The 121,896-nt window shown below is 42.8% G+C and overlaps 3 protein-coding genes across 6 annotated transcripts; 2 read left to right on the forward strand and 1 right to left on the reverse strand.

Moving 5' to 3' along the window:
- Positions 1-14,112: 14,112 nt before the first annotated feature.
- On the reverse strand, positions 14,113-46,738 carry MOGAT1 (monoacylglycerol O-acyltransferase 1). 2 transcript variants are annotated; one of them, XM_084640076.1, is made up of 7 exons: positions 46,449-46,738; positions 46,042-46,340; positions 26,045-26,223; positions 25,430-25,634; positions 20,225-20,399; positions 16,756-16,955; positions 14,113-14,396 (listed from the first exon to the last, which is right to left on the reverse strand). In XM_084640076.1, the coding sequence occupies exons 2-7, from the start codon at positions 46,133-46,135 to the stop codon at positions 14,242-14,244; spliced, it is 1,008 nt and encodes a 335-aa protein (XP_084496202.1). In that variant the 5' UTR covers positions 46,136-46,340; positions 46,449-46,738; the 3' UTR covers positions 14,113-14,241. The 2 variants fall into 2 exon arrangements, with proteins under 2 accessions (XP_084496202.1, XP_084496201.1); XM_084640075.1 differs by lacking the exon at positions 46,449-46,738 and having other exon boundaries at positions 46,042-46,438.
- Positions 35,947-42,893, forward strand: LOC311525753 (uncharacterized protein; the record flags this gene model as incomplete). Its single annotated transcript, XM_084638093.1, has 3 exons — positions 35,947-36,529; positions 37,118-37,262; positions 42,806-42,893. The coding sequence occupies 3 exons, from the start codon at positions 35,947-35,949 to the stop codon at positions 42,891-42,893; spliced, it is 816 nt and encodes a 271-aa protein (XP_084494219.1).
- Positions 46,739-65,460: 18,722 nt separating the features above from the next.
- FARSB (phenylalanyl-tRNA synthetase subunit beta) lies at positions 65,461-119,605 on the forward strand. Of its 3 annotated transcripts, none has more exons than XM_084640069.1 (17): positions 65,461-65,616; positions 67,447-67,502; positions 68,438-68,592; positions 69,428-69,500; positions 70,010-70,125; positions 70,656-70,806; positions 72,924-73,032; positions 76,085-76,155; positions 78,120-78,181; positions 78,271-78,322; positions 79,997-80,058; positions 80,478-80,685; positions 81,102-81,182; positions 84,374-84,466; positions 86,201-86,318; positions 95,526-95,678; positions 118,214-119,605. In XM_084640069.1, exons 1-17 carry the CDS (start codon positions 65,535-65,537, stop codon positions 118,363-118,365), a joined length of 1,794 nt encoding a protein of 597 aa, XP_084496195.1. In that variant the 5' UTR covers positions 65,461-65,534; the 3' UTR covers positions 118,366-119,605. The 3 variants fall into 3 exon arrangements, with proteins under 3 accessions (XP_084496195.1, XP_084496197.1, XP_084496196.1); XM_084640071.1 differs by lacking the exon at positions 65,461-65,616 and adding an exon at positions 65,632-65,746; XM_084640070.1 differs by lacking the exons at positions 65,461-65,616; positions 67,447-67,502 and adding an exon at positions 68,101-68,242.
- The last annotated feature ends 2,291 nt before the right edge of the window (positions 119,606-121,896 follow it).

Genomic DNA, 121,896 nt, shown 5'->3' on the forward strand with positions numbered 1-121,896 from the left:
TTGGCTTTCCTGCAGCTCCAACAAATGCTTCATCATGTCCATTTGCTCCCCCATTAGTCTCAGTATCACCTCCTGCCTCTGCTCTTCATGCTCACTTAATGCTTTCCTGGCCTCTGCCACTGAATGCCTCCATGCATTAAGCTGTGCCCTATCAGTATGGGAGGACTGTATGAGCTCGGAAAACATGTCATCACGAGTGTGTTTTTTTCACTTTCTAATCTGTGATAACCTCAGGGATGGAGATGATAGGGGGAGCAAAGACTGGGGGGAGATAAAAAGGGAGAGTAAAATTTAAGAGGATACATTTCTGAGACCAAACGGGACACTCTTTCACAGTGAATCAAGCAATTCACAGCAGACAGCACATGTGCTTTAGGTACAAGGTCGCATTTTGCCTTTTATATTGAGCACCTGCCAGTATGGTGACACATCACACACGGCTGGGCAACAGAATTCGGTTTCCAGGCAGCCATGGTAAGCCTTTTGATATGCAGGGTTGGCTTCTTCCACCTTCATAACATGTGGGAATGGTTTCAAACTGCAGCGCCATCCTTTTCCATTGCAAGCAATGCTGGTTGGGTTTTACTTTTAAAAGGAGGGGCTGCGGTTTCCGGGTGGATGTGCAGCACACACCTCCCCCCACCCCACCACATGGCTATTCTCTGGGATGATCCCTTCACCCCTCCCCTCACCGCGTGGCTATTCTCTGGGATGATCCCTTTTAGCCAAGTGCAAACAACCCAGCATGAACAGGGTCCTTTTGGATTTGTCCCTGGAGGATTCTCGCTCCATCCCCAGACACGTTAACAGACTTTTCCAGGAGCTGTACTAGCCGCGAATGCATCCCGATTCTTTGGGGCAAATCAAACATTAAACACAATTGCTTTTAAACCCTGTACTATAGTTATAAATGTGCACTCACCAGAGCTGCCTTCTCCAGCTTCAGGGTCGGGGATCCTGCCTTGGGAGGGTATTGGCTCCAGGGTGATGAAAAGGTCCTGGCTGCCAGAGAGAATGGATTCACTGCTTGCCTGCTGCGCATTCTCCTCCTCATCATCCACAAAATCCTCCTCCCTTTTGCGTGAGACTCCCCCCTTGCAGGTGTCCACGGACAGTGGTACGGTAGTGGTAGGGTCTCCCCCTAGAATGCCATGCAGCTGTTCATAGAAGTGGCATGTATGGAGCTCTGACCTGGAGCGACCATTTGCGTCCTTTGTCTTTTGGTAGGCTTGCCTGAGCTCATAGATTCATAGATATTAAAGTCAGAAGGGACCATTATGATCATCTAGTCTGAGCTCCTGCACAATGCAGGCCACAGAATCTCACCCACCCACTCCTGCAATAAACCTCTCGCCTATGTCTGAGCTATTGAAGTCCTCAAATCATGATTTAAAGACTTCAAGGTGCAGAGAATCCTCCAGCAAGCGACCCGTGCCCCATGCTGCAGAGGAAGGCGAAAAACCCCCAGGGCCTCTTCCAATCTGCCTTAGAGGAAAATTCCTTCCTGACCCCAAATATGGTGATCAGCTGAACCCTGAGCATGTGGGCAAGATTCACCAGCCAGATACCCAGGAAAGAATTCTCTGTAGTAACTCAGAGCCCACCCCATCTAACATTCCATCACAGGCCATTGGGCCTATTTACCATGAATAGTTGAAGATCAATTAATTGCCAAAATCATGTTATCCCATCATACCTTCTCCTCCATAAATTTATCAAGTTTAATCTTGAACCCAGAGAGGTCTTTTGCTCCCACTGCTTCCCTTGGAAGGCTGTTCCAGAACTTCACTCCTCCGATGGTTAGAAACCTTTGTCTAATTTCAAGTCTAAACTTCCTGATGGCCAGTTTATATCCATTTGTTCTTGTGTCCACATTGGTACTGAGCTTAAATAATTTCCTCTCCCTCTCTGGTATTTATCCCTCCGATATATTTATAGAGAGCAATCATATCTCCCCTCAGCTTTCTTTTGGTTAGGCTATACAAGCCAAGCTCCTTGAGTCTCCTTTCATAAGACAGGTTTTCCATTCCTTGGATCATCCTACTAGCCCTTCTCTGTACCTGTTCCAGTTTGAATTCATCCTTCTTAAACATGGGAGACCAGAACTGCACACAGTATTCCAAATGAGGTCTGACCAGTGCCTTGTATAACGGTACTAACACCTCCTTATCTCTACGGGAAATACCTCGCCTGATGCATTAGCTTTTTTCATGACCATATCACATTGATGGCTCAGTCATCCTGTGGTCAACCAATACTCCAAGGGACTTCTCCTCCTCCGTTACTTCTAATTGATGCGTCCCCAGCTTATAACTAAAATTCTTGTTATTAATCCCTAAATGCATGACCTTACACTTCTCACTATTAAATTTCATCCTATTACTCCAGTTTACAAGGTCATCCAGATCTTCCTGTATGATATCCTGGTCCTTCTCTAAATTGGCAATACCTCCCAGCTTTGTATCATCCGCAAACTTTATTAGCACACTCCCACTTTTTGTGCCGAGGTCAGTAATAAAAAAATTAAATAAGATTGGTCCCAAAACCGATCCCTGAGAAACTCCACTGGTAATCTCCCTCCAGCCTGACAGTTCACCTTTCAGTATAACCCGCTGTAGTCTCCCCTTTAACAATTCCTTATCCACCTTTCAATTTTCATATTGATCCCCATCTTTTCCAATTTAACTAATAATTCCCCATGCGGCACCGTATCAAACACCTTACTGAAATCTAGGTCAATTAGATCTGCGTTTCCTTTGTCTAAAAAATCTGTTACTTTCTCAAAGAAGGAGATCAGGTTGGTTTGGCACGATCTATCTTTCGTAAAACCATGTTGTATTTTGTCCCATTTACCATTGACCTCAATGTCCTTAACTACTTTCTCCTTCAAAATTTTTTCCAAGACCTTGCATGCTACAGATGTCAAACTAACAGGCCTGTAGTTACCCGGATCACTTTTTTTTCCCCTTTCTTAAAAATAGGAACTATGTTATCAATTCTCTAGTCATACGGTATAACCCCTGAGTTTACAGATTCATTAAAAATTCTTGCTAATGGGCTTGCAATTTCATGTGCCAATTCCTTAATATTTTTGGATGAAGATTATCTGGGTCCCCCGATTTAGTTCCATTTAAGCTGTTCGAGTTTCGCTTCTACCTCAGACATGGTAATATCTACCTCCATATCCTCATTCCCATTTGTCACACTATCATTATCCCTAAGATCCTCATTAGCCTCATTAAAGACTGAGACAAAGTATTTGTTTAGATATTGGGCCTTGCCTAGATTATCCTTAACTCCACTCCATCCTCAGTGTTTAGTGGTCCCACGCCTTCTTTGTTTTCTTCTTATTTATATGGCTTTAAAACCTTTTACAATTGGTTTTAATTCCCTTTGCAGGGTTCAACTCTACTTGACTTTTAGCCTTTCGCACTTTATCCCTACATGTTCTGACCTCAATAAGGTAGCTTTCCTTGCTGATCCCTCCCATCTTCCACTCCCTGTATGGTTTCTGCTTTTTCTTAATCACCTCTCTGAGATGCTTGCTCATCCAGCTTGGTCTACAACTCCTGCCTATGAATTTTTTCCCCTTTTTTGGGATGCAGGCTTCCGATAGCTTCTGCAGCTTTGACTTAAAGTAATCCCAGGCCTCCTCCGCCTTTAGATCCATAAATTCTTCAGTCCAATCCACTTCCCTAACTAATTTCCTTAATTTTTGAAAGTCAGTCCTTTTGAAATCAAAAACCCAAGTTGCAGATTTTTTTTTAATCCTTCCGTTCAGTTTGAACTGAATTAGCTCATGATCACTTGAACCAAGGTTGTCCCCTACAACCAGCTCCTTAACTTTCACGTGGCACTGCTGTGTGTCTCTATTGTAGCCTCTCTCCACCATGCCCTGTGCGATTTTGGCATATATATTGCATTTCTTCTTTTTGATCGGAGTTTGACCTGCACAGATTCTTCTTCCCATACAGCAATCAGATCCAGTGTCTCCCTTTCGGTCCATGCTGGAGCTCATTTGCGATTCTGGGGGGACTGCATGGTCACCTGTGCCGCTGAGCTAACCACGCTGACCAAAGAGGGGATGAAATTCAAAATTGGCTTTTCCTGTGTACCTGGCTAGTGCATCTGAGTTGAAAGTGCTGTCCAGAGCGGTCACAATGGAGCACTCTGGGATAGCTCCTGGAGGCCAATACCATCAAATTGCATCTGCACTACCCCAAATTCAACCCAGCAAGGTCGATTTTAGCGCTACTCCCCTCACCGGGGAGGAGTATAGAAGTTGATTTTAAGAGCCCTTTAGGTCAATGGAACGGGGTTGGTTGTGTAAATGCATTCATTTTTAAATAGACCTAACGTGGCTAAATTCGACCTAACCCTGTAGTGTAGACCAGGGCTAAGGCAAACCTCCAGCAAACTGACAAGGAAATAGCAAAACTCCCATTGACTTCAACAATGGTAGAATCGATGCCTGGATTTGTGTTACAACCCTGCACTTACAGTGACGGGTCTGACAGCTAGCTTGGCTGGCTGAGGCGCAGCAGAGTTGCCCATGGCAGGATTGCAGGGCTGTTGTACTGACTCAGAATGGCAAGAGGCATTGCTTATATGCTAGAAGGTAACATACAGATTATTTTTAAGACACCAACATTCTGTTTACAATTAGCTTGGGGAAATTTAGCACAAATTAAGTGGAACGCGTGTTAATCAATTGTAGATTGAACAGAATCTACATAGTCCATGTGGCTGTCAGTAAACAGCACTTGATAGGACTGATTTTATTTACTTTTTTCCCCCACTTCTTGTTTTGTAATTAATGGAAATACCCCGCTGCCCAACCACAGTAACTCTGTCTCCTTAGTCTGACTGTGCTGCTCCCACCAGCTCTGTTATGCAAAGTCCAAGATTAACCTTCAGATTTAACTGGGAGGTGAATCTATGTCTTTTACACCACGCTGATCAGATATACCCATTGGAATCAGTACTCACATGTTACAGAATCATAGAAAATTAGACTTGGAAGAGACCTCAGGAGGTCAACTAGTCCAGCCTCCTGCTCAAAGCAGGACCAACCCCAACTAAATCATCCCAGCCAGGGCTTTGTCAAGCCTGACCTTAAAAACCTCTAAGGATGGAGATTTCACCTCCTCCCTAGGTAACCCATTCCAGCGCTTCACCACCCTCCTAGTGAAATAGTTTTTCCTAATGTCCGAACCTAGACCTCCCCACTGCAATTTGAGACATTGCTCCTTGTTCTGTCATCTGCTGCCACTGAGAACAGACTAGCTCCATCCTCTTTGGAACCCCCCTTCAGGTACTTGAAGGCTGCTATCAAATCCCCCCTCACTCTTCTCTTCTGCAGACTAAACAAGCCCAGTTCCCTCAGCCTCTCCTCATAAGTCATGTGCCCCAGTCCCCTAGTCATTTTTGTTGCCCTCCACTGGACTCTCTCCAATTTGTCCATATCCTTTCTGTAGTGGGGGGCCCAAAACTGGACACAATACTCCAGATGTGGCCTCACCAGTGCCGAATAGAGGGGAATAATCACTTCTCTCGATCTGCTGTCAATACTCCTACTAATGCAGTCCAATATGTCATTAGCCTTCTTGGCAACAAGGGCACACTGTTGACTTGAATCCAGTTTCTCATCCACTGTAATCCCCATGTCCTTTTCTGCAGAACTGCCATTTAGCCAGTCGGTCTCCAGTCTGTAGCAGTGCATGGGATGCTTCCATCCTAAGTGCAGGACTCTGCACTTGTCCTTGTTGAACCTCATCAGATTTCTTTTGGCCCAATCCTCCAATTTGTCTAGGTCACTCTGGACCCTATCCCTACCATCGAACATATCTACCTCTCCCCCTAGCTTAGTGTCATCCACAAACTTGCTGAGGGTGCAATCCATCCCATCATCCAGATCATTAATGAAGATGTGAAACAAAACTGGCCCCAGGACAGACTCCTGGGGCACTCCGCTTGATATCGGCTGCCAGCTAGACATCGAGCTGTTGATCACTACCTGTTGAGCCAGATGATCTAGCCAATCTTCTATCCACCTTCTAGTCCATTCATCCAATCCATACTTTTTTAACTTGCTGGCAAGAATACTGTGGGAGACCATATCAAAAGCTTTGCTAAAGTCAAGATACATCATATCCACTGCTTTCCGCATAGCCACAAAGCCAGTTATCTCATCACAGAAGGCAATCAGGTTGGTCAGGTATGACTTGCCCTTGGTAAATCCATTTTGACTGTTCCTGTTCACTTTTCTCTCTTCCAAGTGCTTCAAAATGGATTCCTTGAGGACGTGCTCCATGATTTTTCCAGAGACTGAGGTGAGGCTGAGCGGCCTGTAGTTCCCCAGATTCTCCTTCTTCCCCTTTTTAAAGATGGGCACTATATTTACCTTTTTCCAATCGTCCGGGACTTCCCCTGATTGCCATGAGTTTTCAAAGATAATGGCCAATGGCTCTGCAATCACATCAGCCAACTCCCTCATCACCCTTGGATGCATTAGATCTGGACCTAGGGACTTGTGCATGTCCAGCTTTTCTAAATAGCCCTTAATTTGTTCTTTCACCACTGAGGACTGCTCACCTCCTCCCCAAACTGTGTTGCCCAGTGCAGCAGTCTGGGAGCTGACCTTCTCTGTGAAGACTGAGGCAAAAAAAGCATTGAGTACTTCAGCTTTTTCCACATCATATGTTGTGTCCCCCATTCAGTATGGGTCCCACACTTTCCCTGAACAACTTCTACAGGTATATTAGAAACAAGAATCCCTTCTTGTTACCCTTTCTCAAAATCCCTGGAATCAGTGGTTAATTTGAGCAACAGGAGTCCAAATATCATTCTGCATCCTCTCTTTACACCCACATAGTGTTTTAGTCCACACCCATGCTTGAATGTCATCAAGTCCAGTGGCAGAGAAGTAATTGGTGAACAGCCAGAGATTCCCAGACCATGGCAAGAAGAAAGGTACCAGCAACTAATGTAGATGGTCCAGGACCCAATGTGTGGGTAAAACAAGCATTTGCTCTTCCTTCTCCCCATCTTTGCAACTGTCAACCCCTCCCGAGTTTCCTTCCCTGGACAAATTCTTGATCATGCCCACTGCTAAGTGCAGAAACCCTCCAGACTTTCTGCTAATGATAAGCAGCCAGATGTGACCCCCAAACCCTGATTCCAAAACTCTTTTCCTTGCTCAGTGATGAACAGCCATGCAGATCTCCCCCCACCCAACACCTTCAGAGATCCCAACCCAGAAAGAGGAGCCTGGTGCATCAGGAGGTCATGGGCTTTGTAACACTGCAGCAGTTACAGAACTGCGTATGGCCTGGCAATGAGAAGAAGTATATGTGGCTTCAAGGAGGAACAGAAAAGAGGAAGTGACTGCTGACAATTTGCCAGCAATCTATCTAGAGAGAAAACAGCTGCTTCTCCAGAGAGCAGCAATGCTAGCTCTCTCCAAGGCATCTACAGCCCTGAGAACAGGAAAAAGGCAAGGGAACTGACGGGGTTTTGTTTGGGGCGCGACTTGCCTTGCAACCCTGGCTGCCTCACAATGCTTTACTGCTGTAGCTCCCAATCTGGGATTCCCCCAACCGGCCTACAAGCATGCAGGTCACACCTTGAAGTGTCTGTGTACTAGTCAGCCCTGGTTCAGCAGCTCTGACCCCCGCAGCCTGTCTATACTCCCACTCTGGCTTCCATCAGCCTCAGTTACTACTTACAGGGTGACCCCAACACACCTCCCGTGCTGAACTTTCTCAAAACTGTGTGCTTCCTGGACAGCTCAGAGTAATAATAAGGTCTGTTTGTCCCTCTAAAGACACAAAAGCACATCACCATTTATTAACTTAACTGGGGTAAATACACCCTCAATTTAAACACTGCACTGATTTGGTTTATAGTAAAAATAAAACAAGTTTATTAACAACAAGACAAAGGTTAAGTGATGCCAAGTAAAAGGAATGATGTTAGAAAGGGTTACAAGCAAATAAAAGTGAAAATGCATCTAAAAGTCTAAAACTTAATCTAGCAAAATACAGGCTTTGTTCAAGATGGTTTCTCACCTATATTCAGGTCCCAGACTTCAAACCTCCCTTGGTTGAAGGACCCACCTTTCTCAGCTTGCAAGAGCTCTTTTCCCTTGTGTCTGTCTAGTTATGGATGCCAAAGACATCTGTCTGTGCTTACATCTTCCAAAGTTCAGTGACTTTGTTTCAAGAGGCAGGATGACCGCCTGCTATTCTTTCCTTCCTGTGGGCTACCCATCCCTCGGGATGTAAATGGAACTTCCCTTGTTCTGAGTCCACCATGCTTATTTTGCATAGGTGACAGATATATAGCTGCCTTTGCTGCTCCTGTCTGGGAGAGAACCCGTTTCTCCCTGTTCGGCCACAGATAGTAAAACATAATATCATTAAATATCCATATTTCCTCATATAGTAAGAATACATACACTTCAGAATTATATTAATCACGAGCGTGTCATTAGCTTTCAGAAAAGGCCTCACTCTACACACTTTTATAATACAGTAATATAGCATACAATCATTTGATTCAATTGCTTAGCACATGAGGTTCAGCCCTCATATTTATAGTCCAGTAAACCTTTGCAATATAGTCTTCTGAAGGTTACCCCTCAAAGTAAAGATTATTCAAGCTGTGAGGAAGATTACATGGAGTCTGGTAGTGAAGGAAGCTCTATGCTCTTCCTTCCCCTACTTGTGGTTGCTGAAGTGCAAACGATTCTGTTTCTTGCCATCTCCTCCCTCTGCTGTCTTGATGTCCTATTTACTGCTTATATGTAAATTGAGGTAAACATCTATTCCTTTGTTTATGATAAACATGTCTAACAGCTCCCCCAACACACTTGGTTTACACATACTTCAGTCATAATTCCAGCATATATTCGTAACTCTGACTACCCACCACGTACATACATCACAGAAGGATATTAATGATCAGTGAATTATGAGTTTTCAAATGATACCTCACAAGGCATATTCTGTAAACAAATTATTACAATAGTGTATAGGTGTGAATACAGGGGCGCTTAGTGTCACAAAAATATACTGGATTCTGTTGTTAACTAATTGTAGTTGGTTTGATGCTGGCTGCTTTGTATTTGTAGTCCCCCATGACAACATGTGTCTTGAAAAGTTTTTCTCTCTCTTCCTCCTACTGTTTTAACCCCTACATGAATCACACACACATTCCTTTTGCTGAGACTCCCTTCTGAGCCTGTCAAGCAGCTCCTTAATTGTCCAGTGATATGATGCATTCCCTACTTTTGCCCACCCGAACAGCATTGCCTCCAGAGTATACTGGGTGGCACACAGTCCTGGAAGCAGAACCCTGAGACTGGAAATGAAACTCAGGACTCATGCACAGCCAGTCAGAGCTCATGAATGAACTGCAAACAAAGGCTTTCCTCCATGTGGAAAGCATTTACAAATATATACATTACTTTCTTAAATATAAAAAATATTAATATAATTCTCTCCACTAAATGTCATTATTTTTGGGACCCAAGCATTAGGGTACCTGAGAGTTAGGCAAAGATTTTCAGTAATGGGTGCCCAAAGTAAGGCTCCAATATCCATATTTTGGTAACAAATATGTGGCCTGATTTATGGGGAAAAAAATTTCTTCAATCTGCTTAAACTCCAACATTGTGCTCACGATGATTAGACACTTACAAAACCACAAGACATCGAGATATTACAGCATTCAGATCATGCCCAACTCCAACTTTTTTGCTGTCTCATTAGGACATTTTTGCTATAACAATACCACAGAGACCTAAATCAGACTAATTCTGCAGTATATAGGAGCATGCGGGCTTACATTTTATTAGGGAGAAATTCATGTATCCATGAAGTGTTAACCTTTCTTCTGAAGGATGAATACAATATACAGGATGGAAGTGAATGTCACTGCTCTGACATTGTGGGAATGGAGCAGCCTACACTTTCCCAGCATCTGGACATGATAAAAAGATTCCCATAAAATGTTGATGATTCAAATTGGGAAAGGCCCACTAGATTATCCCATTTTCCTTCTAGTGCAGGCTTTTGGTGCGGTGAGGATTTTTCTTTCAAAATTTAATTAGTACAAGTCGTCCCTATTTTGCTCAGCACACTGTTCCAAAAGGTCATTTCTGATGAGTTATGTCCCTACAGTTAAGTCATTATGCTTTGATAGGAAGACACATGATTAATGTAGGAGTTTTACTGCTCATAACTCCATTTCAGAGGTACCCACCCAGCATTTCTTAAACTCCCAGAGCCCAGTTGTCAGTTCTGGTTGAGAACTGGTTTGGTGCAGGGAATGCGTGCACGTATGGCGGGGAGGAAGGATCTCTTTCTCTCCAGCCCTCACCACCATGAGTTGATTCCTTGATCCACAGCCAACCCCATCCAACTGATCCTCTGCTCCCCTCATCTGCTCACCATATTGACCCTCCCTCTCAGGTTCCCCCAGCAAATTCATCTTCTACTTTCCTCCCTAACAGCAAACAGATCCCCTTCTCCACTCTCTAAAAATTCATCCTTGTTCCATTCCCAAAATTAATGCTGTGCCACCAACACTAGCAAATTGATCCTGTATCCCTGGCTCTCCCCAAGACAGAGAAGGAGAGGCAGTTTTCATCAGTTTTCATCTGCCTCCCCTAACTTGGCCGCCACTGCTCTATAAATTGGAGAAACATCCTGTGCTAAGCATTCTCCTCCCTCATTGGGTCCAAACAGAGTCAGCGGAGCTCCTTTCCTTGAGCACTGTCCAGCAAGGAAGCAGGTAGATAGCAACTAGAGCAGAGCAGCCAGACCTTCCCTTCCCGCCTTGCTCCTAATCCAGGTAATGGCAGGCAACCAGTGGAGTCACATATTGAGCAACTGCAGCAATGGAGAGAAAGAGCAGCTTTTCAACATGATCAACACTCATTCAGAACCAACTGCAGGGGAGGAGAAAGTGGCAACCCTTATTGCCTCCCTGATCAATGGGCCTGACACTTTAGATGGGGAAACTGAGGCACGGGGCAGTTAAGTGGCTTGCTCAGTCAAACAGCAAGTCAGCAGCAGGGATAACGTTTCAGAATCTGACTCCTGGTCCCTGGCTCTAGCTGCTGGACTCCAATCTTTTTCATCACTGGAAAGAAGTATAAACTAATGTATGTTCTCTCAGTGATGTTTCAGGACTGTACTGAGCAAAATGGGGGCTGTTTTCCTTCTCTTAAAGATGCCTGACCTAAGAGTTTGGTATTCATTTGTAATAGTCACAGCCTAGTCATGCCAAAATTGTATGATTCCTACAGGTCTCCTTGGTAAAGTAGCTCCCAAACAAACAGCTATTTACAGAATGGTGATTGCCTTTTCCTATAAAGTTATTGTATTTTAGAAACCCATGACCCAAAATTCAACCTTTACTAAAAATTACAGTTATTTCTCTCTCATCATGCAACATATGTATGTACATGTACACACACACACCCAATACTAAAACCTCACAAAGCCCTATTAGCCCTTCAAAATGAGGGGTGAATCTGTTAAATATCATCTTATAGTCTGGGTGAACCACTTTAAGTAGGGCCCATTTACAGGGTGACCATATTTTCCCAAAGAGAAAAAGGGAAACCCCTGGGCCGGCCCATGCCACACCACCCCCCTCACGCAGGGCTCCCCGAGTCTACCCTGCTACCCACCCGCAAACCCCCATTCCCAGTCCGAGCCCCTCTGCTGCCCGGCCGCAATCCTCCTGCTGCCCGCCTGCCCACAGGCAGGTCCAAGCCCGCCACACGCATGCCCACAGGACTGGTGGTCTAAGCCCCCCCCCCCCCCCGCATATGGGGCAGGCCAGCCAGCTCGAGCCGCTCTCCCTAGCCCTCCCTCCAGCCCAGGGCTAGCATTGCCACTCTGCCCTCCCCCACTACGTTCCTCTGTACCCTACTAGGGGTCCCATGTGCATGGGGGGTTGGCAGTGAGGTGAAATACTGCTCACAGCCTGCTCCCCACACCAGCAGAGCCCCTCCGCTCAGGGGATTAGGGATCCCACCACAGCTGAGCAGGGACCTGTTAGGATATAGATATTCAGGCCTGTCTGCAAAGGCCTGTACTCTAAGAATTTAGGTGTATTCTTATCACTTGGCTAGTGATAGAGGTATAAAAGAAAGAATCAAAACCACTGTCTGCCAGTGTAAGGGCCTTCTCTTACTGTGACAGTTTGTGGCCCTGTGCTTAGGCTCAGGCCTTTGGCTAAGCAGCAGAGGCAGCCATAAGCTGGGAAGCGAACGGTCACATCCTCACATTCCAAACTAGTCACATTGAAATAAGGTGCTATTGGGCTGTTAGGCACTATCAGGACAGGATTGTATTCCTATCACCTCCAGAGAAAGGGAAGTGCCTAGAAAATGTAAAAGGAAACTTAGTTTGATAGCATCCTGTCTGGCAAGAACTCACTTATCAATAGCTGGGATGTGAAATCCTCACTTCTGTATTGTTTTGTCATTATAGTTCCCACTTTGCTGTTGTTTGTCTGTATAATCTCTGTCTGGTTCTGTGATTGTTCCTGTCTGCTGTATAATTAATTTTGCTGGGTGTAAACTAATTGAGGTGGTGGGATATAATTGGTTACATAATCATGTTACAATATGTTAGGATTGGTTAGTTAAATTTCAGGAGAATGATTGGTTAAGGTATAGCTAAGCAGAACTCAAGTTTTACTATATAATCTGTAGTCAATGAGGAAGTGACGGGGTGTGGGTGTGGGTGGGGGTGGGCATGGGCATGTGGGTGTGTGAGATGGGAACAGGGAATGGGGGTAAGAAAATTGGAATCATGTTTTGCTAAAGGGGGAGATGGAAACAGGGAATGGGGGTAAGAAAATTGGAATCATGTTTTGCTAAAGGGGGAAATGGGAATAGGGAATGGGAGTAAGGAAGTTGGAATCATGTTTGGCTAAGGGCAGGAATGGGAACAGGGACACAGGTGTAAGGCTCTGTGGTGTCAGAGCTGGGAAGGAGGATACTAAGGAAGGAAACTGGAATCATGCTTGCTGGAAGTTCACCCCAATAAACATCGAATTGTTTGCACCTTTGGACTTCGGGTATTGTTGCTCTCTGTTCATGCGAGAAGGACCAGGGAAGTAAGTGGGTGAAGGAATAAGCCCCCTAACAGGACCCCCATCCCCATAGGCTGTCCCAAGCATCTGGCAGAGAGCACAGTAGGTGTACGGAGGATGGGGAGCACACCCTGCCCTGGCTGTTCACCCATGCAAGGTGGGAGCTGCCGGCGGCGTTGCTTCCTGGGGTGGGAAGCGGGGGTGGTAGGGCAGTAGCGGGAACGGTGGAGACCGGGCTGCTCCCCTCCGGCCATGCTCTCGCTGCCCATCCCCAGCCCTGCTGCTGCCACTGGAGGAGGAGGGCAGGGAGACTCTGGTGTGGGCACGCGTTGGGGAGAGCAAAGGTGGGGGCACAGCCACTTGCTGCCCCCCACTGCAGCTCTGTGCTGGGATCCCAGAAAATACGGGACAATTGGCCCGTATTTAACAAAAAGTTGGCACACCTGGAAGAAGGCTTAAATACCGGATTGTCCCGTTAAAAATGGGGTGTCTGGTCACCCTACCCATTTTGGACAGCAACCTCAAACTATCCATTGTTTTGCATATTCAGGTTCTGTTCTTCATGGCCATAAGCTCTATATACATAGCTTCATTTCTACTGAAGATTAGCATGTGTTTTTCTTGGTATTCAGAGAACAACTCAATGTCACACCGAATAGAAGTTTAGTAAATCCCCTAACCTTAACTTACACACTCGTTGAGTAAAAGATAGGAACAAAGTTGCTGCAGTCAAGGGCCTTGTCTACACTAACACTTTTCCCACTGGTGATCTAGCACCAGTGCAGCTCCACCTTCTGAAACTAGGGCTGGACCACATGATGGTGAAGACACCTGTGTTCTGTCTACACTAGCATTCGCACCAGCAGAGCTGCTCAGCCACTAGTGGGAAAAGTACTTACAATTTTCAGTGCTGATTAAGCCACAGGGACCACTCACACAGAGAAGGTCTGCAGGACCAGACGCTAAATGAAGAAGGATTCTCCATGACTAAGAAGATGGGAAGGAATTCTATCAATTTAATCAAACACACACAGAGTTTTCTTATAGAAGAGTGGTTGCAAATTGAGAACTGTTTTGTTTCATCACAAGGCCACTGTCTTACATCTGGACATCCTGAATTTGCAGTTATTTAAAGATGAGCGATTCATGGTCTGGTATCCCATATTTATCTTTGTGTTCTTCAAATAATTTACTTAGTTCTCGCAGGTATGTTTGATGCAGCTGCTCGATCTCTTCAAGAGTAGGATTCAAATTCTGTTTTACAGTGATAGGTTTCCCCACTGCAAACAACAAACAAAATAGCAATGACGTTAGCTACACTGACATCTATTTGCTGCAGATAAAAGTACTCTTTCATATTGGCCAGATGCTTAGTTTTGTTGTTTTACAGATGGTTGATGAAATCCTGGGTCCACTGAAGTCACCAGCAGAACTCCCTTTGACTTCAATGGGGCTAGAATTTCACTGAGCATTAAATCAGCAAGCAGGAAGTCTTGATTTAAATTGATCTTAATCTTGTTTTGCACTTGTACTTTTTAGTTATTTTCCCAAGAAAAGTTGATTTTCAATGGTTGGAAACCATTGAAACATGCTGACCTGCAAATAAATAGAGCCTTTGCACTAAATTTGATGCTTCTTTTTGCTAACCAGGAAGTTACACATTTATTTATATAGCTTAACTTACAATTGTTCAGATCCTTAACTTTTAATTTTTTATTGTCAGAAAATGATGAATGATTCATTTCTCATTTACTAAATGGATAACTTTTTACTTGTGATTTGAGCTCTATTTGGATGGAAATTCAAATTCAATTAAAAATGCACAAAACCATCATTTTAAAGTTAGTTTTATTCCATAAATAAAAATCATCAAATGAGCTGGATACATAAGAAAAAAGTTAATCTAAACATATTTTGCATTTAAAACTAATTAAACAGAGGAATTATTATCTGTAGTTAGTGAATTGAACTGATTGTTTTGGGTCACTATATCCTTCAGGATTTTAGAACTAGTAGATTTCATCATCTCACACCTTGTTTTTATTCATACACTGGAAGAGAAAAACAAGTTTACTGTTTTTTCAATTCCCAATTGATTTTTTAACTTTGAATGAACTAGTCATTGCACTCAACAAGTAGGGTATAGTCTTCATTTCAGTTTATTTTCTCTATATCTGCAGAAAAGGATACTGCTGTCCTAAGCTAGTTTAGCACTTCAACAAATTCTGGTTCCAGGTGATTAGCCAGTGATTTCCACCAGCGCAACGGTCTGATTTTCTTTCAAACCTGGCAGCAAACATACTGCTTTTTTTCTTTCTTTCTTTTTTTTTTCTTTTTCTTTTCCTTTTTTTAAAATTTAAATGAATAGATAACAGTAAGTTTTGGCCTCAACATAGGTTGTCATAACTACAAGTTTAATTTTAAATAGGTTTATTTTTAAAGAACATAAACCTCAGTTTCATTGAAATAAAAAGTCCAGGTTTTTGAATGAATCGATTTCCCCACCACCCCACCCCAGACTATATGGGCAGACAGAACAGGACACAGGGAAATACAGACTGACTAGCGTGTTGGAATGAAGACGGAATTCCATTGTACTAGAAAATGGCTTTACCTGATAAATATCTAGGTTTTCAACCTTTGGCTTTGGGTAGCTTGCAGCATGACCTTGATTAAAGGGTGGGATTTTTCAAAAGCATTCAGCATTGGCCTAACTCCATTGAAGTTCATAGCAGTTCAACACTGTCTTTGATGAGAGAAGAATTGGGCCAATTTTGAAAAAAATGCCCCCAAATTTGATCTGTCAGCACCTTATATATATATATGTTTCAATTAAACATTTAATGATCTGTCCATTAAAAACTCTTTTTAAAAGAAAAAGACCCATTCTATGGAGCTACAAATCCTGCATGCCACGTGCATCCTGCAGATGTGGAAGAACCTGAAGGGTGCAGAACAGAGATTACAGGAGCTGGAGGAGGCACATTCCCTGACCTGGAGCTGTGCTGTGCGCTGACTTCTGTGTTTTACTGTGGGTGGTGTGGGGACCTGTGGATCTAGCTGCCAAACTTGCCCAGAGAGAGGGATGAGGGGCTAAATATCTTCTGATGAAACTGCAAGGCTATGGAGATGCTCCACTGCTCTTCAATGGATTGGAACATCTCCCTGACTTCCTTAGGAATTCTTGAGCACTCAGCCGTCTCAGGTGGGCTGCATGCTGAGGAAAGGATTTGGGCAGGGATTAAAGTGCAGGGGAGTGCAAACAGCAGAGGGATGCTCCCCTTCCCCTCTTTGGCTTGTGTAAACAGTGCTCCCCTACACCCCACCCCATGGTTGATGCAGTCAAAGCTCTCCTCCTGTTTCAATCTACTGTAATCACTTATTACAGTGTGGCCCAGTTGGCATAAATTATTTATAAAGCCTTTTGCCTTTATCTCCTCCCCACTGCCAACAGAACAGGATAAAGACATTAGGAAAGACAAACATTTATTTCAAACCTCATGTGCTTGAGTTAGATGCACAGCAGCCAATTCTTTCTGGCAGACCAGATTTGTAAAGGAACACCGTTACTGGATTTAACCACAAATCACACATTTTAAACATTCCCATAAGAATGACAGAAACCACTAAGGAACTTACCAACAGTGTGAATAGATTTCCTGTAAGGCATCAAGCCAAAACTGTATTGAAATATTCCTCTAGCATGAAATAGTGGTAAAGTAAACCCCACTGCCTTCCTCAGTCTCTCCTGTAAAGTTCTGAGCCACGATCCTTCGGGGTTTGCAACTTGCTTAAACAGTTCATTTTCACCAAAAGAAAATATTGGAACCAAGTGAGCCCTGTAAAGTAAACAGAATTAATAATCACAGGGCGCTCAATGAAGCATGACTTGCAACTCACATCTACAGCATGATGAGTCAGATTAATAAATGCAGGTAATTTCCTCAATGCTTATAAAATTCATCAGTATTTGCATTATGCATTCAACTCTTCACTGAAATGCAGCTGAAATGCTTCTTTGTGCAGCTGGAAGGGGGCGCAATATTTAGTAAAAACAAAAAACATAGCCACCTACCGCCTCCTGCACAGCGTTCAAACCGCAGCAAACCTAAGTGAAGGTTTCCATTAAAGACAGAGGAATCCCTTTTTTCTGATTTTATGGCAACTGCTAAAATCTTATTCGTGACAAACAGCTGTTGGATTTGGGCCATCACAGTTTCACCGAGTTTGCTGTAGTTTCATAGCACCTTCTCTATCCTTATAGGTGACATTCAATGGGGGTTGGGTGTCTAACTCTATGTAGTGCCTGTGAAAATCCCAGTGTTGATCTTTTAACATTAGAGGCTGAATCCTGTTTGCAGGAGTTGCTCTAGTAGTCTGTTTCAGTTTTGAACTCAGCCTCTCCACATCATAAGGAATTCTTGGTCTTCTCCTCAGCGGGAATCTGTGGCTTGAAAGGGGTTATATAGCACCTGCAAAAACTCTCCAAATTCCACCCCATCCTAAGCATCGGAACTGCAATGGTTCTGCTGTTGTCAGGGTGAAAGGGGAAACCTTTATTGAAAGCCCTGGCTACTACAGCTGAGCTGTCAGTCTGGTAAACGTATGTGGCTGTTAGAAAGCGTGTGGAACCAATACAATACTATTGTATAAAATTAAAATAAAGAGTAATCTTAAGTGATCTCTCCAGAAGCTTAACAGCTCTCAGTTTTTTTGCACTAAAATCCGAGGCAATCAATATGTTTCGTAAGCATTTTCATCTTACACCACGTTTGACAATCTCTCTATGGTGAATGGCACATGTCCACATCTTTCAGCACTTAATATCAGTGAATGCAAAATTCACAGAAATTAGGCTTGTTTATACACGAGCTAAATTCTGCTGTTACATAGTAGCTATGTATCTAGCAAGGTATTTCCTCAGTAACTAAACACTACACCTTAACAAGAAAGAGTTGAAATCATGTCAGTTCTTTGGTCATTATTGTCTTGGAGGGAGACTTGCTATAAACCAACCTCAGATTCTTCTTGAAGTAATAGACTTATAGCCCTGGCTGGGCTGTTAAAATGGCAGTCTTGCAGCAAGATTACTCAAGGTGAAGATTTTAGAACTTGGAATGCATCAGTTGGGTATGCTAATAAGAGTAATGAAAATGAATCCTCCTGAATCAAGGATGCAGCTGTCTGGTATGTACAATGGATAGTCATGAGTTGTTTGCGTGGAACTAAGATAACTATTTATGTGGCTTCTTAGACTCTGGGATTCATAAGAAATACCCTTCCCTACCCCACACCCCTTGCCCCTCGAATGGTGTCTGCCTGGCCTAAAATTTTGAGGCGGCTTTCTCAGCAATGACAGTACTGCATCATACAGCTGCCACTGAAAGAAACATCTGAAGACTCTGTAAGCAGAGTGGATTTATAGGCTGCCAAGTTTTTGTTAGACCACTAAAGATGATGAACAGGAAAACCTTGTGGTGCAAAGGCATTTCTCTACGTGCCTGTGAATGTACTAGCTTTTGTTTTCATCTGAAAGACTTCCTACAGAGGGTTGATACACTGAAATAAGTAACATGGAGTTTTGGTTGTGAAACTCAGGAGAAACTAGTTTATTCTCTACTTGTGCTGTGTAATTATGATTTTTCTGTTTTGTATTCATCGTTTGTATGACCTTGAATCAACTGTCCTTGCCAGTAGTCCCATTGGAGAGAATGGAACTACTGAAATGCTTAAGGGACTTGATCCATCTCCCACTGAAATAAATGGAAAGACTCCCTTTGATCTCCACAGCAGTTGAACAAGGGGAGCAGGATTTGGCTCCTTACCTGAAGTTCTGCGTGTCAGTTAAATAGTAGCAACTCGCCATTGTGAATGACCTTGGACAACTCACCATTGTGAATAAGAACACAAAGCCACACTGTATCACACAGAGCTGCGCTTGGTTTAAATGGGAGCTTCATATAGGAGTAGGACAGGCGTTCTCAAACTTTATTGCACCGTGACCCCCTTCTGACAACAAAAATTACTACATGACCCTGGCAGAGGGGACTGAAGACTGAGCCCGCCCGAACTCTGCCACCCTCGGGAGGAGGGGGGGGTGTCAAAGCCTGAGCCCCACTACCCCAGGCAGGGGAGACCAAAGACAAAGCCCATGTGCTTCAGCCCCAGGCAGGGTCCCATAACCTGAGTCCCGACACCCAGGGCCGAAGCCCTGGGGCTTCAGCTTTGGCTGCAGGTGAGGAGGCTTGGGCTTCAGTTTCAGCCCTGGGCCCCAGCAAGTCTAAGCCAGCCCTGGCAACCCCATTAAAATGGGGTCGAGACCCACTTTGGGTTCCTGACCCACAGTTTGAGAACCACTGGAGTAGGAGGATAGACCTTGGTCTCTATTTTTGATGATTTCTTCTGCTTAAACAAGTTATTAATATTACTACTATACAGACTTATGAAGGAGGCCTGAAATGCATCTGTATGCTTGGTTTTTACCTCCCCCACTTTGTGGGTCATCTTTAAAGGAAAAAGATGCCCTTTTTTCCCCAGGATTATGGCTCTGTTTCTCCAAAGCACTTAAGTGTGTGCTTAAATCCATCCCGATTCATCAACACACTTAAGCACACAATTCTGCGCTTTGCTGAATCCGGGCCTAAGGGTTATCACAATCAAGTCAAAGAGAAAAAATACTCTTTAAAATCAGTAGTGTTCAGAAGTACAGGAACAGTAGAGTCAGCAGAACTGCTATGGGACAGCCAGTAAATAGTGTGGCTGAGTGACTCAGCAACACAACCTGAGGAACTACAAAATGTTACTACATAGAGCGTCACAGTTTGTTTGCTGCTGTGGTTTAAAACAAGTCAGTCAAATCATTAGGATGTCCCAAAACCGCCACTGACCGTTGGATTATTTCTGGAAATGATAAGAAAAGGGATTTCACAACTGCCCCTGTATTATTTCTCTATTCTGTTTTAATCAAAGTACATCAGTTCTGGCTCTTATTTTAGACATCTGCATCCCAGGTCAATGCACAAATAACATGGTCAGATTCACAGTTTCTATGCTGTATTAACACTGCAAGAAGTGCAGTCACAGCCAACAGTGCTAATGGGACACCCACCCATTTTTCAAAGCCATTTTAATAAAACCTCTCCTCTTGAGGATATTCAGGGTTAAACTTCCGGGATAGGCATCCAAAGACTCTTCTGCTCCTCCAATCACAATCACTGCAATGTTTCCACCTCTGTCATTGTTCAGCACATGGGACAAACTCTTCTTGGAGGCTGACACCAGTCCTTAAGGATCAAACGTTTGTAACAGGGGATCAGTAAACCATTTGTATAACACCAAGAGAAGCTAGACATAGTTTTAAAATATTTTGAATGGCTAAGGCCCAGGATGGAGTCAAGAGACATGGGATTTGATCCTGGTTCTGTAACAAATTTGTATTTGACAAAGTTTTCTGAGCCTCTTTCCCCTTCATGCTAAATTCTGTTTTCCTGCCACGCTGGAACATTGTGAGATCTTCAGAGAGGAGGGGTCCACACAATGTAAATACAAATTCTTAATAATCAGGCATTTCTCATCTCAATGATTCTAATAATGCATTTCCTTCTCAGAAATGCGAGACTACAGAATCATGTGGAGAGAGTCAACAAGCTGAAGCTAACGCCATGGCAGATGGAGGGGTTAATTGAAAAGCAGGCGCATATAAACAATAAAAGAGAATTTGGGAGTTTGAGCAGGGTGGATATAGGATGTTGCAATCTAAACTAGGACCCATAGTGCCAGAACTGAAGTCAATGGAATGACAGTGTAATAAGGAGCAGAATCAGCTCACTTAAACTACTTCATTAGCTTTTCCTTGAGGCACCCTGGCCATGCCACCTCTCAAGCCTGTGCTGCCCATCCCATTACTTGGGCTGCACTTCCCATTATGTGGGCTTCACTAATTCTCTATATAACCCATCTCGGGCAAAAGGAGGCCTTCCCTTCTTCTCTGCTGACACAACCAACCCCTCTTCCATGGCTGACTTTCTGCTGCATGGGACCTTCACATCAGCTGAAGCCATGACAGACTTGGACTGAATCTGGCCCTTTGAAGACTGAGCATTACAGAAATTAGAAAGGAAAACATACCTTTGCCTAACCTAACCTAATCTCCCGCAGGATTCTTTCCCACAGCATATTTACTAGCGCTTTGTGCAACCACACTATCTTAGAGTAATATTTTTTAAAGAACAGTCTAGGGATCAAATCCAGCCTGTGCTTCTTTAAACTGGCACTGAATGCCTTTTCTTTTGGATTCAAATAAACAAATGGCCCCAACTTGAGCTGCTGTTTCCCATCTTTTCTGCTATTAGGGAAGTTATAATGTGAGAAAAGTAATGCAATTGTGTTGCTACATACTAAGAGAAATATCTTGCTAACAGACACTGAATTAAGTTTAACTAATGTTCCAGGGAGACTTGTAAATATGACCAGGAATAAGTTAACTGACTAAATGTGCTTCAAATGCTGATAGGAGAGCTCAATGTACAGATTTTTCCATATTCCAGCTGTGTCCTCACAGAGTACACAGCAGTTATTACATTGTTTGAAATGGGGGAAATTCTATGGCCTGTATTATACAGGGGATCAGATGAGATGGTCATAATGGTCCCCTGTGGCTCTAAGACCTGTGTGTCTATAAAAATCACTCAGACTATTCTACAACACTGACAATTTTGGGGCATGTCAAAATTACTTCTCATCGAGAAAGTAAAAGGATTGTTCCTATGGGTCAGAGTGGCAAAGCCGTGTGGAAACACTTCTGTACTGAGCTATATTTAGATTATGAATAACATTCTGTCAGGTCAGATATGCTCAGTTTCCATTACCACCAATTCCTGACCTGTGCAAGTTTAACAAAAATCCACTGAAAAATTATATCTTGGTGGAAGGTGATTCCTTTACAATGTCATATGATTATAATTGGAAGTACATTCAGATTATGTTGTACTACATATTAGCCGTTTCTCTTCTCTCATACAATAATTAGTTCATTTCATCTGCAGATCTCAGCAAAAAAGCCTACAGATATTCTGATTTTAGCAATGGGTGAACGGAAGTACAGCAAGGTTGAACCACCAGCCTTAAGACACACACACTGAGTTAATGTCAGAGCCAGGAATAGAACCTAAGTCTCCTGGCTACACAGCACTCTTCCCACTATGCCATTTTGCCTTCTTGCTATAACTTCATGAACTTAAATAAAATAACTCATGATTTACACCGTAGCGAGAGGAGAAGCAGGCTCATGCTTCCTTCCATTCCTCCCGCTTTTACTATTATTTACTATTTGTATTGTGGTAACACCTAGGAGCTCTAGTCATGGACCAAGACCCCATTGTGCTAAGTGCTGGGCAGACATGGAACAACAACAAAAAGGATAGTTCCTTCCCCCAAAGAGCTTGGGGTTTATGGTGTAACTACACGTAAAACAAAAGTGTAAGTGAAGTCCTTCAGACCCCGGTAAGTAATCAAGTCCTTCACTGGAATGATGTTTGTACTGAGTAGGACTAGAATGTTCTTGGGACAGGAACTATCTCCAAGCTTGTTCTTCAACACCACAGAACATAGTATCATTGTTTAATAAACAATACTGTACTTAACTCCACCTGCCCTATTCTTCCCATGTAACCAGTACTTAGGACAGGAGTAAAACAGCTCATGGGTAGGCATGGGAAAATAATAGAGAAAGCTCAGTAATTGTCAGAGAGGAAGGATGGTCCAGTAGTTAACACCTAGCCTAGCACTTGGGCTCAAGTACTTGCTCCATCAGAGACTTCCTCGGGTAAGTCACTTTAGCCCTCTCATGCCTCAGTTCCCCATCTGTAAAATGGGGATAACAACACTGCCCTACCTCACAGAAGGATTTTGAGGAGGAATACTAGAGCTGACTGGAAAAATTCTGATGAAAAGGTATTTTTTGTCAGAATTTGCCAATTCATCGAGATCAAAACATTTTGCGGAGACGGTTTGATTTTGATGAAGTTCCTCTGGAAACCAGGCAGAGTTCTGACAGAAATCTGTCTGCATTCTGCCAACCCACCTCCTCAGTAGTCAATGTGGCAGGCTGCAGGAGAACCCACATTTCCAGAGTCCAGTGCTCTGGGTCAGCCTGCCCTGGAGCTGGGGCTCCATCCCTTATTGAGGAAAGTTTTGAAATTTTTGGTTTCCATTCTGAATTGGAACAAACCCAAATTTAGAAATAGCAAAATCTGAGTGAGGCAGGTTATCTTTCCTTAATAAATACAGCTCTGATAAATACATCAAAGGCTGTGAGGTACTCAGATATTGTAATAATAGGGAGGCCATACAAGTACCTAACATAGCTAGTTTCTCCTTCAACTCAAAAATTGATCCCACCATAAATAAAAGCTTTACGCTCCCATCCTGCAATCTGATCCTTGTAGATGAACCTCTGTGACCAGGCAGAGCTCCATTGATTGCATTGAGAGCTCAGATACTAGGGGAAGCTGCAGAAGGCTATCTGGCTCCCAGGGGTGAAAGTAAGTCTAGGGACCTACCGGTACTGGGCTGGGCTGGGGTCACCTCTGGCCCCCCAAAGGGGTGGAGCCTTGGGTGGAAGGGGCGGGGCGGGGGGGTCAGAGCCAGCTCCGGCCCACCCTGTACCGGTAAGTGCCTCCTTCCCCCTACCCTCCCTTCCCCCCACCTGGGTAACAGTGGCAGCCGGGGGCTCTGGCAGCAGTTTAAAGGGCCCGGGGTGGTAGCGGCGGCCAGAACCCTGGGCCCTTTAAATCGTCCCCAGAGCCTGCTGGAACCCTGGGGAAGCGGCGGTGGGGCTCCGGGGACGATTTAAAGGGCCCAGGGCTCGGCTGCCGCTACTGCCCTGGGCCCTTTAAATCGCTGCCCCAGCCCCGCCGCTGCTACCCCAGGGCTCTGGCAGCAATTTAAAGGGCCGGGGTCTCCAGCCGCTGCTGGAAGCTGCAGGCCCTTTAAATTGCGCCTGGGGAAGCCGATCCACCCCAGTACAGCGCACCGGGGCGTACCGGCTTACTTTCACCTCTGCTGGCTCCTCTAGTAGACCCTGAGGAAGAGTATCTCCCAGGTAGATGGCCTGGAGGAGGGAGACAGGCTGCTACAGTAGGCCCTGAAACAGAAAGGAGAGAGAGGCAAAGGAGAAAAGCCCTTGGAATCTATAGCCCAGGGTGGGCTGAGGAACAGCTCTTGTGTTTGATGTCTGCCTAAATTGTACGTTTGGAGAATAAAACTGTGTCTGGAAAAAGACTCTAGGTGTGGTAGTGAGTTCTTCCTGTGCAGGTGAGATAGACCTACAGGCCTTACTTATCAATATATGTGGGAGGTGCCCAATCCTGCTACACTTACTTACGCATGCAGTTATATTGACCACAATGGGGATTACTTTGCATGAGCAAAGATGACTCAGTTTAGTAAGGGTCGGGATAAGTCAACTGAACCTTGTGTAAGCCAGTGCAACTCATTAAAGTAAATGGACTTGCAACCACTTGCAACAGATCTGAATGTGCAGCTGTAGGCAACTGGTTAATTCTTTTGTTGTGAGTGTCCTGCTCCTACATAATGTGAAATATTATGGTATTCATATATTATGATTTTATTTTGGAATACCAGCATCTACTACCATTATATTTTGAATGACATTTTGCATCTAAGTTTGTCTTTTTATTTACAGCCAATGCAAAAATACTAAATAAAAATCAAAAACACTTGAAAATAATTACTATTATCCATCATGACCAGTGCATACACAACCTGTAATGACTTATCAGCTTTCACTATAATTATGTTTTAAAAAATTAAAGATCATTGCTCAATCAAAAAGTCTTCTAGCTTAGATTCCTCATATAGTATAGTCACCCGTTCACCAAACAATCTCACTGCATGACAGATTTGCTATGGGCCTGATTCTGCTCCCTTGGCAAAGCTCTCATTGACTTCAGTGGTACAGAATTGGGCTGCGTAACTGCAATTACAATTCCCACATTATTATGTATTAAAATCATTCAAGAATTTCATTACAAGTCGCTTTCAATGATGATTCACTATATCAGAGTTCATTAAAAGTACAACAAAGCATACTGAATTGCTTTTGAAACAATCGTTCACTGTAAACAGATTTTCTACAGGGCCAGTCCTGGTTCTATTGAAGTTAAATGGCAGAACTTTTCATAGACTTCAGTAGATACAGGATAAGACCCTATATCTGAGATCACTTTATACAACTCATTTTAAACAAATGCCGTATCTGAAGCAGTGGCTAAGAAATCTTGGCTCCACCTACCAGTACTCAAAACGTAATCTCTGAAGAAAGGGCATCCGAACCAGACGGGCAAGATGTGAAGATATGGAGTAAAACCAGGGAATAATTCTTTAAAACCTGTATATTCTGTGCAAAAGTTTCCAAAGGCTCCAGCAGCAAGAATACCATGAGGGTGATATCCGAACAGATAGTTATGGCTTGGATCCAAATCTGACGTTTTTATGAGCTGCAAATAATATAAATGGAGTCTGAGTTTAAAACCATTTTCATCACACTGGTTCATAAACACAGGAAGGATTTTAAGAGTAGGGAGGCTGCACATAGTAGATCACTGATACTTTTTTTCCCTGTTATGAGCATCTTAGGTGATCCTAAGCAAAGTAAATATAAAGAGCTTAGTTCTGTCTCAGATTAATAGTTCTGTAATCTCTACAATATTTGAGCTTCTATCTTGTGGCTAGAAAGGTTCAGCTTAAAAGAACCAGTCCCCAGCTACTCTTCCTGTCACTAACCCCAGATTTTCTTCATCTAAGCTCGTGTTACAGAAGAGAGGTCAATTTCACGGCCCAAAACGTTCATGATAAAAAGCCATCTTGAGCTGCATTTTCACAATTTAGTGTGAAACTTTTTACTCACATGAATTGGAAAGTAATCCGTAAAGTACTTCCAAATAGTCCAGTTTCTGACCCACTTTGATCTTCTCCCTCCAGTTTGGGGGGTCTCCCAATCAAGATAGAGCCACAGTGCATAGAGGACAGGTATGAACCAGTAGTTTCCCAAAAGCAAAATGATAAAGACTCCCCAGCAACACTGTGCTACAAGAAACAAAAAGAAAACTACAGTGATTATTCATTACTATCTCACGATAGGAAAGAGTCCTTGGACCCAGTTTTGTTTTCATTTACACCTGTGTAAAACCAGAGGAACTCCATAGCAGTTACTCTGGCTATCCACCAGTATCAAACTGAAGTTGGCCTATTGTCTATTATTTGAATCTCTATCAGTGAGGAGAGATGCTGCCTGACAAAGAAGGTACATATTCACTTGGGTTTATTTTTACCCCAGCATATGTGTGAGGGATGGATCTTGTAAGGTGCTGAACCCCTTCACCTCTAATAGGACTAAACAGGAGCTTGGGGAAAAGGTCTGAGTAGTCCAGCACTCGGCAGGGTGCCAGCAGCAATTCAGGTCAAAGGAGTCTTATTCACTTAAGGGTAGGGGGAAGGAGAGAGCAAGAGTGAGCAACGACTTCACATATTCTGGTGGGTGAGGAGATGGAGCAGGGCTGACTGAGAGGGAGGCAGCATGATGGGGAGGGAGTGGATATACATTCCACACGTATTTTATCAGCCATTTAAACAAAACAGAATCTAACGCATATCTAATTAGATTGCTTATTAACTCTTTACAGGAGTGCTGACCTGCATTCCTGCTCTGGTCCCAGCCAGAGCAACACACAGACAGAGAGAAGCCTTTGTTTTTTCCCCCCCCTCCAGCTTTGAAAGTACCTTGTCTCCTCATTGGTCATTTTGGTCAGGTGCCAGCGAGTTTATCTTAGCTTCTTAACCCTTTGCAGGTGAGAGGGTTTTTCCTCTGGCCAGGAGGGATTTAAAGGTGTTTACCCTTCCCTTTATATTTATGACAGCGTCTTTACTAACTGTGCTAATAAAATTGCTTAAAGTTTGGCTTTGTCTTCAGCGATGACATCATTGTGCACTTTGGGGTTCCCAACCAGATACTGAACTTAACCTGAATTCTGTTGTGCGTGATTCTAGGACTAGAACCCTGCAATACCCTGTTCTTTAGACTTGTAATTAACTGGAAACCAGTGATAATCAATAACCACTAAAGAACTGGGCAACACCCTGGCATGCCAAACAAGTCTGATATCCCAGATCTCCCCCTTACATGGTGGTCTGGCCTATTATAGGGCCTAGTGGTTATCAGGACTATTCATACAAATGCCACCCCTTTGTCCATATCTAACTTCCTCACCCTAATAATGTTGGGGTGTCTTTATCCTACAGGTTAGTATGTTAATAATTTTAACTTACATACATCAATTCAGCCCCAAGGCAAGTTCATTGTTAAGCATCTGCCAGTATTTCTATCCTAAAATATCTGTCAAGGCTAATTCCCCACTCTGGCACTTTGAGTGCTGAAGGTGGGGGCCCGCAAGGATCTAAAAAATTAATACTGTCCACTCCAGGCTTGTGTTAAACTCCCAAGGTTACAGCTTTTCTCTGAACTTGGATGGGTAGATGCTGCTACCACCCAAGTGCAAAAACCCCATTTTGAGAACCCAGAAAGGTGCACTTGGGAATTCCTTCCTGTGGGGTACCCTCAAGCCCTCCCCGCCCCGCCCCCAGGGAAGAGCTGAGAAAGGAAAACAAAGGAAATCAGCTGTTGCCACCAGCTAATTAAACAACATGGGGATTTGGGCACCAACACAATCGGGCTTGACCACTGACTGTGGGACTCTTCGATGACTCCCAGCTCCAACATCCTTTTTACTCCCTTTTTGCCGCTGGGACCCGATAGGGCCTTAAAGTTACCTTTGCCTCAGGGTCTGTAATAATGTGGTGATATGATTCGGTGGTCCGACCTGGTTTGGTTGAAAACACGTCCTGGTATTGGTTGATCATCTCAGTTACCGCCTTCTTCTGGTTTGGTGTCAGATCAGTGGATATCCTGATCTGCTCCTGCATGTTATTTCCCTGGATCAGGGTCTCTTGGGCCACTACACATGCCTCTCGTTGGTGCCAAGGCTTTAAGAGGTTAATGTGATAAATTTGTTCTTGTTTCCGGCGTCCTGGCTGCCGCACCTTGTAGGTTACTTCCCCCTGGTTCAACCACCTCATAGGGCCCCTGCCATTGGGCCCAACGCTTGCTTTCTGCCATGGGTACCAACACCATCACCCAATCCCCTGGTTGGAACTGTCAGACTTTTGCCTGGCGATTGTAATGGGTTCGCTGGGCCTCCCGTGCCTTTTGCAAATGTTCCCATACAATAGGGGTGACCCGGACTATCCGTTCTTGCATCTGCAACACATGGTCAATTATATTTCTCCCCTCATTGGGTTCCTCTTCCCAGATTTCTTTTGCAACATCTTGTATGCCATGGAGGTGCCGTCTATATAATAACTCAAAGGGGGAAAACCCAGTTGAGGCCTGAGGTACCTCCCGGATTGCGAACATAAGGTAGCGTAGTAGAATGTCCCAATCCTTCCCGTCCAGACTTACCACTTTCCTTATCATTGCTTTGAGGGTTCGGTTAAACCTACCAACCCATTGGTCTGCGGATGATAGACTGAAGTTCTCAGGGTATGGATATGGAGCAGCGTACAGAGGTTCTTCATTAGTTTCGACATAAATTGGTCTGTTAATATCTCCTTTGGTAGCCCCACTCGGGCAAAAATCCCCACCAACTCTTTAGCTATTGTTTTAGAGGCCGTGTTCCGCAGGGGGACAGCTTCTGGGTAGCGAGTAGCATAATCCAGAACGACAAGTATATATCGGTGGCCCTGGGCTGTCTTCTCCAGGGGTCCCACTAGGTCCGTGGCTATTCACTCGAAGGGGACCTCTGTGATGGGAAGGGGTACTAAAGGTGCCCTCAAGCAGGGATGGGGACTGCACAGCTGGCACTCTGGGCAGGACGCACAGTACCTCCACACTTCTTCATGTACTCCGGGCCGGAAGAATCATTGCAGGAACCATGCCAGAGTCTTCTCAAGCCCCAAATGCCCCCCAAAAAGATGACTATGGGCAAGACCTAATACAGCATTCTGGTGTTTTTGAGGTACTAGGATCTGCTGTACGTTCTGCCCCTGTACTGGTACAACCCGGTATAAGAGATTCTTCTTCATTATGAAGTAGGGTCCTGGTCCCTGGGTTTTCCCTTCCATGGGGACCCCCATCTATTTCAGTCACCTCCTTCCTAATGTTGTCATACTTTGGGTCTTCAGCCTGGTCCCGTCCAAAATTTCCTCTCCCAGGGCTAATCTGCCCGAGATCTAGGAGGCCAGACTCTGTTGCCTCTACTGGTTCAGAGGCATTAGGGTGTGGGTCAGACTCAGGTGCTTCTCCCTCCTGGGTGGCCTCCTTTTCAGCTGCTCAGGTCCGCCTACCTACGAGAGCGACCCTCTGGCTTTGGATCAGTATTCGGGTTCCCAAGACCTTAGCTGCCCTCCTTTCCCTTTTTGACTTTCTACCTTGTCTGGGAGTGGAGAACAAATCTGGGGATATTTCAGAGAAGATTGGGGGTTGACAGTCTACTGTGGATGCCTCACTGACTTCAGGGTTTCCCCCTTTCTCCAATTCCCCTACCAGGAGTAAGTCTCCAAACCCTGGGAAGTTCCTCCCTATGAGCACTGGGTATGGGAGTTTAGGGACTACACCTGCTGCTACCTCAGTAGTGTTCCCCTGAATCTTGATTTTTACTGGGATGGTGGGGTAATAACCAACTGTCCCATGGGCACGTTATCCCCGTACGCTTAGCCAACAGCAGCTGACTACGCTTCACGAGCTTCCCCGAGACAAGCGTGATAGCACTTCCCAAATCAACCAGTGCCATGGTCTCTACCCCATTTAGCTTCACTGGTCTGGTGTACATATGTGGGGTTAATGAGACCCCTACAAGGTGGATTACTGAGCATGGCTCTGCCCAGTTCCCCAGGTTACACTGCATAGGCTCCTCAGCGTTGGGATACTGTGCAGCTATGTGTCCCCACTCCCTGCAGGTGTAACATCTGTATGGAGCCGCAGGCGTTCCCCGGTCTCTTGGTTTGGGCAGTCTAACATCACGATCCTCTACCCCCTCAGTGGTCCGACTCTTTGTGGCTTCTGGTGGACCTTCAGTCCCTCTTTTTCCACCTGGGCTCTCCTGGTGGCCCAGTCACCCGACCTCTGGGGCTTGGTGCTGCTAGTTTAACCCTGGGTGCTTCTTCCTTAACTGATCGGGTCAGCTCCCTCACCGTCCTTCACCTCTCTACTCGTGCGACAACCTCATTGTAGGTGGAGGATTCGTTCTGGCTTACCCAAGCGTGAAGGTCTGGCGGTAGTCCTCTCATGTACCGGTCGATGACAAAAACCTCTAGTATCTCCTCCGGACTCCGGGACTCAGTTTGCAACCACTTTCGTGTGAGATGGATGAGGTCAAACAATTGGGACCGCGGTGTTTTGTTTTCCTGGTACCTCCACTCATGATACCACTGGGCCCGCACTGCGGTCGTTACCCCAGATCTGGCCAGGATCTCTGCTTTCAGCTGGGGGTAGTCTACTGCAGCTTCTTCAGGCAGATCATAGTAGGCCTTCTGGGCCTCCCCACACAGGAATGGGGCGAGGATGCCCCATGATCTCAAGGCCAGGCCTCCCATAGGGCTATCCTCTCAAAGGCCAGGAGATATGCCTCTGTGTCATTCTCCCCCATCATTTTCTGCATTGCTGCCCTGTATGATCCGCGTCCCATCATGGCCGTGGTTCATCTCTGTAAGGGCCTTCACTTGATTTACCAGTTCCCACAACATAGCATGGTCTTGAGCAGCCTGGTCCATCAGCAGGCGATTGGCCTCCTGCTGCAGCCGCACTACCTCCTGTTGGGTGGCTGCCTGGACACAGGTAGCCTCCTACTGGGCAGCCGTGGCTTGTATCAGTGGCCGCACTACCTCTTCCATTGTGGTGAAAAAAAAACAACAGAACAAAAAAACCCTCTCTTTTTTTTTTTTTTTTTTTTTTTTAAATACCACCACCCTCCTTCTTCCGCCACGCTGTGCACACCAAATCCCACTGCTGACAACAGTTGTGACAAAGTTCCTTCTCTGCCTTGGTGGGTCCTGTGCTAATTGGCGGATTTTCTCGCCTCAGAGGTTCACGGCAGCCCTCAGTTTGGCCACTTTCGTGACTCAAATCTGCCGTTCACTCAGTTAGCCTCATCACTGGCCAGCATGGGGAAAGGAAGAACAATCCCCACAGTCTCTGCTGATCCACCTAGTGGGTCGGGGATCAGGCCAGAGACCTTCCCCTCTGGTGGAACCCACAGACCAGTTCAACTCCTCCGGTATCAAGTAGGGAGTTGGGGGGGATGGAGGGATGGGGGGAACCTGGGTCCACCCTCTACTCCGGGTTCCAGCCCACGGCTCTGTGGATTGCAGCTGTCTACAGCGGCTCCTGTAACAGCTGCGTGACAGCTACAACTCCCTGGGCTACTTCCCCATGGCCTTCTCCCAACACCTTCTTTATTCTCACAACAGGACCTTCCTCCTGATGTCTGATAATGCTTGTACTTCTCAGTCTTCCAGTAGTACGCCTTCTCACTCTCAGCTTCTTGCACCTCTTGCTCCCAGCTCCTTGCACGCACCACAAACTGAAGTGAGCTCCTTTTTAAACCCAGGTGCCCTGATTAGCCTGCTTTAATTGATTCTAGCAGCTTCTTGATTGGCTGCAGGTGTTCTAATCAGCCTGTCTGCCTTAATTGTTTCGAGAAGGTTCCTGATTGTTCTGGAACCTTCCCCGTTACCTTACCCAGGGAAAAGGGACCTACTTAACCTGGGGCTAATATATCTGCCTTCTGTCACTCTCCTGTAGCCATCTGGCCTGACCCTGTCACAGGGGAGAAGAATCCGTGCAGGCAGAACTCTGTTCCAAAAGATGAAATGCCAATATATTTGCCAAAATCTCCAAGGGCATGATGGACAGAGGCTACAACAGGGACACACAGCAGTGCCATGTGAAAGTTAAGGAGCTAGGCAAGCCTATCAAAAAACAAGGGATGCAAACGGTCGCTCCGGGTCAGAGCCCCATAGATGCTGCTTCTATCATGAGCTGCATGCAATTCTAGGGGGAGCCCCTACCACTTCCCCACCACTGTCCATAGACACCTGCAAGGGGGGAGTCTCAAGCAAAAGGGATGAGGATTTTGTGGATGAGGAAGATGACGAGAAGGAGGTGGTTGAGGATAGCGCACAGCAGGCAAGCGGAGAATCCCTTCTCCCTGGGAGCCAGGAACTCTTCATCACCCTGAAGCCAATCCCCTCCCATTCATCTCAAGGCGGGCTCCCAGACCATGAAGTCGGAGAAGGCACCTCTGGTGAGTGTACCTTTGTAAATATAATACAGGGTTTAAAAGCAAGTGTGTTTAATGATTAATTTGCCCTGAAGACTTGGGATGCATTTGAGGCCAGTATAGCTACTGGAAAAGTCTGTTAACATGTCTGGGGATGGAGCAGAAATCCTCCAGGGACATCTCCATGAAGCTCTCCTAGAGGTACTCTAAAAGCCTTTGCCACGAGCCCCGTTCATGCTGAGCTGTTCGCGTTTTGCTGAGAGGGATCTTCCCTGATACTAGCCACACACTTGTGGGGGGGAAGCGCAGATTAGAAGGTGAAAAAAACCGCACTCGCGATGACATGTTCTCAGAGCTCATGCAGTCCTCCCGCACTGAAAGAGCTCAGCAGAATGCATGGAGGCAAACAATGGCAGAGTCCAGAAAAGCGTTAAATGAATGCAATGAGAGGAGGGAGGAGCACGCTGACAGGGGATGGAATGCAATGCTAAGCCTAATGGGGGAGCAAACTGACATGCTCAGGCATCTGGTGGAGCTGCAGAAAAGGCAGCAGGAGCACAGACTGCCACTGCAGCCCCTGTATAACCTCCTGCCACCCTCCCCAAGTTCCATAGCCTCTTCACCCAGACGCCCAAGAATGCGTGGGGGGAGGCTACGGGCACCCAGCCACTCCACCCCAGAGAACTGCCCAAGCAACAGAAGGCTAGCATTCAATAAGTTTTGAACTGTAGCGTGGTCTTCTCCTTCCCTCCTCCCCTCATCCACCACCCCACCCGGTGCTTCCCTCCTCACCCACCCCTCCTGGGCTACCTTGTGAGATTTCCCCCCTATGTGTGTGATGAATTAATAAAGAAAGAATGCATGATTTTGAAACGGTAATGACTTTATTGCCTCTGAAAGCGGTGATCAAAGGGGGGAGGTTGGTTGGCTTACAGGGAAGTAGAGTCAACCAAGGGGTGGGGGGTTTAATCAAGGAGAAACAAACAGAACTGTCACACCGTAGCCTGGCCAGTCATGAAACGGGTTTTCAAAGCTTCTCTGATGCGCAGGGCGCCCAGCTGTGCTCTTCTAATCGCCCTGGTGTCTGGCTGTGCGTAATCGGCCGCCAGGCGATTTGCCTCAACTTATCACCCCACCATAAACGTCTCCCCCTTACTCTCTCAGATATTGTGGAGCACACAGCAAGCAGCAATAACAATGGGAATATTGGTTGCGCTGAGGTTTAACTGAGTCAGTAAACTGCGCCAGCAAGCTTTTAAACGTCCAAATGCACATTCTACCACCATTCTGCACTTACTCAGTCTACAGTTGAACTGCTCCTTACTATTGTCCAGGGTGCCAGTGTATGGCTTCATGAGCCATGGCATTAAGGGGTAGGCTGGGTCCCCAAGGATAATTGTAGGCATTTCAACATCCCCAACAGTAATTTTCTGGTCTGGGAATTAAGTTCCTTCCTGCAGCTGTTCAAACAGACCAGAGTTCCTAAAGATGTGAGCGTCATGCACCTTTCCCGGCCATCCCACGTTGATGTCAGTGAAACGTCTCTTGTGATCCACCAGTGCTTTGCAGCACCATTGAAAAGTACCCCTTGCGGTTTACATACTGGCTGCCAAGGTGCTCCGGTCCCAAGATAGGGATATCCGTTCCATCTATTGCCCCACCACAGTTAGGGAACCCCATTGCAGCAAAGCCATCCAATAGGACCTGCACATTTTCCAGACTCACTACCCTTAATAGCAGCAGCTCAGTGATTGCGTTGGCTACTTGGATCATAGCAGCCCCCACAGTAGATTTACCCACTCCAAACTGATTCCCGACTGACCGGTAGCTGTCTGGTATTGCAAACTTCCACAGGGCTATCATCACTCGCTTCTCAGCTGTGAGGGCTGCTCTCATCTTGGTATTCTTGTGCTTCAGGGCAGAGGAAAGCAAATCACAAAGTTCCATGAAAGTGCCCTTATGCATGCAAAAGTTTCGCAGCCACTGGGAATCATCCCAGACCTGCAACACTATGCGGTCCCACCAGTCTGTGCTCATTTCCTGGGCCTAGAAACAGCGTTCCACTGCAGGAACCTGCCCCATTACCACCATGATGTCCAAATTGCCAGGGCCCGTGCTTTGAGAGAAGTCTGTGTCCATGTCCTCGTCACTATTGTGATCACGCTGTCGTCGCCTCCTCACCTGCTTTTGCAGGTTCTGCACATACTGCAGGATAACGTGCAAGGTGTTTACAATGCTCACAACAGCAGCGGTGAGCTGAGCGGGCTCCATGCTTTCCGTGGTATGTCGTCTGCAGGAAAGTAGGAGAGCAGAGTTGCAGCGGAAGCGGTGGATGATGACGGATGCCACGAGAACATATATTTATACAGAACGACGAGAGGACCTGCAAGGTGGATTCATGGCACCAGGAGAGCAGAGTTGCAGCGGAAGCGGTGGATGATGACGACAGTTAGCAGTCCTACTGCACTGTCTGCTGACAGCAGTACGGCGTCTGCACAGAAAAAAGGCGCGAAATGATTGTCTGCCATTGCTTTCACGGAGGGAGGGGCGACTGACGACATGTACCCAAAACCACCCGCAACAATGTTTTTGCCCCATCAGGGAGCTCAACCCAGAATTCCAATGGGCAGCCGAGACTGCGGGAACTGTAGGATAGCTACCCACAGTGCAATGCTCTGAAAGTTGACGCTAGCCATGGAACTGTGGATGCACTCCGCCGACTTAATGCGCTTAGTGGGGATACACACAATCGACTGTATAAAATTGCTTCCTAAAAACTGACTTCTATAAATTCGACCTAATTTTGTAGCGTAGACATACCCTTATTCACCTACCCTAACCAGAATAAGTTATACCAGTATAAGGCACCTTATACTGGTATAGCTACATCCACACTAAGTCCACGAAAAGTGACTGAAAATGAAGTTTTGGATCCCACAAAAGGCATTCTGTTTTTCTGATCAATCAAAAGTATGCGAATACCCCCACAGGTCAAAACCCAGAAGCGCTGGCGTTACTACAGGAGCCCACCATTCAGTGCCCTTTCTCACGCTGCGTCAAATGCCATGCTGAGTACCTGCAACATTTATAGTTGAATTCTGTTCAGTCAGTTTTCAGTCTTAGCCCTGGTCTACACTAGGACTTTAGGTCGAATTTAGCAGCGTTAAATCGATTTAAACCTGCACCCGTCCACACAGTGAAGCCCTTTATTTCGACTTAAAGGGCTCTTTAAATCGATTTCCTTACTCCACCCCTGACAAGTGGATTAGCGCTTAAATCGACGTTCCCAGCTCGAATTTGGGGTACTGTGGACACAATTCGATGGTATTGGCCTCCGGGAGCTATCCCAGAGTGCTCCATTCTCACCGCTCTGGACAGCACTCTCAACTCAGATGCACTGGCCAGGTAGACAGGAAAAGAACCGCGAACTTTTGAATCTCATTTCCTGTTTGGCCAGCGTGGCAAGCTGCAGGTGACCATGCAGAGCTCATCAGCACAGGTGACCATGATGGAGTCCCAGAATCGCAAAAGAGCTCCAGCATGGACCGAACGGGAGGTACGGGATCTGATCGCTGTTTGGGGAGAGGAATCCATGCTATCAGAACTCCATTCCAGTTTTCGAAATGCCAAAACCTTTGTGAAAATCTCCCAGGGCATGAAGGACAGAGGCCATAACAGGGACCCGAAGCAGTGCCGCGTGAAACTGAAGGAGCTGAGGCAAGCCTACCAGAAAACCAGAGAGGCGAACAGCCGCTCTGGGTCAGAGCCCCAAACATGCCGCTTCTATGATGAGCTGCATGCCATTTTAGGGGGTTCAGCCACCACTACCCCAGCCGTGTTGTTTGACTCCTTCAATGGAGATGGAGGCAATACGGAAGCAGGTTTTGGGGACGAAGAAGATGATGATGAGGAGGAGGTTGTAGATAGCTCACAGCAAGCAAGCGGAGAAACCGGTTTTCCCGACAGCCAGGAACTGTTTCTCACCCTAGACCTGGAGCCAGTACCCCCCGAACCCACCCAAGGCTGCCTCCTGGACCCAGCAGGCGGAGAAGGGACCTCTGGTGAGTGTACCTTTTAAAATGCTATACATGGTTTAAAAGCAAGCATGTGAAAGGATTACTTTGCCCTGGCATTTGCGGTTCTCCTAGATGTAGTCCTAAAGCCTTTGCAAAAGGTTTCTGGGGAGGGCAGCCTTATTTCGTCCTTCATGGTAGGACACTTTTATCACTCCAGGCCAGTAACACATACTCGGGAATCACTGTAGAACAAAGCATTGCAGTGTATGTTTGCTGGCATTCAACCAAAATCCGTTCTTTCTCTCTCTGTGTTATCCTCAGGAGAGTGAGATATAATTCATGGTCACCTGGTTGAAATAGGGTGCTTTTCTTCAGGGACACTCAGTATAGCCCATTCCTGCTGTGCTGTTTGCCTGTGGCTGAACAGAAATGTTCCCCGCTGTTAGCCACGGGGAGGGGGGAGGGTTGAGGGGGTAGTCACGCGGTGGGAGGAGGCAAAATGCGACCTTGTAACGAAAGCACATGTGCTATGTATGTAATGTTAACAGCAAGGTTTACCCTGAAAGAGTGTAGCGACTGTTTTATAAAATGTGTCTTTTTAAATACCGCTGTCCCTTTTTTTTTCTCCACCAGCTGCATGTGTTTCAATGATCACAGGATCTTCTCCTTCCCAGAGGCTAGTGAAGCTTAGAAAGAAAAAAAAACGCACTCGAGATGAAATGTTCTCCGAGCTAATGCTGTCCTCCTACACTGACAGAGCACAGACGAATGCGTGGAGGCAAATAATGTCAGAGTGCAGGAAAGCACAAAATGACCGGGAGGAGAGGTGGAGGGCTGAAGAGAGTAAGTGGCGGGCTGAAGACAGGGCTGAAGCTCAAATGTGGCGGCAGCGTGATGAGAGGAGGCAGGATTCAATGCTGAGGCTGCTGCAGGACCAAACCAGAATGCTCCAGTGTATGGTTGAGCTGCAGCAAAGGCAGCTGGAGCACAGACTGCCACTGCTGCCCCTCTGTAACCAACCGCCCTCCTCCCCAAGTTCCATAGCCTTCACACCCAGACGCCCAAGAACGCGGTGGGGGGGCCTCCGGCCAACCAGCGACTCCACAACAGAGGATTGCCCAAAAAAAAGAAGGCTGTCATTCAATAAATTTTAAAGTTGTAAACTTTTAAAGTGCTGTGCTTAAAGTGCTGTGTGGCATTTTCCTTCCCTCCTCCACCACCCCTCCTGGGATACCTTGGTAGTCATCCCCCTATTTGTGTGATGAATGAATAACGAATGCATGACTGTGAAGCAGCAATGACTTTATTGCCTCTGCAAGCGGTGATTAAAGGGAGGAGGGGAGGGTGGTTAGCTTACAGGGAAGTAGAGTGAACCAAGGGGCGGGGGGTTTCATCAAGGAGAAACAAACAGAACTTTCACACTGTAGCCTGGCCAGTCATGAAACTGGTTTTCAAAGCTTCTCTGATGCGTACCGCGCCCTCCTGAGCTCTTCTAACCGCCCTGGTGTCTGGCTGCGCGTAACCAGCAGCCAGGCGATTTGCCTCAATCTCCCACCCCGCCATAAACGTCTCCCCCTTACTCTCACAGATATTGTGGAGCACACAGCAAGCAGTAATAACAGTGGGAATATTGGTTTCGCTGAGGTCTAAGCGAGTCAATAAACTGCGCCAGCGCGCCTTTAAACGTCCAAATGCACATTCTACCACCATTCTGCACTTGCTCAGCCTGTAGTTGAACAGCTCCTGACTACTGTCCAGGCTGCCTGTGTACGGCTTCATGAGCCATGGCATTAAGGGGTAGGCTGGGTCCCCAAGGATACATATAGGCATTTCAACATCCCCAACAGTTATTTTCTGGTCTGGGAAGAAAGTCCCTTCCTGCAGCTTTTGAAACAGACCAGAGTTCCTGAAGATGCGAGTGTCATGCACCTTTCCCGGCCATCCCACGTTGATGTTGGTGAAACGTCCCTTGTGATCCACCAGAGCTTGCAGCACTATCGAAAAGTACCCCTTGCGGTTTATGTACTCAGCGGCTTGGTGCTCTGGTGCCAAGATAGGGATATGGGTTCCGTCTATAGCCCCACCACAGTTAGGGAATCCCATTGCAGCAAAGCCATCCACTATGACCTGCACATTTCCCAGGGTCACTACCCTTGATATCAGCAGATCTTTGATTGCGTGAGCTACTTGCATCACAGCAGCCCCCACAGTAGATTTGCCCACTCCAAATTGATTCCCAACTGACCGGTAGCTGTCTGGCGTTGCAAGCTTCCACAGGGCTATCGCCACTCGCTTCTCAACTGTGAGGGCTGCTCTCATCCTGGTATTCATGCGCTTCAGGGCAGGGGAAAGCAAGTCACAAAGTTCCATGAAAGTGCCCTTACGCATGCGAAAGTTTCGCAGCCACTGGGAATCGTCCCAGACCTGCAACACTATGCGGTCCCACCAGTCTGTGCTTGTTTCCCGAGCCCAGAATCGGCGTTCCACAGCATGAACCTGCCCCATTAGCACCATGATGCATGCATTGGCAGGGCCCATGCTTTCAGAGAAATCTGTGTCCATGTCCTGATCACTCACGTGACCGCGCTGACGTCGCCTCCTCGCCCGGTATCGCGTTGCCATGTTCTGGTGCTGCATATACTGCTGGATAATGCGTGTGGTGGTTGATGTGCTCCTAATTGCCAAAATGAGCTCAGCGGCCTCCATGCTTGCCTTGGTATGGCGTCCGCACAGAAAGAAGGCGCGGAACGATTTTCTGCCGTTGCTCTGACGGAGGGAGGGGCGACTGACGACACCGCTTACACGGTTGGCTTCAGGGAGCTAAAATCAACAAAGGGTGTGCCTGTACATCAAGGAGTATTTCAGGCAGGACTGCACGGAGGGTTCCAATAAGAAATGGTGCACCAAAGTTATCGTTGTTATTGGAACAAGGAGGTTAGCCTGGCCTCTGATTGATACATGGCTAGATTAACCTCGCTGCGCCTTCTCTGTGACTGACTGCAGTGTGATCTAGACAGGGGAGGAGGAAAATGAGTCCAAAACAAATCTGGTCTATTTCTTGTTCTGACCCACTCCATCGATCCTTTACATCTTTGGCTGGCAGCAGACAAAAAAGGCGCGAAATGATTGTCTGCCCTTGCTTTCACGGGGGGAGGGAGGGTGGGAACGGGGTCCTGACGATATGTACCCAGAACCACCCGCAACAATGTTTTAGCCCCATCAGGCATTGGGATATCAACCCAGAATTCCAATGGGCAGCGGAGACTGCGGGAACTGTGGGATAGCTACCCACAGTGCAACGCTCCAGAAGTCGACGCTTGCCTCGGTACTGCGGAAGCGCTCCGCCGAGTTAATGCACTTAATGCACTTAGAGCATTTTCTGTGGGGACACACACACTCGAATATATAAAACCGATTTCAAAAAAACCGACTTCTATAAATTCGACCTAATTTCGTAGTGTAGACATACCCTAAAACTTCTATGGTAGGGGTCTGTGGACACCAGGTTGAATTTCCACCTCCATTTGACATTTTTTAAGGGTCCGCAAATGAAAAAAGGTTGAAAACCACTGTGTTACCTGCTGTGCAAACACAGAGGTGCTGCAACTAGCTGCATCAGTCCCCATGTGAATCACCACTTGGTAATCCACCAGATTTGATAGGAAATATGCCATGCAGAACAGCCACTTCCTGGCTCCTCGACCCGTGGCTCAGTGAGAGCATGCCATAGAGACTCCACTCACTCACTGCCCCACGCCGGCAGACTTAGAGCCCTTTGCACTGTTTTCTTTGCTCCTTAAGCTCCCCCTTGCTGCATGGAGTGAGGCCCCCCCAATAAGTTGCATAGTTTTGTATTTATCTTTGTACACAGCAGTTTCCATTGTCCCTGTGCGCACCTGGTACACGGAAGTTGGCAGTAAAGAAATAAGAATGTTATTGCTGACCTAACTCACCAGCTTGTAAAAGATCTTTAGTTCTTTCACTGCTCTTCTGTAATTTAATTCTTCCAAAATATGGATCAAAGAGGAAGAGAAATAACAGTTATTGCACCTTCACAACAGCTCATAAAACCAAACCTGATAAATGTTATTCACTGTGATTAAATTATCTTCATTTCAAGGGAGAAGGGAAATTAAATCTTTCTTCCTAGACATTGACCGTGTCCTAGCAGACTGATACAAATTGACTTGCTATCATTAATAGATCTGCAGTATTATATCACTCACCCCAGCATATCTGTGATCCTCAAATACAAGGGACAAGTACTGTATGTATACTGGAGTGGACCTACAAGCAATATATTGGGTAGGGGGATGGTGTACGTCACCATCTAGTGGGTTTCCCATCAAGAAGATGTGGGATCGTAGCAATAGCTGAACACATTTCAACAAAGGTTTTGACAAAGTGTCCAAGTCCAAAGTCAGAGGGCTTCTGTCTCCAGGGCTGTTAGCCCAGGACATTTTGGAAGCATTAAATTTCATTTAATTTCTTTATAAAGGTTAAATAGAAAAATCACACACACAAAAAAGGACGAAATCCGAATCCAACTCTTACTGCCCACCCACGACCTGTGTGATTCTCAAAAGTTTGCAGATTCCACTTTTCAACAGGACTTGCTGCTTTTGAGACATGTGTGCTGTTTTAGTATATGGTTTGTAGGAATAAAGATAGGTTTCTTATCGAAATACTGTTTGTTTCAACTTTTTTCTTTTTGTTTAATACCCAAAGTTCACATTGTTAATATATTGCAAAACTGTGTGTAATGAGTTACTAGAGGATCACTATCAATTTAAAAAAAAAAAAATCACATTTCCGTCAGAAGTTTTTTGACCTTCTGTTGTTAAAAGTAGCGTTGATGAATATTACAAGAGAGACAGCCAAGAGCAAAAGGACTTTGCGTATTTTTTTCAGGTTTAATTTTGTGGATTTGACAGCACTCTGTGTATGGTTAATTTCACTGTTTCGGTGCAGTCAGATTCCCATGTTATTTGCTTTAGATCTTTCATACAGGTACATGAGTGTAAAACTATATTTTAAAATAGTAAAATGTGATTATAAAAGCGCGAAAATTGGCTGCAGCACTCATGGATCACCATAGTGTCCAAAAGAAATTTTTAATATGACCAAATTTCACTACTAGATTTCAAATTTACATTATTTTTTTAAAAACACAACTTATTTAAACAGAATGAAAAATTGAAAATAAAAATAAGTCATTAAGAACTTTACTAAACTTTTTTTTAACCTACAGCAACCTTGGCTTTCATGATGATGCACACTGAGGTGAAACATATGGTGTAGTTTTAGCAGGTTCAGAGGAAGAGAATTGGAGGGAGGTTCCTCTTACCTGATCTATGTATTTCTAGGCATCACTCCCAATATTTTTAGGTTCATGTTTATCTCTGATGCTATGTCCCTTACCTTTACGGATGATTAAGGTGATCAGATAGCAACTGTGAAAATACGGGATGGGGTGGAGGGTAATAGGTGCCTGCATAAGAAAAAGTCCCAAAAAACAGGACTGTCCTTATAAAAACAGGACATCTGTTCACCCTACGGACGATTAATAGGAGAACAACTGCTATAATAAAAGTTTACAACAGAATTAGGCATGGGCAGTGGGTATCATAGGCAGGAGGTAGCTGTGCCTCCCTAAACAGCCTACTATGGCCCCGCCCACACTCTGCCCGCAGGCCAGGCCCCCTCCTGTGGTTCCCAGCGCTCTGCCCTGGCTGGCTGGCTCAGGCTGGCTGGCCTGCCTCTCGCATGGATTCAGGGTGGCTGGTTCTGGGGCCATGCCACGCACTGGGGTTGGAGGTGCTGCAGCCATGCCACCTGGAGCACCAGGGCTGCTGCTGCCTGGCACACCAGGGCTGGCTGCGCCACCCAGCCGCCCAAAGGTGGGTCTCGCCGCCCAGCGCTGGGGGCCGCTGTGAGGGTGCTCTGGGATCCTGAGGGGGAAGGGGGCAGAAGGGGAGGGGCAGGGCCTTGGGCACAAGGGGAGAGGCTGGGGGCTAGCCTCCCCCAACTGCTGGGTCACCGACTGCCCATGGAATTAGATAAATTCGTGAAGGATAGGCCCATCTGTGGCAATTAGCCAAGATGGTCATGGATGCGGCTCTAGGTGTCCCTAAACCAGATAGCCAGAAGATGGGTCTGGATAACAGGGTATAAATTACTCAATAAATTGCCCTGTTCTGCTCATTCCCTCTGAAGTATCTGGCATTGGCCACTGTCAGAAGACAGGATACTGGGCTAAATAGACCATTATTCTGACCCAGTGTGGCCATTCTTATGTTCTTAATGTCTTTTCTGCTTTAGGATAGACTTTGGCAGCTTAAAATACAAGAAAAGGGAGGCAAAGGAACTTGGTTCCAGAATTCTGAAGAGGTTTCACTGGCTTAATTAAATGGGTTAAACCAGTGGTTCTCAAACTTTAGCAACCCGAGGACCCCCATTTTGACTTAAATTTTTTGTGGACCCTAAGTCCCCTGCTCAGCCCCAGGCCCTGCCCCCACACCACACCTTCCACCAAGGCCCCACCCCTGCCCCACCTCTTCCAGCCCCAGCTCCACCCTTGCCTCTCCTCTTCCCTGCCTCTTTCTGCCCCTCCCCTGAGTCTGCCCTGTCCTCACTCCTTCCGCTCCCTCCCAGCGCCTCCTGCACACCACTGAACAGCTGTTCCATGGCGTGCAGGAGGCGATGGGAGGGAGGGGGAGGAGTTGCTCAGCAGGGCCAGTGGCCCTGGACACGACTTGCAGACCCCCGGAGTACCCTCACAGACCTCCAGGATCGCAGACCCCCATTTTAGAAACCCTGGGTTAAACCATATGGTATTAGCTAGTGTTAGTCATGGACAAACTGCTTTACACAGGAGAGGTCCCGTCACTGCAGGATATCTGGGATGACTAAACCTACCATGTGACCAATAGCATGCTACCCAGTGAAACCTACCAATAAAGGGAAATATGCCACTTGTTCTAAGCATGTGGGATGATGATTCATTTAAAAAAAGACATTTTTGAGATATATAGATCAGGAGCTCTTGAATGATTAGATCATGGCATATCTATATTTGTTCAGTAGAAAAGAATTCTCTACTGGACATCCAAGACAAGAAAGAATGACGACGGTACTCACCTCTATGCCTCATTGTTGGCCAACCCATTATGAACTCTCTCTCCACTCTCATATTATCCACCCAACATTTTTAGATGGATTAGAGACATTTGATTAAGATTCAAGTCAGATAAGATGATCCTCCTGGGTACGGTGAAACATTCTGAGGACAGTTGACAACCTGTGCTTCCATTATGCAAGGAGTACGGACACAAAATGTGGAGGTTACCTTGACAGCTCCCTCAGCATGGAAGCTCTCCCAGCATGGCACCCAGTGGTGAATTCCTATTATTGCCATCCCCAATTTATCCAGAATATCAGACTGATTCTTGCAAGCATGGCCCTTTTCAAAGGCATGTGTGCATTTGTTATATTCAGTTTAGACTACTGAAATAGATGTCTAACTGGACTTCCCCTAAAATTGATCCATGGGGCGCAACAGTTGCAGAACACAGCTGTCTGCTTGTTCGTAGGATTGCAGCAAGGAAGTTCGTTGTACCTCTGCAATCTACACTCGTTTCCAGTATGCCAAAAGGATGTGATCTACTGTATCTGTCTTGGAGAGTGACACTCCATGGTCTTGGGCGGAGCAAGGATTGTGGATTCCTCCCACAACTCCAGCAGATTTCCACTGCACGTGACATTTATACTAGGGTTGTATGAAGGTTCAGGGGTTTGGCCCAACACTATAAAAGCTGCACAGACAATGGGCAATTATGCGACTATAAGCATAAACTGTTCAGACCTCAAATACAATTATTTGTAAACTGGAAAATACATTAAAAATATAAGGGGCTAAAGGCAAATATGTAAAGGTTAAAAAACAACCACCACATACATACACCTGGAAAAAGGGTTAAATTTACATTCTTTTCCCCTTTGTTTGTAGGTAATTAGACCACACCTAAATGTCTATACTGATCCAGACACAATTTTGGGATTTAAAAAAAATAAAATAATATATTGGCAGGCTTTGTAAGGAAGACATGTTTGTAAAACTCAAACTATGGGAATACTGAAATCACCTGACCACCACCACTAATACATAGAATAGTGAGCCTTCTCAGTGGATGCATCACAGTGTACTCCATTGACTTCAGCAAAGCTAAGCCAATTTATACTATCTTACTCATAAAAAGAAAAGGAGTACTTGTGGCACCTTAGAGAGTAACCAATTTATTTGAGCATAAGCTTTTGTGAGCTACAGCTCACTTCATCGGATGCATACTGTGGAAAATACAGAAGATGTTTTTATACACACAAATCATGAAAAGATGGGTGTTAATCACTACAAAAGGTTTTCTCTCCCCCCACCCCACTCTCCTGCTGGTAATAGCTTATGTAAAGTGATTACTCTCCTTACAATGTGTATGATAATCAAGGTGGGCCATTTCCAGCACAAACCCAGGTTTTCTCCCCTCCGCCCCCATTGGGGGAGGGGGGGCGAAACCTTTTGTAGTGATTAACACCCATTTTTTCATGATTTGTGTGTATAAAAACATCTTCTGTATTTTCCACTGAATGCATCCGATGAAGTGAGCTGTAGCTCACAAAAGCTTATGCTCAAATAAATTGGTTAGTCTCTAAGGTGCCACAAGTCCTCCTTTTCTTTTTGAGAATACAGACTAACAGGGCTACTACTCTGAAACCTATCTTACTCATGTGGATAAACATTGATTCTCAGACTTACTCCTATGATTAAACATTTAGTGGCAAGACTCCTAACTGAAATATTAGGAAAAAATCACCATCCAGTGATAAGTTAGTCAGTGGAACTAATTTAGTAAGATAACTTAGCATCACAAACTAGGTTAATTTTAGATAAAAATAAACAAGCATATGAAACAGGTAGAGTCCCATCCCCTGAAGCAGGAGGTTAATGACAGAGTAGTCCCTTATCACTGATGATTTAAGTTCTATTTGCATTGAGATTCACCACAGAAAACTGTCCTACAAAAACAGTTTAATAATCAAAGCTACATCAATCATATACAAATCTTTACATCAGACATTCTGAATTCTTTTTTGTTGTGGGGGTAGGATATTACTCAACATAAATCTAGCTCAGAGTGGGGGATTTGTTTTAATGGGAAGATACGCTCATTGTGAAATTCATTTGTAGCTGCTTTTAAAAAATATATCCATGCATAACAAAAACAAGTAATTTAGAAGAAAAACAGCAACAGCTTTTCAGACAACACAGAGCCAACAAAACTAGAAGTGATCTCCTTACTCCTTCCACTCTGAAATGCCCTGTCTAAAAATAATATAGTAAGAAAGCACCGTGGGAATTCACCAACGTTTACTACATATTCAGTAAGCCAGGCTTAGTCTCCACGTGGCGACTCAGTTTGGAGCAATCCTGCCTGTTGCTTTTTTTTAAATAATAAAGATTAATGATTTTTCCTCCAAGATGTAAGCAGGAAAAAGGCTGTTACCTTGTAAGAGGAAGGAGAAGAGCCACTGAATGACTGCAACTGTCTGAATTCTCCTGGCCAGGGGAATGTTGATGGGAGCAAACTCGACCTTCATGCTGTGTCTGTCCTGTCCTGCAGAGTTACAACCTTCGCTCTTCCCCGGAGGGGCGGATAGCAGCAAAAAGAGGAATGCAAACAACCGACTCCCAGCTCTGATCCCGCCAGGATTAAATCAGGTCCCCAGTGCTCCGGCTGGCCATCGCTCCCAGCAACTTGAAGTTCAGAGGGTGAAGGTTCCCGGCGCCGGGGCAGCCTGCTGCCTTAGGGTGAAACGATCACTGAGCGCAGCCAAAGCCTCGGGGCTTGCATGCGAGTCAGCCAAGCGGCGCAAGAGTGGCAGAGTCAGACCACAGCCCGCATGCACTTACCTTAAGGGAACTCGCTGCCCTCGGCTCCTCCCGCCAGAGGCAGGGCCCGCGCCCGGGAGGGCAGCGAAGGTGGAGAGGGGCAGTCCCGGGCCAGGAGGGCTGCCCGCAGAGCAGGAACCACTTTGCTGGGACGCGATAGGCTGCAGCTCTGGGAGGGGGCCGCCTGCTCCAGCCGTGGAGAGACTGCAGGTCAGCGAGGTGAGGGCCGGGGGAACCCTGACCGCAGGGCAGCCAGGGAGCATTGCAGGCCAGGAGACGATCCCAGCGGGGAGGGACAGCGGCCGGCCAGTGACAAGGGGAGATCCGAGAAGAGGTGGTTGTAATAAGATCTGGCTTGTCGGTACAAATAGGAACCATCAGCTGATCCCTTCTACGTGAAGCTCCACCCTGCACCATTGGACTGTGCAAAAGGTGCCTCGCATTAGGGGCGTGGGTCCAACAACTACGAGCAGAGTAAAAAGAAAAGGAGGACTTGTGGCACCTTAAAGACTAACCAAATTTATTTGAGCGTAAGCTTTCGTGAGCTACAGCTCACTTCATCGGATGCATTCAGCCTACACAGAACTCTTAAAACACCCAAAACCTGCATTAGATTTTCCCCCTAGCTTTAAGCAGCTGCCTCCACATGTCTACGGTCCCTAAACAGTATTGCCAACCCAAAAGGTTCAAAAATCACAAGTCAAACTCCAAAAAATTATGAGATTGGCCCAAATATGATGTTTTAAACTACACTGTAATTTTGGTCTGCCTTTAATCTTTTGAACTGAGCAGGGGGTTGGACTAGATGACCTCCTGAGGTCCCTTCCAATCCTGATATTCTATGATTCTATGATAACTCCCTCTGCCCGCCCTGGTGTGTGTGCATGCACACACGTCCAACCCAGAGTGGGTGTCAGTTACAGCATTAACAACTCTTCCTAATTTAGGGCTTGGCTATGTGACACTGGCAAACCAGGGGCCAGCTCTTGCCAAGGCTTTAGGCCCCTGCCAAGCACTGACAAATTAATTGCTGGGAATCAGTCTGTTTCACCCTGGGCCGGCCCACAACATTTTGGCACCTGAGGCGTGAAGCTCAAATGATGCCCCTCGCTTGGGCCAAAACTTTGAAAGGTCTCAATTCTGCCTTCTTCCTGTTTTACTCCTCTCGTGGTACTGCTCTGCTACCTACCCCAGTAAAGGAGAGCTAACAACTTAAAATGACTTGTTCAAAAATTTTAAGTAACACTTAACTTTCTACATAGTAAACACTGGCATTTTTATCTGTTTGAATAATCAAAGTGGTGGTTTCCGTGCCTTCCTGGTTGCAAAGATTTGAACTGCTTCCTGAAAGTCCACAGTCTGGGCCAGCTCATGCTCTATTGCAGGGGTTGGCAACCTATGGCACATGTGCCAAAGAAGGCATGCAAGCCGGTTTTTAATGGCACGCTGCTGCCTGCCGGGTCCCAGCCGCCAGCCCCGCTCAGCGCCTGTTGCCGAAAGCAGGCTGGGATCCCAGCAGGCAGCAGCGTGCCATTAAAAATCCTGCCCGCCCTAGCCCGCTCTTCTCTGCCCCCCCCCCACGGGGCAGAGTGAAGAAGCTTGGTGCTGCCAGCTACTGCTGCAGAGCAGGGAAACTCACCCCTCCCCCCCCGCCATACTGGGTTCCTGCCCCTCCCTCCCTGCCACCGATCAGCTGATAGCCCTTGCCAGGGAGGGGGAGAAGCTGCTCTGGGGAGAAGGCAGAGAAGAGGTGGGGACAGGGCATATCCCCACCAGCTCCCTGCCATGAGCCACTCTGGGCAGGGGGCTGAAAGCACCCCCACGACCCAAGCCCACACCCCCAGCCCTCGGCCCTGACCCCTGCACCCTCCCCACACACCCAGACCTCTGCCCTCACCCCTGCATCCCCTCACACACCCCAGCCTCCTGCCCTGACCCCTGCATCCCCCCATGACCCCAGTCCTGACTCCAGCACCCCCCTCACATGCCCTCTGCCCGACTCCTGCACCCTTCTCACACACTCCCAGCCCCTGCCCTGACCCCTGTACCCCCCACGACCCCAGCCTTGACTCCAGCACCCCCCACACATACTGAGCCCCCCCATGCCCTGACTCCTGCACCCTCCTCACACACCCCCAGTCCCCTGCCCTGACTCCTGCACCGACACACCCTGTGTCCTGACTCTTGCACCCCCCACATTCTCACCCCCACTGTGAGAACCAAACAGACTACTGAACACACACCCCCACATTCCTACTTGCATCCTTTGCCCAGATAAGCACTCCACACCCAAACCTCATGCCCCAACCCTGAGCCCCCTCCCTCATTCTAGCTCCTGGCCAGACCCTACACCCCAACCCCCAGCCTGCTCCTTCACCCCCAGCCCTGTGCTCAGTGCAGAGAGAGAGAAAGAGAATGGGCTAGAAGGTAGGTACCCACTCTATGTGGGCAGGGCCGGGATCCCAGACCGGCAGCGGGCTGAGCGGGGCCGGCAGCCGGGACCCTGGCTGGCAGGAGCCGGCAGCCAGAACCCCAGACCAGCAGCAGGCTGAGCCGCTCAGCCCGCTGCCAGTCTGGGGTTCTGGCTGCTGGCCCCTTGCCATGCCGCTCAGCCTGCTGCCGGCCTCGGTGAATGGAACCCCAGGCTGGCAGCGAGCCAGCAGTGTAAGATCAGCATTTTAATTGAATTTTAAATGAAGCTTCTTAAACATTTTGAAAACCTTGTTTACTTTACATATGACAATAGTTTAGTTATATAATATATAGACTTATAGAGAGAGACCCTCTAAAAAACGTTAAAATGTATTACTGGCACGCAAAACCTTAAATTAAAGTGAATAAATGAAGACTCAGCACACCGCTTCTGAAAGGTTGCCAACCCCTGCTCTACTGAGATGGTTGCAAGGCCCACCAGCCTCTCCTGTGTCATTTTGGAGGGCAGATGTATTTTTATTAACTTCAGCTTGGAGAAGCTGTGTTCTCCACTGGCAACTGTCACAGGAAGTGTTAGAAGTGTGCGCAGAGCAACAAAAGCATTTGGAAAGAGGGTGCACATATATTCCAGAACAGCCTTTGGAGTTGACCCTGCTGAAATGTACCTTGAAAGGGCTTTCAGTTCATCACCTAAAGCACTCCCATCAATATCGCGCAGGTCATCATGTGTCAGCACTGTCTCTAGTGCCCTGCATTGCTGGTGTAGGTCTTCTTCAGGTGTAGTGAGGAGTTAGGGAATATCATACAACATCCCAAATATACTGCTGTGTTCCTTGAGCTCCATGAAACTTTCTTCAACTCACTGTACTGCACAAACTAGCACCTGCTTAAAGAATTCAACTTTGAATTGTTGTTTGGGGTCTCTTATGGGATTATCCCGTGCCTCGTAATCAAAATGTCATCTTCTTCAGTGACTCTTGTATTCTTGAATGGGTGGGAAAATAGCTTCACTGTGAAGTTCCTTTGCCAACTTCTGTGCACTCTTCAGAACATTTTGAAATCCCTCATCTGACCGGTAAGACTGTAGGTATGACTTTGCTTTGTCCAGTAATTCCATTGCTCCAGATATATCAAGGTCAACATCTTGGAGTCTCTTGCTTACAACATTATTTCAAACAGCATGTCATGCCACAACACTAAGCCACACAGAAATCTGAAGTTATGTATGTTTCTGGTGATTCCATTTCCCTCTGCCACAGTTCTCCCACGAACAGTTCCTGTCATAGCATTATCCTCCATATGGCATCATCTATCTTCCCAATTTGGTGTTTGATAGGCTTTATCGCCTCCACTCAACTTTCCCATTGTGTGACACTCAGTGGTTTCAGTGTCAGAGAGGATGTTCCCAGATGTTGCTTCAAAATTTGCCATCAATGAGTTGATGCAGAGAAAAATACATATAGATGCTTTCAATTACATTAAAAAATTCAGCAGCCTCACTAGAAGCTGATGCTGCATCACTGACCACCAAGTTCAATGAATTAGAACTGCATGGGACAAAAAAAGCTCAAGGGTTTAACTCTCGGATCCGTGTCTGCACTCCTCTGTTCTTTCCTCTCATGTTGGCATCATTATCGTAGCCCTGATCTCTCATGTCAGCTATTACAATTCCTGTATCTTCTAGCTTTTTAAGAAGCACATTTGTCATACCAGCTCCTGTAGTATCATCAATGTCAATAAATTCTAGAAAATGCTCTCTGACAGTCACCATTGCAGGGACATTTTCACTAAGTTCTGTGGTTGTTGCAAAACACACCATTAAAGTAATTTGTTCCGTATGACTGATGTCAGGTGTGCAGTCCAGAATAACACAGTAATATCTTGCTGACTTGTAATATCTGTTTGACTTTTGTTGCCAGTAACTGTATGATCTCATTTTGAATTGTTTTTCCAAGATAGTGGTGCGTGTACATTTCTTGGGTGGTGACTCTTCTTAGATGCTCCTGGAGTACAGCATCAAACTCAGCCATCAGCGCCACCATTTTAAGGAACTTTCCATTGTTTGGCACATACAGCTGATCTGAAGTGCCACGCAGTGCTAGGTTTTGGGTACCAAGCATTCTCACAATGGCAGTGAGCCTTTTCAGAACATTTTGCCAGTAAAGAGACTCTGATGCAATCTTCTCTTGATGCTGATCATCTATGGTGGCCTTTAACCTTAGTCTCATCTCAAGCTCTTTCCACCTATGGATGCTCTCTGGTGATTTGCTGCCTTCTCATGGCATGCCAGATTTCTAGCCAGATTTTTCCAGACCTTTGTTCCTGTAGAACTCAATGTGGCTGGAACATTAGACTGGAAGAGTCTGCAACAAAAACTATATGCAGCATTCTGGGGTTTTGAGTACATAAGCCCTGGCCTCTCCACTTTGTCACCACTGGGGATTCACACCAGTAATGTGTTGGATGGAAACTTCTATTTTCATTGTCTTTCGGGCCCATGCAATACAAGGAAGTCCCTCAGGCTACTTCTCAAGTGGGTCCACAGTCCTGGATCATCTAGATTTAAGGAACTGAACTCAGCAGCAGCTGTTTCTTGCACCTCCACCACTCGTCTCTGATCTACACTTTTCTTCAGGAACGTGCATGGTTACATCCATTTGAGATGGAGATATGGATGCTGCAATAGCTGCCAGGTCACCTGCACTCTGACTAACTGGAAAATCAGGCATCTCCTCACCACTCACATCCTCACTGGGGCCGGAAGGCTCACCGTGAACATTTGGGTCTATCAACAGGTTTCAGAGTAGCAGCCGTGTTAGTCTATATTCTCAAAAAGAAAAGAAGTACTTGTGGCACCTTAGAGACTAACAAATTTATTTGAGCATAAACTTTCGTGAGCTACAGCTCACTTCATCGGATGCATTCAGTGGAATATACAGTGGGGAGATTTATATACATAGAGAACATGAAACAATGGGTGTTACCATACACACTGTAAGGAGAGTGATCACTTAAGGTGAGCTATTACCAGCAGGAGAGCCGGGGGGGGGAAGAAAACCTTTTCTAGTGATAATGAAGGTGGGCCATTTCCAGCAGTTGAACGTCTGAGGAACAGTGGGGGATAGGCGGTGGGAAATAAACATGGGGAAATAATTTTACTTTGTGTAATGACCCATCCACTCCCAGTCTCTATTCAAGCCTGAGGAAACTACAATCCATCGGTGATCTTCCTGAAAACACCATCCTGGCCACTATGGATGTAGAAGCCCTCCACACCAACATTCCACACAAAGATGGACTGCAAGCCGTCAGGAACAGTGTCCCCGAAAATGTCACAGCAAACCTGATGGCTGAACTTTGACTTTGTCCTCACCCATAACTACTTCACATTTGGGGACAATGTATACCTTCAAATCAGTGGCACTGCTATGGGTACCCGCATGGCCGCACAGTATGCCAACATTTTTATGGCTGACTTAGAACAACGCTTCCTCAGCTCTCATCCCCTAATGCCCCTACTCTACTTGTGCTACACTGATGACATCTTCATTATCTGGACCCATGGAAAAGAAGCCCTTGAGGTATTCCACCATGATTTCAACAATTTCCATCCCAATATCAACCTCAGCCTGGACCAGTCCACACAAGAGATCCACTTCCTAGACACTATGGTGCTAATAAGTGATGGTCACATAAACACCACCCTATACCGGAAACCTACTGACCGCTATTCCTACCTACATGCCTCCAGCTTTCACCCAGACCACACCACACGATCCATTGTCTACAGCCAAGCTCTACGATACAACCGCATTTGCTCCAACCCCTCAGACAGAGACAAACACCGACAAGATCTCTATCAAGCATTCTTACAACTACAGTACCCACCTGCTGAAGTGAAGAAACAGATTGACAGAACCAGAAGAGTACCCAGAAGTCACCTACTACAGGACAGGCGCAACAAAGAACATAACAGAACGGCACTAGCCATCACCTTCAGCCCCCAACTAAAGCCTCTTCAACGCATCATCAAGGATCTACAACCTATCCTGAAGGACGACCCATCACTCTCACAGATCTTGGGAGACAGGCCAGTCCTTTCTTACAGACAGCCCCACAACCTGAAGCAAATACTCACCAGCAACCACACACCACGCAACAGAACCACTAACCCAGGAACCTATCCTTGTGTTGGATCATATTAAAGAAGTTCTGTATTAAAATCACAAATGAGTTTGATTCCCCATAGTTTAAATTCCAGGGTATTACGAATTAAGAGGTCTCTTGGTTTTTGGTACTATTTCTCTCCCTCTATGTGTGAAACTTGCAAGCTGCTAATTGTGTTAGTACATTCTAAGACAGAGTCTGTTCTCAAAGCAATTCACAGAGAGAGAGACTCAAAGCAATACTCTAACAACAGAAACAGCACCCAGAGACTCCCCGCCCTTTTGTTGTATTAACAATTGTGATTAAAATAGAGATAGAGGATGTATGTGGATGGATGCTTGGTGTGGATAATAACTGAATGATCAGGGAGGTGCCAGCCTAAGAATCCAGTGTCCATCGGCTGAAGAAGGCGTCAAGTGGAAATAACCAGAGGACCGCCAGAGGGCAGACTGGAATCCACCCAACAGCCTCAAGAATGGGAGAACCAAAGAACAAGATAACATCTAGCAGCACGGAGCCATCAGGAATGTGCTATCTGCTGATTGATTCAGCAACAGCATGATGAAGCAATTCCCATAGACTGGCATAGGAAGAAATTCCTATAAAAAGAGACTCTAGAAAGTGAGAACTTTGGGGTCTGATTCTGCAAACCAACTTCCAGGAGCATCAGATGAGCATCTGACAAGGCCCTGCTCCCTCCTCATGTCCAGGTCACCTGGCCAGTGGCTTGGCATGAGCAACTCTAAGGCTGGTAACTATGATAACAACCTTGCAGAACCTGTGTGTGTGTGTTTATATGAATGAATGTGTGAATAAATATGAGATTGAATGGAATGTTATAGCTATAACTAACTGCTTACTATGATTCTTTCTGAATTCACAATAAATGTGGTATTTTGCCTTTTTCCCTTTAATAAGATCCTGCTGGTTTTTATTTTATTGGTATAACACTTGCAACAAAGCCCATTGCCAACTGTGTCCACATATCTATTCAGGGGACACCATCATAGGTCCTAATCACATCAGCCACACTATCAGAGGCTCGTTCACTTGCACATCTACCAATGTGATATATGCCATCATGTGCCAGCAATACCCCTCTGCTATGTACATTGGTCAAACTGGATAGTCTCTACGTAAAAGAATAAATGGACACAAATCAGACATCAAGAATTATAACAATCAAAAACCAGTCGGAGAACACTTCAATCTCTCTGGTCACTCGATTACAGACCTAAAAGTGGCAATTCTTCAACAAAAAAACTTCAAAAACAGACTCCAATGAGAGACTGCTGAATTTGAATTAATTTGCAAACTGGATACAATTAACTTGGGCTTGAATAGAGACTGGGAGCGGAATGGGTCATTACACAAAGTAAAACTATTTCCCCATGTTTATTTCCCACCCCCCACTGTTCCTCAGAGGTTCTTGTCAACTGCTGGAAATGGCCCACCTTGATTATCACTACAAAAGGTTTTCTTCCTCCCCTGCCGCTCTCCTGCTGGTAATAGCTCACCTTAAGTGATCACTCTCCTTACAGTGTGTATGGTAACACCCATTGTTTCATGTTCTCTATGTATATAAATCTCCCCACTGTATTTTCCACTGAATGCATCCGATGAAGTGAGCTGTAGCTCACAAAAGCTTATGCTCAAATAAATTGGTTAGTCTCTAAGGTGCCACAAGTCCTCCTTTTCTATTTGTGTCTATGTATCTCAGGAGCACTCCTTCCTGCTTAGACAGAAAAGCTTCCTTTGCTTTCTTTCTTTTTCTGAATGCTGCCCCAGAAGGGTGTTTTCTTCTTTCACTGATGACTGCTGTTCTGTGCCAGCTATAGTGGCTCTCAACACTCAGCTGAAGGGGACAAATAAGCAGGCTGGTAGCAGGGCCTGAGTGAGGGAAGATATCAGCGTCTTAAAGGCCTAACTGGCTCCTACTACTTCAGTTGACTGCCTGTTCTCCTCAAGTAGGTTCAGGGAAGCAGCAGAAAACAGGAAGCTTTCGTGAAAAGCTGGTGTTAATCAGTCCAGGCTCCTGGGGGTTCTAGAGAGGTACATAAGAGGCTCCTCCTCCTCTCTCTCCCTGCAGCTTCTGCTGCTTTCTGTTATTCCCACTCACCTTTTCTCCTGCCTGCCTGTTATGTCTCTTGTGTCCTCCTTGCTCCAGCACAGCACTCCACCCTCTCTGTGCATCTAGAGCAGAGAGAATACATATGCACCAGCAGCAGACACAATTTTCTACACTTTGGGTCGTACTGGTGCCCCCCCATAGTTTGGCACCTGAGGTGGCCGCCTTAGTTCGCCTCACAGTAAGGCCAGCCCTGGTTTCACCTATGTGTTAGCATGGCTAAGGTGGGTATTCAACTCATAACATTGTGTTAGTGTTGTAGGCTTTATGAAATGTTTGTAAATTGCTGCACGTGTTAATCTTGCTTCTATCTTTATCACCTGCTATAAAGTAATATTTAAGTTTTTGCTTTATAACTGAAAAAATGTTTAATCTGGAACTTTGAACATGTCAGGAAAGATTGTCTCCTGCTCATCAAGAAAGCTATCACAACTAAGAGCTTGGCTACACTGGCGACTTAGAGCGCATTAAAGGAGCCCCGGGCACCCTAATTTAAGACACTTCCACACTGGCAAGGCACATAGAGCGCTCTGACTCCGTGGCTAGCGCACTCCTGGTACCCCATCTCGGCGAGTGGAATAATGTTTTGTGCGCCCCTGCTGGAGCACTGCGACACCAGTGTGGATGCTCTGGTCTGTTAGTGCGCTCTGATCGGCCTCTAGAAGTGTCCCACAATGCCTGTTCTAGTTACTCTGGTCATCACTTTGAACTCTACTGCCCTCAGGTGACCGTCAGACCCGCCCTTTAAATTCTCTGGGAATTTTGAAAATCCCCTTCCTGTTTGCTCAGCCAGGCGTGGAGTGTTCTCAGCAAATCTTTTCAGGTGACCATGCTTCCACGCACCAGGTGATCCCCAGTATGGAGCAATGGCGAGGTGCTGGACCTCATCAGTGTTTGGGGGGAGGAAGCTGTCCAGTCCCAGCTGCGCTCCAGCCGTAGGAATTATGATACCTTCGGGCAGATATCAAGGGCAATGATGGACAGGGGCCGTGACCGGGACACACTGTAGTGCAGGGTTAAAGTGAAGGAGCTGCGGGATGCCTACCGCGAAGCCTGCGAGGAAAACAGCCACTCCGGTGCTGCCCATGTGACCTGCCATTTCTACAAAGAGCTGGATGCAATACTTGGAGTGGAGATGGGGTCACCCCCGAGTACCACCATGGACACTTCAGAACCCAGGTTTCAGAGTAGCAGCCGTGTTAGTCTGTATTCGCAAAAAGAAAAGGAGTACTTGTGGCACCTTAGAGACTAACCAATTTATTAGAGCATAAGCTTTCGTGAGCTACAGCTCACTTCATCAGATGCATATCGTGGAAACTGCAGCAGACTTTATATATACAGAGAGAATATGAACCAATACCTCCTCCCACCCCACTGTCCTGCTGGTAATAGCTTATCTAAAGTGATCATCAGGTGGGCCATTTCCAGCACAAATCCAGGTTTTCTCACCCTCCACCCCCCCACACAAATTCACTCTCCTAGAGGAGCAAAGCGGGAGCAAGGGTGCTGAGGAGGAGGAAAACACCCCGGCATCCCTAGATGCATGCAGCCAGGAGCTGTTCTCAAGCCAGGAGGAAGGTAGCCAGTCACGGTGGCCGGTGCTTGGGGAAGGACAAACACCAGAGGAGGTTCCCGGTAAGCGGCTTTCATTTTGGGAAGGAAATTATTTGGTGCGGGCTCTTGGGGCGAGGAGGGTTAGAGCTGCATGCATGCCTAAATGCGGAATAGAGCCTTGATGTGCTCTCTCACATTGCAGTAATTGGCCTCAGTGATCTCTTCAAAGGTCTCATCCAGAACTTGGGCAATGCGCTTGCGCAGGTTTCTCGGGAGAGCCACTGTGGTCCTTGTCCCAGTAAGGCTAACTTGTCCGCACCACTGTGCCGTGAGGGGCGGGGGGACCGGGCTGATGAACGACCTGCTGCTGTCATGGGCCTGGGAGGAACAGTGGTGCCGGGAGCGATGTCGCCCATGGGACCACGATCTCGATGCAGAGGACCGGTACCACCTGTAACTGCTGCTCCGCAGTCTGCTCGGACGGGTGGACCGGCGACGGCGCGGTGCTGGCAATCTATGCCCCGGGCTGTGGAGACGGTGCCTTGGCGGAGACTCGGAGCAGGATTCCAAGCGGGAACGGCAACGACGTCCGTGCTGCAACTGGCTGCGGTATCCCCTGCGAGATGAGGACCTCTGGCGACGTCTGCCTCGGTCTCATCGGTAATCGCTCCATGGCGTGGAGTGGTGCCAGGAGTCCCGGTCGGATGGTACCCAACCAGACAGTCTGCTGGGAGTTGAGGCCGATCCACATGGGCTGTGCCCTGAACACTCGCTGGGTGGAGAACGGCATCAGGAACGTTCCCGCGACCAAAACTGGTGCCGCGCCAGAGACCACTGTGGAGAACCCAGCAGTGGCTTGCCTCTGGAGCTGGGGGCCGACACCGGCGGCGCTCCTGGTACCGACATGGTCATGACGTCTCTGGCCACCTGCAGAGTCTCCGGCGTGGAAGGCATCCGGACATCCGGGGAGGCCCAATCTGACGCAGCTGGGCTACTCCGCTCAACGTGAGTCAGAGGCCTAGAGGCTGGAGGGGATCGAGGACTGCCCGACATGGGTCTAGTCTCTGCCCCGGTTTACCTCAGTGCCGCTGCAAAGAAGGCACTTTCTTAGCCTTCTTATGCCCCGTAGATGGGGAGCAGTGCCAACTAGTCGAAGGCACCGGGAGGTCACCGCACACTGATGCCCCAGTGCCTGGTGCCGACTCAGAGCAGCGCGCCCGAGCCAGGGTCAGCGCCAACTCCATGAGAATGGCCTGGAGCCTAATGTCTCTTTTGCTCTTAATCCAAGGTTTAAACAGCTTGCAAATCTTGCAACGATCACTGATATGGGACTCACCCAAACAGAGTAAACATTCTGCATGCGGATCACTCCTTGGCACAGATTGCCTGTAAGTGTCGCACGCCTTAAAACTGGGGGCACAAGGCATGCCCCAGCCCGGGCACTCTAACTAAATGAACTAACTGTAACAGCTAACTAACTACAGGTACTAGCACTGAATGAACAAAAAGTTCTGGGGACAAGCTACAGAAAAGCTGGAGCAGAGCAATTCCGATGCACCTTCACTGGTGGCAAGAAGGAACTGAGGGTGAGGGGGAGCACGCAGCTCCCTTTATACCATGCCATAGAGGTGTCACTCCAGGGGTCACTGGGGTGTTCCCCCTACGGGTACTGCTAGGGGAAAAACTTTCGGCACCGGTGCACGTGGCGAGCACACACACCTATTGTGGAATACACATGAGCAATCACTCGAAGAAGTGGCTTTTCTCATCCAAAAGTTCTGCAGCCACTGCTCATCATCCCAGACTTGTATGACAATGCGATCCCACCACTCAGTACTTGTTTCCCGAGTCCAAAAGCGGCGTTCCACGGTGGTGAGCATGTCCATGAATGCCACAAACAAACTCGTGTCAGATGCCTTACTCAAGTCGATATCATAGTCGGAGCCCTCGCTGTCACTTTGGATCATAAGGAATAACTCGACTGCCAAATGTGACGTGCTGGCGAGACTCATCAGCATACTCCTCAGCAGTTTGGGCTCCATTCCCGCTGACCAAAAGAGAAGACAGAGCGCGCAATACAAAAACATTGAAAAATAGCACCAAATGTGGACAGAAGCACAGGGATTGCTGGGATGCGAACCAATGCATCACGGGGCATTGGGACAGGACCCAGAATGCCCCGCCAGCACCCTTCCCACAAGCTACAGAGCCAGAATGGGAAGAGGTGCTCTGTGGGATAGCTGCCCATAATGCACCGCTCCCAATGCTGCTGCAAGTGCTGCAAATGTGGCCACACCAGTGTGCTTGCAGCTGTCAGTGTGGACAGACTGCAGCGCTTTCCCTACTGCGCTCTCCAAGGGCTGGTTTAACTGTTACAGTGCAGCGAAAGACCTGGATTACGACTTTGTGTGCTGCTTGCTGCACTTTTGGACTTTCAGCTGGTAAGCTGCAGATTCACACTATGACTTGCCACACAGTTACTCACTGTGTGGACATGTCCTTATCAAGTGATTTTGGTCCCCACTGCAAGAGCTTTCACTGGCTGCCTGATAGTGCAGAACTTCAAGCTTGTTTGCCAAACCAAAAACTCTAATTTTTTATGCCACCAGCTCCCCATCTATCTGCTCCTCAGTGCGGCTATTAATTATGCATCCCCTCATCAACTTTGTACCCTCAACCCCACATCTACCTGTCTACTGTTCTGAACAATGTCATGGCAATAAATTAATATGCAAGGTCAGCTGGCTGGAACTACATAAGCAAGGTTGGAAAGGTTAGGTTTTTAATTGGCAAATATTGATACAAATTGATTTCACCATATATGAACAAGCCAACAAAAAACTATTTCTACTTAACATAAGAGAAGTTTACAAATGGGCAAAGTAAGAAAAATACCGCTTGAGAACTTTATTTATTTTGTATATTTTGACAATATGTTTTACCTGTTATAAAGTTTAACTTTTTAAAATTAATGTCTACTGACAGTAATTATTGTCTAACCCATCCTGTTGTCTGAATCCACCCCATAATTTCCCACAACTGTGAAAAATTGAAGCAATAAAATCTACAAAATGCTTAACTGTCAAAACTATAAAAATTAAAAAATTAGTTCTGCCAAGATTATGTATTAGGTACAAGAGGACTCACTGTCCTGTAAAATTTCCCCAACCCAAAACAGAAATAAAAACCAAAAAATCTGAGTCACATTTGCATAGGACTATCATTATATAGCTCATTATTTAGCTCAGATTTTGTAAGAATTTTCTGTGGGAAAACTCATGAAAGTCCAATTTGAGTAAGAAATTATAGAGTTGCAAGGAACTTCTGAGTCATCATCACCAATCCCCTGGCACAGCCAAATGGGGTATAGGCTATGATTTTCAAATACTAGCCAACCCTTGCTTTGAATGCACCTGATCCCACAAGGCTCAGAATGACTTTAATTGTTGTTAATGGGAATTGAGAGCATTCAGGGCCTCTTAGGAGGTGCTTAGTACCATGCAGGAACATGCTCCTAGAGTGCATGTGAATAAGTTACCTCCTTTGGAAAACCTGTTACGCTACTTGCTTGGTCTTGGGTTTCCCAACTCAATTACATTTATATTTCCATAAACCAGTTTAAAACATTAATCACGACTTCAATGATAGTTCCGTGCACGAAGAACGTGTAGGAGCAGGCATAGGGCTTCTGGATAATTTTTACAAAAAAGGGCCCAATCTTGTGAGTTGATATCAGCGAGGATTTGGCACCTCATCTCCCTTTTCAACAACAGATTTAACAACAGAGAGATTCAGCGAGGCCTCACATTACTAAGATCTCATTATTATTTTTTTTTTAAACATGACAACATTTAGTAACATGCTGAAATATAAATAATTAAAACTAAAATACACATCAGCATAACTGAATAAAAATGCAATATCCTTGATTTTTCTTAAAGTTGCGCTTGTTTGCTAATTTGGAAAGTTTATCAGAAATGGGCCGCTGGGTCATTAACGTAAATGATCAAGATTCTGCTGCTACTGATAAAAAAAAGAGAAAAATGAGTTGTCTATCCTTTTCTAAGGGAGTCCACTGATTTTATTTTCATTAAAGTGTTTTTTTGTTTTGTTTTCTTTTTGAAATCAAACCTTGTGAAGGCTACTTTGATCTTAATTTAAATCAATTCCATACGTTATATTATTAAAACTAGTGTCAACTGCTATAATTAATTCTTGTTTAAACAAATAGGGTAAAATGTTTTTGCAATAAAAATAAAATGCATTTTTAAATGAAGCAGCATAGTTATTTGGACTTCCAGCTAGCTACAAGACAGGAAGAGAACTAGTTTGCCTTGCTATATATTCCCAAAGAAAGAGAGGGGATTATTTCTGTGCAAGACAGACAGACTTTGACTTCTTATGTGGAAGAGACATTGCTGTTATGGTCTCCTCTATACAGAGCTATTGCTTTTATAAAGGACCCATAATAGCATATCACTTTTATGGATAAATGATAAACCACAACTGGAGGACCGCATTTTTGCTGATGACATTGTTCTGCTTAGTTCAACATGTCACTTAATGGAAAAAGAGACTCAGTTTTTGGCAGGTACAACAAAACAAATTGGTCTGTTCATCAACAAGGGGAAGATAAAATATAAGGCTATCAGTGTTGCAAAAGTAACCGTTAGAGTAGATGAAGAAATATTACAAGTCATTTTACCCATATAAGGAGTGCTACGTGCAATGATGGTGACACCATGTTAGATGTCAAACAACAAATATCAAAAGCAGCAAAGTGAAAAGATTTGGAAAAGTAGTATTATTGACATTGACACAAAAATACATTTTTAACACCTGCATCATGTCTGTCCTCCTCTATGGAGCAAGGTCATAGAAATCTACAACAAAAATTGATAAGATCAATTAATTCCAAAATAAATGCCTGCGGAAGATCTTCAAAGTCCATTGGAAAGAGTTTCTTGCAACATCAGAAATTCTAAGTAGAACAAACCAATCTACAGCATCAAATACTGTATTGTCAGACAATGCCAATGGACATATTTAGGACATGCTTTAAGGATGCCCCAACGTAAGTTCCACAGCAAGTGATAATATGGGTCACAGGCACCGGCTTCTCCAGGCCCCAGGGTGCTCAACTCCCTGCTCTGCCCCAGGACCCACCCCCACCCAACTCCTTCTCCCAAGCCTATGCCCCCACCCCCACCCCCTAGCACGGTCCATCCCTGCTCCTCCCTCCCCTCCCCCCCCAGCCCCTCCTGCACACCACAGAACTAATCATGGCGGGCGGGAGGCACTGGAGGGAGGGGGAGGAGTTGATTGGTGGAGCTGCTGGTGGACGGGAGGCGCTGGCGGGGGTGGGGGGAGGAGGGATGCTGGCTGCCAGTGGGTGCTAAGCACCCACTAATTTTTTTCTGTGGGTGCTCCAGCCCTGGAGTATCCACGGAGTCGGCACCTATGATATGGGCATCACCTGGAAAGAGGAAAAAGAGGGCAACCTAGAAAAACATTATGTAGCACAATAGAGAAGGAAGCCAAATCCATCAACATGAAACTCAGAAGCCTGAAAAGACCAGCATAAGACCAAAATAAATGGTGGAAACTGGTGGACACTTTATGCACCCGAGGATGTGGGAGGATAAAGAAAAGAATGAACACCAACATGTGTGAAACACCTTGAAATCTGAAAATAAAAAAAACCTCTTAGAAAACAATTATAAGGAGTGTCACAGATATCTCCATGATAGCATAATCCATTCTTTACAAAACAATGCTGAAGACAGTTTTTGTAATAGTTGAGGGTGACATCAGGCACTCTTAGATCTTTAGGACAGAATGGAAATGCTTTAGTCACTTCTCTGATATAACTGAATAGTGTTTAAAAGGGTGGTTACATGTTAGGCTTTTTATTCAATTTGTATATATTCTTATACATACTAAATGTAGCAGAACATAAATGTAGGATAAAACAGTAGGTTAATTAATTGATATATGCACTAAAAATGAAGTTTAAGGAAAAGTGGAAGAGAAATAAAAACAAAGCAACAAACCAGGAATTACCAGGTAATAAAACAAGGGTGACAGGATCCTCAGATGAAACCTGGGACTGTGGGCCCACTCTACCCTATTTACTCACTGTTCTCACAATGCCTTATTGGTGGCAAACAGCAAACCCCTCCAGGTGCTGTCATCACTCAGCACAACAGCATGTGGAGCCCCACACCCACACCCAGCTAGATTGCATGAATGCTCCCAGAGCCACTCATGAATCACACAGAGAAAGGCGCCAGCCACATCCCCCCAGGTCCCAGCCTTACACCCTAAGAATATACCATCTCGAGCAAAACAAGTTTATTAATTGGTTTGCCACTTCATCAATGGAAAGTGGACATGCACCAACCTTTGGTAAATCTGCTCAGGTCACAAACACTTCAGGCAAACTCACTGGTAAAGATAAACAGTAAAACAAGTTTATTGATTACAAAAGATATAATCGCTTAAAATCTAAGTGGCAGGCAAAAAGTCAGAATTCGTTACCAAAGAAAACAAAATCAGCACACAATCTAAATCCTAAACCTGTAAGACACTAGGCAGTATTTAGATCAAGCAGTTCTCTCACTCCACTGGATGTTACATTTCATAAGGCACAGGTTTCACCCTTGAAACCTGGGCCAGTCTCCTCTGCTGGTGTCTTTAGTCTTCTGAGCAATCTTGTCACTTGCAGTGTAGGTGTGGGGAGGAGAAAAGGCCAAGCATGGGGCCACACTGTGTTCGGTTTTATGCCCTTGTTCCATATGCTTGGAGAACATAAGTCCAGGCATGTCTGGTGGGCGCTGCTGAGTCACCAGGCAAGGTAGAGCAACTCCCCTGGCGTCATCTTGTGCAAGTGAGTGATTTCATTGTACCTCCCTGCTGGACAATGGCTGTTGATAGTTGTTCGACACCTGCCCAGGCATTGGTTAGCTCCCTTGTTGTAATCTCTGGGGATCTAATATCTGGGCAAATCCGCACAGCATATTTTAGTGACCACCATACAACACAATCTCATAACTTCCTATGTACCAATGATATACATATTTAGATAGAACAATGGCTTTCTGCAGATCATAACCTTTCCTCTGATACCTCACATGGCATGCTTTATATGAAATATCACAATTATATATAAATGATAAATATGGGGGTTACGGGGCACTCCCCCAAGGTACAGAGTGTCACAAAGGGGCAGTATGCACAAGAAAATACTAATATGAAATATATGAAAATTCAATTTTTGTCTTAGTACTGCCTATCTGATAAGACAACTAGACTCACTTCTTCTATACTTGTAATAATGACAACTTTTATTACCTGTGTTGAGACCTAGTCTAACCTGTAGTAACTAGTCCTCACATGTCTCACTAACCTTCCTTCTTGGATTTATTATGCTCATTTCAATGGCCATTCAGATCAATGGAAAGATTCACAGACTGGCAATTAAAATACCAATATCCAGGAGAATATACCGTCTTAAGAGTTCTCTGCAGGACTCATGAACACTAGGGGTCTCCTGCTCTTATTTACACCTGTATTACATCAGCATAGCTTTGACTTCAATAAAATTACTCTTTATTTACACCAGTTTAACTTAGAAGAGCATCAGGCCTATTGATTTCACTGGAGTTATTCTCAATTTATACTAGTGTGAGAGGAGAGAGTCAGGTCTCACAACTGCACTCCTTCCAGAAAGAAGTCTCTCAGTTCCTGGGGCCTGATTTTCTGTTGCCCCACTCTTTGTGCGCTCATTTACACCACTGCAGAGTGCAAAATGGGCATGAACACTATCTAATCAGTTCGGTAACATTTTATGTTCAGTTTGCTACAGAATGTGCAGGGGTAATGGAGAAGCAGCTTTAGCTCTCCAAATGCAAATCTGACACAAAACCTGCAGAGCTTCAAGCAAACAACCTTCCTCAAGTGCATCTTGTTTTCCACTATTTCTCACTTTAAATGTCCAGCTAAAGATCCTGGAAACTGCACTTTGCTGTTACCTCAACAATCCTCCTTTATCACTACTTAGAAAGTCCCAGGGTTGCAGGCTAGCACTATAGCTATGACACCCTTCATTATAAGCGGCCTGCTGAAAAGCAGGTGTTTGTTAGTTAAACAGCTAAATTTCACACTGATTTGGGGGTTATATTTGTCCAAGGCACAGCCTACAGGCCTGGAAACTCAGCCTTTTGACTCTGACTGGGTGAGCCCCGCTTTGAAACAACCCGGTACAAGCCTTTAGTCCCCCCACAGAAAAGAAATCCTTAGCGCCCAGCACAGTCACAGAGAGCTTTACGCAGGCGCAGGGACTGCAAGACCGGGCCCACCAGCGGCACAATCACGGCTGGGAAGGGCGGCCCGGTGCCATTCCCAGGGGGCTGCGGTGCTCTGTCAGTGCCGCAGCCCCCCCGCACCGGGGCGCTGACCAGCCCGGGGGGAACGCCCCCCACGCCACCATTTGGGGTGGAAGTGTCACGTTCCGACCTACCCAAAGCCGCACCGCTCAGCACAGGGCCCTGGGTGGGAGCCGCTGAGTAAGGAGCGCGGGACGGCCAGGGAGAGGGCCAGGCCCTGCACTGGGGGCCGGTAGCCCCTAACCCAGCCCCACGCGCTGTCTGTTCACCGTCGGGAGCCGGCTCGGCCAAACCGACCCGCTGACGTATCGTCCTAGGTGCGCAGCTGTCCTGGCTCTGCCTGATCACACCAGACACATCCTTCCTTTCGTTCCGCTCGCACGCCGCGGGTGCCGCACGGGGAGCGCGTGTGCCAGTCGGCCACCGGGGCGGCGTGAGATGGGGAGAGCAGCCGCCCTGGTACAGGAGCAGAAGGAGACTCGGAAAATCAGGCGGTGCTGTTGGGCAGTCCCAAGGCCTGGTGAGTGTGGCGGAGCCGGGGCCTTCCTGCGGGCGGCGCATGCGCAGTGCGGCTGTAGTGCAGGTGTGTGACATGCCGACGGTCAGTGTGAAGCGGGAGCTGCTCTTCCAGGCGCTGGGCAGGCGCTATAGTGAGTGCGGGCGGTGAGCCGCGGTGCCGGAGCGGGGGCTGGGCTGGAGCGGGTGGGGCTTGGCGGGCGAGGGGGGCTCTCTGTTGCTCTGGCCTGTCACCAGCTCTCAGGTCACTGCCACCGGGGCACTTAGTTGCCTTCCCGCCTCTTCCTGCTTCTGTTTCTGGGGGCTGCTCCCCACCGACGGCTAGCTCCGGTGCCTGTGCCTGCCTTTGCTCGGGGCTTTCCCAGTTAGCAGCACGATGCTGCCGATCCGATCTGAGTGTCCTGGCTGTAATAGCGGCCAGCCGTGAAACTGGCAAGACTCTGGGCCGCTGTCATTGGGGGAAAGGAGCCGTCTGTGCCGTGTGGCGTTGGCTGTATGTAGGCTTAGACGTCACTGCAATAACTTACACTTAATTCCCCAGGAGGCGGTGTGTTTGCACAGCCATAAGGGCTAAAAACGCTTTTAATTAAAGCTTGGTTTCTTCAGAGGTTCCTAGCGTTTGCTTGGGGAAGCTTCTTGCTTACCGTGGCTTGGTGGATTTTTCAGGTTCTGTGTGCACATACATGTTATTTGAGTCTCGCTTACTGATAAAATATAGGTATACATTTAAAATGGTATGATGGGATAACATGGTTTTGGTAATTAAATATTCATGGTAAATGGGCCCAATGGCCTGTGATGGGATATTAGATGGGGTGGGATATGAGTTACCCAGGAAAGAAGTTTCTATAGTATCTGGCTGGTGAATCTTGCCCATATGCTCAGGGTTTAGCTGATCGCCATATTTGGGGTCGGGAAGGAATTTTCCTCCAGGGCAGATTGGAAGAGGCCCTGGAGGTTTTTTGCCTTCCTCTGTAGCATGGGGCACGGGTCACTTGCTGGAGGATTCTCTGCTCCTTGAAGTCTTTAAACCACGATTTGAGGACTTCAGTAGCACAGACATAGGTGAGAGGTTTATTGCAGTAGTGGGTGGGTGAAATTCTGTGGCCTGCGTTGTGCAGGAGGTCAGACTAGATGATCATAATGGTCCCTTCTGACCTAAATATCTATGAATCTATGAAAATTACAATCTAATTGTAAAACAGCGTATTGGGGAAAGCAGTTTTTAATTTGCTTGGCTTCTGAACCCTGAATTCTGGATTCTGTTTTTCATTGTAATAGTTCATGGATTCAGAAATACATTTTTAAAAAATTAGGGAAGATAGGTAGGCCTGATAGGTAAGATAGTTTAGGCAAATTACCTTTTCCCGCAGCCCTTCCTTTTTCCTAATTTCTCTGGCAGACTGGACCTCCCCATAAGTCATAGGGTGAGTTATGCGTCTAATTTATACCCAGCTGACTGAGAAGGTAATGGTTAATAGTGCACTGCTTCTCATAGGCTTGTCTGTTCTTTTGCTGATGTGATGTGTTCCTGCTCTGTTATACTGTGTGGAGACTAATCTGAAAAAAGCTAATGGTACAACAAATTGTATTCAATACTAACTCTGATATATTGTGATCTAAATCTTTTGCTATGAATTTCACAAATCAATAGCTACAATATGTATAGCAGATATTGTTACTAAAATAAAAGTAAAGATAAAATTCTCAATGACTTCCCCCCCTCCCCTTGCAAATAGTATTTAGGATTCTATTCAGGGAAAGTTGTCTTCAGAAGTCTGAGATCTGTTTTTTGGAAACCAGAATTAACCAGAGTATTTTTCTTTCTTCTTAGCTGATGAAGAATTTGATGAACTTTGCTTTGAGTTTGGTCTGGAGCTTGATGAAATTGTAAGTAATATGTTGTCATTTGTCACATTTACATTTGTCTTTAGCCACTTGGCTGTGTGGGATTGATTGCAGTTCTGTTTTGATAGAGGGAACCAGTCTGTTGTGTCTTTGGCAGTTTAGCTGCCCTCCACTAATAAAAGAGCCTTCTCCGTGAACATCATAAGTAGCGTATATGACCCACAGACACTACTGTTCTGCTGTAGTGGCCAAGAACTTCCAATGTTGGCATCCCAGTTACAGACTCTGTGTTGCAAATACTTTACAAACTGTACTTTGGCTTTATTTTTTTTATGCAAGGTTGTACAACTTCCACATAAACTTAGTGTTTTGAGCATTTTATATAGTGACTTAAAAGTAGTGGTTGAGGTCTTGATCCTGCATGAGAATTTTCTAGCACTGGCACCCACATTTTTGCAGAGTTCTGCTGAATCTAATACTGTGTTGATGTTTTTTTAATTTCTGGTTTAGTCTGAAGTGATTAAGTTGATCTTCTGATTAGATCATTTATATGTATTCAAAGGTTCTTTTCTTGTATGCTTTATTTCAGAATAGACTTCAGACATTACTGACGGGATACTGATTTACAGCCAAAATGGAAGAAATAATTAGGTCCAGTTGTGTACTGGGATCTACTAGTCTAGCCACTTATGCCTGGGCTAGTCTTTGTTTCCAATAATTCAGTTCCAATAATAAACAAATATTCCTTTGCGTTATTGTATTAAGACTTCTGAATCTGAGAGGTACTTTCAATTAGTACAGTTTCTGATGCTTTAAGTACCCATTTCACGTATAAACCCACATTATGCCCTTTAAACCACACTTGTTAATGAATACTATTTATTTTTTTAATTTAAAATTATGCTATTTTCTAAGCATCTTCAATGCTCATTTACTCCATTATTCATGACTCATTTCATGATTTCATTTAATTGTAGACGTCTGAGAAGGACATAATAAGCAAAGAACAAGGTGATGGAAAGGCGGAGGGTGCATCAGATATCATTCTCTATAAAATCGATGTTCCTGCTAACCGATATGATCTTCTTTGTCTGGAAGGATTGGTCCGAGGGCTTCAGGTCTTTAAAGAAAGGTACTGTAGCACTGTGAGATTTTTTTTATACTTTACTTATTAATGTTAAGCAGCTGATTAATAAAAGTGCTATTTGCTTGGCCTGTGAGGGATCTCTGATCTATAACTTCACTGTAATTGCCAAAATGTTTTCTACGTTCCAGAAATCTTGTCCAGAGAGGCTCACAGCAATACTCTTTCACAGAGTAGAAGGCAGCTGTGTCTGATATGCATAGTCTGAGAATGACAATGATGATTCCTTCTCCTAATTTCCTAAAGGAGGTCTTTAGGGTTGTTGTTGTTGTTGTTATTATTATTATTATTGATTGTTGATATTGTTATTGAAATAATATACAATGTTATAAAAATTTTCTCTTTTTTCAATTCACAATTTCTCTGAAATTTTCTGTGCAAGTAATTACCATTAACATTAATGATTGATCTGGCTAGACAACCTGGGATCGATCCTGCAAGGTGCTAAGTGCCCTCACCTCTGCTTGAAGGTAGTGGAAGTTGAGGGTACCCAGGATTGAATCCCCTGTGACAGAACCAGTTTTCTCTAGGTGTGTTCTTGTTTTCTTTAAATCTAGGGGTTTTTTTGGGAATCTCTGACAGCAGTGGAGTTGTCTTTTTGAGCGTATGTGTTTCATAGTACACTGTACTTAAGTTAGTAATATCCCGGTAGGAAACTTTTACATATACGTTAACAGTTTTTACAGAATTTTAAATGCTAATAAAAATTGATAACATTTTGACCGTAAAGTGCATTGACACTGTTCTAATGTTTCCTCCTGGTGCTCTTTTTGGAAGAATGTTTCACCCTCAGTTGTAAACTTTATTTCCATTTTTGTTTTAGGATAAAGGCCCCTAGATACAAAAGGATTATGCCAGTGAATGTTGACGTTCAAAGGCTGATTATTACTGAAGAGGTGAAATTATTTGCTGAACCTTTGTCCGTATCTTGAAAGCTTCATCACCAGCAAACATACTCTGTAATAACTGAGTTTGTTTTAAATTTTAGTCAGACTAAGGCTACAACTTATTTCCTATGCAATAGAAGTTTAAATGTTTTCTCCATTCAGTGATGTACATTGTAACTAGTGGTCTTCATTGTAGCTCATATGGGAATACTGAACAAATTACTTTGTAAAGGATAACCATGTAATTTCAGGAAAATTCATACCTGTGCATCTCCAATAGTTTTCTGAAACCAAATTCTCTGTAGAGAAAATCCTGTTTCCTTTACCAAACTAAAAGTAAACTATTTCCTTTGGGGATATGGGTACTCTTTGTGCATTTTCCATTTTTATAAGAAAGTGTTAAGCATGTCAAAAAATTCAAGAAGCACATTGTTTTCAATGTGAGAATTAAATTTTATAAATTCTGCATATATGAAATTTTTTATCGTTTGTAACTGTACTGCTCTTATAAATTGTAGACTGCTCAAGTTCGTCCTCATGCTGTAGCTGCAGTCCTTCGTAACATAACTTTTTCCAAGGATCGCTATGATAGTTTCATTGACTTGCAAGAAAAACTACATCAGAACATCTGCAGGTTAGTTTTTAAATCCAGTGAGAATAAAGCATATGGTACATCACCATTTATATTGACTTAATATTTTTTATTGTGAAATATTTAATTTTATTCTTGAGGTGGACTTGAGGTTCACTTTTCCAAAGAGATGTTATGTTTACACTCATGCTTAGACAAATATTTTTCAGCAATGCTCTTTGACATTCTTTATTTGTCTTGCTTGATGCTGGCAATTCTCAATGCATTTTGCCATAAGGGGGTGACGTCTGCTACATAAGTCGTGGAAGAAGCCTCTTGGGTAAACTCTCTGCCACAGTCCCATTAGATTTTGCATTTGACTGTTGTGTGTGTTGTTACAAAGCCAGTGTACCACGCATACTGCAGTCAGAATGCTCCTAGGTGTAAGTGCTTCCACGCTTGTAAAAATTGCTATTCTGCTTCAACAATTAGCTATGTGCATGTTTGAGACTGTAGTGCCTCAGAGGACATTACCTTAAATGAACTCCAAATACCTATAGAAAAGTCATTGTTTTTCCTTGTTTCCTTTGTAGGAAAAGAGCGTTAGTAGCGATTGGTACCCATGACCTGGACACCATCTCTGGTCCATTTACTTATACCGCTAGACCTCCTTCAGAAATTAGGTTCAAGCCCCTGAATCAGTCCAAGGAGTATACTGCTTCTGAAATTATGGATCTATATAGGGTAGGTGTCCTTTCCAAGCCTTTCACATGCAGTGCTGAAATCTCAATTTCTAGAGGGATTGCAAGACTTGGGATTGGCACCTCTGCGGATCTTGCCAATAGTGGTGGTAATTTTATGTTGTGGCCACCTCTTCACTAGGAACTGGAACTAGATCACAAGTTCACTTTATGCAGAACACCAAACAGACATATGGAAAGGTAACTTTTGTTTACTGCTGATGTGAGATCACAGTCTAATGTACAAATGTGAAATGGTATACAAGCTAAAAGGCTCCATACCCAGTTATCTCAGTCCTGGAGATGGTTGTATGAAATATGACAAATATTTTATTTGAAGGATTATAACTGGTGTATTCAGCTGTCTTTTTTTTTTAATTCCGCCTCAAAATGCTCCTTTTGTTTTCATGGGACAAAATAGAGGTCCACCAGTTGTCACAAAAATACCTTAAAATTCCTATGTGTGCTCACTGAAACATATTATAGTGAACAAAGTATCAGCCTCATATGTTGGTGGAACTGGTTTTAAATTTTGTTGCTATAGAAATTGTAATAAAAATACAGTGAGGTGGTTTGTTTTTTTTAATTCAATGCGATGAATTCTTATCACTAATAGAACATATCTGGATTTTACCTTTTTAAAAAAAACAACAAAAAAACCCCTATGCATCTTTTTACTGTTGTGATGTCTAAGACAGTGTGATTGACTGACTGAAATAATTTAGCCTTTCTCCATTTGAATCCTTACAGTTGTTTTGAATTGAGCAACTTCTGTTTCTCTCATATTTATTTGACATTACTCACCTAATTTCTGCAACTAGCTCTTGGGGTGAAATCCGGCCCCATTGACATCAATGGGAGTTTTGCAACTGAGTCTAATGGAGCGAGCATTTCACCGTTGGTCTTAGAATTGTTCATGAGCATTTGGTTGTATTTGATATTCAAAATTGTGCTGTGCAGTTCAGTTTTTATTACCCATGTAAGTCACGTGGTATTGTTTTTTGGATAAACATAACTCTTGGAATCAGGCTTCTGATGCAGATAGTCACATTTATCAACACAAAGATTGCTTTCCATGAACATTTTGCCTTAATGCTCAAGGTTCTGGAACATCCCATGAATATTCTAGGAATGAGCTTACTGGCAGGAAACTGAACACATGAAGGGTGAACTGAAGCAAGTGCAGTTTTTTTTTTATTTGATCATGTATTTGCAGAAGATGTTGAAATATTCGCCTGGCTGTAGCAGGACAGGGTGGCTGTTTAAAGTGCTCAAGCTTAACAAGATGCCATTCTTGGCTCCCCTCCACAATGAAAAGAACCCCATGTGTGGGTCAATAATTAGTGGGAAGAAGTCATATCAAGTCTGTTTTAAAAAGTAACTTTTCTAATATGGAAGTGTTCATAGTGTTGTCATTTCTATAAAGCACCATGGGACACATGAGCTTTTCATAACAAGTAAAGAGAGCCCCAGTATGCTCTATCTAAGCTGATATGACAGGACACTGAGGTAGAGAACAAGCAAGGAGGAATAGAGAAGCTAGAAGGACTACACAGAAGAAAACTGTGTTGTCTATGTTCTGGCAACAGATGTTTATATTTAAAATAACACCCACCCACCCCCAACACCCCTCATATCATGGGTCTTTTAAGATGAAATCGTTTGGATCAGATACTGGAGAGCATCTCCGTGTAAACCCATCAGTACTAGGAGACTAGAATTTTTTTTTTCTTTATTGTTCTAGAGCTAACGTTTTCACCTTTAAAACCAATTGCTGTAAACCAGGGACACCGTTACTTTCGCATGCTTAGTGCTCTCTGCTTAGGACAAGAAATGGAAGTTCCTTTACGATGAACAATCACAATGTTCGGCTTGAGTAAGATAGGGTGGCTGTGATCCTCGTACTCACAGATTAAGAAGTAATATTTTGAAGTTCGTGTTAAAATGAGAAAATAGAAAATTGTTTCTGGGCTTCCCTCCTTTTTTAAACAACTTTCTGTAGTGAAGTAATATCTGTGAGCCTAATCCTTTACTCAGGCAAAAACGTGGATGGATTATGTCATATGGTGATGGTTTGTGATTGAGATAATCTGAAATTCAACTTGTACTTTATTTCTCCAGACTGACAGCCAACTTAAGCATTATTTACACATAATTGAAAACAAACTACTCTATCCAGTTATCTATGATAGCAACAGTGTCGTTCTTTCCATGCCACCAATTATCAATGGTAAGATTACATATTATTTTGCCACAATTATTTTTCTGATGGTGTAGCCAACAAACATTTGAGTATTATGTGGGTTGTTGCATTTTTCTTAAAATGGTGTCATGATTTTTTCATTTATTCTTCACTACTAATGCATGTATGTATGTTTCTGGTACCCTTGCCACTGGAAACTAAATGACGGACTTCTTTGTTGGGGCTTTCATGAGCAACTATGGGATAGGCATAACAGGTACAGACCTATTACTCATCGGTCATTTGGCTGAAGAGTTTAGTTCAAGGTGAATCAATAACTGGTAGAATTTGTATCTCTCGTTGTGTTGTAGGTAATAGTGAATGCTGGTCCATTTGCCTGGGCGTGAATCCAGTGTAATTATCAGTACTGTTAATCAATTACTGTGAGAGCATTTGGTATATAAAAAATTAGTCCAGAAGGCTTTGATTAAATAAATAAATTTTTTGGGCTGCAATTTTTGTTGGCACGGTTTCTAACAGTGTTTCCTCTGAGTATAAGAGGGACTCATGGATGATTTGGGAAGGGCATTTCTGGTGACTAGTGAAGCAGATCAATACTTGATACATGATCAATACATGATAATGGCAAGAATATTTCCTTAGACAGAAAGAGAGATGTAGTTTCATTTTACCCATAATAAGAGTTTAGACCAAGAGTCAGTATCTCTGATGTAATCAGGGTCTGACACACTCTCTACAGTGACTGATCTGATCACCAATGACATTCTCACTTTGGATGTGTTTTTCTAGTCATCCCTACAAATCTTAAACAGCTGACCTGAATTTTAAGAGGCAGTGCACTTTTATCTATCTCTGATGTTTAACACCTGTTCCAAATTCGAATGTGATGTCAGCCACAGTCTCTGATCCTTTTGGAAATGTTCTTGATTAGGCTCATTGCAGCTTCAGATTATTCTAGCTCTAAACATTCCAGCTGCTTGCATTTTAATAATTCAAAAGGCTGAATTAAATTTCACATATCTTGGTGTATTTTAAGGGATGATGTTTCAGAGATGTTTCAAAGTTAGAATCAATGCATCATATAGTTCTTGAAATGTAAACACGTGAATGCTCATTTTAGATTATTGTGGGAACATTAACTAGAGCTGGTCAGGAATTTTCCAACTAAACATTTTTTCTTTGGAAAATGTTGAAACAGAACTTTTTGCCAGTGCATACCAGTTCCTACAAAAGTTTTGCTGAGAGAGGTTTCTCAGACCAAGAATGAATGGATGGGGCTGGAGCTGAGGGGCAGAGAAAGCAGAATAGCCAGTAACCAAGTCGTTGGGGTACTCACCTGGGATATGGGAGAGGCAGGTTCAAATTCCTGCTCTATTAGATCAGGTGAGTGCCCTAGTGTGGATTTCTCTCTAGTTTATCACCCAAAAAAAAAAAAAAATCAAAAGGTTTCAGGTTTGTCCTGATATGGAATGGGAAAATTTTTGAATCCTAAAAACTTCTTTACATCAGTCTGAGAGCGCTCCAAAATTTTACTTGCTCTTTTTTAGCTTTTGTGCTGCAAGTTGGAATCCTCCAAAATGTGAACTGGCCAAAAAAAACAAAACCCAGTAACCAATTCTTTCTTGTCAATGTTGTTCTGCTATCCATGTTATACAGCTCGCATTACCATGGGATCTGAGCACTCACAATTTTTACATATTTCTCCTTTCATCATCATGTGAAGTAGGTCAGTGCTATTCTCCTCCACCCCTCCCCAAGGGGAACTTAAGACACAGACTTGACCAAGGTCACACAGGAAGTCTGTAACAAAACAAGGAATTGAACCCAGGTCTTCCAAGTCCCAGGCGAGTGTTCTAACCAGTGCGCTATCCTTTCTGTCCATCCTTTCGGCAATTTTGAGGGAGGGGCAGAGGTGGGGAAGGTTATTGAATTTTCACAAGTAAGAAGTGTCTGACCAATAGACTGATAAGTAAGTATTGACCAATGTCCTTGGTTTAAATATGGGCTGTTTGTTTTCTCTCTCATTTTAAAGCAGGGAAGACCCTGTGTATCCCAATGTGCTTCCCATTAGGCTTTACCTAGGACATGTCAAGAAAAAGCCCTCAGTTCTTCAGAGTAGTGACTTAGACCTTGCCTACACTTGTGGTGGTATGTTGGGTACATGAACCTACAAACCCCAGTGAAAGACAGGCTGCGTAGCTACACGTGGCAGTGAAAGACTCCACCAGGGCAGGCACAACGAGGAAAGGTTGCGGCAGCGGGGCACTGCTGGAGCCTTTCACCGCTGCCTCCTCACTGCCAGAGTCTTTCTCTGCTGCCAAAGTCTTTCACTGCAGCAGGGAAAGGCTCTAGCAGGGGGACGCTACACTGCTAAAAAAGCAGTGTACATGTGGGAAGCACTGCTTGGTGTGTAGAGAGCCATGAAGGGTCTATACGCTAGAGTTAAAGCTTGTCTCTGCTTGGCTCGCCCAAGCAATGCCTTACTGTCTACACTGTTCTTTATACCCATGTTAGCTGGGTGTGCAATTTCTGTAGTCTACACATCTCCACAAGTGTAGTCCTAAGGCTATTTGTCAATCTGAGTGATGTTTTAAAAATGTTCATTCTCTTTATTCAGGGGTGCTTTCCTAACCCTGCAGCCTAATAAGCCACAATCATGATGTTGGCACTTGCTAGAGCAAACCACATCCTCTGAGAGTGCAGTGCTAGTTATGACCACGAGGTGGGCATTGTTTTGCTATTTTGCTTTCCCTGACTGGAGGCTGATATTGCCTTCATAGCTCCCACAGACCCATGCAACCTCCCAGAAATGAGTATCCCAAGTTCACTTTGAACCCCAGTCTTCCACACAAGAGTGTGTGTCCCTGCTATTATGCATTCACTCTTGCCTCTTGATTTATAAGAGGAGACTCGAATTTTCTATTTAAGAGCTGTTGGTGCTGCAAGAAAAGTGATTTTCTGGCCAGTGGAAGACAACAGCAATGTCATTGGATTCCGAATAAGGTGAATCAATATCTGTGTTGTTCCAAGAAATATGCTAACCTCTTTTAATATGTGTGTTTGGATTTGTTTATTGTAGGAGACCATACAAAAATAAGCCTAAATACCAGAAATGTGTTTGTTGAATGCACAGCCACTGATATTACAAAGGTAAATGAAGCTTTACTGTCTTTGATATGCTGTCATATCATGGTATACATGTAACTGTTTTCTTCTAGGGTAACAGGACCATCATGCAAACAAATAGAGTAGATGGGCATATATTATACATTTTGGAGCAGGAAAAGTTGAGGGGCCATTTGGGGAGTGTATTAACCAGCTTGTCCTCATGCTTCATTTTTATGACTGCTCTGGGGATAACTCAAGTTTTTTAAAATGTTTCTAGTTCCATTTGTTCAGGGCCAGACATTTTTGTTCCTGAATGGATACTGAGTGTTCAATTTGAGAGTAATTCAGATTAAATACTCTTTCTTGCTGATAGTTGTTCTGTGCTTGAACAGCTCTGAAAAGTGAAAAATACCTTGAGATTATTATATTTTAGCAGAGTTCTCTTCACAAAGAATCATTTCCCCCTTGACCCCTTAGCAATAAAACTTCTTGGGGATGCCTTTCTTCTTGATAATTCTATTCTAATTTGTTTAAAGAGAGAGAGTCAAATGAAACTGAAGATCAAGTTTCCAAGCATGAGTACACTTCTTTGTAGGGGTACAATTCTCATTGTGTCAACCCAGGGGCAACCTTTCCCCACCCAATTTTGGTAATCGCAAGTCCAAGCAACTTTTGTGGATGCACGTTCACTCCTTTGAGAATTTTGGCAGAGTCCAACTTATGCTTTGTAAAAGCAAGAACACTTTTTTAAAATTAATCCATATACTACAAGGGTTAAACTAGATTTTTGTGTTATGGGAGGACATTCTCGGGGCTGATAAATGTAATTAACACATTGAGGGAGGCCTCATTTTTTGAAAGATAGAAGTAGGGAAGCTAATGAATCATCAGGTTGAAAACAGTGTGTTTGTTCTAAATAAGGTAAGTGCATAGGTCAGCAGGCTAAGAAGACAGAATGTCTGAGCCAACTAAGAGAAGAGGGAAAAGACCCATGGAACTATTTACTATGAACTAGATAACAAGGACAAAATAAATTAGAAATGTGAAGATGAGGTAAAGAGGAAGTCAAACCATGAACAGTGCGTGGACAGTGCATGCTGTAAAGAAACCAAGCAAAGTAACCAAGCCAATCCAAAAACATGTGATGCAATGTATAATAAATACAATGAGATGTGTAATGTATATAAAGGGAGAGGGCTCTGTGTAACTTCGGAGCTGTGATGTATCCTGCATCCATCACCCCTAGCATTGCTGTGTGCCGAATAAAATTACCTGAGTGACAAAGTCTGGAGTTGAACTGTGTTCTTGAAGTTGAGTGGAAAGAGGTCTTGGAGGGAATCCCAACAATAAGCACCTTTATTGTGCTTTTTTTACTTCTTTACAACTTATGAACATTAAAATGGATGTTCAGTATGTGTAAAGGAAATGTCTGCCTCAGGCTAAATAGGTTTTTTGATGTCTCACAGAAACTGATTTGAATCTTATGACTCATGCACTAACTTCTCAAAATATCCTCCTCAAAAAACAGATTTTACAGTTTAGGTCGATCTGATCATGTTTTTTTTTTTTTACAGAAAACGCACAGTCCTAGAGTTTATAGACTCTTACTTGCTTTAACTTCAGTGGGACTGTTCATTAGTGTAAGTCTTTGCAAGATCCAGACCCATATTGTAATAAAGGCTCTCATGTCTTTGGGAGCTGAATTTAGCTAAAATCTCTGTCTACTTCAGTGCCATCCAAAGCCTTCCATTTTTCATGTCTTTGAAGGGACTTCTTTGTTACAGAAGCCCATTTTTTTTTAATTGAATGTGACCCATGAGATGTAAAGTTGTATCTTGCATTCTAGATTTCCATTTTTTCGTTAAAGGAATAAACAGAGCAGTGTTCACTCTATTCTAAGTTAAAAATCTGAAGCATGACAAAGAAAATCTGATATTTTGTGTCATTTAAAATTAAATAGCAGAACCCACAGATTTTAATGTGGTTGTATTTCTTCATTCTTGTAGGCAAAAATTGTCCTCGATATCTTAGTCACGATGTTTAGTGAATATTGTGAGAAGCAATTCACGTGAGTAGTATAATCCTTTACTGTCAGTGAGATCAGACTCGTCGGTCAAATCCCACATTTTACACACTTTGACTTTTTTCCCTCCTCAGTGTTGAAGCAGCAGAAGTAACTTATCTTAATGGAAGAACCTGCATCTATCCAGTAAGTATTCTAGAGATGACTGGGGGATAAGGATTTCTATACACATGAAGGTTTGGTAAAAGACAGTGGCACAGTCCTCATTTCCTGCTATCCCACTAGCCTGTTCACTGTAAACATTCCATTTCTGTCAAAGCTAAAAATATAGGACTGCTAAAGTAGTCTGATATCCCAAAAGAAGGGGAAAGTTTGAAGTGGGTTTGAGGTCACTGTTGTAGCTTAGAACCCATTTGAAATGTATTATGCCTGATCCAGTAGTAAGTATAGCTACAATCAAGGCATGTAATCTAGGGTCAAAAGCCCATAGAAGTTGCTTTTTCCTGCAATGATTGCTTAGCTTGAAGTTTTGCCCCCACAGCTGTCACCCCCTATAAATTGATGGGCAATTGAAATCATCCTTGGCTTAACTTTTTTGCTTATCAGATCTGGAAAGTTTTTTGATGCCTTTCAGTTAAATAACTTTAATGTTGCTTTTTTGGTCCTTTGCTCTTGGAAGCTCCAATCATACAAGGAACTGCCTGTGGGCAGATGTCTGCTCAGTGACTTCAGAGGGGCTCTGCATGTGCTCAGGTGCCCACCCATGGATTTCTCTGTAGGGTTAGGGTGATAGCTAATGCTTTTTTTGCTTTGTTAAAAATAAGCAGAATGGAAATGGTCCCACGTTTTCCCTGAAAGCAGCTGTGGACAACTGGAGATCTAGTTAGGCTTAGCATAGATATCAAGCAAATGAAATTTGGTTAATTGAGAGGGGAAGTGACTTTTATTTAGATTCAGACTTCTTATAGTCCTATATTGGTATCTTTTGTTTTGATAATGTCTTTTTGACTCAGTGCGGTAAATGAACAGCGGGGTGGGGAGAGGAACCTCTCGTTAGATTCCAAATCCCTCCCCTTCAAATTAAGTATCCAGTATCTACATCTCTGGGTCAGACCTCCAGAAAAAAATGGAGAAAACCAGACATCATTCCAGATACTTCTAAAGCAGAACAAAAATCTTTTAAACCCCAAAATTTCCAGGCCTTTATATGGCAAAAAAAGAACTAACTCACTTTTTCCCTCTTGAGGCAACTGTTTAGGAGGGTTTGTTTTGTATTTAAACAATTTTACTAACGAATTTATCACAGGGTCTTGTTTTATTTTTTGGTTTGTGTGTGTGTTTTCCTGCTTTCTGTGGCTGCAAGAGCTGCACTGAGTTTTACAAAAGCCTATGTCTGATCTGATTTATACATCTGGTAAAACAAGGAAGAGAGAATTATGTCATCTCTCTGCTCTGCTCAAGGTGTCAGGAATTGCTACCTTCCTGGTAGTTTGATTTGCCCTACTCCCAATAGCAGAATTCCAAAGTCCATTCCAGAAATCTGAGTTCCCAGGCATGACCATTAATCGTGTCAGTGCTTTGTTTTTGGTATTCTCTTTGTCAAATGTTCACTTGAAAGGCATTAAAGGTGCCTAAAAACTTACATCTTAACTAAAAGTAACTTTATTTGAGCATATCAGGATGTTGTTTGTTTAAAGTGTATTATGGTTATTCTAAAATATTAAGCCCAACCCTGCATTCCAGAATTCTCTTCTGTGGCTGTCAGTGGTGTCAGAAGAAGTTGGATTAGAAAGATGTCACAGCTGGATCTTAGTAGTCACAAATGTAACTTTCTGTGTAAACCCTTTTTTTCCCTTGTAGGAACTGGCTTACAGAAGAGAAAAAGTGAAACCTGATTTAATTAACAAGAAAATTGGAATCAGGTATGTTGTGCAAACCTAGCTTTTATTTTAATTGAAATTAATGAGCTGTGGTAAAATACATCGGTTATTGTGATATTTTTATAATGTATATATTGTGTATTCAGTTGAATTTTAGAATGCACTAAAAACTGGCATGTTAACTTGAGTAATTATATCAGCTACCTAAAGATGCTCTTCAACTAAGTGAGTGATTCTTCATTTCCTCCTGTAATTATTGTGTAGTCTTGCTGGCAGAGAATTGCTGTCATGTTTTGTCTAAGAGATGGCACTGATAGGTGATACATATGTATACAGTTTGAAAGTACTTTGAGATTCTTTATCATGGAAGACACTATGCAAATTAAAGGTAGTATCTTATTTAAAAGCTAATCAATGTGATGTAAAAGTCCCCTAATATTGATTCTGTTGTCTTGTTTTAGTGAAACACCATCAAGTCTTGCAAAGCTGCTGACCAGGATGTGTTTGAAGTCACATGTCACAGGGAATGGGAACAATATAGAAATTGAAATCCCTCCTACCAGAGCGGACATTATCCATGCATGTGATATCATAGAAGATGCAGCAATAGCTTATGGTTATAACAACATTCAGATGACTATTCCAAAAACATACACCATAGCCAATCAAGTAAGATTGTCCCCATAAATAAATCTCTATATTGTCAGTAAATGACTATTGTACACTAGAAGGGTTTTGAGAAAAACAGAGCCAAAGAATTAAACAATATTTGGACATGCTTTGCTGTTGAAGGCATTTACCATGGATTGGATACAAAACATATGCCCAACTGATCTGAGTAGAGCCAAGACCAGTGGTTGCTGGTGCTTGGAAAAAAGACAGGGTTTAAGCGTGGACCTGTTGTTAGATCTTTAATTGGGAGATTCATTTTCTCAGTCAGCTGGTTGATGCTTTTTGTTTGTTTTTTAAAGCATGCAAGCAACCTTACTAGCAACATTCACTGTAGTGTAACATGCAGAGTTATCAAGGAAAAGCATCATAAATATTTTCAGATTGAAGATGAAAACTGTCTTGATTTCTTTTAGTTTCCTCTCAATAAGCTCACAGAACTTCTGAGACAGGACTTGGCAGCTGCTGGATTCACTGAAGCGCTCACTTTTGCACTGGTACATTTTTATTAACTTTGGGATTTTTTGGTTGTATACTGAAACAATTAGGGAGCCAAATCAGAACATAATAGTCTTATGGTGTCATGCAGTGTAAATGCAGCAAATGTTATGTGATCTTGTTTTGGGACATGCTTGTTTGCTAATGTTTTGGTATTACAATATAATGAGTGTTGTGTGAGTTTGTGTCCTCAGAGGAATTGAATGGCTGACTGTTAATCTGGCATGTATTTCAAAATATAGAGGTGAAATATGGATGCTGAAATGAACTGTTCTAAATTTCACTTTACATGAATAGTACTGAGGTAGAAGACTGTCAGACTGTTTCTCAAGATTGCCAGAGTTTAATAACAAACCAAATGTATTTGGTTACAATTTAATAATGTGGAAACAAAATGAATAGTGATACCCCATATATAACACTGCAGTTCATATAGTTCACAGCCATTCCATTCTGAACTCTTTTTTGGGTATTGTAATTGTCTGTGAATGCTTGCTTCAGCTGTTTTAGTGTTATGCAAAGCCTCAGTCAGCAAAATTGTTTTTTTTTACAGATCTTTTTAAAGTTTTTAAAAAAGTATAAATTATGCATTAATTGTACTCTTACGTCCCCATGCAACAGTCTCACTTCCAGCTTCCTGCACAGATATAGACTGTTATAGTTGTTACAGTAGTACTCAGACCCTTGCAAGGGATTGGGGTTTCACAGCAAAGAGTACTTCTTACCACAGTTATGTCCGTAACTGCAGTTAGTATAGTTTTGAAAACTGGAATTGTGCAGACCATTAGTTGATAATACAGACTAGTAAATGTTTTTAAAAAATATTAAATGCACATGACCATATTTAGTTTAGCAAATCAGATATCAATGTACAGCAACTCTTCAGAATAGATTTTAAAACATTTTTTAGTATGCTAAATAAGTTCTTTAGAATAAAAGTACTTGGGTGAACATAATGGCAGGTGCCCACGTGCTAATATGGCCACAGAATTTGTACCAGATTGTGCCCTTATATTTGAGTAGATCTAGATGTAAAAAGGATTTTCAGAAATGCATGAGATTTATATAACGAATAGCTGACCCTGTACGTGGTGCAAAAAATACACATGCACACATGCACCCTGAAAGGACACTCATCCTCCTTTCAGAGACTGTTATCTGATTCGCAGTTAATATTTGGATAATATTTTCAAAATCATCTAAGTGTCTTATGACACTGACTTTCAATTGGACTTAGGCTCCTACAGCACTTAAGTGCCTTTGAAAATTTTACCCTTTGAAACCAAATATCATAATCCCAATGTAATGGGATAATGTAAAACTATAAAAATTGGCTTCAAACTTCTGTCTCCTGACTTCCAGGAGGTTCAGATGTGATTTTTTTTTTTTTTTCAACTTTGGCCTATCCAGGATAATAGCTACCAGTTATTTTTCACTCTACCAATATGCAGTGTAGTAAGATGATCTGTAGTAGTACAATGATAGGGGAAGCACAATGTGTTCCTGTGTTCAAAGCTTTCACAGATTTCATTCATGTATTAGTACAATGAATGTCTCTTCAGTGTTTTCAACATCAGATAACTGGGATGCTTCAAAATGCTGAATTTATATGCATCCCGGCAGTACATGTTATCTGATCTTTATGAATTGCAGCAGCATGTGATTACAATAGTAAGGGCTGTTTACATAGGTAGGGATTTGTGAGATCGGGCACTTATATCATGTCATGCATGTTTCACATCTGTGTTTCTGCTGTGGCATTGATATCTGAGCTCTGGCGTATCACTGCCAGGTTCTTAAAACACATATATGAAACACACCTATCATTTCAGTGTCATACATACTGCACCATTCCGCAACCTCATGTACATTTTGGATGAGAAATGTCCATTAGTCATTCTCACATGTAATCCATTCTTTGGTCTGAGCCCAAAACTATAGCTTCAAAAGAGTAACATTGAGTTCTGTATGATTTAGCTAGTGTGTATTCAGTCCCGTCATAGTCCGCTAACAAAGTTTAGCTAGACATCTGAAAACACTTGACCATAAAAAATTCCTGCTAAGGTCAGCAATAATTTTTTTCCATTCAGAAGCCCACTCTTTCCAATGGTGTCAGCTGCTAATTTTGCTCACATTTGCTCAATCAACACCCCTTTTGGAGCACTGCCAACACAAATAGAACACTCTGGGAGGATTGCAGAATACTAGCAAATCCTCAGTTACATGCAGAGTTCATGTATCAATTTCCTAATGCATTAGTAGAGCTATAAATTCTGGAAATCTGGACTGTGAACCTTAGGTCATGTCTACACTAGCATTTATGTTGGCAAAAATTTTATTGCTCAGGGGATGTGAAAAAACACACCCCTGAGCGACATATTTTTTGTCGGCATAAGCGCTTGTTGGCGGGAGTGTGTCTTCTGCTGACATAGCTACTGCTGCTCGTTGAGCTGGTTTTATTATGTTGATGGAAGAGCTCTCTCCTGTCTACGTAACGCGGCTACCGGAGTGATCTTATAGCAACACAGCTGTATTGGTACAACTGTGCCACTGTAAGCTTGTAAGTGTAGGCATGGCCTTAATGATAGTTTCTGTCACTCAGTGTGCACAGGTGATCAGTGAGCTAAATAGGTCACTTGTACTATTTTAGTAACTAGCTTTTTAATGATACCTTGAGAGCCTAATGGAGCCATGATAGTTGAGGGCTAGATTGTGTAACCCTTACCAATGCACAGTAGTAGCTTATTCTGCAAGTAGTCCCAGTGGGATTGGTTTCTCTGTGCGAAGGCTCAGTGTAGGACTGATTCCACTGGGACTACTTGCACAGGAAATTACTATTCAATGGAAATCAGAGTGGAAGAATCTGTCCTCTTATTTTTAAAATAGTTGATAATTACCCATGATAAAAGCTAATACACTCTTGCCTTTTCCTGTTAATCTAGCATTATTTTGGTTAGTAATTGATGCATAAATAAACCAGCCCATTTAGATAGAAGGCTGAGGCTTCATTCTTCGCTTTCTTTTGTGCTTACAAGTGAGTATTGCAGATCAGCAATAGCTCTGATGCCCCTTAACATGACTCTCGCTGATCTTGCATTGTTCTTGATATCAAGTTCTATCATCGGTTCTCTGTATATTTTAACCATTTGACTGTGTTTGGTTGGTGTTTTTTTTTTTTCTCTCTCCTCAGTGTTCCCAAGAAGATATTGCAGATAAACTTGGTGCGGACATCTCTTCAACAAAAGCAGTGCACATAGCTAATCCCAAAACAGCGGAATTTCAGGTGAGTAGTTTAATTTCAGGTCTAATTCTTGCACTACCAGCTTCCCTAAACATCTGAGAAGGTAGTTACCAATCAGCAAGGTAACATTACGAAAATACAGGTAAAGCCTGCAATTTGGGAGGTAACTTAAATATCGAAAGGGAAGAAAATACATAAAATGTGGTGACCACTTTTAATGCAGTTAGAAGTCAATAGAGAGATTATGCACATGTAAAATACAGTTGCTTGCAGTTTCTTCTGAGGGCCCAATTCTATCCCCCTTATACTTAATAATATTTTAAACAGTGTAAACTTAGTGGAATGAGGTGCTACCCAATGGGATTAGGGGTGACAAAATGGGGCCCTGTTTTGTTACAGTAATTTCCACCTTTAAATCCTAAATCTCTAAATGTCCGTTTGTATCAGCAGAATCTAGACTAGTTGCAGAGTCCAAAATTCAGCAGAGAGATCAAGTTTCACCCAAAATATAGGTTAGTAAAGTCAGGCTTTTTGAGAATCTAAGTTCAGTAGAAGTGTTTTCATGATTTGTAAATTCCAGTGGAAAATCTAGTCCCACTGAGCCAATCTGAAAACTGGGGCACTTTATTAAGACAGCATTTGAAGGCAGGGCACAGTAAATGTGGGTGAACTGCATTTGAAAAAACACTAATGTGAGTACCTCGTGTTTTGTTTCCTTGTTTTTCTATCATAGGTACTTCTGGTTGTCCATCACTGTGGTCTCTCCACATATTTTAAGCATATTACAGTACAGTATCTTACAATATCACCTGTGCTATTGATAGTCACCAGCAGGCCTATGAATGACTGTTCAGAAGTCATCTTAGTATTTACTTTCTGTATCAACAGGAATTGTCTTTATATGTTTAAACTCCACATATTTATGCCCCCATCAGCTTAATCCAAATTTCAAAATTAAGTTTAAACCCATATTTTAACTTCCCTGTGTACCTGGCTGCCACCTTGCCAGGTCTCTTTGCTGCTGCTTTTGCACCACTCATCAGTCATCTGGCTGATGTCTTGAATTTTTAAGATTGGTTCACAGCTGGCTTACAAATAAATAGCTTTCATTTGTCCATTATATATACACTACTGCAAAGCAAAAGAGCTGCTGAGCTCCTAGCTACTAAATCCTCTATTCTGGAGCAAGAACCCTTTGAACTCACACCACTGACAATGAGAAGTAGAGGAAGCATCCCATCCCTCAGCCATTCTCTTGCTTAAAAATTCATGAGGACCCTTGCAATATGATGACACATTCCTTGAAAGTATAACTGATGGTACATGTCACTTTGCATCAGAAATATGTATGAATTGTTTTAGTTCCTTAGAGAAATTCTCAATCTATGTATTTGGAAGCAGTGTTACCTTGTAGTTAGAGCTGGGGACAGGGAATGAGAAGTCCTGAGTTTTTTTCCCTTCCTGTGTCACGGATGTGCCATACAAATTCAGACAAGCCTCTGAAGTGCTCTGTGCCTCGGTTTCCCCTGCAAAATGTGGGTATGAATGTTCATGCACATTCATAAGACACTTTGAGATCCTTGAGCAGTAAATGCATGAATCTACATTTTCAGGTTTAATAATCCTAAAATAAAGAGCGATAAACTTCTGAAATTACTGCATTATTTCACCTGGTTATTTTAAAACTAATTCCAAATAAGCAAACCCAGAAAAGATAAAGCACCTACGCAACCTGCCAGGTTGTTTTACGCATGCAATTTCATGTTTGACCTGTAGGTGGCACGCACCAGCCTCTTGCCTGGCCTCCTGAAGACTATTGCTGCTAATAGAAAGATGCCTTTGCCTCTGAAACTTTTTGAAATCTCTGACATTGTCTTAAAAGATTCCACCAAAGGTAAGAGAACCCCATTGAGCACACAAGAGCTTTTCATATCTTCTGTGCAAGGATTCATGATTTTTTGAAAGAACTCTGGCCTGCTCTGTTTTAAGTTGCTGTTTTTTAAGAGGTGCTACTTCTATAACTCTGTTAAAACAGGTCCTACAGTGTTAGTGGTTTTAATTTTTATAATGTCCAACCCTTTAGCTGTTTTGGCCTATGTCCTTCAGGGAATCTGTACTGTACCCAACTTCATGGGCAAGTGCCTCTCAAGAAATGCTTATTTACTTGATAAATGGTAATAGTGGGTAAATCTCTGTTTATCAAAAATATTGCTACAGAATTCATTCTCGCTTAGCTCATGCTCACAGCACCAGCGTGGAACTCCCTTGCTTCAAAGGCCAGATTTTTAATGGTATTTGGGCAACATGCAGATAGGTGCCTAACACGCACTGAAATCAATGGTTCCTGTGCACTTTTGAAAAGCTCGCTAGGTACCTAAACCAAGTGATTCCAAAGTCTTGGCTTGTCCCCCATAGAGAACTAAGTAGGTCAGAGATCAATAAGAAAAGCTCAACTCATAGCCACCTTGGCCCAGGGCAGGATCCAGGGCATAGTAAGTTTGCCAGTGAGGATTTGTCACTCATCACACGACAGCTCAGACCATGCTACAGAAGTTGGGTCTGATGATTGCAATGGTATTTTTAAATCTTTATTGCACATCTCCACCTGGGACAGCCTTTGTTGATGCTGAGATCCCAGTGTGGGGGTGGGGAGACGTCTCGTGCTGAACTACCATATCTGAGGCCCAGGAGGACCTGTACTGGGAGTGTGAGACATAGGAGAGAATCCTATAGGATAATACCGTCAAATCTGCAGAATTTATAAATAACTTTTTTTCCTTTTAGGGGTTTAGTAAAAAGTGATTATCTGATCTGACAGATTTGTCTAAGTACTTTTTATTTTGTGATACCCTCCCTCACTCGATAGCTAATGTCTCCTTTACCATTGTAATAGATATGTAACCTATGTTAGATCAATACTGGGGCTGTGCACACCCTCCCCTTGTGTAAGTGGATGTCTTGCAAGTGTATTGCTGTTTCTTGGAGAAGACTGGGGCAAGTCCACATGCAAAAAAAACAAAAAGAAAGAAAGAAATTCTTGGTGTTATAAAATTCCCACACATCTATCAAATCATCTACTTGAGAGTATGTTCCCATTTTATGCAGAGTGCTGAGATAAACATGTCTCCTTCAGTATCATGCTGCAGTCTTAGTTGGGTTATATTTTAAATAGCCAAAGCAGTCAGTTCATGTTTCAAAGATTTTAATGGTATTCTGCCTGGTTGTAGGCAGGATTGGGGCCTAAAACAGCATAATTTTTATTTGGAAATATATAAGAGTGCTGCAAGCTGTAAGGAAAAGAAAACTAAACTATATAAAAAAAAAATCTAACTCAAGTTACTGAATTAGTTTTTCTTCACATGGTGGCTTGGTGGAGAAGGATGTATATAGATCTGTTTCTCTGCTGGCAAGACCTTGTGTGCTGCGTTGCAACCCTGAAGCAAATTTCTGCCACTTCATAATGAAAAATCCTGACACTACCTTAAATACAGTAGCAGAAATGAGTGCTGCTGTGTTATCTGGTTTCAGCTTTTCATGCTGTGTTTAACCTATTTGGTGTCTATGAAACAAAGGTTTACATAAGACGTAAACAAAATAGCAAGTAAATTGCTTTGTTGATGAACTTAATTTGTGGATTATTTTTTAAAAATTGCCAGGAAAAATAAGCAATTTTAGCAAAGCATGCAGACTCTTTATTAAATGCAGACAGTTTGGTGATCCAGGCTCATTACTTGTTGGGCAAGGAGGCTGCCAGCATGTACAAAACATGGTACAGATGGCAGAATAGCTTTAGCATTCTTCATAACTGGTGTAGAGGTTATTTATGTTGGAGGGAAGAGAGCATTCCTTCTGGCTGCATGAAATGTACTAGTTAAATAAATTACTGTTATTTCATGGGTTCTCACTGTAGGATTTTTTTAAGCTTCCACTTATACAAATGGCCACTTAACTGTGTTATAAAAGCCTACTCTTAAAGTGTACTTTAAGTTTAGCAGTAATCATTGCTGTGGATTAAAGATAAATTCTTTGAGATAAGGGCTTTGTATTCCGATGTATTTGCACAGTGCCTGGTACGGTATGAGAATTACCAGAATACAAATAATAAAATTATTTTGTGGTATATATTTTCAGTAAATCTGCTTAATATCTTTCCCAGATTAATTTTTGGGCCTTAAATCTAAATGTGCTGTAATTCATAGTTTCAAAGGAAAAAAGGAATGAGAAATCAACAACAGTTCTGTAGACATTAAACAATATGGGGTTGTCCTGTTTTCACATATGGAATGAGACTCCCTGCAGTACACTTACGTTATCATTCTGACTAACTTAATTTTACTATTTCATATTTTTGGCATGCAAAATTTCCAGTTAATTTAAAAAGTATGGATCAGAAGATCACTGACACTCACGGAATGTGAAGTAGTCATTTGTATGTGAATAAATATAGCTGTATAAATGCATTGTTTTTTAATAAAAATATTTTTGCCCACACTTCATCTTTAGTAAGGTGAACAAAACATACTTCTCCTCCTCACATATGAGACATAGATTTTGATTTACTAAATTTGGAAAATGCATGCCAGATTTAATAAAAATAAATCCAAATCTGACTAAAGTTTCCTTCTCAAAGGATGAGAGAGAGAAAATGCAGGGTTTGAGTATGTGTCGCACAGTTCTGTGCACCCTCTGCAGAGTTGCATAGAATATTGTCTTGCGGTTTGGTCTTATTGTTAGGTTGGTAAAGTCTTCTCTAGTGTTATTACTATGTTATTGCAGCCTATAAATCAGGTTAGACCAGGCACAGAAACTTCACATCTTCCCTAACCATGATGAAAATATACATTTTACCCCCTCAAAAAGTTCTTTGAACAATTACCTAGTAGAATTTTGCAAGTATGCAGCAGTCTGCCTCTAGCATGGTTGAGATTAAATTGTGGATGCAGTTGAAGTTGTTTGTGTGCATTTTCTTGCAGGCCTTACTGTAATTATATACAAATGCGGATTTCTGTGAAATTGATTGATTGTGAGACTAGTGTTTAACTGAGCAGGTGTACGCTTTCAAAATCCCATCTTTTCTAAACCCTTTAAAGTTACTAGGGGGCAGCATGCACCACTGTTCTATCTTTCATTACATTGTTTTGGCTCGCAAAGTCCTAGCCAGCTGCCCATCCTTTAAGTTATTTTAGAGCAGCATCTCCAGGCAGTGCTTTGAAGTCGGTGAAATACATATATAATTTAGGCTGACATATTTGGCAGGCCCACAGAATTGTTTCATGGCATGATACAAGTGCTCTCTTAAATGATTTACAAAGAACTGAGGCATTTCCAACAAACCCCAGCTTTGGCATAAAGTTCCAAATACTGTTTTCCCCGTAGTGTGCAGTGAATGAACTTCCTGTGATATAATGTATTGACTCTCTGAACGACTGAGCGTTACAGCACTTACAAAGCTTGGAAGGATTGAGTGAACACAAAATGTACTCATTGGTTAAGGTTTGTTCAGTGATTTTGAAAATGTGAAGTATAAGAATTTGAAGTATTTTTTTTTGTCGTGGCCACCTTTTTGTTCGGGATAACGATATGAGGAAGTCATAAATTACCTGAGTAACTGTGAAGTAAAATTCAACCTAACTTTTGTTGCTGTGGTTTCTAATAGCGCCTACAATATGCTAAGCACTGTACAAAAAGATATCTCCAAAAAGCGTGCATTCTCAAAGGACATAACAGCCCAAGGGAATAGGAAATAGTAAACAAGGTTTTCTTCTTATCAGTTGTTTATATATGTAAACTTTTGCATACTTGCAAAATTCTATTAGCTCATTGGTCAGAGAACTTTTTGAGGGGGTAAAATGTATATTTTCATCATGGTTAGGGAGGATGTGAAGTTTCTGTGCCTGGTCTAACCTGATTTATAGGCTGCAATAACATAATAATATATATATTGCATATGTATGTACAAATTATCCTGTAACCGTGATGTTATAGTTACTTATAGGCATCAGGGAGAGGTGGGATACAAATGAAGAAAGTATTAGGTTTGAATTGCATACCTTGGATACCCGAGAAGAGATATCAGATGTACCAGGCATCAGATCTGTTTTGTCTAGGTTTGCCATTCCGGCATTGGGAATTAACCCTAGTGAAACTACAGTTACTTTTTACAAGCTGAAAGCTACAATTCTAGTATTTAGAAGCTTCTTGGATAACAGAGAACCCTTCACTGAAGGCAGTGTCTGCACAGGCCTGCATGTCTAGCTTCTAGCAGTGGTCACTGGGCTGCAGGTTGAGAGCCACTGTTAGAGTCTAGCAAACATGGTACTAGATTATCTGCCTGCTGCTTTGTAAATATCTTCTGAAGACATGAATGACTTTTGGTCCACAAGGATGAGCTTTGATCTTGCCTGTGAGCTTTTACTCTTGTACTTTGTATTCCTCTTTAATGCAATACATTAGCCACCTAGTAACTGATGGTTCTAAATGCCTTTTTTGTTGTTCACTGGGAGATGGTACAGTAGGTATAGGTTAGTTATATGCCTGAGTTCTTGCTTTGTTGATATTAACCACTCTGAGTATGTCCAACATTTGGCAGAGTTTCTCTTTTGTTGTGTTTAGGATTGGTATAGAATAAGGAGAGAAGTGTCTCGTGAGATCTGTGGAGTACAGCTCAGATATTCTGCATGCAGATGTGATAGCTACCAGATTTACTACTTTGTATTAGAAGAGTGACACTGAAGAAATGGGTTCAGATAGTGGTTTGATAACTTGTACCAGGATCAAACCAAAATCCAAGTGACCTACTTTGAATTTTCTGAGGATTTATCAGTAATGATGTCCTCATGAATCACCTAACATGTGAGCGAGATGAAATCCACCTTTGTTCTACTCCTGTTATTGAGGAGACCGCTGACAAATATTTCCTGAAAAAAGCTTAGTCAGACCCAAACTGTCGGTATTCCAAGATTTGAATAATTTTTTATCCTTCTTCACCCTACTTGTTCTGTACTAGTTAGTACTTGAGTTCAGTAGAGATCTTGGAGCATTCTGAGCTTGGAAACTTTTCCTGAGCCCATCAGGATTCCTAGAGAATAGCTGGCGGGTTTTTTGTTTTTTTTAACTGATCAATCTCCAGCTGTTAGGGGATTTTTCAAGCTTCCCTCCATCTAAGTGCTTAAGGGGGCCTTGACACAGATGCTCTTTCCACTCCAACAGATGAAATAGGATTGTAGGGGACAGCTCCTTCATGCCAGACAGCCAGAGCCTCTGAGGCTGGTAAGATGGTGTTAAAATTACTCTCCAACTGAATTGTCTCCATCAAGGTAAGGGTAGAAAGGGATGGAAAAGGCTGACTGGCTTCATCTGGGTTCTAGTGTTGAGGCTGCTGCTTCTTGATCCCAACATCTGGTGTAGAGACATGAACTTCTGGTATTCTGTCTAGGCTTGGCAGGCTGGTCAGTTGACCACATATTATTTGTCCATGGTCAAGTGTTGTCACACATTCCATCAAGAATGCCCTGATATAGGCAGTGGCCTACCTTTTTGATTGTGGTATGGTAGTGTGTGTTAGCAAGCCTACACAAATGTCTTAAATCACTAACTTTGCTATACATTTATGTCATCTGTTGGGAAAAAGGCAAACTGACAGAAAGTTGAACATCTTGATTGTCCTGGAAGATTCCAGACAAACACTGTATATGTCTTTATTTGTATACCAAGCTATCAATGCAAAGATATAGATGAAGCAGTTGAAGCTGATAAAGAAAAAGAAGATAATGAAAAGCAGGATGCTTGAAGAGTTGGCCTGCTGCCTACCTAGCATAACTGCATTTAAAAATAACTTTTTTCTTTTATAGTTGCTATGGGTTTCTTTTATTTGTTTAATTTTTCTTTTTTTGTAACTCTTCAGCCTTGAATAACATTGACATTTAAATGCTAATCTAACATTGCTAAAAAAAAGATAATTATTCTTTCGTTTTGTAGAACTTCGTTTCATTTTACATTTTTCTGAGTTAAAATAACTCAGTTAAGTAACTTGGTTTTTGTAATTAGACATGAGTATCTACCTTACCCCTCAGGAGACCATAAAGTCTTAGTCTTTTTTGTTACTGTTGTTACTGTTCTAATAAATTAGTGTGTTTAAAATATTTGGACATTTTGGACATTATTTGACCAAATATGCTGAATTGACCAATTATTTTTGAAGCAGTCGAAGGCCAAACCCAAATGCTCTCTGACAGGGATTCCAAATTGGCGTTCCAAATCTCTTTAAGAATGCACCTAGCATCTGAATGGCAGCCATCGTAGCAAGTGGAGTGGGTCAACCCAATATACAGAAGTATGCACTAATCAAATTTAGAATGATAAATATGTGAATCACTGCTGCTAGGTCTGCATTGGAGAAAAGTGGACAGAGTTGTCTGATCAGTGGATGCGGCTTATGAGAGAGAGAATACAGTTCTGCCTACTGCTGCTATTTTAGGCATCCAGGTGCAAAAATATTTTAGCTATGGTAATCCGACCTGCTGCTCTTCTTTCAGGCTTTGTTTCATATTGAGAATTCTGTTGTCCATGTTTGTTTGAAAATGGGCTCGGATCCTAATGTTCCGTGATTCCTCTGAAGTCTCTAGCATCTCATGATCTTTCCCATTGGCTACACACAGATGTTGAATGAAAAGCACAAGGGGAAAAGCATGAAATATATTTTGCAGTAAAATGAGTCATCTTCATAAATAACTGTAACTTTAATTTTGGAGGCTTATAAAAACATGTCTCATAACATATTTTCTCCAAAAGGAGGAGAATTAAGGCAACCCTCCTCTCCCACTTTAAGGGAGAAGAGATGGACTCTGAGGGGAACAAAACCTAATCAGTAGGCTAAATGTTGGAGGACTCTCTACAATCTGAAAAAATCCATACATCTTGTGTGGTGCTGTACAAATAATCAGGCTCTAGCTGGTATTTTGTTGTGAGCAAATTCTATCCTAGAAGAAAGGGACTGTCAGTGAGGGCAAGTCTACACTGCAGCGCAGCTGAACCTCTGTAGTGCATCTGGTGAAGATGCGCTATTCCAACAGGAGAGAGCTCTCCCGTCAGCATAATTATTCCACCTCAGCAAAAGGCTGAAGCTTTATTGGTGGGAGAGAGTCTCCTGTCGACATAGAGCTGATGTGGACATACTTAGGTTCCTGTAACTTGTGTCGCTCGGGAGGTGTCTTTTTCACACCCTTAGGGGACGTAAGTTAGGTCGACTTAAGCAGTAGTGTAGACCAGCCCACAGAGAGCCCTTCCTGACTTCTGCAAGGGCCAGCTTTGGCACAGCCAGCCAGCAAGCCCCACCCTTGGCACGGCCAGGCAAGGGGTTTCTGCTGAGTGCACCATAAGGGGAGAAGTGACTTCTGAGAACTGGGCTATAGATAGGCTTGGGAGGATTAGATTTTCATTAATAAATGCTGGTAAATGTTGATTTCACCACACACACAGAAATCAACGAAAAAGTATTTCCATCAATGATGATTGAAATTTCATACAGACAAAGTAAAGAAGATGCAGTGTGAGAAGTTATTCATTTGATTTAAGGATGTTTACTCAGAATATCTTGAAATTTGAGATTGACAGTTTGTATTTTAACAGTTATAAAGCTTTAACTTTTTGAATCTCCACATCTGCTGTCATTAAATGATTCTGTCCCCTATATTGTCCATCCCCCCCCATAATTTCCCATAACTGGAAATTTTAATTGATAAAGATAAAAAAGCTTAAAACCCATTTTACATAACTGAAAATTGCAATCAATAAAAAAATAGGGAAAATGCTTAAAAATAAACATTGATATCTGTTGAAAATATATTTTTTTTTAAAAGTCTGCCAAGCCTAGATATAGACAGCTTAGCAGGATGGTGGTATACTAACTATACCTTGAATTTCACCATAAGTGAACTGACAGATAAGAACGCATGTATTATCCTTTTCCTCTCAAAAAATTAAAAAGCAGGATTCTGTATTAGCTGAATCTTCTGAGTAACCTTTGACAGACCCAAGCAGAGTGCACTGCCATGGTCTAGTCTGGAGAGGCACAGGAATATAATGATTCTGTAGTACACTTGTGTCTAAAATGTATCCATGTGACAAGAAAATGACAAAGTATTCTGGTGAAATGAATAGTCTAATCAAAATGAATTTAAATTAAGCGGGGGGGGAGGGGGAGGCTGCTGTCGTTTTAGTGCTTTGTGTGAACACATGATATATGGTAATTAATTTTGGAAATTACGAAGCTTTTTAAAATATACATTTGAGGTGTTTGATTTGACAGTCTGAGACTGATATCCATAAAACAGGTGCACCACACGTAACTGTAGCGTCTCTGCTCCACCACCGGTATTTCAATCCTGTCCTGAAAGCTGATGTGAAAATACAGTGCACTCTCATTGGATCTTCCATGCTTCTAGGACTGCCAAGGAAGGTTTTAACTGTGTGGATGGCTTCTGTGATGTGGAAACCTGTCTTCTTGGAATTAGACTTAGACCAAGATCTCTCTTCACACACAGCCCCAAACATCCATGAGAGTATAATTATATTTGGCTACTTACAGAAGTGGGCTTGTTTTGTACTGGTAAAAGGCTGGGTCTCCCTGTTCATAAATCTACTTTTGCCACCAACCTTAAATTGTAAATTTAAAAAATAATAGATTCTAAGTATCAGGATCTTGTTGATTCTTGTTGAATATACATATTTTGGTTAATCTGCTTTTTAAATCCTTTAACCTTTTAATAACATGTTGGAAATATTCTGAGTTCTGTTGCTTACTTGGGAAGATATTTCTCCTTACCACATTTCTTCTCCATTTCCATCCTAATAAAGTACAGTATTTAAAATTTGTGCAGCATGATTTTTCCAAATGATGGGAGACCTATGAGTTAAAGCATGGCCAGTGCCTATAATCAACTCCGCAGAGTGTGGGATGGATGTCTGTGGGAGAGGCCATTCTGCATTCTCAGTTTCTCCCTGAGGTACAGATGTTTCCATGCACAACTGTAAAAACTGATGCAAAAGGGAAGGATAAACACGTGACAAAACCCAGAAGTACAACTGTTTGTTTCTTCTGCAGATGTAGGTGCAAGGAACCAGAGGAATCTCTGTGCCATTTACTACAACAAGAACCCCGGGTTTGAGGTCATCCATGGGTTGCTGGATAGAGTCATGCAGCTGCTGGCTGTGCCACCAAGCAAAGAGAGTGGATATCTAATCAAGGCAGCTGAAGGTAGGAGAGCAGTAGCATGGAGAGGGACCTATAAAGGAGTCCTACGATCCCATTACTATGTGGATTTAATTTTATATTGTCATTAACTGTTGGCACTACAGTACAAGAGTTGTTTTGAATATGTGTTAGCATGCTGAAAAATACTATGGGGCAAATGGGACTTTGTATTCTCATTGCCTCTTACACATTAGGAAATGGAATTGGACTTTTTTTTTTGGTCTCCGTATTTTTAGCTAGCTTCTGTGGTGGTGATCTTTACATAAGAGAGAATCCTAGTACAGTGGATATTTCTTACATGAGTAAGCTGCATGTGTATAGGAATGTGCTCTTCACAATGAGTGAATCCAGCAATTTGAGGGTTAGCTGTCAGTTTATTGAATGAGTTTTAATTAACACCAGGTATCTGCTGCTTTCCTATTGCTAGAAGTGCCTGGAAACAGACAAAAGATGACTCGTTACTCCTAATATTCTAGCTTGAAACATTATCTAATTATTGTGGAACTAGAGCTGCTGCACAAGTGTGCTGTCTTCTAGACAAATGAGCCTGCTGCTGTATTAGTTATATTTATACAATAGGCCTCATGCTTCTTTATGCCAGGTTAGTTACATGTAGGGGACTGGACATGAAATCCTTACTTACTCTTTATTCTTCGTGTGTGTGTGCGCACACGCAAGAGAGAGGAGTGTGTGCTGGCCCACCAGCAGAAGTGGCTGAGCTGTAACCCCTGTAAAAAAAAAACTTGCTGGAGACCCTCTCTAGGCGAGGCATATGAGGGCTGCCCATCCACAGCCCCCTAGCTTCTGCTCCAGCACCTGACCTCCCACTTCCGTGCTGCCCGTTGGCCATGCATTTCCTGCAAGAACTGTACTGGCCAAGGCTCCTGTGGAGTCTTTAGTTGCCCTCAGGTAGGTGCACAGTTGCAAGTCTCCATCTGTTATGAACTAGAACCGTCTAAAGTCAGATATTATTCCTAGATCAATGTTCCTGAGTTGCTTGGCTCTGGTGCATGCATTGGAAGGGTTTTTCAAAGCTTCCAGAAGTTTTGAGAAAGTTTCCAGTTCAGGAAGAAATTATGAATTGTATGGAGAATTCTGTGTCAATTTCTAACTGCTATAACCATCTCTTCCCCTCCCTCCTCTTCTACCTCATCTCCCATGTGTTAAGGAGGCGCTGTACACTCAGTGCCCAGCTGTCTACTCATTCTGATTCCACCCAGCTACCAGAATCCTCCAGCCTTACAACCCCTTTTACTTTTTCTTTATCTTTCTGTCTATCTTTTAACACTGTTAAGGAGCAGTTTAATTCCTATACAGAGAATCCTTGGTTGACAAAATTAGAGAATGTACCCCAGAAAGCCTCCAAAACCTTTCATAAATATATCTTTAAGGAGAAAGTTTTGAGTAAAGTTCTCCTTAATTGGTACCATCAAACTTGCAAAACTCAGATGTGGGAAAGGGGGTTTAATTAAATAAGTGAGCAAAGATTCATCCTGTACATCTGCATCAAAGCAATTCATAAACCATCTTGAACTTGCAGCAAGGCTGTCTCAATGCTGAAAATTTGTGATAATTTTTGTGCTACATTTTCTCGATTTTTGAATGAAAGAGGTCAAATCCCAAGGGTAGCACTGTATATCTCAGGGAAAGTGGGGATTGCAGCATTCCCGGGGCAATGTTGTTTTGGGGATTGGTATCCCATATTCAGCCCTTGTTCCAACATGCTGGAAACATGTTTGTTATCTAAACTACTTTCTGGGCTAGGAAAAGGCCTAGAATAGACTGAGATCTCTGCCTGCTGTATATTCTTTCCCACAAGAATTGGAATCTACTTGTTCCTCTATTTCTTGCCTAGGAAATTTACAGTGGAACTTTCGATCAGAAAATTGTTACTTGAGGATGATGGTGATTTATCTCCACTCCCAACTCTCTTTTCTGGTTTGTTGCATGAGTGTGTTTGTGGGAGGTTTAAAGGGGCCCAGGGACCAAAAAAATCGTGGTAGTTCTTGAGATTACTCCTGAAGCAAGGGCTAGCTGTCTTCCAAAAGAAAAGAAGCAGGAATCTGTACAAAAGAACAAGAACAGGCAGGTCATCCATTCTGTTTCTTAAAATAATGACAAAATCAATATGATAGAGAAAAACAAGACTCTGGGGATAGCAGCTGCTATTTTGTCTACTCACCATTCGTTAGTATACAAGTATGTGAGAGAGAAATTATGACCTCTGTCCTGCTTGAGGAGAAGTCTTAGCTCTGCATTTACTGTAACTAATGACCCTGGCACAACATCTTTGACAGTCCATAAGAAAGCATGTTTGAGTCCAAAGCTCTAAAGCAACTTTGTTAGATATACAGTAGAACCTCAGAGTTACAAACACCTTGGGAATGGAGGTTGTTCATAACTCTGAAATGTTCATAACTTGAACAAAACATTATTGCTGTTCCTTCAAAAGTTTACAATGGAAAATTGACTTAGTAATGTTTCAAAGCTGTATTATGCAGAAGAAAAATGCTGCTTTCTCTTTATTTTTATGTTTAACACAAAATTGTATTGTATTTGCTTTTTTTATTTGTCTCTGCTGCTGCCTGGTCGTATACTTCCGGTTCCAAATGAGATGTGTGGTTGACTGGTCAGTTTGTAACTCTGGTGTTTGTAACTTTGAGGTTCTATTGTATGTGCTGATTTTTTAGTTGTGTGTTGCTGGCTTGTCAACTTACTGAATATAACAGCACATGCAGTCTCCTAGCACTTATCCTTGATGAACATATACATGCTCACATTTTTAATGTAACTTTTTTCTATTTTACTAAGTAATGCCCTTTTAATTCTTGCAGATTTTCAAAAGATTTGCTAGCTGAAGTACTGAAAAATATAGTAAGAGCTGACTGTTGGCCAGTGAAATGTAATGCTGAAAGTACATTGTTCAGGTTGACCATATGGCTGTGCCATCAATCCAGTTCTTGTTCCCAACAGGGATAGGAGCAAGACTTCTAATTCCATTTGTAGGCTGGTATTTTCAAAGGATCCTCAGGGAGTTAGGTGCCTAACTCTTATTGAGTTTCCATTGGAGCTGAGCACCTAACTCCCTTAGGCTGTTTTTGAATATTCTAGCTGTAAATTGTTATTGAACAGACGTGTCGAAAGTGTTTGTTTTATAGCTAGAAATATTTCTAAATGTCATGCATTCTATACTGTATCCATCGCCATAATGTCTGAGCACCTTACAAAGAACAGGAAAAAGATCACAATAAAGAATTCTTATACAATATATAATTATTTTCTTGATACTAGTGCCGTTTAGTATTCCTTCTGTCTCAGCACATATTGGTTCCTTTAATAATTCCAACACCCCCATAATAATCCTCCTATATCCGCTTACTCTGGAGATACCTAATGAATGGATTAAGACTTGCTATGTACAACAGGCTGCAAACACTTTGTAGCTTTTGGGAGTGGATAAGTAGAATCCTGTTCTGTATGTTTGAAAACGCTTCCCTCCTTCCTGTTACAAGAGAGATCCAGAAACTCTCTCAGAATGACTTGTAGATTCCATGCATTTCTACTGACATTGGAATTTAACCTTGGTAACAGTTCAGATGGCTGATGCTCTGGTGCTAGAGTGAATGCAGTGTCACTGCACTAACTTACTTGGAAAGTCCTTGACTGCGGAGAAAGTTGGAAGTCAAAGTTTTTGGGTTTTTTTACTTGCCTTTCACCCTGCCAATTAAGCATATATGAGAGATAGAATGTCAAGCCAATGATGAAGTAAGGTCAATTGTGTGAAAAACAGATATCCTATAACATCTTATAAGACTGCAGAGCACTGAAGGATTCAAAAAAGAGTTGGTGCTCCTTGCCGTAGAGGTTTTAGATTAGGATATTATACCATGTGTAATCTTAATTTTTATGGAGGAAACCGTTTTAGGAGCTACACCACATGAAAATTTGTACACTTTAAAAATGGGTTTACCATATAAAACCATTTCTGAGCTGGAAGGAGTCAAACCTTTTTTGTTTGTGTAGTCTTCAGCCAAATCTTGAAACTAATTTGTGTTTTAGTCCTCTGATAGTTCTGTATTCCTTGTTTAACTGATGGCAGTGGTTTGACTTAATTTGGAACATAAAGTACTGATTTCATTTCAGAAAGTGTCTGAGAAGATAGTTTGTTGCATGTTTAAATATAATTCCCATAAGGCTTCAATGCTGCTTCACCTCCTTTCTGAATTCATCGAGTAAAGTGAAGTGCCTGTGTGTCTGTTCAGTTCTTTTTACCATATGTGCAAACCATGGTTATTGAAGCACCTTCTGTTATACTAACACCTAAATGCCCACTGACTTGACCTTAGGGTCATAGCCTTTTTGCCCCTGTAGCAACACCTGTGGAAAAATTACAGATGCTGGAAAATATGGGTGAAATTGTGATGTTCCTCTGGCCTTCACACCACTCTTTAGTGTAATCTGAGCTGTACAATAAATGGAAAAGAAAAGACGTTGTGAGAGGCCTGGCAGAATAGGCTGTTTTTAAGTGACTAAGTTGAAGGATTTCAACATATATCTGATACTTAGTGATTTCAGTTTCTCAAAGGATGCTATGGCCAGTTAATATTTTCTTGCTACTAGTAGTAGTATTAAAATGATACATTCCTGAAGGGGGAAAATTGAAGTTCTACCCCACTTTGGAAAGTGTACAATACTGACATGTCTGTAGATTAATGGATCCTATAACTATTGGCATAGAAAAAATGTTTTACTTCCTTTATAGCAGATAATAATTCATACATCTATAACCAAACTTTAAATGGGTTAAAAAGAGCAGAGTTTTGTATTGGTCCTCTAATCTGTTCACTCTTAAGTGCTGTTTCTTTAAATAAAATTCTTTTATTGACATTTTAGCTAGTTCCATGTAGTTAGTAATATAAAGACCAAAGTTTATGGACTGTACAGCCATCAGGGAAAAAGAATCGATAAGCGGTCTAAACCCTTTTTGAGTAACCAGTCTATCAAGGAGAAGTAACAAAAAGATATGAGCTGAGAAGAGCCATCCAGTCAACCTGGATATGAAATGCCATCATTCCTGATTCATTTCTCTTTGTTATGGGTTTCACTGTCTTGAAATGGAAACTAACGGCATTTAGACAGATGGATTGAAAGGTAGTGTAATGTGAATCCAAGCTTGTAATCTCTGCTTAAACTTAAAATAACTCTTTCCGATAATTTTGGTCATCTCTTGTTCCTATTGGACCAGTGTACTAGAGAACTATTTTTCTTCACTCCGGTAGCTGAGTCCAGTATCGTAAAAGAGGATGCTGTACTAGGACTCCGGCCCATGCTAGTCTATAGTGGAGTCCTGAAACTTAAAAATACAGGTTTTTTATCTTTAATATCGGCATAACATTCTGCTTTGAAATCCTCAAACACAAGGTGCAATAGTATTAAAAATTCAAAGTATTTACTTGCCAGGGACACCTATGGTACTTTACTAAGTGTTATTAAAATGCAAATATTTAAGATTTGTGTGTGGGAAAATAACCCTTTTTAATGTGCCCCTCCAGCGGCTTTTATCTGATTCTCGAAGCATTTGACAAACATCAATGAATTAAACTTAACAACCTCTGTTTGAAGAAGATAAGTATTGTTATTTACAACTTTCACATAGGTAAGTGGGGCACAGAGGTGAAGCGACTTGCCCAGACTCACAGAAAAGCTCAGCAGCAAAGCTAGGAACAGAAATCAGATTGCTTGACTTTTAGTTCCACGTGCCTTCATAATGAGATTTATCAGAAAGTCTGGGAATAGTATTTATTTCAACAAAAAGGTTTTTTTTTAAATCTGGGTGTGTGTGTGTGTGCGCAAGCCCACAGCACACGCTGCTTTTATACCCTCTGAAACTTGTATGATTTTTTATTTTTGGTGTCGAATATCGGGGTAGCCATGTTAGTCTGTATCCACAAAAACAACAAGGAGTCCGGTGGCACCTTAAAGACTAACAGGTTTATTTGGGCATAAGCTTTCGTGGGTAAAAAATCTGGGTTTTTTACCCAAGAAAGCTCATGCCCAAATAAATCTGTTAGTCTTTAAGGTGCTACCGGACTCCTCGTTGTTGTTTTTTGGTGTGTACTTTAACAGCTTTCACAGGACCTTTTTAATATGAGTTCAGTTCATGTCAATCATTCTTGTAGGGCATGCAACAGCTTAATACTGTAGATATGCTGGGAAATGAGCCAGTTTGGATTCAACTTAAAAATTACATACTTACAAATCTTTAGTTTTGCTTCTGTCACTAATTGCCACTTGTGTAATAACATTTAATCTTTACAAAGACTACATTACTTTCCTTCACCTGCCCCCATTTAATTAAATGAAAGGTGTGGTAAAGTGTAGAAAATTTTAATGACACAGTAAATCATAGTAATAGCTTTTCATCTAATAAGGTTTGGCTGTGAAATTATAGAGGTATAAGTAGCTATCTCTCCATAACTAAGAATGTGATGAACATTTTGGTTTTGGTTTTTACAATAAATATGCAAAAGACCTGAAGACTCTCTTGAGCTTAGTTGACCTTAATTCACACTGTCCGTCCACTATCTGTAGTGTGATGCCTACAAACCTCTTCAGAGAGGAAGGATGATCCAGTGGTTCAGGTACAGTCTAGGCCTTGGGAGAGCCAGGTTTCATTTCCTGCTGTGCTACAGACTCCCTGTGTCATCGTGACCAAGTCATTTAGTCTCCCTATGCCTCAGTTCCCAATCTGTAAAATGGAGTGATCGCACTTCCCTTTCTCACATGTGTTGTAGGATAAATATGTTAAAGATTGAGGGGTGCTCAGATGCTACTGTACTGCAATGGGGGCCATAGAACCTAAAATATTGTTCGTATGTACAATAGCTAGACAACTTGTGTGCAGTGACCACTGCTTAATCTGCTGTTCATAATCATCTCATTGTTACATTGTGTTCCCCTGTCTGTTGGTGGTATCTACCTGTTATGTCTCATGACTGCAAGGTCTTTGAGGCAGGGACTGTCTTTTCATTTTGTGTATGTATGTACAGTGCCTAGTAGAAAGGACCCTGGCTTCTGACAGTACATCTAGGTGTTACTACAGCGCCGGTATAAACATAATAAATCATGTTTATGCCTCTGCTAGTATAAACTATGCCATTTCTACTTAGATGGCTCATCTTGTCTGTTAACATGTGGAAAATGTACAGCTCCAGTGTTGAGACTATCAAATAGTACAGCATAAAGGAATAAAAAGAAGCTTGTCATGGGTACTAGATGTCTGTCCTCTATTAATGAGGTAGGGAACAGGTGGTCTCCACCCACAGCTTGACAGTGTTCAAATAATGATGACCTTCATTATTACTAACATGAAATCACTAGTTCTCAAACCTTCTCCATCTGTGGGCCACTTTTTAAGATGGAGGTCTTGTGTACCACCACCCCTGCTAATCTCACAATCTAATTCTCTTGAGCAACTTTCCTTGTGGCACCGAGAGTGCTTGGTTACATGAAAAAGTAAGATTAGGACCGTTTTAAGAAGACAAGATAAAACTAAACTCACTTTAATTAGATGGGTGCGGCTGCTTGCTTACTGTCACAGTTTTAAAAAATCTATTTATGTCCTCTTTACATTTACACTTCAATACCAAATTTTCACTTCCTTCTTCATACCCCAGCTGCTCTAATCTTTGCAGGTTGCTGTCGTGTTAATTTGACCTACTGTGTATATACTATCCCTCCAGTTTGGTACTACAGATCTGATCAGGGTTCAATTTACATCCAAGGAAACACCTAAGAAAGATGTGAAGCAACAACCCTGGGTGTGGAAAGTTGTTTTTGTGTTTTGTTTAATTGGCTTGAAAAGCCTCTGGAGGTTCGAAGAGAGACCTAGATTACTGCAAGTAATAGGGAGCTTTGCAACTTGCCTGGCAGATGTTTGAGGATTGAAAAATGACAATAGTTATGTCAAACTCTGTAACACTCTGTGGAAAGAGCAGTGGTCCACTCACCACAGCCTCAAAGCCACTACACTATAAAATTATCTGTGGCCTTTAGTCACTTTGATTCTGTCTGTGAAATTCAAAACTTTTACGGTGTGTGAGAACCTAATAAAAATATGCACCGTCCAATGCAAATATAATGCATTTAGTAGCTTTATATTATATAGCCAGTCATAGATACTCCAAAACAATAGCTAGTGAGCTAGGAGCTAGTGAGACTGTTATCTTGTTTCTAGTCTGCCTCTGAAAGTTTTTGATTGGAGTGTTCTTGTCCTATACTCTCCAAGTAGTCTGGCTGCAGAGGTCTCATCTCGGAAAGGAAAGCTTTGTTAGGTAGGGGAAAGAGGAAGAAAGGTTTTTATCTCAGCCCAATAAAGTGCTTGATGGAAATTTAAAAATACAACACTATCAGCAACTTCTTAAGTGATATAGGTGAGCATGATACCATTGGTGGGATGGGTGAGTGTTGTGGGTGTGTGTTTTTTTTAAAGACGGGGGGGACAAAGAAGTGCAAAGGAAGAAGAAGAAACTGTGCCAAGATAGCTCCTCTCTTAAGCTGAATTGCTGTCATTTGAATTGGCCTGTTTAGTAATATCTTTCTATGGTCCAGCACAGGAGTGGCAGTGGGAAGCATCTGAGCAAGGACTTCTGGTGAAAAGTCAGTGGGAAAGGTGTTTGTTTTTTGCTTCATTGTCAAATCACCTTTTGAGCTGAAAAATATTTTTCTATCCCCCTTCCTTCTGTCATAAGTGTGGTGATTACCTTGTTCCTGCTCCCATCTGGTTTTCTGCATGACTGGGTGGAAACATTCAAAAATATAAAATTCTCCTTTACATCTCAATACATTGCAGTAGTGATTTCACTGTTTACCAGTTCTATGTGAGAGGTCTTCCTTAAGAGGTCTTCCTTATGACCCTGGTATTCCGAGCTCTGATCTGGCTCTAAAGATGTTTTTCTTCTCTCTGCCCTTTGTTCTTTGCTTCATTGCTCTTTCTTCATTGTGGAGACTTCTGGGTTTAATCCCTTGCTTTCCTAATGTGACTATCTTTTTCTAATTGTACATCATAAGTAGTGTCTCTTCCTTAGTCTCAAAAGTCTAGAACCTCCAGCCTGACTCACATATTAAAACATTAGGTTGTCACTATCTTCCTCCTTCAGCCCCTTCCCTCCTCAGATTGCAAACTATTTCATAGCTAGACCAGATATTGTATTTTCAACTGTTTTGTGTCGCCCCCTCCCCCCCAAGATGATTTATATAAGTAGTTAAACATCGTATTACAAGCCTCCTTTCTTTGGGGAGGCAGCATGGTCCAGTGGCTAGGACACTGGACTGGGATCCCAAAGACTTGGGGTGCAGTTCTGTCCCCATTTAAGTCAATGATGAAACTCCCTTTAACTTCAGCAGAGCCAGAATTTCATCCTTCAGTTCTATCCCAGCTCTTGCACTAACCTGCTGTGATCTTATGCAAGACGCTTCCCCTCTCTGTGCCTCTGCTTTGTGCCCCTCCCCCCAATCCGGTCTGTCTTGCCAATTTACATTTTAAGCTCTTTCAGACAGGGACTGTGTTTATGTATTTTGTGCATCATCTAATACAATGGGGCCCTCCCCTGATCTCAGCTGAGACCTCAGTGGTCTACTACAAAACATATGTAAATAATGGTCATTTTTATGTATCCAAATTAAAAGCCCATAAAATGGGTGGATGTAAAAAGCAGTCATGTAAGTACTGTTTGTTAAAATAGTTCTAATTTTACTTAGCCCTGATTATTCTGGTTTTTTGTTTTTGTTTTTTTTCGGTGTAACTTTTTAAGAACTGGTGTAGACCTTTTCCCACGTATGCATCTGTTGTGACAGAAATGTAGAGACACATTGCGTGCCATCTGTCTTGTGAGATTCTGATTTTAAAGTTTGGGGCTCATCAGCCTGAAGTATGCTAAAAAACACAACGTCCGGCTCCTTGTAATGCAACATACAATTAAACAGTTGTTAGCATTCAAACAAGATTTTTTAAAAATTAATTTCTGAGGAAAATCATTCATCTTGAAATTGCTGTAAAATTCCAGACCTAAGCAGAGCCTTCCAAATCTTTCTCTTTAGAACACACACATGTTTCTCTTGCACTTAACTGGCAAGTGTTGAGTTCAGGATTCTGTTCTCCTTGCACAGGCGGATGCAGTAGCCACCCAAAACAGAATAATTTTCAGGAAAATCTTCCCTTCAAGCTTGTTTTGTAAAGAGTAGGAAATGTGGACTCCTGTGACTGAGGAATTGACTTTACGTTCACTTAGAATCACTGAATTTTCAAGTTGAAAATGGTTTATTTCATCCTTAACATAGCTAAAAATCTTAGTCCTAATAATCTTAAAAATTCCCCTTAAAGATGAGTGATGGCTGAGGTCTTCAGTTTAATTATATAGTATTCTGCAGGTTAATTTGCTAGGCTGTTTTCTAAATAGCAGGAAAAGTGACAGTCATGAAAGTCCAATCACAAGTGGTTCTATGAATTTCAAACCAGGTAATGTCAGCATATCACAAAAGAAGATGGCTTACTCTGGGGCTTGAAATCAAATAATCCAAATAAAATAGACAGTTTTTCTGTCCATCTTAAATAAGGTCTTTCTGATGCACATGTAGACTGTGACTTGACTCTAGACTTACTATTATTTAACATTTATATTTGGGTCTACCTAATGGAGCCCTGTTGTGCTAGGTGCTGTACAAGCATATAATAAATTGCAGTCCCTGCTCCAAAGAGCTTTAGAAAATTAGATTTAATAATACTTTGTTCCCCAGTCTGTCTGTCAGATTCAAAGGACTTTAATGTTTTGGGAGGGTTTCCTTCCTTTTGATGATCAAAAGGAGATGAAAGGTAGCCATTGAATTGGAGGATTAGGCTTTCCAATGTTAAAGACTTTAGGTTCTGTAAATATTTCATTTCAAGTGTAAATTAAATGGTTATACATTTGAAAAAAGTCCGGTCTTTATGGTGGTTTGCCGTTAGGAATTCTCCTGTCTTATAAATGAGCAATGACATAAATAATGCCAGATTAACATTTGGGTTAGACAGGATGTAAGGTTTCACTGTACTTCAGTGTGAAACCACTACTTAATCATGTATAGTATTACTGAGATCTGGATTTCGGAATGGTCCTTAAAAATAGACAAAGGTGTGTAGCTGCTTCATAAAGTTAGCTTATATAACACAGGTAAATTCTGATCCCGGCCTGCCATTTTTCCTAACTGCTGCACCAAAGCAAATGCTGTGAGCTTAGTGCATTTACTGTGCACATGTGAATTCCTAAAGAAACATACAGAAATGGTGGGAGAATTCTCCCAAGGATTTGTATTCAATATATACTATACTCAGTATAAATTTTTCCATGGGCATATAATTTAGACACTCATTCTGTTCTGCTTTCAAAGAATAAATTAAATCCTGTCATTGAAATCAGTGATCTGAATCACTCATTTCCCTTAGTCATCCTCAACATTCACAGAGATAATCAGGCTCTTGTGGGAGTGGTAGGAGTACATTATTTTTGCAGATAATGTTCAATTACATTGGAGGTTCTGTATCTATATGTACAACACTGTTTTACTGCTCCTATTTTGTTTCCTGTCTGTTATATTTCTAAGCTACCAAATGACAAAGTTAAATACCAGCACAGAGTTTATTCTAGTACTCCAACTACTACTGCCACAGGGGGAGCAAGAATTCTAGACTAGAGTTTGGAGTAGATGGGATGGAAGTTGCTTTTGTGCTCCAGTACAACAGGAAGAGAAATACTAGTATAGAGACAGCTTTGGAGCCTATATAAATAACATGGTTCCTTGGCATGTTTGTAACCATTAACTGTGGGCCCAAACAGTGTTATGACTGTGGACTGCAAGTGTGTTTGAAAACTATTTCAGGCATTGTTAAAAGCCAGAGTATGGACAGGAACTAAATAAACAGAATTTCAGCCAACATATTACGATAACATATACCCAGATCTGCTGGGAGGGTTTTAGAGCAGACACATCCATAGAAATAAAATCATTACAAGTCACAGAGATACTCTAAGATGAGTATAAGCTTCTATTTTATCTAAATATGACTTACAAATATATTATAAAAAGAAAAGGAGGACTTGTGGCAGCTTAGAGACCAACAAATCTATTTGAGCATAAGCTTTCGTGAGCTACAGCTCACTTCATCGGATGCATTCAGTGGAAAATACAGTGGGGAGATTTATATACATAGAGAACATGAAACAATGGGTGTTACCATACACACTGTAAGGAGAGCGATCAGGTAAGGTGAGCTATTACCAGCAGGAGAGCCGGGGCGGGGGGGAGAAGGGGAACCTTTTGTAGTGATAATAAAGGTGGGCCATTTCCAGCAGTTGACAAGAACGTCTGAGGAACAGTGGGGGGACAGGGAGAATAAACATGAGGAAATAGTTTTACTTTGTGTAATGACACATCCACTCCCAGTCTTTATTCAAGCCTAAGCTAATTGTATCCAGTTTGCAAATTAATTCCAATTCAGCAGTCTCTCGTTGGAGTCTGTTTTTTGAAGTTTTTTTGTTGAAGAATTGCCACTTTTAGATCTGTAATCGAGACCAGACTGGACAATCAACAGACTGGATTTCTACATAGAGTGCTTCCGCCGACGTGCACGGGCTGAAATTGTGGAAAAGCAGCATCACTTGCCCCATAACCTCAGCAGTGCAGAACACAATCCCATCCACAGCCTCAGAAACAACTCTGACATCATAATCAAAAAGGCTGACAAAGGAGGTGCTGTCATCATCATGAATAGGTCGGAATATGAACAAGAGGCTGCTAAGCAGCTCTCCAACACCACTTTCTACAAGCCATTCCCCTCTGATCCCACTGAGGGTTACCAAAAGAAACTACAGCATTTGCTCAAGAAACTCCCTGAAAAAGCAGAAGAACAAATCCGCACAGACACACCCCTGGAACTCCGACCAGGGGTATTCTATCTGCTACCCAAGATCCATAAACCTGGAAATCCTGGACACCCCATCATCTCAGGCATTGGCACCCTGACAGCAGGATTGTCTGGCTATGTAGACTCCCTCCTCAGGCCCTACGCTACCAGCACTCCCAGCTATCTTCGAGACACCACTGACTTCCTGAGGAAACTACAATCCATCGGTGATCTTCCTGAAAACACCATCCTAGCCACTATGGATGTAGAAGCCCTCTACACCAGCATTCCACACAAAGATGGACTACAAGCCGTCAGAAACAGTATCCCCGATAATGTCACGGCAAACCTAATGGCTGACCTTTGTGACTTTGTCCTCACCCATAACTACTTCACATTTGGGGACAATGTATACCTTCAAATCAGCAGCACTGCTATGGGTACCCGCATGGCCGCACAGTATGCCAACATTTTTATGGCTGACTTAGAACAATGCTTCCTCAGCTCTCGTCCCCTAAAGCCCCTACTCTACTTGCGCTACATTGATGACATCTTCATCATCTGGACCCATGAAAAAGAAGCCCTTGAGGAATTCCACCATGATTTCAACAATTTCCTTCCTACCATCAATCTCAGTTGACCAGTCCACACAAGAGATCCACTTCCTGGACACTACAGTGCTAATAAGCGATGGTCACATAAACACCACCCTATACCGGAAACCTACTGACCGCTATTCCTACCTACATGCCTCCAGCTTTCGCCCAGACCACACCACACGATCCATTGTCTACAGCCAAGCTCTACGATACAACTGCATTTGCTCCAACCCTCAGACAGAGACAAACACCTACAAGATCTCTATCAAGCATTCTTACAACTACAGTACCCACCTGCTGAAGTGAAGAAACAGATTGACAGAGTCAGAAGAGTACTCAGAAGTTACCTACTACGGGACAGTCCCAACAAAGAAAATAACAGAATGCCACTAGCCATCACCTTCAGCCCCCAACTAAAGCCTCTTCAACGCATCATCAAGGATCTACAACCTATCCTGAAGGACGACCCATCACTCTCACAGATCTTGGGAGACAGGCCAGTCCTTGCTTACAGACAGCCCCCCAACCTGAAGCAAATACTCACCAGCAACCACACACTACACAACAGAACCACTAACACCAGGAACCTATCCTTGCAACAAAGCCCATTGCCAACTGTGTCCACGTATTTATTCAGGGGACACCATCAAAGGGCCTAATCACATCAGCCACACTATCAGAGGCTCGTTTACCTGCACATCTACCAATGTGATATATGCCATCATGTTCCAGCAATGCCCTCTGCAATGTACATAGGCCAAACTGGACAGTCTCTACGTAAAAGAATAAATGGACAAAAATCAGACGTCAAGAATTATAACGTTAAAAAACCAGTCGGAGAACTCTTCAGTCTCTTTGGTCACTCGATTACAGACCTAAAAGTGGCAATTCTTCAACAAAAAAACTTCAAAAACAGACTCCAACGAGAGACTGCTGAATTGGAATTAATTTGCAAACTGGATACAATTAACTTAGACTTGAATAAAGACTGGGAGTGGATGGGTCATTACACAAAGTAAAACTATTTCCCCATGTTTATTCCCTCCCTCCCCCCACTGTTCCTCAGACGTTCTTGTCAACTGCTGGAAATAACCCACCTTTATTATCACTACAAAAGGTTCCCCTTCTCCCCCGCCCCGCTCTCCTGCTGGTAATAGCTCACCTTACCTGATCGCTCTCCTTACAGTGTGTATGGTAACACCCATTGTTTCATGTTCTCTGTGTATATAAATCTCCCCACTGTATTTTCCACTGAATGCATCCGATGAAGTGAGCTGTAGCTCACGAAAGCTTATGCTCAAATAGATTTGTTGGTCTCTAAGGTGCCACAAGTCCTCCTTTTTTCTTTTTGCGGATACAGACTAACACGGCTGCTATTCTGAAATATATTATAGAGTTGTATCTGTATCTTGGGGGTCCGGTGACATATACAAATGATTTAGCTTTTGTCTGAGTGCTTATATTTTTACACAAAAATAGTTTGATAAAAATGTAGTCTCTTATTTAAAATTTGCATTGTGAACAGAAGATTTGTTTGCTGATAATTCCAAGTATGTCCAGGATTCTGCAGTCCCTGGGCTTATTGTCCTCCTCTCAAGGACTTCCAAGGTGAGCCCTATTTTGGGGGGTATCCACTATACCACACAGGTACATAATTGACTGTGCCATGGACCTTCCGTCCAAAACCTTTTGTCTTAATACCTGTGAAAATGAAAGAGAACCAGTATGATAAATATACATTTAATTTAACACATGCTGTGAATCTGTTATATCAGTGTGTCGTTGCAGGTGACTGTGTTGATATTTCAGTAATTATAACTTAGTAATCTTTTGGCTTTGCCTTTTCTCCCCCTAAAATTTTTACATTTAATATTACCTCTTTAAAAAAAAAGCGGGGGGGGGGGCATGTAAAGGAACACATGTAATGTGACCATACTGATTTGTTTGCCCTATTAGCCAGGTTATACCATCGTTATTTGGGGGTATCCTGTGTAATAAGACATCTTGTTGAGAGAAAGGTCAAGTTTTTCAAAACCAGGAGCTTAAAGTTAATGGACCCCCCCAGCAGCTGCCATTGGCCTCAATAATTAACTGTATTCACTAGCCGTGACAGAGGGGTTGGTGACAATGGGTTGACTTTAATGGGAGCTCTTGGAGTCTCAATACTTCTGAAAAGTCAGGCAGGATTTGGGAGCTTCATTTTAGGATCCTGTTTTTGGACACCTTGAATTGTATCATGACAAGATGTAGTCGTGCAGAATAGTGTATTTTGAAGTCTAATTAATATTTATACAGTTTATACTGCATACAGCTATGCTAATTTGTGCCGATAGATTGTGTATTGTTATATAGATCAGGTATCGTCTTAAACCGATGATCAGAAATACAGTATTAGTAAATCTACCATTTTTAGAATAAACCAAAATAGAGATGAATATAGAAAGTTATTTTCCCCCTGGAGTGGGGGAGAGATTATTTCCACTGACTGTTATAGGTAGGTCTAAGTTTATGGGGCCTGAGCCTGCACAGAATGCTCAAGGAATGCCAGTTTGTCTTTTCAGATGTTGACCTGTCAGGTACTGAATCATGACTTTTTTGTATATTTGCAAGAAAAAAAAGCAAATGTATAAAATGAACGTGATTCAAAGAAAATCTGCAAATATAGAGAGCAGGTGAGACACTTAAAAAGAAGAATCCAGGATAAGGAAGTGAATGGGCAGATAAAGTAACCAGTGGGAATGGGAATTAAGAAGAAAGACTTTAGAAGCCACATGCTCAATAACACAGCTCTGCTGTTTTTAGAATTCAAGGTCCACTCAGTTACCCTCTTAAGCTTCGACTTCCGAAGTTCCCTCAAATTATAGGAATGAATTGGTATGTTCTAAAGCTTATCCTAACTCTAGGCCTATAATATTACCTTAATCTCTTTTAAAGGAGGGAGGGGCCAGGAATGGGCAGAGAAAAGAAACTGTGCAAGGTGTTTGACAACGAAGAGCATAGAGAGCTCACCAAGCCTTTTGAAGGTCAATTAGCCAGAAAATGTGCTAAAGACTACGTTCTTCATTGGATTACTGGCCAAAGAATTACCCCCAAAGCAATCAAAGTGGCCCTACTGTTTGAACACAGAAAGACAATTATAGATTTTGAGGAGATGCTACAAAAGCTTTAATTAAAGGCATTATTTCCACCTCACTGAGTGCTGGAAATTAAATTCTTGTTTGCACCTATAAGATACGGCTTTTGTCTGTTGCTTGCATGTAGTATGCCTAAGACATTACTGGCTTTAGAGTCTTTTTGTCAGAAGGCATTGTATTGCATTTCACCCTACCCCTGTCATAGCTGCTGGTTATAATGTTGACATATTAAAAGATGATTTTCCCCCACTACCACCTTTGTTTGGCTTCTTCTGACATGTTAGGAGTCTCTATCAGCAATGACAATTAGATCTCTAACTGGATTTCAAGGTGAATTTTAGACACTTGAACTGGTATTTGCAAGTGAAGCTTTTTGAATTTCTCCTAGTTAGACAGGTTTGTTTACAGAGCATGAGGGGATTAGTTAAATCAGGAGACACTATTTTTTATCTAATAAATGTTAATTGTGAAAGTGAATGGAGTAGTAAGTTACAATCTTTAGCTAAGTGTGGGTTTTTAATAAGCTTATGGCACGAGCAGCCAGGATCTCCTTTAGGAGACTTACAACATAATTGCTTCAGTAATTATTGATGTGAAATCTCACCTAGCAGCAAAGGGTTAAGGCACGGTCCGTATGCTAGCTGATCATTACGGGAACTTTAGAGGTGAACTTGGACTTACCAACTTTTCACAACCATAGAACTCTAGAGGTGACTGTGTAGATATCCTTTCCACAGATATTACTGTTGATTCTGTATGCCCACACAAAGACCACAAATCGCCTGCTGCTAGCTTTGCTGGGAGAATGCCATTTGGACCCTTTTCTGCATTGAGGCTGTGTTGAAAATTGACTTCAATTTAACTTTAACTTCATATGTGAACAGACAAGTTTAATTCAAACAAGACAGGAACCCTTGCTTGTCCACTGCAGAGTTCAACAGTTGACTGGTCCAGGAGAGAGCCTAAAGCTTATGGCCCCAACCACTTTGTTCTCATTGCTTATTTACTATAGAATCTCACCTCTGTTATGTGATTTTCTTGTTTGTAAAGTAGCCTGCACACCTATTGCATTTGATAAATAATGGACATCCCAGACTGAGTAGAAACAGAAGTAAAGAGCAGGTGTGGAGGGTTGAATTGTCAGCACCATGTCCTGGGAGTCCATGGCATGACCCCTGTTAATGGGAGTTTTATGTCTAATTCCTCACACTGAGGGCGACAAGGAACCTCAAAGTAAGATATGAAATCAGAGTGCATTCTCCAAACTTAGCTGATAGGAATGAGAGCACAACATTGACAAACAGCCTGAAAGAGAACCCCCAGAACCACAGTGAGTTCTGTTCTATTCTCAGCCAGTGATGGCTACTGGGACCACACCCATATCAGTGTTCAGGTTCTAGCTGACCTTTTTTCTTCCTGCTGGTGCTTTCCTTTGTTACATTATTGCTCATTATTGATGTAGTACTAAAGAAATGCCTTTACAAAACAAGGATAAACTCCCTGCCCTAAAGAGTTTACAACCTAGTACTTGTACAATACTGAATTTTAGTTATTGCTTTTATAAGAGGTTGATTATGGTAAAATTACACATTATTGCTTTGTTAGAAAAAGTAACCAGTTTAGCATTTTATCCCATGGCATCCTAAAGTCTTAGTGTTTTAAGTTTAGGGTGTTAGTGTTTTGGGAAATATCTTTCTCAAAAACACGTAGAATTTCATGAATACCACTGCTTTTGGGTAGGGCAAAGCTGGGCGTAGCAAACTTTTTTTTTTCCCACCTAAGTGCTACTCGGTTGTGTGCATATTAGAAATGCCTGGCTAGTAGAGCATTCCTATGTAAACTAGTTTCACACAATGGGAAGCAGCATAAAGCCTGAGAAATGTGACCACTCTTCAGTGCCCCTAAGCTCCCCACAGACTTATAACAGCAAATACTGTAACAGTTTCCAGGACGTCCAAATAAAACATTCTACATGTAGCATGGCTTACTGCTTTATATTCTGAAGAAAGTGTGCCATATTCTAGGATGTGTATTGGTCATATGATTCTAACTCTTCTGAAAAAAGAAAAGGAGTACTAGTGGCACCTTAGAGACTAACCAATGCATCCAATGAAGTGAGCTGTAGCTCACGAAAGCTTATGCTCAAATAAATTGGTTAGTCTCTAAGGTGCCACAAGTACTCCTTTTCCTTTTGCAAATACAGACGAACACGGCTGCTACTCTGAAACCTAACTCTTCTGAGGCAACCGTTTTAGAACCAAAACAAAATACTGGCGTGGCTGTGGATTACTTTATGGAAGCTTTTGCTAATAACTTATTTAACTTTGATTCCAATAACAGCCCCCTTCCAGTAATGCAGCCATTCTGAAACCAATTAGTTCAGCAGCCCCGCTCATTATGACCTCTAGCAAAGGAGTATCCAATATACATATGCCTTTTTATAGTTGGGACTCTACACCACGACTACTCTTTGCTGCACAAATGTATCAGTCAGAACTCCCAGAGAGAGATGTGGTATAATATGGTCCTTATTAAGCCCAGTGACAATTAAGTCCCTGCCTAAATATATGGCTTAGTATTAACTCACTGAATACCATAGGTTATATATCTCTCTTCTAACGAAAGGGCAGTTTGTATAGCCACAATAAAGATTCAGTGACAAAAACTGATTTTATTTTGGGGTGACCTCAGTACAATATTATTATAGCATGATCCAAAGATCTCAATGCATATTAAAAACAATTTAACCTAAGGAGGGAGGGTGTTGTACCCAGAAAACTGAGGCACCAGAGGATAAAGTAACCTTACTACACACTGACTGGCACAGACAGAAATTGGAGGAATAGATATCAGGAGTCCTGACTCTGTCTCCTGACTAACCGCTAGGCATATTGTTAACAGCATTTTTTGGCTACAGTTTAATGACCTTGACACAGTCTCTTGCTATAAGACCATATTGACACATTGCTCTTGTGCCTAAATTAAAAACTCAGGTCTTGAAGAGAACATCACTGTATCCTATTCAAATAAGTTGGTACAATACCAGCTTTATTCACCAAATAGATAACTCTGTCGTTACTGACAGCAAGCATACTCTTATTTCTTGAGTAGGTTTTCATTGAAAGTGGAAGAGAGATTAGTATACACAACACTTGTTTAGCTTTTCTAAATTTCTTTTGTCAAGTTTTACTTTAAGGGACCATTCTGGGTACAACAGTTAGGCTGTAGAAAGAGACTATTTGGCTAGATCAACATTTCAGTAGAATTTAGGGTTCACATAATTTCAGTTTTAAATGTCCAGCATAAATACGTATACCAAAGTTGGATTGTCCTTATAACTGAGACTGGAATAGTGTGATTAGATTTAAAGACACACTTGCTCATTCAAAATATTTTTAAAACATCTCCTTATTTACATTACTATGATTGTTAAAACTGAAAGTGTTGGTAAACAAATAGTACAGAGTGAAAAATACATTTACATTCTATTGGTATTTCCCAGAGGTTGGCTAATGAAAACAGGATAATTGATTTTACTTTCAGAGTCTTGCACATGTAAACTTTGTAGACAAACACTGCAGGGGGACATTTCAAAATAAGTTTCCATTGATGTTTTAAAGAAGAAAAAATTGGGGGCCCAGTGTCTGTTGGCCCTTTGAGTTTCATAAAAGATGAATCTGAGGTTCAGGGCTGAATTTGACCCGATGTTGCCATTTTAAGTGGCTCTTTCTAAGGACGTTATAATGACCTGAGCATTCCTGCCAGAATTTTAATAGCACTTCAGAGCAACCAAAGAGAAAACTGCCATTAGGGAATCTCTTTCTGGCCTTATGCAGTGCCCAGAGCGTGTTGGCCCAGGGCTCTGGTGGGAGCTGAGTCAGTGGAGTGTCAATAAAACGGTGGCCTCCCTGCCACAGAGGGTGTGTCTGCTGAATGACCAGTCAGCACAGGGATGTGCTGTGCATCTCCAGAAGTGGGTGGTGGGGAGATGAGCTTCTCCCCTGCTGTGTCGTCCCCTGATTCTCACCGTACAAGGAGTGCTCCATTGGATTTTCTTGTAGAAGGTGTTTTGTGAGATTTTTTTTTCTTTTTTTTTTTTTTTTTGGTACAGTAAAGGGAAGCGTAGGGCGCAGTAGAGTTGGGGATTGACTACTCTTTGTGGTCCTGTCCCCTGGTGACTCACCAGACTTCTGAGTGGAAATCCCTCTGGGTAGCAGCAGAACACTGTGGGCGATCAATGGAGTTGAGAGGCCTTGCCTACTCCTTGTACCCCTCCCCTCTCTTGAGGGGACTGTGCACAAGGAACTCTGCTAGAGCTACTAGCTACAGTTCTTCTGGTCCCATTGGGTAAATCACTGTGGTCCAGAGTTATATGCTTTGATTCCAGGAGGTCCCAGTACACTAGGACATGAGTCACAGGTCTCATTTTTAGTAATTTAAGATGAGATCAAATAGACCATAGACCCTTGCAGGTTCCTTCTGGTGTAATAAAATAACTCCCATCTACTGGTGCAGTTTAGTGCTTTGTTTGAGACTGGCCTGACAGCAAAAGAGAGGGAAGAGTTGTTTTTCCCAGTATTTTCCCTCCCTTCTCCACTTCTCCCTGGAACGTGTTTTTCCTGAATCTAAAAAAGCATTTTTGGAATTTTAAATCTTACTAACTTGGAAATACTATCCAGTAATGTTTGCCTACAGCAGTCACAGGGAATAACTACCAATAGTACGAAACTTTGTTCTTAAGCTCCCATTGCTAATTGTTGTTGATGATTGAATCCTGCACTTCATTATTAGAGAAGATAGAAGGAAATATTTATCAACTGTTTCAGAAATTTGTTAGCAGAGTAGAACTTTCTGCATCTGTGGCATTTAAGGCTTGTGTACACAGGAAAGTTTTACCAGTTATATTGGTATAATTATATAGACATTGTTAAACCAGTGTAGTTATACCTACACAACTCCCTGTGTGTATACTATTTTCAAGTATAAGAGTGACTCTCTTCAGTGTAGCTTAATACCCTTCCAAAGTGATGTGAGCTAATCCAAAATAAAAGCCACTTTTATAATGTGGAGGGATAGACCTGTGTAACTGTATTGGTTTAAATTCACGATTTAGCTTATACTGCTATAACTTCCCTAGGTAGGCAAGACCCTAATGTAGGTGTATAAGTTCCCAGACAGGGGAACTCATACTGGGCCCTCAGGAAGAAATCCTCATGTTTCTTCCTTTGCTGACTTCCTCTGTTACTGTTACAACTAATTTAAAAAAACAAAAACAAAAAAACCTACCAAATAACATTTAAAAACTTGGTGCTTGATTTGAGATATATAGAAGAAGATCTCAGGCTTCCTTTGAGTTAGTCGTTACTGTGGTTTTACAGTATACATGAAACTGCTTAAAAGCTCTTCTCCAGATAAGGAATGTAGGTCATGTTACTAGTAATGTGGCATGTAATCAAGCGTGACATTCCTGCTCGCCCCTTAGATGACAGCAAGCTTTATTTTCCTAAACATAATAAGGTGGGAAACATTCAGGTTTTGGATAATACTTGAAGTATACTAAATTTCTTAACTTCAGTGTGCCTCTGCTGACTTTACTCATCTGCACTGATTTCTATTATAGGAAAAATGCTGGTCAAAACAACTTTAGAGTGGGGGAAAATGTCCATGTTAGGGCTCCACATTTTATTTTTAACTTGAAGTGTTTCCTTGTTTTGTCAATCATTGCACATCTATTAATGCTAGAAAGTGAGAGAGCCCATTCTTAGCAGAGAAAACCGTTGAATAATAAAAGCTTTGTTCTCACTGTTAAATGTCTATTAACTTTTTTAGCCTGAAGAAATATTGATTTTTCTCTCACTTTCTTTTCAGACTCTGCTTTCTTCCCTGGCCGTTGTGCTGAAATCCTTGCCAAAGGTCAAAGTATTGGGAAGCTTGGAGTCCTTCACCCTGATGTTATCACCAAATTTGAGCTCACCATGCCATGCTCTGCCCTAGAGATCAATATTGAGCCCTTCTTGTGAAGACAAGACTGTTATATCACCTCCAAATATCCACTTCACATGCAACCATGCCCTTTAGTCTCTCTCTCTGCAGAGAACATCCACTTACACTTCAATGTGCTAATAAACTAGAAAAATACGGTCTGGCTCCATGCGTAAATATGTTCCTTATATTACAATTAGGCTAGCATCTGCGATGTAAGAATGTGGTATCTAGGGCTAGAATGTGGCACCCATGTGTTTACTCTCCCCAGCCCCCAAAAAAGTTGGGTAAAATCCCAAGGTCTTACAAGAGAAATGTAATGGCAAAGCACGTGATTAGTTTTCAAAATCAAAAATGTTCCACCGACAAAGCTTCACACTGTAACTGATTATGGCTGCATAACAGGAATCTCATTCTTTTCTTATTGCATGAAATAAGATAATTGATTAGCACAAATGTTGAACGAATGTGAGCAGAACTAAGGAATTGAGCTTTTATTCTGTACGGTTGTCATTTGCTCATCAGTGGTTGGGGGAGAAAAATAAACTTTTTCATGAAAACCAGAGTTATTTTGTAAGCAGGACTTATACAATATCTGTTGCAATGCAGTAAGCAAAACCTTTGATCTCTTATCATTCTAAAGTCAAAGAAAAATCAAAGTTGAAATTATTTTGTGGTAGATATAAGCCTTATCACTTTGAAGCTTGGCACTAACCAAATTGGAGAGAAAAATGTAAAAAAACCAAAAAGCAGACTGACCTTTTTGCTTAGAGTCCAAAAATATTGATCAAAGGTTTTATGGGATGGAGGCTATGATGTATGCCTGCAGAACCTGATACATTTCATGCTGCACTTGCATAGCCGTAGCAATGGATTTCACAACTCCTGCCACAGCATATGAGAGTGGACATTGATACAGTTGTTTTGCACCTCCTTACCCAGCCTTGTGCATTTGCTGTAATAACTGACCATCTGTGTTACCTACCTTGTCTTTCCAAACCTCAAGGCCTCTCCGTGCAGTTGTCATTTGCTCTGATCGCCTGTTGGAGCCTCTCAGTATGACAGAGGTATTGCTGTTCATGTAGGTCGGTTTTCACAAAGGTAGCACAACAGCTTTCTTCATGGCCTGCACTAGCCTGGAAAATGAGCCTGCCCCAAGCTGTAGCATTTCTCCAGATATCCATTCCCGCATAGAACATCTGAGTCCGTAGACTTCTTGTGTTGCTTTAAGCAAGCTCTTTACTCATTGTCTAATAAACTTGACAATTTTTCACACTGCATTATAGCCAGTTCTAAAGTTGCCTGTTATGACTGTTACATATCTTGCACCAATACAGTATACCATTATTTCTACTGGGAGAGCCTGCCAGATCTAGTCCTGTAGGGCAGGGACAGTATAAATATAAGCAGCTGAGTGGTGGTGGACAAGAGTGTTACAACTGCCAACTAAATAACAGGGGAGATTTGTAGAAAATGGTGGTGGTAAGGTCAACTCAGTCTTCCAAGATGTATTACTGCAAAGCCCCCATGAATGGAACCATTAGGTCTTTTTAATGGTAAATCTTTCATTATTCTTAACAGGTGGGGGACTATGTGTTAATATATTATGAAAAATGCATTACAGCTACCCATCTGGAAATCCTATTATCAGTGAGTTACAGTTACTGTCACAGGGAAGTGTAGATTTTACTTCTCTGCATGACAAATGTGAAATGAGAAGATATTACATACGTAAGGCAGCTGAGACTACCGCGCACAGAGAGAGAGAACTGCAGCTTGCAGTTTAAAGTCCCTTGAGGATTATCATACCTTGTCAGCTGAAAGGTATATTCTCTGTGATGCCTACACAGCTACAACCAGGCAAGCTTTCAGTGTGGGAAGCAATCTTGAGCACAGATGGTAAGTATTAAAAAACCCTTTTTATTAGTGGGTCATACGTGGGGATTAGAACCACAGTAAGGCAGATTTGTATTTCAGCATCACACAGGCATACTTCTGTACATTAAATATACTTCTATACACAAGATTTTTGGACACTGGGTGTCCCAATTCTCCTTTGAGCTTACCCTCTACTGAATAATGGCCTGGTTAGGTTGTTACTAATCACTGTGCTCGAGTGGTCTCTGTGGGAAGCGTTATGGGTCAGGTTTTTTCTCTCTGGTTTCATATCACCGTGGCATCTGAATGCCTCACAACCAGTGATGTTATCCAATAATTCCTTGTCACAGAGAAAATTATACTTGTTACAGGGAGGGAAACTGAGGCACTAAGGAGCTGTTTTTCAGTTTCTGGCTCCCTACAACTGTACTTAACGACAGTGGAGCTCTAAGTGCTCAGTAACTGGAAGGTTCTAGTAAGTGAATTGTCCAAGGTCATCTGAGAAGTCTGACATCTGGGAATTGAACCCAAATCTCTTGCAGTTTGTACTGCAAGAGTTTATACCTTTCTTGCACCAGCAGTAAGTCTCCAGTCTATATACCCAGCTTCTTCTGCAAAAGATACTACATTTACTCTTAGCCACAGTATCCATTACACTAACTTAGCATTCATTGCCAAAGGAAACCACAGTTATGTGGTTTACTGCAATAGATTATTTTTCTGCCTCCCTTTGCTTGAATACCTCTCTCTGACACCATTGGAAGCCAATAACAAGGCGAAACTTTCAAACTGACGACTTTTAGAGAGGTTCAAAATTAGTTTGTCTCACTACTGATCCCAAACAATTATTGCTAGCACAGTCCACTGGTCATGGATAGAGCCTCTCTTCATTAGCTTTGAGCTCTGGCCATAAGTGGGAGCAAAACTGAGAAATGACTTGCAACTTCGGGAGGGAAGGATCTTGAAGATTCTGTGTATTGTACAGGTGAGAGACCCAACGTGCTGAGGGTTGAAGGTACAGACTTGTCTATAGAGTAGAACTGGTCAGAAAACATGAGATTGGGGGAGGGGGGGGGAGTTCAATTTTTTGTTTCTTTTTCCAGATAACTGTTAGCAGGCTGATCCCTTTTATAACACATTTAGAATTCAGTCAAGCAGCAGTAGCACCTAGGCAGCAAAATGATTGGCTCTTGTCAAGGTTAGGTGGCCAATGATGGGAACAAAACAGAAGAGGTCGTGGGCCTTCTTGCTTCTTAGACAATTCAACCTCCTTGTAACATGGGTTCTGGGAAGGAGTGTCTGCAGAGAAATTGTCAGCCAAAATTAAAGCTGAATTGTATTAGGAGATCACAGTCTGAGTAACCGAGGATTTACTATTGTCAACTGAGAGGCTTACCAATGGATCACAATATTTTACTGTTACCTGGGATTTCCAAGTGTTTAGACCAGTTTCCTGTCTTTGGTCTAAGTAAATACTCATTATCCAAACTCTGGAGAGGAGGATGTTACATTTTATTCCTTCTCAGTATATAATCCCCAAACTGACCAGTACAGTGCATATTTCTTTACCAGTTACCAGATCCTAGTGCTGAGTATGAAAGAGCTAGAAAAATAAAGACAAACCTCTTCACAGAGAAAGGGAGCGTAGCAACACCTCATCATGCATTCCCCTTACTGCTAACATTACGGTA

Source organism: Lepidochelys olivacea, assembly GCF_965140295.1.
Source record: "Lepidochelys olivacea isolate rLepOli2 genome assembly, chromosome: 9".
Taxonomy (NCBI): Eukaryota; Metazoa; Chordata; order Testudines; family Cheloniidae; genus Lepidochelys; species Lepidochelys olivacea.

Coding starts and splice junctions, on each gene's coding strand:
- MOGAT1 (XM_084640076.1), bottom strand. CDS start 46,135: ATGAAGGTCGAGTTTGCTCCCATCAACATTCCCCTGGCCAGGAGAATT. Junction 26,224..46,041: donor CTTCTCCTTCCTCTTACAAG/GTAACAGCCTTT, acceptor TGTTTCTTGTAG/CACAGTGTTGCTGGGGAGTC. Junction 20,400..25,429: donor AGATTACGTTTTGAGTACTG/GTAGGTGGAGCC, acceptor TTGATCCTTAAG/GACTGGTGTCAGCCTCCAAG.
- FARSB (XM_084640071.1), top strand. CDS start 65,656: ATGCGCAGTGCGGCTGTAGTGCAGGTGTGTGACATGCCGACGGTCAGT. Junction 65,747..67,446: donor GGCGCTGGGCAGGCGCTATA/GTGAGTGCGGGC, acceptor CTTTCTTCTTAG/CTGATGAAGAATTTGATGAA. Junction 84,467..86,200: donor CCAAAACAGCGGAATTTCAG/GTGAGTAGTTTA, acceptor TTTGACCTGTAG/GTGGCACGCACCAGCCTCTT.